This window comes from Heptranchias perlo, chromosome 5, assembly GCF_035084215.1.
Source record: "Heptranchias perlo isolate sHepPer1 chromosome 5, sHepPer1.hap1, whole genome shotgun sequence".
Taxonomy (NCBI): domain Eukaryota; kingdom Metazoa; phylum Chordata; class Chondrichthyes; order Hexanchiformes; family Hexanchidae; genus Heptranchias; species Heptranchias perlo.
Window position 1 is genome coordinate 48,163,756 of NC_090329.1, and position 144,179 is coordinate 48,307,934.

Sequence of the window (144,179 nt, forward strand, 5' to 3'; positions counted from 1 at the left end):
ATGAGAAGGTTGTCCTGTGAAGAGAGGTTGAGTAGAATGGGCCTATACTCTCTGGAGTTTAGAAGAATGAGAGGTGATCTCATTGAAACATATAAGATTCCGAGGGGGCTTGACAGGGTAGATGCTGAGAGATTGTATCCCCTGGCTGGAGAGTCTAGAACTAGGGGGCATAATCGCAGGATATGGGGTCGTCCATTCAAGACTGAGATGAGGAGGAATTTCTTCATGCAGAGGGCTGTGAATCTTTAGAATTTTCTTCCCCAGAGGGCTGTGGATGCTGAGTCATTGAATATATTCAAGGCTGGGATGGATAGATATTTGGACTCTAGGGGAATCAAGGGATATGGGGATCAGGCAGGAAAGTGGAGTTAGAACCATAGAACCATAGAAAAGATACAGCACAGAAGGGGGCCATTTGACCCATTGTGTCCACGCTGGCTTGAAGAACAACCAGGTGCCCATTCTAATAACACCTTCCAGTACCCGGTCCGTAGCCCTGCGGCTTACAGCACTTTAGGTGCAGGTCCAGGTACTTTTTAAAAGAGTTGAGGGTCCCAGCCTCTACCACCAATTCGGCAGCGAATTCCATACACCCACCACCCTCTGGGTAAAAAAGTTTTTCCTCATGTCCCCTTTAATCCTTCCACCAATCATCTTAAATCTATGTCCTCTTGTTCTTGAACTCTCCGCCAGGGAAAACAGGTACTTCCTGTCTACTCTATCTGGGCCCCTCATAATTTTGTACAACTCAATCAAGTCACCCCTCAGCCTCCTCTGCTCCAAGGAAAACAACCCCAGCCTATCCAATCTCTCCTCGTAGCTGCAATTTTCAAGCCCTGGCAACATTCTTGCAAATCTTCTCTGCACTCTCTCCAGAGCAATTACGTCCTTCCTGTAATGTGGTGACCAGAACTGCACACAATACTCCAGCTGTGGCCTTACCAGCGTTTTATACAGTTCCATCATTACATCCCTGCTTTTGTATTCTATACCTCGGCTAATAGCGGAGACCATTCCGTATGCCTTCTTTGATATCTTCTTTGAGTCTGCAGCTATCCTCTTCATTATCAACTATACGGCCAATTTTTGTGTCGTCTGCAAATTTGCCAATCATGCCCCCTACATTCAAGTCCAAATCATTAATATATGCCACAAACAGCAAGGGACCCAACACTGAGTCCTATGGCACACCACTGAAAACAGATTTCCATTCACAAAGACATCCATCAACTTTTACCCTTTGTTTCCTGTTATTGAGCCAATTTTGGATCCAATTTGCCACATTTCCCTGTATCCCATGGGCTTTTACCTTTCTGACCAGTCTGCCATGTGGGACCTTGTCAAATGCCTTACTAAATTCCATGTAGACAACATCCACTGCACTACCCTCATCAATCCTCCTTGTCACTTCCTCAAAGAATTTAATCAGATTTGCAAGGCAAGGCCTTCCCTGAACAAATCCATGCTGACTATCCCTGATTAAACCATGCCTTTCCAAGTGACAGTTTATCCTATCTCTCAGTATTGATTCTAATAGTTTGCCCACCACCGAGGTAAGACTGACCGGCCTATAATTGTTCGGCCTTTCCCTCGCACCTTTTTTAAGCAATGGTACAACATTTGCAGCCTTCCAGTCCTCTGGTACCTCCCCTGTATCTAGTGAGGATTGGAAAATGATCCTCAGAGCATCCGTTATTTCCTCCCTGGCTTCCTTCAACAGCCTAGGAAACAATCCATCCGGCCCTGGTGACTTATCAACTTTCAAGGGTTCCAGTCCCTCTAGTACTTCCTCTCTCGTTATGATTACCTTATCCAATATTTCACACCTCTCCTCTTTAACTACTACATCTGGATCATCCCTTTGTGAATACGGAGACAATATATTCATTTAAAACCCTACCCACATCCTCTGCTTCTACACACAAGTTACCCTTATCATCCCTGATAGGTCCCACCTTTTCCTTAGCTATCCTCTTGTTCTTAATGTACCGATAAAACATCTTTGGGTTTTCTTTAATCTTACTAGCTAATATTTTTTCATGCTCACTCTTTGCTTTCCTTATTTCCTTTTTTACTTCATCCCTGTATTTTCTCTACTCCTCTAGGCTTTCTGCAGTATTTAGTTTTCTGTGACAGTCATAAGCTTTTTTTTCCTGCTTTATCTTGCCCCGTATACTTCCAGACAACCAGGGGGCTCTAAATTTGGCAGTGCCACCCTTTTTCTTTGGGGGGACATGTCTGCATTGTACCCGTAGAATTTCACTTTTTAGTGCCTCCCACTTGCTTGCCACTGATTTCTCCTCAAGTAGTTGTGTCCAGTCCACTTCTGCCAAATCACCTCTTAGTTCTGTAAAATTTGCCTTCCCCCAATTTAAAACGTTTACTCCTGATTTAACTCTGTTCTTTTCCACAATAATGCTAAAACTAACAGAATTGTGGTCACTATCCCCAATATGGTCACTGTCACTTCACCCACTTGCCCATCTTCATTTTCCAGGACTAAATCTAGAATTGCATCCCCTCTTGTTGGGCTTGTCACGTACTGGCTAAAAAAGTTCTCCTGGATACCGATCAAGAATTCTGCACCCTCTGTGCCCCACACACTGTTTGAATCCCAGTTGATATTAGGGTAGTTGAAGTCCCCTACTATTATTGCCCTCTTATTTTTGCATTCAGAAATTTGCCAACATATTCGTTCTTCCCTTTCGCTATTTGGGGGTCTATAGTACACTCCTAGTAGTGTGACTGCCCCTTTTTTATTTCTTAGCTCAACCCATATGGCCTCGATTGATGATCCATTTAGCATACCATCCCTTCACACAACTGTAATTCATTCTTTAACCAATAATGCTACCCCCCTCCTTTTTTATCACTCACTCTATCCTGCCTGAAAACTCTATATCCAGGTATATTGAGCTGCCAATTATTACCCTCTTTAAGCCATGTTTCCTTTATATCAATGATATCATGCTGCCATGTGTCTATCTTTGCCAATTGTAAACAATTTTACAACACCAAGTTATAGTCCAGCAATTTTATTTTAAATTCACAAGCTTTCGGAGGCTTCCTCCTTCCTCAGGTGAACGTTTGTTGGAAACGTTGTTGGTCATTTCCAACATCGTTCACCTGAGGAAGGAGGAAGCCTCCGAAAGCTGGTGAATTTAAAATAAAATTGCTGGACTATAACTTGGTGTTGTAAAATTGTTTACAATTGTCAACCCCAGTCCATCATCGGCATCTCCACATCATGGCTTCTATCTGTGCCCTTAGCTCATCTGCTTTGTTTGTAATACTCCTTGCATGTTTGAGTTGAGGTCAAAGATCAGCCATGATCTGATTGAATGATGGAGCAGGCTCGAGTGGCTGTATGGCCTACTTCTGCTCCTATTTCTTATGTTCTTATGTACCCAGAGTCATGATGGCAGCAGTCAGGTCTTTGATGGAAGCCATTACATCAGTCATCAGATGCTGTATCATGGTGGGTTCCACAGGTGTGCTGATGGAGGTGACCACCCATTCCATGTTGGAAAGGATGAGCTCCAAACTCTGTGCAAAGCCCTGTGCCAAGTTGGACTGGACTCCTCCATGCTCCTTGACTGTGTACACAGGCTTTCTGGCATGCTTTCCAGTGCACCAAGCATTTGGTTATGTCCGCCCACCAGCCTTCTTCTATAGCCTGGCCCATCGAAATCATCATCTGATTCGTCTGCAGCAGAACTGGTGAGTGACCTCACCCACCGGCAAGCTGGCACCTGCGGTATCCTTTTCTCCCGCCATGGCTCCTGCGCACTTGTGCCTGGTGTCTCACCACGTGCAGATCCCTCCTCTAACCTAGTACGCGCAGTGTCCGTCTCTGAGCTGGTGGCTCCGAGTGTAAGATCGAGTGACTGTTCATCATCAGTGTCTTCTTCCTCTGCCTCCTCTGAAGGTTCCAGTTCTTAGGTATCTGAAATGACAAAGGGACACTGGTTGAGTTGTGGTGAGGGGAGAGGAGAAAGTAAGACATGCGTGCTGACACCATCTGCAGCACGTGAGTCAGAAAAGATTGTGGGATGAGGGAGAAGTGGGAAGAGTGAAGGAGGACTTGGTATGCAGAGACCCTCATCATCGATCCCTCCAGCACCGCTAGTGGCCACGGCCTCAGCGATGGCCCTTCCCATGATGGCCAGCACTGTCTCCTCCATGGGGGTTAAAATGTGTAGGCGCGCCTGTCCTCCTCCAGTTGTTTCTTGGTGCCTCCTGTTATACGCCACCTTCTCCTGCAAGAGAGAGGGAAGTGTGTCAGTGAGTGTCCTGAAATATGTTTAGGTGATGAATAGCTGCCAGTTTGTGTGACCTGTGAGTTGTGGGTGTGAGGCTTGCAACAGTGGTAAACATGTGAGGGTGAGATAAAGCATATGATTTGAGCAGTTGAGTACTGATTGAAAGAGATTGTTGATAGGTGGGTGATGGGGGGTGCAGTGCGTGGAGCAGTGGATGAGGCTAATGGTGCAGTTAGTGGTATATGCCACTTGAAACTTGAACTCACTCACCTTGACAACTCGTGTTAAATCATTGAACTTCTTCCTGCACTGCATCCATGTTCTTGGAGCTATGCTCCTGGCATTGACCTCATCTGCTACTTTCTCCCACTGCCTCCTGAGCATATGCCTGGAGGGCCTCCTGCCCCCCTGGGGATACAGGATGCCCCTCCTTCTCTCCGCCTCTTGCACCAAGGCTTTCAGTACATCATCAGAGAACCTCGGTGCAGGCTCTCTCGCAGGTGCAACCATTCTTCAAAGTATTACAGCACTGAATCACTTCACAAACGACTCCCACCACTACTTGCAGCCACAATGCACCTCCCCTTTAAGAGGTGCAGGCTGCCTTTAAGAAGCGCTAGCCACTCGCCCCCTGCTGATGCATGCAGCCAATCAACACAAATGTAATGCGCTGCCTGCATCTCAATGACTGGGCGTGGGGTTTATCGCGACCCTGTGCCTGTTTTCAGGGGTTAAGCAATTTAACCCCCTCTGAGTTTGGAGAAAAGCCACTCAGTGGCCAGAAGGTGCAATTACAGTGTGACAAGATTTACATGGGCAAAATCCATAATAGGAATTTATAATAAAAAAAACTAACACAATAGTGTAACAAAAGTACAGCAACAGGAAGCTAAGTAGTGCGGTTAGGAAGTGCATGCAGGTGTAAGATTTTTTAGTCGAGAATGATAAATATTTTAATTATTAATATGTTGTGTTTTTTCTATTCATTTTTTATTCTATTTATATATATTGTATGACATTACAAATAATGTTTTTATTTCTTATGCAAATACAAGTAGGGAATACTTTATGAATCATTCAAGTGACAGTTAAACGTTGCGATGGGGAGCAGGGTTTCTGTGGAAGGAAGTGCTTATCTTTGTGATCTAATCTCTATCTAGTTATATAATGAATTCCAAAACTGGATCAAACCTACAGCTTTATTTATGTAACAGTGTTGTATAAGTGAATCACATTTATTTATACAAGTAGAGCATGTTACATGCACAGATTTATTGATGTAAGTGTGGTATTCGAGGGGTACAAATTTATTTATCTACATGCTGTGAATAAGGAGCTTTTTATAGGGGTAATTCTCTGACTTTGCACTCCTGGTGGGGAATCTTTTCCACCAAAAGTGCATGTTGCAAATTTCGGCATGCACTGTACCAGGAGTGCAAAATCAGAAATTGCTCCTTATTTATTTATGCACTCAATTCATGTTTTCAATGTTTATCCGTAAATGAAAGCATGGGAGACTCGTTAGTACATATTTATAGTCAGAGGAAATGCCAAATGTTGCCACTGTGAGAGATTGGTGGTTACATTGCAAACAACATAATGAACTCCTCCACCGGGAATGTCCTCAATCGGCCAACATAACTACTGTGGCAGATTAGTGGAAACCTTGCTTATGCAGTATCTCCTGGGCTGCTGCTGACCTTCCACTGAAGTTGCGGCGGCCGATCGGATGAACTCCTGAGGAAATTCCATGCACTCCTGTGGAAAGAAAATAGATGCAATTCATCTTCTACATGAGTTAACTAAAGTCTGTTTACCTTGAAACTGGTGTGGAGTTGCATATAGATGATACACAGCCAGAAAGGATAAGACTTGAACTTTACAGTGTAATGTGGATGAAGATAGCACTCACAAACTGAGAATAATGGTATCAATAAAACCACCTTCGCTGCTACACATCATCAGGAATATGTAATGAGAGGGCATATTGTACGTTTGAACACAGGTCAACATGCCTCAAAAGTTTATCCATTCATTAAAATTGATGGACAAAAATCATGCAGGCTGCACTGACCTCTTCCCAATTTTCCAATATGCACTCCCTTTGCACAAAGCTCATTGTCTGGAGTGCTAATTAGTAAAATCCACCCCTATACCTTGGTGTTGGAGACCAAATGGAGGACACAGAGCCATTCATGTCAAAGGAAGAGGACAGATACCCTTACTCCTGGGGACAACAGACCCCAAATCAATGGCTGCATGTGTCAGAGCAGGAAAGGAGGTTCTTGTTCAGCAAGAAGGCGATGAATCAGGTAGGGTGTAACTTTTACAAATAAATGCTCCCAGCACTGAGCTTGTGCACGTGGGAACCGCATATTGGGAATTCAAGAGAAGAGGTCAGCTCAACCTGCATGATTGTTGTCTATCAGTGTTAATGGATGGAAAATCAATGGTTTGATGAAGATCCACATCCCCATTGCAAATAAAAACTGATATATATCATATCAGAAGAATTGGAAAAGACCAACTGATCCAAGTGAGACTAGTCTACAGTGCCTTATCCTTTCATTCCCCATTGACCACTTGCTGATGGACGATCTCATGCCATGTCCCCTTAATAGACAGTGTTTCATGCAATATTTCTTGCTGACGAGCTTGTTTATTTTTCTCCAGCTGTGTAATTGCACTGCCTGTACTTAAAAGTGTAGACCGATATATGTCAGAAAGCATCAGCTGTTCTTATAGAATAGCTAATGATTTATGACAAATGTAGATATGAAACAGTGAGCCTACATAACATTTTATCTATTTCAGTCAATAATTTAGTTCTAAATCTTTTCATTGATATCTCAGTTCCACCCTAATATACTTGCAAATATGCAAAACACATGCCTGACATTACAAAAGAGCATGAGAGAAGGAATGGTCCCTGAACTGAATTTTGTTTTCTATGGGCTATATTTTCATCTGTGGTGAATTTGAATTAAAAATGGGATTAATTTTAAGTTAACAGTAGCACATGTAGCATGTTAAAGAGGAATAAGTTTCTCTTTATATTAAAGTACCGAGTGTTAACTCTACTGCGCATTCCAAAACTAACTCCTTGGACCAAAGTAGCGTAACGTGCAATAATGCACAGGCCACCCAATGTTTTTCTATGTTTTTCCATGTTAACTGCTTCTTCAAAAGAAATTCAAAGGAAACATGCAAAATTTCTACAGAGTTGCTAGTTTCTCACGTTGTATTTATTACAGTAGTTGAGAGTGGTTTCACAATTAGCCAGGCAGCATGTGTATCCCTGGGATCAGAACTGTTAATCCAAAGAAACACTCTAATTGGTATAGTAATAACTAGCTGCTTTTATTTCCAGACCCTCGAGAATATTCCCCTCAAAGAATAACAAAAGCAATACAAGAGAGACCCATATGTGTAATTAGTACAATGTGCTTACTCCCAGCTCCCTAGTGTTCAGTTAACAATATGCAAATACTATGCATATCAAGAATGACTGCGATCTCCTCAAAGAATAAACATATGCGGACACTACACCTCACTAGGAAGCCTTTATTAAATTATGTCATCTATTTTGCTACAGCTCCTTCCAGACAATCTGTCAGTTTGCAGCTCATCACTACATTATCCACATCACTGATGCCCTGTTTCAACATACTGGTGAACAGTGGATGTCCAAAGGGACTTAGGGGTACAGGTACACAGGTCATTGAAGTGTCATGAACAGGTGCAGAAAATAATCAATAAGGCTAATAGAATGCTGGCCTTTATATCTAGAGGACTAGAGTACAAGGGGGCAGAAGTTATGCTGCAGCTATACAAAACCCTGGTTAGACTGCACCTGGAGTACTGTAAGCAGTTCAGTGCACCGCACCTTCGGAAGGACATATTGGCCTTGGAGGGAGTGCAGCGTAGGTTTACTAGAATGATACCCGGACTTCAAGGATTAAGTTGCGAGGAGAGATTACACAAATTGGGGTTGTATTCTCTGGAGTTTCGAAGGGTAAGGGGTGATCTCATCGAAGTTTATAAGATAATAAGGGGAACAGATAGGGTGGATAGAGAGAAACTATTTCTGCTGGTTGGGGATTTTAGGAGTAGGGGGCACAGTCTAAAAATTAGAGCCAGACCTTTCAGGAGCGAGATTAGAAAACATTTCTACACACAAAGGGTGGTAGAAGTTTAGAACTCTCTTCCACAAACGGCAATTGATGCTAGCTCAATTGCTAAATTTAAATCTGAGGTAGATAGCTTTTTGGCAACCAAAGGTATTAAGGGATATGGGCCAAAGGCAGGTATGTGGAGTTAGATCACGGATCAGCCATGATTTTATCAAATGGCGGAGCAGGCACGAGGGGCTGAATGGCCTACTCCTGTTCCTATGTTCCTAACATGCTAGAATCAGTCAGGTTGAAAATCTATGGCCTTTCACACACTCCCACTATAACTCTGGCAGGAACATGGTGGAACAGCTGCAGATTAGTCTGGGATCTGGATATGTCAGGTCCCAGCCTTCCTTCAGACTCTCCCGATGGTCTTGTAACCTCAAAAAAGTCCATCGATGTCGGAGGGGGCGGGGGCTGGTCTGGGAATTCCCATGTTCTCTACAAAATAGCAGGTGGATCATTGGTAAGTGTTACGCCAGTTGATACAGACATACTGTCCCAGTGAATGACGAAAGTGGGCATCCCCAAAGATTTTAAATCCCATTACAGTTGAGGGGGGCACTTCTCTCTTCTTTCTCGTGGTCAGGGGTGGAGTGGGGGGGGGGAGTGATCCCAGCAGCAGCCACACCCGGGCCCAGCAACTTGCGCCACTGTTTGTGGTTTCTGGGGGAAGGCAGACACTCGAGATGTGCGCATTGTGGAATCCTCCATTATCATGCAAGTGAAGGGATCTACCACAGACTCTGGGAAATGGGCATAACCAAATTCAATTTCACCCCCGCTGATTCTTTGATGAATGGGAAATTTGAGCCAATGCTTTGTGCCCCATAGATAAATCAGCATTTTTCCTCGATGCCCTACAGATGCACACCTGACACAAGCCTTTAAATTAGAAAGATTTTGAAAACATTATATGGGAGATTTTCTTGGGTCTGGATCACCTTGGCACAGGAAACAATCGAACATCGGGTGGCTTTGAGCACACATCTCCAAAGGTATCTGTCCGATTTCCCATCCATTAATTTAGAAAGGGTGCTGATCCAGGAAAATCTCCCCATATGAAGCAAAATCTGTTGCTGACACCGACGGGTAGAGCAGTCTTATCAGAAAGGCAATATATAATTTCCCATTCTTCGTCCTCAATAGCACCAATTAATGTATTATTATTTAACAAAAATATGTCAAGGAGAACTGAAGATCAAGTAACATAAAGCAACCTTTGCCTACTCTGTATCAGTACAAATCAATGTTTCAGTCCTTGCAAACGTTCCAAACATAGATCTGTGTCACTTGAATTTCCTGACTGAAACAAAGGCAGTAATGTGTCCCACTGCCTCCATACACAGAGAACACATTCTATGAACTGATTTGGAATTCTGTACACGAATGCATGTGCCCTCTGGAAGGAAACAAATAAAGAAAATATGACTGCAGTAGCATCTGAAAGTCAAATTCTAATAAAGTCAGTATCATATTACAAAGTCACATTCTAGAGAAATGACTCCAGTCAGAATCTGGTACTTATGAAAAAAAATCAAATCATTTTTTAGTAGCTATATCCCTACAGAGTAATACTACATATTTGAGAGGGCGGCCGGTCCTAGATGTGATCTCATTGTGTTGGTATCATCAAGGCCAGAGTTTTCACACTTTTATGAAAGAATATAAATAATGCTAAACAGTGTCCATCAAGTGTAGACCATTTTAACGAAGCCCTCAATGACGACCCTCTACCCTGATGTTAATCTGTCTTCTTTTCATTTCATCTTATGAGCCATTAATTATAACCTGCACCTCTTTGTAGTGCACAAAAATATTACCTCCCACAGATTTTATCAGAATTAAAGCAGCGTATAAATGTACCTTTTGCCTTGTAAGAAAAACTGTGATTGTAATATCAAATTTAAAATAAGACAGCTTTTTTTTATAATTGCACTGACAGTAATACTTACCTTTCTAAAATATTATACAGTTTTCTCCTGTTCAAATATTTTACAAGACTCTACTGCTGGATATGTTGTTTTAAGCAAATCGTTTTGCTCCTGGGGGAAGCCATTATAGCACAGTAGTTTAATATTGGGGTAAAAATCCCCTTGTCACTATATGTCAGTGACATCATCGCAGAAAGATTTCCTATGTTTGCTACTTCTAGTGAATTCATAAAAGCATTCTAAAAGATGTCACCAACACATAGCGACCAAGGACATCTTTTTCCACCATGATTACAGTAATAATCTGCTTACAATTTGCAGACATACCGATGGTGATTTTCTGCCTGTTGGTAATTTGATGCCACCCCACTGGTATGCAAAAAGTGCTCTACAAGATGTAAAGCTCTCATGTGAACAATGCTGACACTGGCTCCCTTTTTTTTATATGATTTTTAAAGTTTCTCACTGGTAGGTGATAAACAAAAAGTAAGGCCATTATTGGGTAAGCTAATCTAATTAATTTTAGCCACACAACATTTTCTGAATAGATATGTGATCTGCACATGTGGAGGTCCTGAAGGTCCAAACCACATTCACAGGAACATATGAAAAAGAACAGGAAAAGAGCAGCTGGTCCATTGATCCTGTCCCGTCCTGGCATGATGTAACTTTCATGGACCATCACCTCCATCTTCCCTTCCCACCCCTTCCCTTCCATCCCCACCAATGCATAGGTATGCCACTTCCTGGGAGAGAAAAAAAGCTTAGGTTAACTTATGAAAAAACTGAGGAATTCCTCTCTGAACTCCAAAGGTAATCAAGCAAGCTCCAGGTGACACAGTGACTGGGCAACACAGACCCCCATGACCCACATACCTTCAATATGTAGATATGTTTGTCAACCCAGAAACTTAACTGGATCAGCCATATAAATACTGTGGCCACAAGAGCAGGTCAGAGGCTGGGTATTCTGCGGCGAGTGACTCACCTCCTGACTCCCCAAAGCCTTTCCACCATCTACAAGGCACAAGTCAGGAGTGTGATGGAATACTCTCCACTTGTCTGGATGAGTGCAGCTCCAACAACACTCAAGAAGCTCGACACCATCCAGGACAAAGCAGCCCGCTTGATTCGCATCCCATCCACCACCCTAAACATTCAATCCCTTCACCACCGGCGCACAGTGGCTGCAGTGCATACCATCTACAGGATGCACTGCAGCAACTCGCCAAGGCTTCTTCGACAGCATCTCCCAAACCCACGACCTCTACCACCTAGAAGGACAAGAGCAGCAGGTACATGGGAACAACACCACCTGCACGATCCCCCCCCAAGTCACACACCATCCTGACTTGGAAATATATCGCCGTTCCTTCATCGTCGCTGGGTCAAAATCCTGGAACTCCCTTCCTAACAGCACTGTGGGAGTTCCTTCACCACACAGACTGCAGTGGTTCAAGAAGGCGGCTCACCACCACCTTCTCAAGGGCAATTAGGGATGGGCAATAAATGCCGGCCTCGCCAGCGACGCCTACATCCCATGAACGAATAAAAAAAAATTCTCAGAAACCCATCCAACCTCCTTTTCATTACTCACAGCAAACTTGCACTCACTGTATGTGCCAACAACATTCTGCAAAAAGAAAACCCTTATGGTATCTAACCTATTTCTATGCCTCTATTACATTTCGTTCGCCTGGTCCTCTCATACCTATCGAGCTAAATTGCCGATCCACTTGGACCAAGTCAAATTGTTTAATTATTTTAAAGACCTCAACCATATCTCCTCAAAGCCTCTGCTTTTCCAAAGTAAAAATCTCCAGCTGTCTAAGCCTGTCCTGGTAACTAAGGATCCTTGAACTAGGTATCAATCCAAAGCCGCCACCCCCCACCCCTTTTTTTAAACCTTTTACAGGGCCTCTACATGTGGCCAAACCAAGGCCTCTTACAAAAAAAGGAATGTGATTTTTGTTTTGTATCTAATTATTCTAGCAATACATAAAAACACCCTATTCGCTTCCACAAGGCTCTACTTATACGTACTAATCATGGACCTTTAGTGACTCATGCACTATAATGCCCAGGTCATTTTTCCAATCAGCAGCCTTGAAGATGCATCCCTGCATGGTATATACGTGCATAGAGTTGACCCTGCCAAAGTACACCATGCTGCATTTGTCTATATTGAAAGATATCTGCCAGACAAAGCCCATTCCCCAATTGCAATCTATTTTTATCGCCCGCACGTATCTTTGGGTTATATGGCTGTTACTAATCTGTCACCAACCATAAACTTCAATAATAAACTTAGAGACTTGATGATGTGATACATTAGAACACTAGTCTTTCATTGTTGGAATGGAATAGAATTTAGCTGATACTGAAGGAAATTAAATTATTTCTCTCTTTAATAGACTATAAGTGATCAATGCCTAATATGGTAGTCCAGTCACAAAGCATGTTAATTCAACCTTTTAAAACCATGCATTGAAGGCTTTTAATGGATAAACCAGACCAATAAGCTAATTGACACTGATAATGTTAAGAAACACAAAAATGCCCTTAAATTTGATACAAAACTGTTCTGAAGCAGTCAGCTTTTGATAACCTTTATGAGATGCTATCATGATAGCAGCTTGGAATTTGTTTTGGTTATTTGTTGCGACACTGTGACAATACCATTGATGATCCCTTGTGTCATACCAAAATGTTATTTTGCTGCGCTGCAAAAACCTCACTGGTAATCTAGAGGGCCCACCAATTAATAATGACAATGGAGGCTAATAGAAATGCATGTTAGTGATGCATACTGAGGAATAATTGGACAAATTCAATCAATTGATAACATTGTAGAGCCCAACCAGATTGGACAGAAGTTGTGGGGGAGTAAATGACAGACTGTAATGCTGATATAGTTATTGAGGTAATCCTCAAAAATAACAACAACAAAAAACTAGTTATATGAACAAATTGCCCCATGTTAAAATGTGACTGTGTGTGGCAAAGAATCACTGAAAAAATATTTTCATAGGCATGATAGTCAATTCTTAGAGAAGAGTTGGAACAAAGCTCACAGGAGGGCAAAATAGAAACAAACATGCCATGTCCTAGTGCAAATCACAGCCATCAAAGGGTTCCAATGATCCATAGAAGGAAATAAAAGCCTCATTCTTCTCAATGAGGTTGTGACATTGAGACTTCTAGTTCAGGTCCTACTGCCACCCAACAAGATAGGACACTTACTGACGTAATGTGAAGGTCACTTCAAAATGGCACATAGCTCAGATTGAGATAGATGAGTCAACAAGCTATAGATTATCAGGGGATCCAATTACAGAGTGCAACTACAGATGAACAAAACAGATATTCCCAGACCAACATGCATAGTATGAGGCAATAGGAAATATAACATCAAGGATATTCTTCAGAAGAATAGGGGATTGTTTATTTGTCTTCGCTGTGTTTACCACCAAGAATCAAAGCAGGATAAATGAAGTTTTGGTACAGATCAGCTATGAACTGATTGAATGGTGGAACAGGCTCAAGGGGCTGAATGGCCTACTTCTGTTCACATGTTGCTAAGAAAGAACTTATCAAGCTAATATCTATGAACAGAAGTTTATCCATCTCCTGGAAGAAGGTTTTTATGTTTCAGAAAAATGTGGGAGATGAACTCAGAGAGCCATGCAGGAAATGAGGAAAGTCAAGCCAAGAAATATGTGTAGTAGTTATTCCTCAAATATCTCCTACGTTCACCAGCACCTTTTCAATATACCAGGAACAATTTCAGCAGGCTATAGGGAAACTCCCAGATATTCCTGTACAAAAATCCAAAGAGGAAGATCGCCCAAAAATAAGTAAAAATGTAGGTACAATAGTGTGGTGGTTATGTTACTGGATTGGTAATCCGGAGGACTAGACTAATAATCCAGAGAACATGAGTTGAAATCCCAACATTGAAAATTTGAGAATTTGAATTCAGTTTAAAAAATCAGGAAATAAAAATCTGATAACAGTAAAAGTGACTATGAAGCTGTCATATTGTCATAAAAACTCAACTGGTTTACTAACATCTTTTAGGACCATCTGGTTTATGCCGGTGTTTATGCTCCATATGAGCCTCCTCCCACCCATCTTCATCTAACCCTATCAGCATAACTTTCTATTCTTTCTCCCTCATGTGTGTATCAAGCATTCCCTTAAATGCATCTATGTTATTCGCCTCAACCAGTCCTTGTGGTAGCGAGTTCTACATTCTACCCACTCTCTGGGTAAAGTTGTTTCCTCCGGAATTCCCTATTGGATTCATTGGTAATTATTTCATATTTATGCCCCCCTAGTATTGGTTTATCACTTTTTATTTCCTGACTGTATTTTCATATCACTTTCTGTAGTCTGAATGAAGTAACCCAACTATGCTATTTGTGTCCCCCACTTTACCTCTCCAGTCCCCATGATCTGTTCCTCTGGCTCTCAGTTACTGCTCATCTCCCCATCCTCCTCTTCACCATTGGAGGATGATCATTTAGTCACTCTTCCCCTGCTCTCTGGTGTTCTCTTCCAAAACCATTTTACCTTGGCACCTCTGTCCATTCCTCGAAAAGCCTCTGAAAAATGTATGTTTGTGATTGCCTTTGGTATCTCTCCCCTTAATCCTTCCTGTCTTCTGTTCTAATGTCCTGCCTCCACCATTTAAAATGCTGTAAGGCATTCTTCTAAATGAGGGTTACTAAATCAATGCAAATTTTGTGTGTGCGAGAGAGTTGAACGTTTTATTCTAAATAAATTAATTCAATCTAAATTATTTTAATTTAAATTGGAAGCATTTATTTCCTGTGAATTCATGATACAATGGCAGTCTTTCCACAAAGTTTTAAACAGAAAGAAAAAGAGGTATACTCCTTTAATACATATAGCCAACTACCTATTCGTCATGTATGTTACACTGTACCGCATGATCCTTACAAGTAATTATATACAATAACATCATAGGCCACCTAAGTCATGATCCAAGATATAAAGCTTCAAATCCTTTGCTAATTCCTTGCATAGGTCGTAAAGCTTCTTTGCATTCATTCTATACCTATTATAACTACAAGGGTTTATAAAAAACAAATTTGATGTTGGTTGATCCTTTGTGATGGGATATTCTCCTATTGGTGTCCAAGCATTCAGCAATCTTCATCTATTTATGAGGCCCAATTTTAACCCCCCTCATCTGACAAGAATAGAGTGCGTGGGGGGTTAAAATATCAGCAATGTGGTACTCACCTTAATTTAATTTTTTATTGTTTCCTTGTGGGCCAGAAGGAACTAGAGTGCTCCTCTGACTCCACAGGGAAACCTTGGGCCTCCACTGCCCCAAACTTCCATTCCTATCCCGACCGCATTCTCCTGCCAACACCCCTCCGGCGTGCTTACCTGACTGCCAGGGACCGTTCCGGCGGGTCCCCAGCAGCGGCCTCCTACCACCTCAGTTACCGCTCCCGACTGCCGGCCTCCACGTTATTCCTGCCAGGTTCAGGTGGGAGTCAGATCAGGACTATGATATTGTGGCTGTAAGGAGACATAGCTAAGAAAGGTAAAAATATCGAGTACTAATTTCAGCACACAGTGAAACATTGTGAATCACATGCAGACAGGTTCCCTCTGCCAGAGCACTAGAGAGAGAGAAAGAAAGCCTTACTTGAAATAAACATCTGCATCTTTATCATGGTATGGACCACGAGAGAGAGAGCAGAAATTATATTGCCTGACATGACCCTTATGACTTAATTAAAATAGCCCAGTGACCTTGCAAAGGAGATAAGAAACCTGAGAAAGTGAAAAAGTAGCTGCTTGAAAAATGAAGTCATCCTCACCCATGTCAATCAATCGTATAACTTTACCCATTGAAACAGTTGCATGTGAATAAGGAGTGAATAGGCCATGCACAGTTTGCTTTATCAGAGTACTTTAATTATTGATTTGCAGTCAAGAAAGATTTATAAAGCAGTGAAGTGTAACAGAAATTTGGATTCAACTCAGGAAGATTCGGCTCAAGAACTTGAGAGACACCATTTCCCCAACTAAGCTTTGTTTGTTTATCTTTGAGTCCTTTACCTTACTTGAAGCATTAAACTTTGAATAAGTGAAGCTTTGCTGGTGAGGGTACTGTCTTACCATCATTGATCTCACATAGCAACTAGCACATCACAGCAGCGACCACATTTCGAAAATACTTCATTGGTTGAAAAGCGCTTTGGGATGTCCTGAGGTCATGAAAGGCACTATATAAATGCAAGTCTTTCTTTCTTTAGTAGAAGTTAACTAGTTAACAAAGCCTGGAAGTTAAAATGGCTCGACCCTCACGTCAGCGAGATGGAGCAAGCTTGCCACTTGCCCAGCTGCCCCCAGACTGAACTCTCGCCCGAGTTAAAATCGGGGCTCATGTGGTTTTGAAATTCCTTCTCTGGAGGTTGGGCTTTATATCTATATCAGTAATTAAGACTAGAAAATTTGGCATAAATTATAGCATGGCAGTTTGTTAGCACTTCTTAATTGGTCAATGATAATTTCAACTGTGGCACTAACCACATTAGTGATAGACGTGCCATGGCAAAAGCAATCCGTAGAACTGCTTGACATATTTATAAAATATGAGTCAGCGCTGACAATGGCATTAAATAGATACAGTTTCAGTGCATGGCACAAAAAGCAGTCAGTGCCAAAGCTGTCTAAAATTTAGTCCTGTGAATTGAAATCTCCATTTTATTTGGAAGGAATGGCTGTCAGAAGTTTGAAGTTATGAAAAGAATGGGGAAGCATTGCATCAAGGTCACTCACCCCATCTTATTTGTGCTAGATCTTTGCTGGAGTAATTCAAAAGTAATCCCACAGCCCTGCTCTTTCCCCACAGCATGTATCATCCTCTGCTTCAGATGCTTAACTACCTTTCACTTCAGAGATGCAATGTTCTTTGCAAAAACACTTAAGGGGTAGATTTTAACTCGCAGCAGATTTCCAGCGGGAACCCGCGCTGGCGAGTTAATTTCCTGCCCGTCCGCCACTAAATAAGACCACAGCGATTTTAACTGCTGGGCCTCATTAACACATCGCCGGCCCACTTCCCGCCCAGGGCGGAAAGCAGTTGCCAGCCTGCAGAAAATCGGATGGCTCTTGGCTGCCCACCGCCGCTCAGGTATGTGCGGGGATGGAGGTTCCGGAGGTGTCGTGTGGTAGGGAAGGGGCGGAAAAGTCTGTGGCAGGAAGGCCTAAACTTTCCTTGTGGGGAAAGTAAAAAACTTACTTTGAATGGCATCTTCTGCTGTCAATCATCTTCTGACAGGCCTTCACCTGGCAGGAAAGCCAAAGGGCTTCCCCACTCAGACCGGAATTAAAATTTCAGCTGGGGCCCGTGACGTCATTTTACCTCGATCTGCATATTTAAAGAAGGATACCAGCAGGTGACGGCAGCTTAAGCACCTGTTCAGGAATTCCAAAAATGTTGGGATCTAGGGGCGGTCCTCGCCAGGTAAGTCACCTAGTCGATTTTAATTGGTCACTTGCCTGGTTTCTGCTGGGTGGCTAAGGTTAAAATCCGCCCTTTAGCTTTCATTTTATGGACAGGCTGGTTCAAATCCATCCCAGACAAGGAATGGAAGTTAATGCTTTCCCACTCTCGCTTTAATGGAAGTTAAGCATTTTAGGTGCAAAAGTTAGAGCAGCCTGAATCCTCCTTCTGCTCTGGGTCAGTACCTTCAGTGCACTGCTGGCTTCTCAGCTTTACTCTGCCACTATGTTGGGACAGAAATCTGCTTTCTCCTGTTGCTGAGGTCGTTTCTCTGCTGGCCTTTGGACCTGACTGTGACCTCCACTTTCACTGCCATTATTCTCTGCTGGGCTGCCTCTATTTTAGTACCTGATCTGATTCTGCAGACTCAGTTTTCTGCTCTTCCGCTGGGAATTTTTCACTCGACGGTGAGCTAGCTATAATCTGTTCCTGTTGGTTCCCATTCTGCTCTGGATTCTGCACTGTTGCTGCTGAATGATCTCTGCTTTGCTCTTTCTCATGGCCACCGTCTCCACTCATCCTTCAGAACTTCTCCGTCACTCTTTGCTGGACTGGCTTCTCAAGTTCCTACTGCTGTTCCTCAGACCAGCTCCCTCATCTGCACTGATTCCATGGACTTAACTTATGCCCTTCCCTAGTTTTCTGGGCAGCTGTTGGTCTTTAGGTTTCACTCCCACTTCTCCTCACTCCACTGCAGTTAAACCACATCTACTGGCCACTACACACTTCTGCTGGACTCCTGGATTAACCTCTACTGTCTCATTACTATCTACTCCTCCTCGGCCCTCTGTTTCCATTGGACAGACTCCAGGAGAACACCCACTGATACTTTTCCCTCAAACGACTCCGGTTTTGATTCCCTTTCCACAGCTGTCTCCGAGCCTGGATCTTGATTTGTTGTGCTCCAAGCTGACTCCACCCTGTCTACGTCAACTTCATCTCACCACAAGATCTAAGATTTAACGATGGATTCTCTCTTATCGTCTCCTCCCTGTCCTCAGTTTATGACCAGGATACGACTCTTGTAATCTTTGCCACGCCTATGTAACTTGAATTCTTTCTGTATCTATTTGCGTGTACGTTGTGGCTGCTGCTCTGCATCCAAACCCATTACTTCTAGCTCCCTTTTTTTTCCCTCTTGGCCACTCTCGGGCTCTTATCGCCTGACTCCTCCCCTTCTTGGTACACAGTCATGCCACTTTTTATGTTTCTCCTTGGGTACGTTGTTCCCACAATCCCTATCCCAACCCATCACTACATCTCTGCTTTCCTCTGCCACTGTCCCAGGCTGGAATCCCCCTGGATATGCCCACAGCTATCCTTTGTGCCTCTCTCAGGATTCTCCAAAGGGACCATGGAGACACCTGTGAAAATTTTATTACAAGCAGCAATCCAAACTGTCTCATCCTCCACATTTGCTAATCTGCCGGGGGGCTAACTTCGCCAACCCCATTCCAGTGCCACTCACCACTGCCCCCATGGCCTCTGCCATTGGGTCAATAATCACTGCATCTCGCCACATTTCCGACCAGAATGTTAATTCACTCATGATCAACACCCTTGTCATCCCTATCCTTAGTGTGGATGATTGATTGACATCCCGGCAGTGACAGAAACTTGGCTCATAGATGGCGATGCCTTGCCCCTTACTAAAGCCTCCCCACTTGACTCTCCACCACATGCCTTGCCCAATATACTGCATGCCCTTAACACCAAATCACAGCTTGGTCTCTTCCCCTATTCCTCTGGTACCTTCTCCTCCTTTTAACACATCAGCGTGTTCCATCCCTCTCATCTCTCCTTCAAAATCCTCATTCTGTACCCCAGCAAATCCGTCTTTGAGTTACTCGCCGAGATATCCTTCCTCCTTTCCGCCCTCTGCACTGAGCAATTCCTCAACCTCAGTGATACAAACTCTCCCACTAATGACTTCAAAAGAAAAGAAAATCAGGCAGTGTGTAAAACGGGCTGCCAATTCGCTATCGTCCATTTTGCCCATAACTCATTTTTACCCCACAGCATTTAGACACACAACAGCTTGTCTATAACCTAACATGTGTATACTGAAGTCTGAATGCTGCAATAACCTTGCATGTTTCAATGAAATGCTCGATGCTATGTGCAGTACGTCAAAGTAAAAAAAAAGGTTTTATTATGGAAAATAAAATGCTGAACTTCAAATGTAAGCAGTTAATGCTGTTTTGTTCAAATCCTTTCAAGTAAAGCTGGATACACATATCTTTAAGAATTGGGTTGCAAATTATAATAATAAGGATAGGCAAAATGATCAAATGGTCTGCAGAACATAATAGTTCCCATGCTGCTGGATGAACAATTTATGAAAGTCAACTGACTGGAGTTGAGATCTTAAAGTGGGATTAATATATTGTAGTGTTCCTTGATTACCTTGAGGGCTTGAGGAGAAATTTTCCAACTTCCTCCATTTGACAGCCTCCTTTGCTCCTCAGAAAAGTTCATGTAGAAGTGCTCCCTGAATATCTGTTGTGGGTATGACCTCCTACGTGGTGTCCTCCTCCTACCTCTTGTCCCAGCTGCTTCTGCTCTCTCCTGTCTTCCTTGCTGCTCCCCCGTGTCCTCCAGCCCCAAAGGCATCCCTACCAGACCACCCATGACTGCAGTCAAACTATTTGGAATGCAGCCCAGCAAAATCTTCTTCTCAGCAGCCAGAATTAAGTTTTCATCGGAAAACAGGCCATAAAGCAACCAGAAGTTAACCAGCAGCCTCAAAATATTTAATCTGTAAATATTGCATGATCCCTTTCAATAGTGCTGCTAAAGGGACCTTCCTGCCTATTAGCGCCACAAGTTGCTGGGTGAGTTCATCATGTGGCAAGTCAGGCGCTGGGGCATACAAATATCAGGAAAGGATCCTGCAAAAAGTGCAAGACCCTGATTTGAATGCATTATTCAGTGCTTTCCATAGTTCTGCCGTGTGCCCTGGACGCCTACGGGTGGGTGGCGCACTTCCAGCTCATAATGAGCATGTACTTCCTGCCCGCCATATTGGATGCTTATGTGTCCGTTTAGCACCTGAAAAACAGATGTGGCATGTCCTAATTTCTTGGCCCTAATGTCTGCAAATTCCAGTGCACTCTATCAATGCAGAAAGTTGTTGTTTGCAACATTTTAAACAAGGCATCAGTGTTTCTTAAAAGTCTATTTAAAAGTTACTCTAGTCTTACGTATTTGGTGAATAATTTTAGAAATAATTGCTATTCAAGTATTATACTGGTTCAAGAACAGCATATCTTTTTCTCAGCAGGGTGCAAGCAACATAAAAGTATAATTTTCTTTATTATTGTCCTTATTAATAATTTGGTCTTCATGCAATTGTTGAAAAACAGCATAGCTGACAGCAGCTCTTTGAGAGACGGTTAACATGTGAGTGTCTTTTTTAATATAGTATTCTCTTTTTCTTTATGTTGCATTCATTAAAGTGAAAGTTGACAGTGCTGGAGAATGTTACACTTTATAGTGTATATACAGTGATGGCACAAAGCAGCATACCATTATGACTAGAAGACATCAGGTGAACAGTTTTATTTGTTTGTTTTCAATTGACAAATATGTGATTCATATTTACATTGAGTTACATCGAAACTACAGCACAGAAAAAGGCCATTCGGCCCAACTGTTCTGTGCTGGTGTTTATGCTCCATACGAGCTTCCTCCCTCCCTTCTTCATCTAACCCTATCAGGATACCCTTCTATTCTTTTCTCCCTCATGTGCTTATCTAGCTTCCCTTTAAATGCATCTATGCTAGTTGCCTCAACTAATCCTTGTGGTAGCGCGTTCCACATTCTTACCACTCTTTGGGTTGAGAAATTTCTCCTGAGTTCGTTATTGGATTTATTAGCGACAATTTTATATTTATGACCTCTAATTTTGGACTCCCCACAAGTGGATACATTTTCTCTACGTCTACTCTATCAATCAAACCCTTTCATTATCTTAAAGACCTCTATCAGGTCATCCCTCAGCCTTTTCTTTTCTAGAGAAAAAAGACCCAGCATGTTCAGCCTTTCCTGATAAGGATATCCTCTCAGTTCTGGTATCATAGTATCATAGAAGGTACAGCACAGGAGGAGGCCATTTAACCCATTGTGCCTGTGCCAGCTCTTTGAAAGTGCTATCCAATTAGTCCCATTCCCTTGCTCTTTCCCCATAGCCTTGTCATTTTTTAGCCTTCAAGTATTTATCCAATTCCCTTTTGAAAGTTACTATTGAATCTGCTTCCACCACTCTTTCAGGCAGTGTATTCCAGATCATAACAACTCACTACTTAAAAAAATCTGTCCTCATGTCGCCTCTGGCTCTTTTGCCAATCATGTTGAATCTGTGTCCTCTGGTTACTGACTCTTCTGCCACTGGAAACAGTTTCTTCTTATTTACTCTATCAAAACTCCCTATAACCTTCTCTGTTCTAAGGAGAACAACCCCAGCTTCTCGAGTCTCTCCACATAACTGAAGTCCCTCATCCCTGGCACCATACTAGTAAATCTCTTCTGTACCGTCTCTAAGGCCTTCACATCCTTCCTAAAGTGTGGTGCCCAGAATTGAACACAATACTCCAGCTGAGGCCTAACCAGTGTTCTATAAAGGTCTAGCATAACTTCCTTGCTTTTGTACTCTATGCCTCTATTACTAAAGTCCAGGATCCCGTATGCTTTTTAACAGCCTTCTCAACTTGTCCTGCCACCTTCAAAGGTTTGTGTATGTCCATCCCCAGGTCTCTCTGTTCCTGCACCCCCTTTAAAATTGTAACATTTACTTAATATTGCCTCTCCTCATTCTTCCTTCCCGAAATGCATCACTTCACATTTCTCTGCATTAAATTTCATCTGCCATGTGTCTGGGGAACACCACTGTATACTTCCCTCCAATCTGAAAAACAACCTTTCACCACTACTCTCTGCTTTCTGTTCCCTAGCCAATTTTGTATCCATGCTGCCACTATCCCTTTAATCCCATGGACTTTAACTTTGCTAACAAGTCTATTATGTGGCACTTTATCAAATGTCTTTTGAAAGTCCATATACACATCAACCACACTACCCTCATCAAACCTTTGCGTTACTTCATCAAAGAACTCAATAAAAATAGTCCAACACGATTTTCCTTTAACAAATCCGTGCTGACTTTCATTTATTAGCCCATACTGTTCCAAGTGCCAATTAATTTTGACCCGGATTATTGTCTCTAAAAGTTTCCCACCACTGACGTTAGGCTGACTGGCCTGTATTTGCCGGATTTATCCCTTTTCCCTTTTTTGAACAGGGATGCAACATTTGCATTCCTCCAGTCCTCCGTCACCATCCCATATCTAAGGAGGATTGGAAGATTGTGGCCATTTCCCCTTACTTCCCTCAGGAACCTAGGATGCATCCCATCTGGACCAGGTGACTTTTTTACTTTGAGTATTGCCAATCCTTTAAGTACCTCCTCTTTATCTAATTTTATCCTATCCAACATCGCTACTACCTCCTCCTTTACTGTTACAATGGCAACATCCTCTTCTCTAGTAAAGACATATACAAAGTATTCATTTAGTACCTCAGCCACGCTCTCTGCCTCCACTACAAGATTTATTTTTTTATCCCTAATCGGTCCCTCGATTCCTTTGAATAACCTTTTACTATTTATATGTTAATAAAAGACTTTTGGGTTCCCTTTTATATTAGCCACTAATCTATTCTCATAATATCCCTTTGCCCCTCTTATTCTCTTTTTTAGATCTTCTTTGTACTTATTATATTCAGCCTGGTTCACTACTGTATTATGAACCTTACATTCGTCATAAGCCTCCTTTATCTGTTTCATTTAAATCTCTATATCTTTAGTCATCCCGGAGGCTCTAGCTCTGGATCCCCTTCCTTTCCCACTTGTAGGGATGTGTCTACTCTGTACTGGAATCAACTCCTCCTTGAAAGCCTCCCATTGTTCAATTACTGTTTTGCCTACCAATTTTTGATTCCAATCCACCTGGGCAAGATCCCTTTTTAACTCACTGAAATGAGCCCTCCTCCAGTTAAGCTTTTTCACATTTCATTGTTCCTTGTTTTTTTCCATAAATATTCTAAACCTAATGATATTATGACCCCTGTTCCTCAATTGCTCCCCCACTGAAACATGCTCCACTTGCCCCACTTCATTCCCCAGAACTAGATCCAGCACTGTTTCCTTCCTGGTTGGGCTGGAAGCACACTGTTCCAGAAAGTTCTCTTGAGCACATTTCGGGAATTCCTCCCCCCCTTTGCCATTTACACTGTTATTGTCCCAGTCTATATTGGGATAATTGAAGTCCCCCATTATCACTACTCTATAGTTCTTGCATCTTTCTGTAATTTGCCTGCAAATGTTCTCTTCTACCTCCTTCTCATTATTTGGTGGCCTATAGTATACACCCAGTAGCGTAATTGGTCCTCTATTGTTCCTTAATTCTAACCAAATAGATTCTGGCTTTGACCCCTCAACTATATCATCCCTTTCCAGTGCTATAATAGTTTCTTTGATCAATACTGCCATCACCCCCCTCCTTTCTTTCCTTCCCTATCTTTCCTGTATACCTTGTAGCCAGGAATATTAAGTACCCAATGCTCCCCTTCTTTGAGCCAGTTCTCTGTTTTTGCCATTATATCATAGTCCTGTGTGGCGACTTGTGCCTGTTGCTGATCAACCTTATTTACCACACTACATGCATTTACGCACATGCACTCCAATCTCATCTTAGACTGCCTTGCGTTTGCCTGTTGATCCTTCCTATTTCTGAACTATTCTTTACTCTAGTGCTATTTGTCTCTCCCAGTCCTCTGTGCACCTTGTTTCTCCTCTCTAATGTTTCATCCTGGTGCCCACCCCCTGCCAAATTAGTTTAAACTCTCCCCCACAGCACTGGTTAACCTTCCCGTGTAGATATTGGTCCCAGCTCTGTTGAGGTGCAACCCGTCCATCTTGAACAGATCCCTCCTGCCCCAGAACTGGTCCCAATGCCCCTGGAATCTGAAGCCCTCCCTCCTGCACCATTGCTCCAGCCACGCATTAACCTGTCTTATCCTACTATTCCAATATTCACTAAAGTGTGGCAATGGAAGTAATCCAGAGATTATTACCTTTGATGCCCTGCTTTTTAACTTCCTCCCTAGCTCCTGAAACTCTGACCCTTTTCCTTCCTATGTCATTGGTTACCACATGGACCATTAGAGAGGAGAAACAAGGTGCACAGAGGACTGGGAGAGACATGTGGCACTAGAGTAAAGAATAGTTCAGAAGTAGGAGGGATCTGACAGGGGGCAAATGCGAGGCAGTGTAAGATGAGATTGGAGTGCATGGGGCCGATTTTCAGATGGCCGAGCAAGTGCGTGGGGGCGGGGGGGCTCCAAAAATGGCGGAATCCCGAAGCGGGTTCGGAGTCCTCCGACAATTAAAGCCGGTGGGATGATAATTTCGATATTTAGGTAGTTGAGGTACTTGACAGACCTAATTGACTGGAGATTTTGGCAGCGGTGCAATTTTGAAGGATCCTCAGCGTATTTCCCGTGCTGTGGGAAATGCTCCCTGTTGGGGCAGACGTGTTTCAGCCAGCAGCCAGTGGGAGATGCAAAGGATTATTTGACAGGTGGGGGGAATACCTCATTTATTGCAGCAGGGCACTCTGTCACTTCAGACAAAGTTTTGGCTGCAACACCTTTGTCTTTCCACTCAAAATTATTAATTTATATCCTAAACTCTGCTGTGCAAACATATTTACCTACTTTGTGGATCCCCTCAAACTCACACCGTCAGGATGGGGGGGTGCCATAGCTCTATTCATCACTTCATCTGAGAACGAGCAACATCTCCAGCCTCGCCAGGCACGCCGTCCACCTCCGCCACGTGGAGCTCCACAACACAGTGCTGCGCCACAGGCACCTGCACAACAGCACGGAGGGCAACACAGAGAGAGCGACGTCGCAGGAGACACCACCCTCGCAACAGGGTCTACAGACCGAGGCTCAACTTCCTGGACCTCTCTGAGGAGCAGTGCATACAGAGGCTCAGAGTCAGTCGCCAGGTAGTCGCGGACATCTGCAGCCTCCTTCATGCCGAGCTGCTCCCAGCTGGCCCAAGCAGCATCTCCTTACCTGTCGCTGTCAAAGTCACCACTGCCCTCAACTTTTTCGCCTCCGGATCGTTCCAGGGTGCCACCGGGGACATCGCCGGGGTCTCTCAGTTGTCTGCACACTAGTGCATAAGGCAGGTCACCGACGGTTTGTTTCTCAGGGCCTCGCACTATATCAACTTCCCCATGTACGATCTCAGCCAGACGGAGAGGGCAGTGGGATTCCACTGTGGCTGGCTTCCCACGGGTGCAGGGTGTAATCGATTGCATCCATTTATCGATACGAACCAGGAATGTTCATCAACAGGAAGGGCTATCACTCCATCAATACTCAGCTCATCTGTGACCACTGCAAGAGATTCCTTCACGTGTGTGCCAGATACCCTGGCAGCTGCCATGATTCCTTCATCCTCCGGGAATCCAACATCCCGCCCCTCTTCCACGCACCGAACACCCGTAAGGGCTGGCTCCTCAGGGACAAGGGATACCCCCTGCACACGTGGCTCATGACACCTCTGAGGAACCCCATCACCGAGCAACAGCGTCGATATAATGACAGCCACATCGCCACCAGGTCTACAATTGAACATGCTGTAGGGCTGCTCAAGATGCGCTTCAGGTGCCTTGATCATTCTGGGGGAGCGCTCCAATACGCACCAGACAGAGTGGGATGCATTATAGTCATCTGTTGTGCCCTGCACAACATGGCACAACAGAGAGGGGTGCCGCTTGAGGAGGGCCCATCCACATCTGCCACCCATATTGAGGAGGAGGAGGAGGAGGGGGAGGAGGACAAGGACGAGGAGGAGGAGGAGCAACCCAAGGGCAGAATAGCTGGTCAACTGGCTGCTCTTGAGTCCAGGGAGTCACTGATATGTGAACGGTTCTCCTAACATCAGACAGTGTGAAGAGTCCAGTCCTCATCACCTGGACAGAGGAGCGGACACACCAGCCCCCTCCCCCGCCCCCTGCACAAAATAATGGTGCAACTACACATATACTCACTGTAGAGTGACTCAATGGGTGGCATCAAGTGTGGGTGTTCATGGTGAACCTCATGAAAGGGACTTATTACACAAGCCAGTCAAGAATGGCCAAGACGTAGCAGTAGTGGTGACAATAATAATATTTAATGTGCCATTAACAAAAATCAAATATAAATAAAAATCATGACAAACTGTCAAATACCCTTGTGCATCCCCTTTGTGTTCACAAAACATTTGCTTTCGCTTCCGACTACTCCTACGTGGTGCCTCCCCTGTGGCTGCAGCAGAGGTAGTGGCAGGTTGCTCTTGTTCATGCCCTGACCGATTAGATGCTTTGGGCCAACGCCCTCTGGGTTTCAGTGCCCGTGAGGGCCCCTCCAAAGACTGCTCCACCTGCACCTGTGCAGGGGCAGACTCGACTACCTGGAGAGGCGGCAGCATTGTGGGTAATGGTTGAGAGGGGGACAACAGGTGAGACGTGGGAGCACTTTGAGTGGTGTCCCCACTTACATGTCCTCTTTCGCCATCATCCCTCTCCTGGGCCAGGCCCACATCATTCCTACCACCCTGATGGATGACAGTTTGGAGGACATGTGTGAAGCCTTGTAAGGCCAGTGCTAGTGTATCTGCCTGCCTGTTTAAGGCAGCAGAAAGTTGCTCACCCTGAGTCCAAAAGGCCATTGTCAGGGCCTCAATGGACTCATTGGTGAGCTGTGCTTGAAGCTCGATGGAGGCTAACCTTCCCTCCATCGCAGACATTCCCACACTTAACCCCCGTGACCCTATCTCAGAGATGCCCTCAGGTCCCTGTGACAGTATCTCAGAGAGCCCCTCCTGTACCTGTGCCACCATTTCACTCATGTAGGAGTTGGACTCCTCCATCCTCTGCGCGATTGTGGAGAGTGCGCGTGGCACCTGTTACAGCATCTCGCAAATGTGCTGCTGCCCCTCGATCATTCTCCTTTTAAAAGATGGCCCCCAGGGTTCAGCATCTGTGTCCAGCTGAGCAGAGCCTGGAGAAGAATGTTCCCACCGACGCGGACTCTCCACAGCTGCCCCTGCCACCAGTGTCTGCTCATGCTCACATGTGTGTGGTGACTCACCATGTGCAACCCCAACTAAATGAGGACAGGGACCCACCGAGTTGTGTGTATCTGTGCTGGTGGATGGCTTGCTCAGATGTGACGGTGCCCTGCTGGTCTTCTGAGGAATCGCCCTCCGCTGTCGCAGCAGTCGCTGAAGGCTCTGTAAGAGAACAGAAGGCAATATTAAGCATGATGACAGATGTTGAGGTGCTGAATTTAGCAAGGCATGTTAACATCATTTGCTATTGTGAGTGCAGAATGTTAAAGTTCTGTCACCAGCCGTTTGTCGGGTGGCAGTCTCGGCGTCCCCGACGGACAGGCATTCGAGGATGTGGTTCACTTCAAGAGCATCCTGCTCCACGTCCTGATGACGACGATGTTGCTGCTCCCTCCTCCAGTATTCGCCCTCTCCTGTGCATTCTGGGCTCTCTTCTCCTATAAGGGGAGAAAGTAGAGAGGCGTGTGTGAGAGATGGTGATGTGGCCAACTGCTGAATGCATTGGTTTGGGTGAGGCTGACCGTGAAAGAGATGCATCAGAGGGTGGGCATGAGACAGAGCCATGACATTGTATGAGGATTGGGTTGAGTGGTAGTGGTGGGATGAGTACTGGGGAGGTGAGTAAGTGCAGGTAAGTTGAGGATGAGCTTTGAGTGGGTGTGAGGAGTGATGGAGTAGTGTTGGCAGTGCAGAAGGAGTTGTGGGGTGGGGGCGGTGATGTGGAAGATGGAGTGTAGGAGAATGGGTAAGAGTACTCACTTTGGCTGACTTAGTTAGGTCATTGAAGCACTTCCTGCACTGTATCCAGGTGCGGGATATGTTGCTGCTGCTGGTGACCTCCTCTGCCACCTCGAGCCAAGCCTTCTTGGTGGTAGAGGCAGGCCACTTCCTCCCGTCTGCCGGGTGGAAAATCTCCCTCCTTCTCCTCACCCCATCCAGTAGGACCTGGAGTGAGGCATCATTAAACCTGGAGCAGCCTTTCCCCTGGTCTGCTCCATGCTGCACTTCTGGTTGGTTGCTGCAGGAGCAGCATTGGAGGACTGCCCCTTTAAATAGGGCTCCTCCAGCTGACAGCCTGTGATGCGGGTGCGCAGTCCGCCCGCTGCGCAGGTTTCCGATGGGAAACCTGGAAGCCACGTTAAGGGGCTTCAATTTACCCGCGATCGGGTGGGGAATGGACCGATTTCACTGGGTGGGTTACCCAAAGGCCCAGTCGCCCCCCCCCCCTCCCGCCATCCCGCCTCCCTGGTAATATCGGGGTCCATGTGCGTAAATGTACATAACGTGGTAAATAAGGTTGATCAGCAGCAGGCACAAGTCGCCACATGGGACTATGATTCTGGCTGTTCCTTCTCCCCTCAAAATGTTCTGCACCTTCTCAGTGACGTCCTTTGCTGTGGCACCAGGGAGGCAACACATCATGCGGGACTCACGCCAGCAGTTGCAGAAACACCTGTCTGTCCCCCTAACTATCGAATCCCCTATAACAACTGCATTACTTTTGCCCCCCTAGGCAGCCGAGTCTCCCATGGTGCCATGGATTTGCTCCTGACTGCATTCTCCCAAGGTGTCAACACCCTCACTGTTATTCAACACTGAATACCGGTTTGAGAGTGGCACACTCCCAGGGGCCTCCTGCTCTGCCTGCCTGTTCCTCCTAGTCTATCTGGTGGGCAACCATTCCCGCTCCACCTCAACTCTCTCTAGCTGTGGGGTGACTATCTCCTGAAACGTGCTATCCACGAAACTCTCAGCTTCCCATATGCACTGTAGTGATGCTAGCCGGCCCAGCTCAGAATCTCTGAGGTTGAGCTCGAGCAGTTGGTGGCACTTCCTGCATATGTGGTTTTTCAGGACATGCAAAGTGTTCTTGTGTTCCCACATAGCACAGGATGTGCATGCGATGGAGCCCAGCTGTCCTGCCATCTTAGCTAACAGGTATCATCCTTGTGAAGCCTTTTTGTACCCTCTCCAATGCCTCGATAGCCTTTCTATACTATGGAGACCAGAAGTGTGCACAATACTCCAAGTGTGGCCTAAGGGAGATTCTATGCAAGTTTGACATAATGTATTTGCTTTTCAATTCTATCCCTCTAGAAATGAACCCTAGTGCTTGATTTACCTTTTTTATGGCCTTATTAACTGCGTCGCTACTTTTACTAATTCGTGTATCTGTTCCCCCAGATCCCTTTGCTCCTCTATCACATTTAGACTCTTATTATTCAAGTAGTATGTGGCCTCCTTATTCTACCTACCAAAATGCAGCACCTCACACTTATCTATATTGAAACTCTTGCATTTTGACACATTCTTCCTTTGTATTAACTCCCCCCCACCACCCCCTGCCCACCAATTTCATGTTGTCTGCAAGTTTTGAAATTGTATTTTCGATTCCGGAATCCAAATCGTTAATGTAAATTGTGAACAACGGTGGTCCCAACAACGATCCCTGTGGAACACCATTTCCCACCTTTTGCCAGTCTGAGTATCTACCCTCAACCCCTACTCTTTGTTTTCTGATTTGTAGCCAGCTTGCTCTCCATTCTGCTATCTGTCCTCTGACTCCACATGCTCTGACCTTACCCATGAATCCACAATACGGTACCTTATTGAAGGCCTATTGAAAATCCAAAATCCAAATATATTACATCTACTACATTACCCGTGTCTACCCTTTCTGTTGCTTCTTCAAAGAATTCAATAAAGTTGGTCAAGCATGATTTTCCTTTTTCAAATCCATGCTGACTATTCTTTTTTATATTTTCATTTTCTATTACATATTTGAGTAAAGATTCTATTTTCTTTCTGACCATCGACATTAAGCTAACTGGTCTATAGTTCCCTGGATTTGTTCTATCTCCCTTTTTAAATATAGGAATAACATTACCTGTTCGCCAGTCCTCTGGTAATATTCCCTTTTCGAGTGAATTTTTACATAAATGTAATTGTGCCTCTGCTATCTCCTCCCTAACTTCTTTTAATATTCAAGGATACAATCCATCTGAACCAGGGGTCTTATCCTCCCTAAGTTTGATTATTTTAGCATATATCTCCCCCCTTTCTATCTTAAATGTTTTAATATCTTTTTCGACCTCTTCTTCTAATGTCTTGCCCACCTTGTTAGTCTACCTGGTAAATGTGGAGGCAAAGTAACTAATCAATAATTCTGACATTTTGCTGTCGTTACCGGTGAGATTATTGTGTGCATCCCTTAGTGGCCCTATTCCTATTCTGATAGGAATCTATGAGGATTCCTCGGCCCAACAAGGAAGGAGGCATTGCTGGACTTGGTTCTAGGGAATGAAGTGGGCCAAGTGGAGCATGAAAGAAGATGCTGCCAGAGTCTCAGTAAAGGAAGATATAGTTGAGATACTGGATGGACTAAAAATTGATAAAAAAGAAGTACTTGAAAGGCTAGCTGTACTTAAAGTAAATAAGTCACCTGGTCTGGATGGGATGCATCCTTGGTTGCTGAGGGAAGTAAGGGTGGAAATTGTGGAAGTACTGGCCATTATCTACCAAACATCCATAGATACGGGGAGTGGTGCCAGAGGACTGGAGAATTGCAAATGTTACATCCTTGTTCAAAAAAGGGTGTAAGGATAAACCCAGCAACTACAGGCCAGCCAGTTTAACCTCAGTGGAGTGGAAAATATTAGAAACGATAAGCTGAGACAGAATTAACAGTCACTTGGACGAGTGTGGATTGATTAGGGAAAGCCAGCATGGAATTGTTAAAGGCAAATCATGTTTAACTAACCCGATAGAGTTTTTTGATGAGGTAACAGAGAGGGTAGATAAGGGCAATGCAGTTGATGTGGTGTATATGGACTTTCAAAAGGCGTTTGATAAAGTGCTGCACGGTAGGCTTATCATCAAGATTGAGGCCCATGGAATAAAGGGGGCAGTGGCAGAATGGATACAGAATTGGCTAAGTGACAGGAAACAGAGAGTAGTTGTGAACGTTTGTTTTTTGGACTGGACGGAGGTATACAGTGGTGCTCCCCAGGGGTCAGTGCTGCGACCATTGCTTTTCTTGATACATATTAATGACTTGGACTTGGGTATACAGGGCACAATTTCAAAATTTGCAGATGACACAAAACTTGGAAGGATAGTAAACAGTGAGGAGGATAGTGATAGACTTCAAGAGGATATAGACAGGCTGATGGCATGGGCGGACACGTGGCAGATGAAATTTAACATGGAAAAATGCAAAGTGATACATTTCAGTAGAAAGAACGAGGAGAGGCAATACAAACTAAAGGGCACAACTCTAAAAGGGGTACAGGAACAGAGAGATCTGGGAGTATATGTGCACAAATCATTGAAGGTGGCAGTGCAGATTAAGAAAGTGGTTAAAAAAGCATTTGGGATTTATAAATAGAGGCATAGAGTAGAAAAGTATGGAAGTCATGATGAACCTTTATAAAACACTGGTTCGACCACAACTGGAGTATTGTGTCCAGTTCTGGGCACCGCACTTCAGGAAAGATGTGAACGCCTTAGATATTTACTAGAATGATTCCAGGGATGAGGGACTTTAGTTACGTGGATAGACTGGAGAAGCTTGGGTTGTTCTCCTTGGAACAGATACAGTTGTGAGGAGATTTGATGGTCAAATCATGAAGGGTCTAGACAGAGTAGATAAAGAGAAACTGTTCCCATTGGCGGAAAGGTCAAGGACCAGACGGCATAGATTTAAGGTGATTGGCAAAAGAACCAAAGATGACATGAGGAGAAACTTTTATACACAGCGAGTGGTTAAGATCTGGAATGCACTGCCCATGGGGGTGGTGGAGGCAGATTCAATCATAGCTTTCATAAGGGAACTGGATAAGTACTTGAAAGGAAATAAATTGCAGGGTTACGGGGAAAGGGCAGGGGAGTGGAACTAGCTGGATTGCTCTTGCATAGAGCCAACACGGACTCAATGGGCTGAATGGCCTCCTTCCATGCTGTAACCTTTCTATGATTCTATTCTATGATTCTATGATTTTTCTTTTGTTATTTATGTGTCTGTAGAATACTTTACTATTTCTTTTTATATTCCTTGATAATTGAATCTCATCACTCCTTTGCTTTCCTAATTGTTTTCTTGACATCCTTCCTAACCTCTTCATATTCCCTTTTGTCATCCTCTCCTTTACTGTTTATTTACTTAGAGTATGCCTTTTTCTTTAGTTTCAATTTTACCCTTATCTCTTTATTCATCCATAGTGTTTCATTATTGGCTAGTTTGTTCTTGCTTTTTAGGGGAACATATTTCTCCTGAACACTATTTATCACCGTTTTAAATATTACTCACTGCTATTCTATTTATTTGTCTGTCAATTTTGTTTCTAGTTTTCCTACCCTGGTTCCATTTTCATCCCTGTAAAATTATCTTTTTCCAATCTATTACTTTGGTCTTTGTCATAGTTATGTCTTTCTCAATCATTATTTGAAACCTCATTATGTTATGATCGCTATTGCCTAGATGTTCCCCTATGCTTACTTCTCTTCTCTGTTCTGGTTCATTTCCCATTACAAGATCCAGCAGTGATTCCTCTCTTGTTGGGCTTCTCACATCCTGGGTAAGAAAGGAGATATGAAAACTCCAATCCCTTTTCTCCTTTCCCTACCTCTTCTTGCCAGTTTATTTTGGGGGTAATTGAAATCTCCCATGATTATTATTTGATGTTTTTTACTCATTTCATAGATTTTTCTACATATTTCTTCCTCCACTTCCCTTCCACTATTTGGTGGTCTGTAGAATATACCTATTAACATCCTTTGTCTCAATCCATATGGATTCTGTTTCTATCTTAACTTTACTTATGTCCCTTTTTTATTGCCATTATGTTGTTTCTAATTAGTGCAGCTACCCCACCCCCCCCCTCTTCTTCCTTCCCTATCCTTTCTAAATACATTATATTCTGCAATATTTAACTGCCAGTCCCGTTCCTTATGTAGCCATGTTTCATTTATCCCTACCACATCTGGCTCCTCGCTATGAATTATTGCCTTCAGTTCTCTCGTTTTGTTTCAGATGCTGTGCACATTGCTGTACAGGCAATTTAATTTGTTTTTAGTAATTGTTCCCTTCGCTTTGCTTTTAACCGTCATTTTGTACTTATGTTCTATAACTGTATTTGTTCTCTGACCGTTTATGTTATTCCTTATCTTATTCCTTACCTTGGTCTGACCTTTACTTTCATTTCCTATTTCTTTTTTCTTCAGACTTATGTTATCTTCACCAGATTGCTTCCCCTGGCTTATTAGTTTAAAGTCTTATTGTCAGCCCTATTTATCCTATCCGCTAGGACACTGGTCCCATTCCAGTTCAAGTTGAGCTTCTCCCAATGGTACGGCTCCTTCCTGTCCCAGTACTGGTGTGAGTGCTCCTTTCTTCCCACACCAGTCTTTCAGCCACGCATTCACCTTCCTGATTAATTTATCCGTCTGCCAATTAGCACGTGGCTTGGGTAGTAATCCTGAAATTACCACCCGGGAGGTCCTGCTTTTTAATTTAGTTCCTAACTTTTGATATTCTCTTAGCAGGTCCTCTTCCCTCTTCTTCCTTATCTCATTGGTCCCAACATGGACCACAACAACTGGATCTTACCCCTCCCTTTCCAAGTTCCTCTCCAGTTGCTCCAAGATGTCCTTTACCCTTGCACCAGATAGGCAACACACCCTCCTGGACTCTCGGTCGCGGCTGAGAGAACGCTATCTATTCTCCCAATTATCGAATCCCCTGTGACTACAACCATTCTATTCTGCTCCTCCCCATCTTGGACTGTCTCCTGTTCCATGGTGCCATGGTTAGGATTCTGGCTGTCCACCCAGCAGCCCACATCCTTATCCTCACAGGTAGAAAGTACATTGTACCTGTTGGATAGGACCAGGTCTGTGGGACCTCACCTTGGTTCCCCTTACCCTGCTGAACTATTTGTCTGAGTGTCTCTAAATTGCACTCCAGCTCAAGGACTCTGAGCTGGAGTGACTCAAGGCAGGGACATTTACTGCAGATGTGGCAATCTGGGACAGTCTCACTGTCCACAGACTCCCACATACTACAGTCCCGGCATACAACCTGCACGGCCGTTTCCAGTTTGTATTTATTTATTTGTTAGTATTACTTTAATTCTAGAACTAATAGGAACACTTAAGGTCTAGATTATAGTTAGTAGATGTATTTTAGGTTGATTTTAAATTAATTAGTAATGAATTATTTTGACTATTTATTTATTTAACTATTTATTTATACTTTGTTTAATTGGTCAGGTTTCCCGCGCCAGTTTCCCGGTCAGGTTAACCAACACTAACAGACTAATCACTAAAAATACTAACCACCACTAAAGACACTAACCACTAAACATAATAACCAGTAAAAATATTAACCAATAAACTAAATACTTTCTTACTCCTCTGTGACGTCATTTTTTAACTTACTTTTTGTGCATTTTTTTATTTTGTCGCTTAGGTCTGTTCTCACCCCTCCTCTTTATTCTCTGCTCTCACCCCTCCTCTTTTATTCTCTGCTCTCGCCCCTCCTCTTTTATTCTCTGCTCTCGCCCCTCCTCTTTTATTCTCTGCTCTCGCCCCTCCTCTTTTATTCTCTGCTCTCGCCCCTCCTCTTTTATTCTCTGCTCTCACCCCTCCTCTTTTATTCTCTGCTCTCGCCCCTCCTCTTTTATTCTCTGCTCTCGCCCCTCCTCTTTTATTCTCTGCTCTCGCCCCTCCTCTTTTATTCTCTGCTCTCACCCCTCCTCTTTTATTCTCTGCTCTCACCCCTCCTCTTTTATTCTCTGCTCTCGCCCCTCCTCTTCTATTCTCCGCTCTCGCCCCTCCTCTTCTATTCTCCGCTCTCGCCCCTCCTCTTCTATTCTCCGCTCTCGCCCCTCCTCTTCTATTCTCCGCTCTCGCCCCTCCTCTTCTTCTCCAGCTTCGCTGTGCCTCTTTCAATGTTCGCTCTCACCATTCCTCTTTTATTGGTCTCCTGAGTCCACGCTCCCTTCTCTTCTTTTATTCTCCACTCTCACTGCTCCTGTTTTATTCTCTCAGGTCCATTCTCGCCACTCCTCTTATTCGTTTCTCAGGTCTGCTCTTGCTGCTCCTCATTTATTCTCTCAGGTCCACTCTCACCACGCCCCCTTTTACTCTCTCAGGTCCACTCTCACCACACCTCTTTTACTCTCTCAGGTCCACTCTCACCACGCCTCTTTTACTCTCTCAGGTCCACTCTCACCACGCCCCTTTTACTCTCTCAGGTCCACTCTCACCACACCTCTTTTACTCCCTCAGGTCCACTCTCACCACGCCTCTTTTACTCCCTCAGGTCCACTCTCACCACACCTCTTTTACTCTCTCAGGTCCACTCTCACCACGCCTCTTTTACTCTCTCAGGTCCACTCTCACCACGCCCCTTTTACTCTCTCAGGTCCACTCTCACCACGCCCCTTTTATTCTCTCAGGTCCACTCTCACCACGCCCCTTTTATTCTCTCAGGGTAACTCTTGCTGCTCCTCATTTATTCTCTCAGGTCCACTCTCACCACGCCCCTTTTATTCTCTCAGGTCCACTCTCACCACGCCTCTTTTACTCTCTCAGGTCCACTCTCACCACGCCCCCTTTTACTCTCTCAGGTCCACTCTCACCACGCCCCTTTTATTCTCTCAGGTCCACTCTCACCACGCCTCTTTTACTCTCTCAGGTCCACTCTCACCACGCCCCCTTTTACTCTCTCAGGTCCACTCTCACCACGCCCCTTTTATTCTCTCAGGTCCACTCTCACCACGCCCCTTTTATTCTCTCAGGTCCACTCTCACCACGCCCCTTTTACTCTCTCAGGTCCACTCTCACCACGCCCCTTTTATTCTCTCAGGTCCACTCTCACCACGCCCCTTTTATTCTCCCAGGTCCACTCTCACCACACCTCTTTTACTCTCTCAGGTCCACTCTCACCACGCCTCTTTTACTCTCTCAGGTCCACTCTCACCACGCCTCTTTTATTCTCCCAGGTCCACTCTCACCCCACCTCTTTTACTCTCCCAGGTCTACTCTCACCATGCCTCTTTTACTCTCTCAGGTCCACTCTCACCACACCTCTTTTATTCTCTCAGGTCCACTCTTGCTGCTCCTCTTTTATTCTCTGCATCAAACTTTCTTCTTCTATTTTGTGATGCATTTTAGAGATTTTTCTCCCTGAATGGTACACATTGTGACTAGTATTTGCCAATTATGTGGAAGATCTAAAGAGCATTCAACTTCGATTGAAATGAGTTATAATTTTCTATACGGTGCTCAATCCTAGGGGTTACAAAATATAACTGAAAAAAGCGACAGTTTCAGAAGATTTTCTGGTGATGTATCCAGGAAGTACATGGCTCATCTTAGCAATGATGAATTGCAGATTTAATTGGCTACAGTTATGAGGAACTTTTTAAGACCATCGACCAATAGGCTAAGATGAGCATGTCTTCCAAAATGATGTTGTACAACATACATGAGACCTAAGGACCAGATGGAATGACCCGAAGCAGAGAGGAAAGAAAAGTTGGCTTACATTAAAAGGAGGATGAAGCAAATTGGTGAGAAGCCACAATCCCCCATCCAAATAACCGCTGAGGAGAAACAGACCACGTTGCTTCTTATGCCTAAGTGGGAAAATTGTGTTGCAGGGAGTTGATACTTCTGTATCAGTTATAATAGAAGCACCATTTTGTCCTTGTTGGCTCTCAAAATAGAAGTTAGTCATCAAAATTGGCAAACAAAGAGGCACCATCAATGTTTAAGTAACGGCAATGCTTAACATACCAGATTGCAGGACAGGTTCCATCTACATTCTTGTCACATCGTTATTTGTTACATTTTATCAGTCTTGCTCTGAGTATAAATTCAAACAAAATGCAGGAGCACTGCAAGCACTATTATAAAATATAATTTTAATTATGCCAACACAATATTTGTACTGATTTTTTGTCATTTAGCCTTTTTTTAAAATTGATTTTTGAGATGTGTGCAACTTTGGAAAGGGCACATTTTTCCTTATCCCCAGTTACCCTGAAAAGGTAATGTTGGACCTTCTCTTTGAACTGCTACAGTCTTTGTGGTGATTTTGCTCCCACAATGCTATTAGGAAGGGAGTTCCAGAATATTGACCCAGAGATGATGAAGAAACAGTGATATAAGTACAAGTCCGGATGGTGTGTGACTTGGAAGGGGAATTTGGGTACATGATGATGGAGGTGCTGTTGAATGTCAAGGGGAGATGATTGGTTTTTCTCTTATTCGAGATGATCATTACCTGGCACATGTGGAGGGAAGTTACTTGCCACTTCTCAGCCCAAGCCTGGATGTTATCCAGGTCCTGCTGTAGGCCGGCATGGACTTCTTCATTATTGGAGGAGTTGTGAATGGAGCTGGTCACTATGGAATCATCAGCTAACATCCCCAAACTTGATCTTATGATGGATGGAAGATCATTGATGAAGCATTTGAAGATAGTTGTGATGTGGTTGCTTCCATGCACTGATATCCTGGGACTGCATTGACTGGCCATTGACAACCACAACCATCTTCCTTTACACCAGGTATGACTACAGCCATTGGATGGTTTTCCCTTTGACTCCCATTGACTTTGATTTTGCTACGACTCCTTGATGCCTTACTTGGTCAAATTGCTGCCTTGACACCAGAGCAGCTACTCTCACCTCTCCTCTTGCATTTAACTCTTGCATCCATGCCTGGGTCAAGGCTGTGTTGAGGTCTGGATCTGACTGCCTCTGGCGGAACCCAAACTGAGTGTTGGTGAGCAGGTTATTGGTGAGTAGGTTTTGCATGATGGCACTATTGATGAATCCTTTCATCACTTTATTTATGATTAGGAGGAGGCAGCTGGGTCGGTATTTACCACGTTAGGATTATCCTGTTTTTTGTGGATAGGGTATACCAGGGCAATCTTCCACATTGTCGGGTAGATGTCAGTGTTATAGCTGTTTTGGAATAGCTTGGCTAAGGCGAGTAGCTAACTCTGGTGCACAGGGGGTCTTCAGCACTACAGCCAGGATGTTATTAGGGCCCATAGCCTTAGCTGAGTCCAATGTATTTATACATTTCTTAATACCATAGAGTGTATAAAACAAACCCTCATAATGGCAAAGACAATTATATTTATTTTTATTGTGTTTGTTAAATGGGTCTATGAACTCTGCAATAGACTAAAGGAGCTTTAAAACCTAAAGGGCTAAAAATTAATTTAGACCCATTTCCAGGCGCAGAAAGGCCAGTGTGCTCACCCGAAATTGGGCATTGGGCATCATTTCAATATTACCGGTGAGCCGTGGGTAACTGTCATGCCTCCACAGGCAGCTCGCCGATTGCCGCGGGACTAAGTTGGACCAGCTGCCTCACTGGCAGCAGGCCTCAGGTAAGTCCTGGGGGTAGGAGGAGTATGGGAGGGGGGGTGGTGTGGGCTGGCAGTGGCCCCCAGTAGTGCTGAAGGTAAGTATAGTGAAAAAAGACATTATTGTTGGAGCTTCCAGCGGTCCCTTTAAGGCCACATTTAGAACCTGTAACCCTGAGCGAAGCAGGCCTGTTCCAATTCCGGCAGACAAATTTCCAGCAAGGGTACTTAAACAAGTCTTAGATCGCTGATTTGCATATGCAAGTATGGGACCTACGTGTTAAAAAGGAAGGCCCTACAAAATTTTCTAACAATGCTGAGAAAATCAATTTAGCAGACTCAAAAGCTTTCTATGTCTCAAAAGTGATGAAGTCAAATTGTATTTTTTCAACACTCACTTATAATGAGTATTATTGAATTTTAAAAGTATTTTAAAGACCCATTCAACCAAATCCTTTAACTTTTCAAATCAGAAGCATTCAGTAAAATAACGAGCTCCTGAAAAATGCTTATATGACCTACTTTACATACAAAAATTGTATAACATCCTCCCATCTTATTACTTTTTTTGGAGTCTGCTCTAGGAGCTGGAAAAAAATCAGACTGATGGAAGAGATCAGCCGTGCTCTTTCTCTCCCTCAAGCAATAAATGATGAGAATGAAACTGCAAGAAAGACAGGACACTGTTACGAATTAAAATCATTGCAGAAATTTTTCTTTTTGAAACGCTTTTCTTGATGGGACTACAGTTGTGATGCAGATGTTAGTGTTGTTCAAAATGGCTGGCAACATTGATTGCCCGTATGAAATGATACTGGTGTAATATCTGTAAGCAGTTCTGTATCGTGCAATAAATTAGGCCCACTGGAATTTTGTTTCAAAATTTGCTTCCCACTCCTGCAGTCACCATCAGACCATTTGTTGGTCAGAAAAGGCCAGAATGTAGAGAGTCATAACTGATTGTTTCTGATCAGCCCTGAAGAAATCATCATTTCATGTCATTTTTTTGCAGTTATGTCCAAAAATGGAAGAAAATGCTAAAAAAGGAGCTTTTAAGAACATGTTTTGAGGCTCCAATAATCTTAATGAACATTCCTGAAAAAAAGTGAAAGTTGTGGAGGAAAGCAGCTTAAAATAGTGATTTGTGGGAGAAATGCATTTTATAGGTACAACTACTGGCATGTGCAAGTCACGCTAGTGCTGAGGATTACCAATCACCAGACCTTTGGCGGATGGAAGGGAGATAGAAAAGTGAAGTCATGAAGCGATTATTTTTCCTGCAATCAATGCACAGTTTCAAATTGAACTTGGCAAATTGTTGCTTGCTAAAGAGCTTTCTCACAATTTCTGCTGCTCCAGCTTGTGGCTAGAGAGAAATCTTGATCCATAACAATTTGACGTGCTAAACAGAAGATCCACTTCGGGTCCTGATATCGGCTCTGCTTTAAATGACTCCAGGGGGGTAATTTTAACCTCCAAGAATGGGTGGGTTGGAGGCTGGTGGGTAGTGAAAATCATTGATTTTTGTAGCGCGACTGCAACCTGGCTCCAATGCGCCCACTTACGGGTTTAACCTAGATGCGTTTGTATGAGTGCTTGCAGCTGAAACCCGGAAGTCACGTTCCCAATTATTGCTGGTGGGTGGGCACTTAGCATGTCAATTAAGATCATTGAGGTACTTCAGGTAGGTATTTTTTAATTGATTCCTAAACACAAAATGAATTTAACTTCTCCTGCACGGGTTTCCCATGGCTTCTGAATCTCGCCAGTGAAACAGGGCTAGTAGGGCCGGATCATGAGGTAAGTGCCTTTATTTCACTGCGTGTGGGCCAGGAGGAGCAGGATTGTTTCCTCCAGGCCCAACAAGCTTACCTGCTGTGATCGGACCTCAGCAATCGGCTGACCCCCTCGAGGTTCGGCCCCCTTCCCAACCTCCGACACTTCTGCTCACCTCCAATATCCAACTCCTCCCGATTTCTGACATTTCTGCTGTCCTCTCGACCTCCGACTCCTCCTGATCTCCGACTCTTCTGCTGTCCTCCTGATCTCCCACTCTTCTGCTGTCCTCCGATCTCCGACTCTTCTGCTGTCCTCCTGATCTCCCACTCTTCTGCTGTCCTCTGATCTCTGACTCCTCCTGATCTCCGACTCTTCTGCTGTCCTCCGATCTCTGACTCCTCTTGACCTCCAACTCTTCTGTTGTCCTCCAATCTCTGACTCTTCTGCTCTCCTCCGATTTCTGACTCGTCTGCTGTCCTCCGATCTCTGATTCCTCCTGATCTCCAACTCTTCTGCTGTCCTCCGATTTCTGACTCCTCTTGATCTCTAACTCTTCTGCTGTCTTCTGATCTTCGACTCTTCTGCTGTCCTCCGATCTTCGACTCCTCCTGATCTCCGACTCTTCTGTTGTCCTCCGATCTCTGACTCCTCTTGACCTCCGACTCTTCTGCTGTCCTCCGATCTTCGACTCTTCTGCTGTCCTCCGATCTTCGACTCTTCTGCTGTCCTCCGATCTCTGACTCCTCCTGATCTCCGACTCTTCTGCTGTCCTCCGATCTCTGACTCCTCTTGACCTCCGACTCTTCTGCTGTCCTCCGATCTCTGACTCTTCTGCTGTCCTCCGATCTCCGACTCTTCTGCTGTCCTCCGATCTCTGACTCTTCTGCTGTCCTCCGATCTGCGACTCTTCTGCTGTCCTCCGATCTCCAACTCTTCTGCTGTCCTCCGATCTCCGACTCCTCCTGATCTCCGACTCTTCTGCTGTCCTCCGATCTCTGACTCCTCTTGACCTCTGACTTTTCTGCTGTCCTCCGATCTTCGACTCCTCCTGATCTCCGACTCTTCTGCTGTCCTCCGATCTCTGACTCCTCTTGACCTCCGACTCTTCTGCTGTCCTCCGATCTCCGACTCCTCCTGATCTCCGACTTTTCTGCTGTCCTCCGATCTTCGACTCCTCCTGATCTCCGACTCTTCTGCTGTCCTCCGATCTCTGACTCCTCTTGACCTCCGACTCTTCTGCTGTCCTCCGATCTCCGACTCTTCTGCTGTCCTCCGATCTCCGACTCTTCTGCTGTCCTCCGATCTTCGACTTCTCCTGATCTCCGACTCTTCTGCTGTCCTCCGATCTCTGACTCTTCAGCCGACCCGTTTACCTCCTAGTTCACGATCTTCTTCACGGCCGCCCCCCCCACCCCCTTCTCCGATGTCCTCCACAGCCCCACGGGCGCTGTGTATCTGAAATATAGACAGTTGGTACGCAGACTCTGGATGCACTATATGCTAACTGGCTGCAGCACCTCAGACAGATCAAAGGCTTCAAACCTCGGTGCCCAATAATAAGGGGTGTCTGCTGTCGCATTATCAGCCCTACAGAGTCTTCCCACTGCATTAGACAAAATAATGGAGCACAGCACACACTATTTATATACTGTTAATGCACAAAGGTAAAACAAAGAGTAGAAATTGAGACATGCTGTAAGAACATGGGTACTTGTAATTTGCGCTTACAAATGAAATGACAACAGAATTTTGCCCAAAAATCTTTGCAGTCTATATTCACACATAATAATTTTCCCACAGGCTACAATAATGGTGCTTATTTGCTTCTCTGCACTAACTTTAACAGAGATGTGGGGCTCATTGTTACATTAGTGGTGGGTTGGCAGCGGGGGGGGGGGGGTGGGGGGGTTGCGCTTGGCAAACCCGCATGAACAAAACGATTAACGTCCTCTCCGGGTTTCGCGCCTGGCAACTAGCCTGATTGACAGGCTGGCTGCCGTCAGGAGTTGCAACCCGGGGTGGGGGGGTAGTCGAGAAAGAGAGAAGGCGAGACGTCATCCGGCGCTGGTACGGAAGGTCGGGGGGGGTGATGAAGGGAAGATCGGTGGGGGGAGGGGAAGATCGGGGGGAGAGAGGAAGATCGGGGGGAGAGGGGAAGATCGGGGGAGAAGGGGAAGATCAGGGGGGTGGGGGGAAGATTGGGAGGAGAGGGGAAGATCGGGGGAGAAGGGGAAGATCGGAGGGAGAGAGGGGAAGATCAGGGGAGAGGGGGAAGATCGGGGGAGAAGGGGAAGATCAGGGGAGAAGGGGAAGATCGGGGGGAGAGTGGGGAAGATCAGGGGAGAGGGGAAGATCAGGGGAGAAGGGGAAGATCGGGGGAGAAGGGGAAGATCAGGGGGGTGGGGGGAAGATTGGGAGGAGAGGGGCAGATCGGGGGAGAAGGGGAAGATCGGGGAGAAGGGGAAGATCGGGGGGAGGGGGGAAGATCGGGGGGGAGAGGGCAAGATCGGGGGAGAGGGGGAAGATCGGGGTGAGAGGGGAGGATCGGGGGAGGGGGAAGATCGGGGCGGAGAGGGGAAGATTTGGGGGAGACGGGAAGATTGGGAGGGGGAGAGGTGACGACCGGGGGAGGACCGGGGAGGGTGAAGAGGGGGACATCAGTGGTGAAGAGGGGGACATTGGGGGGTGAAGAGGGGGACATCGGGGAGGTGAAGAGGGGGACATCTGAGAGGGAGACATCGGACATCGGAGCAGGGTGCAAAGGTAGGTTCATTTATTGTTTTCACTTCCTTCCATGGTTTTTTATTTAATTTATTTTGTTTCTTGTTCCCTTTGTGAATCAGTAGCGGTGGGCAAGCTGCCCAGGTAAGTTAAAAATATTTCTATTAATTTACTCTGTCACAGGTAAAGTGCCTTAAGTACCTCAATGAGGTACATTTGCCTCTTTAACTGTCATCGGACCGGCTTTAATTGCCGGCGGGACTTTCGATTTCGGATCGCCCGCGCGCACACAGGTGGGTCCCTGAGAAACTCGGAAGTCGGCTGGTTGGAGCCGGCTTCTGAATCTGAACGTGATTTCTGCGATTTTCGGAGCCCCCCGCCCCTAACGCACCCGCAATTGGCTCCTAAAATCACCCCTGTGGACATGAGTGAATGGATGAGGAGAGCTCGGAGTTAGAAATGAACCATTCTTTTATTATTAACCAATGCCTACATTTTTTATCCCTTGCTTAGGCGTTAAAGAAAGTGTGGCAAAGAAAACCATGCCTTGTTTAGGATTGATCTGCTCAGAAGCACAGAAAGTTCCTTGGCTTGTGTGTTAAAGAAAGTTTAACTATTTACTCACAGCAGACCTGTAAGTAATGCTGAGGAGAAGCAAGATGCTAAAGCTTGAACAAATAGAACATAGTGGCAGACCTATGAAGGGATTCGCAAAATTTCACATGTTCCCCCCACCCCGAAGATTTATTGGAGTTATTAAAGAAACCCTGGTGTGACTGTTTTAAAAAATCCAAGGTCTCTCAAAATGGCTGCAGTCAGACACATGGCCAAGGACCGGCATTTGAAATTGCATTCTCAACAACTTGGCAGGTTTCGTGTCTAGACAGGTTTCTTTAAACAATGCAGCTGCATTCTAGCCCTGAGGCAAGCTATCAACATGGCCGGCCAACACATCAAAATTCGAGCAGGAAGTGATCGCAGGACAAAAGGTGAACCATCAAGGTACATTCGGAACAATGGTAAAGCAGTTAGCATACAGATCGATACAGGAAACGGCCATAATGTAAATGGGCCAGAGATGGGGTCCTTTGTCTTACGTTTCGTGCTTAAATCAAACAATGAAGCAAGCTGATAAGGTATGAAAAAAACCTGTTACCAAGAGGGTATAACTGAAGCTGCCCAGTATATTTCTGGGTAGTAGTGAGTAGCTGCTCTCTTCGCCTCTTGGCCCTATCCTGTCTGTCTGCTAGCAACTAAGAAGGAAGCCATCCAGTAAACCTCGCAACCACATGTCGACGGCAGCAGCAGGCACAGGGGCCAGGCCTTTTCATCTGTTTTCACCGGTGAGCATTAATTTTCTGGCTGCCACAAGACAACCTAGCATAAGTGTAAGGTTGGGGGTTAAGGGATATTGCTAAACTTGTGATTTTAGAATTTTCCCTCGATGTGTCTGTTTCTTTCAACCCGATAAGTGTAAGACTGTATTACATCCATAGCGATTTCTTTATCTTCTGTATTATACTGTTTACCTTGTAGTTTTAGTTTTCTTATTAATAAACATTGGTTTTCCTTGTACCAATCCACTGGTCTGTTTGTCTGTCTTTGTTACCACTCGATAAGTCCTCAGCTCAGAATCAGGAAGGGGTAAGCGATTCGCAACCGCACTGCGGGCAGGGCAGCTCAGGAAAAACATAACTGGCTGACCTATTATAAGCCCGAGAAACAGTAAAAAAAGAAACCCCTTACACCTACAGAAGATGCTAGTATGCAGCCACATCTCAATTGTTAACTTGATGTTCTCCACGGCTCCCCCCTCCCGCCCCAAAGTCCTCCACAGCCTCCCCCCACCCCACTCCCCCCTCGATATCCTTCACGGCCCACGATCTCTCCCTCCCTCCCTCCTCTCCGATTCCGGGTTCCTTTCCCTCCCGACAGGTAGCCAGCTTGTCAATTCGGCTGGCGTTGCGCAGGAAACCCGGAAGCAAAAATAATTGCCTTCAATTGAGTTGCAATTGCAGATTCCAATGCACTAACTTCACTTCCCTGCAAGAAAATCTACCCGCCTGCTCTATTCTCAGGTCCAGGTAACAATCATGCTCCAGGTTCCTGTCAGATTAATTTGCTTGTTCTGTTCACAGTGGAGCAAGTTAAACTACACAGAATAACAGTGTACAACACTGAGAAAATCATGCTTTTGTGGAAAGCATTCTTGTGTAAAATGCACATGGATTATTTTTCACCTCTCCTTCCAAAAACAATCTACTCATTAGCCTGGAAACAATTGTGAGCGATGTTATAGTACATTTAATCCATTTAAAATAAATGGATAATGCTTCTATTAAAATAGTTGAAAAATCATTTTGAGCACAGTAATTGCGAGGCTGTAGAATAGAGATTAAAAAAATACTCAAAACGGTAGAAATTTGAATTAAAATATAAAAATGCTGAGAAAATACAGCAGGTCTATCAGTACTTCATCAGAAGAAAGAAGGTAAGTGTCCCTTTATAAAACTGACCAAAAAAAAGAGTGGAAGGGAGAACAAAAGCTAAAGATCCTGGGTATGATTTTAGCATGGCGGAGGGACGTCAATGGGCGTGTGGGAAATGTTCCTGCCTTTTCTCGAGCAATCGCAAGGTAATTGAAGGCCATTAATGTGGTTTCCAGGTTGTGCGTCTCTAAGCTGCTCAGCAGGCACACTGGGAGCTGGATTATTTAAAGGGCCATTGCAAGAATGGCTTTTGTGGGAGAAAGAAGAAATTGAATGACATGGAGCAGCAGAGGAGAAAGCCAGAACCCAGGTTCAGTGACTTCTCACTTGAGGTGCTACTGGCCGGGGTGAGGAGGAGGAGAAGGAGGGACACGCTGTACCCCGTTGCCAGGAGGAAGCGCCCAGCCTCTGCCACCAAGGCCTGGCTCAAGGTGGCAGAGGAGGTAATCAGCAGCGGCAACATCTCCCGGACCGGTGCAGTGCAGGAAGCGCTTCAATGACTTAACCAAGTCAGGAAAAGTGAGTACAGTTACTGATTCACCTGCAATCTGTGGTGCACATCACCCCCCACCCCGCTCACACTGCCCTGCGAAACCTACTCCATCACATCACTCCTCACACAGACTTAAGGCTCATTGTCAACTTACCTTCACTTTCTGTGCACTTCCTCATCTCCCCATTTGTGAACCCACCGCTCCCACTCACCCCAATCCTGATGAAATGTGATGATTCTGTCTGATACTCACCCTCTGATGCATCTCTTTCATTGTCAGCCTCATCCAAAGCAATTCATCTATCGAGTGACCCCGTCACCCTCTCTCACTCACATGTCTGCATCTTCTCTCCTTGTAGAAAAGGAGACTGCAGAATGCAAGGGAGAGGACAAGGAGGGGGACCAGCACAAATAGTAGCCCTCACAGAGGCAGAGGAGGAAGCCTTGCAACTCAGTCAAACGGTGGAGTGCCTGGTCAGTGAGGATGCCTAGACTGGAACCCTGCAAATGTCTGGTGACAGAAGTTTAACATCCCTCATACACAACATGGATTGATGTTATCAATGATTGACCTGTTGCACACCTCAGTATGCTCATTGCAATGTTACTTCTGCGATGATTACTAATATTGCTGTATGCTCTTTTCCAGGGGTGTCACGGACTGAAGAAGTGGATGAGGGCAATTCCTCAGAGGAACTCCCTGCCTCTGAGGGCGCACCATCACATCTGAGTGAGCCATGCACCAACGCACCTCGGTGGGTCCTATTAGAGTCTTAGTTGGATTATCACTCGGTTAGTCACCACATACAAGTGAGCACAAGCAGACACTGGTGGCTGGGGCAGTGGTGGAGAGTCCATGTCAGTGGGCGCACTTGTTGATCTGGATTCTTTTCCCTCAGTCTGGTTCAGCAAAGACTGACTCGAACACACCTTCAGAATTAAACAGATCTTTATTTTCCACGCGGCTTTACTCTAGTGAGTCCAGCACAGAAAGGCAAAACTACAGTCAAAGGGTTACATTCTTATACATTTTTTGCAAGAGCATTAGCATAACAGCAGATTATCAGGAGCCAATCATAAGTGGTACATGTACACATTCTGGTAGTCATGCCCTGGTTCAAAACACTTAAAGGTCAAGGTAATCATTAACCAGTTCCAGCTGCACAATGTCCAGTAAACAACTCAACCGGACAATCATCTCCAAACCACAGAATGTTCCAGTTGCACAATGTCCTATCAAGTCACCTGCACTGTTAGGACATAACAGGATACTTTATAATGAATGCTATTGTTCTACCCTCAGCATGTTGCAATACAGTGGTCGTAAACTATTTAGCAAGGGGTAAGGTCAGCATTCTTTTAGGGTCCCTAAGCCTAAGGATTCTCACACTCATCTCCAAGCTCTGCTCAGCTTGGCACAGATGCTGAACCCCGGGAGCCATCCTTGAAAAGGCGAATGATAGAGGTACAGATGCACAGACTCCTTAGGAGGAGTCCACCTCTAGCATTTGTGGACTGGTAGCATAGGTAAGTGAGGGAATGTCTGCGATGGAGGAATGGGAGCCTCCATTGAGCTTCAAGCACGGCTCACAAATGAGTCCATTCAGGCCCTGACAACGGCTGTGCAGACTCTGGATGCCAACATGTCTGCCGCCTTAAACAGGCCGACAGATACTTTAGCCATGGGCTTAGAATGCATCACAGATCTGCTCCAAACTGTTGTCCAGCAGAGTGGTAGGAGTGATGTGTCCATGGCTCAGGAGAGGGATGATGGCGATAGGGGACATGGAAGTGGGGACGCCACTCAAAGCGCTCCCACGTCTCACCCGTTGCCCCTCCTCCAGTATCTGCAATGCTGCCTCCTCTCCAGATGGCTGAGTCTGCCCCTGCACAAGTGCAGGTGGAGCAGTCTTTGGAGGAGCCCTCACAGGCACCAAAACCCAGAGGCTGTAGGCCAAAAGCATTTGCGCAGTCAAGGCATGAATCTGAGCAATCTGTCACTACCTCTGTTGCAGCCACAGGGGATGCACCATGTAGAAATTGTAGGAAGAGGAAGTCGAAGGTTTTGTAATCACCAAGGATATGCACAAGGGTATCTGACAGACTGTCATGTTTTTTATTTCTACTTGGTTAATGTTAAATTCACATTAAACGTTATGATTCTCACTACCACTGTTATGTTTTGCCCATTCTTGAATCCCTTTCGTGAAAGCGTACTTTCATGTGCTTCACTATGAATGGCCAGACTTGATGCCACCATTGGGTGCATTTACAATGGGGTGTGTGTAGTTGTAGGACTGTTTTGTGCAACCTGGAATGGGCGGGGGTGGGGGGGTGTGGGGGCTGGTGGTGGTGGTGGTCATTCCGGGTCTGAGTACTTGACTATCTTCACTTTGCAGATGTCCGTATGAGAATCTATCAAATATGAGTGACTCCCTGGCATCACAAGCAGCCAGGTGTGTCGTTGCTCTGCCGCGGCTGTGCCAATGGATTGCCCATCATTCTCCTCCTCCTCCTCCTCCTCCTCCTCCTCCACCTCCTCAATGTTGATGGCAGATGCGATTACTTCATGAGCGCATGGGACCTCAGTCACTGATAACCCTCTCGTTGAGCGATGTTGTGGAGGATGAATCAGACAACTATTACTCTACACGCTCTCGCTGGTGCATACTGAAAGGCTCCCCTACATTGATCCAGGCACCTGAAACGCATCTTGAGCAGTCCTATGGCGTGTTCAATGACAGACGTGGTGGTGATGTGACTGTCATTGTACCGTTTCTGTGCCTCGCTGGTGGGGTTTCTCACAGGTGCCATGAGTCATGTCTGCAGGGATATCCCTTGTTTCCAAGAAGCCAGCCCTTAAGTCTGTTTTGTGCCTGGAAGAGGGCTGGGATGATTGATTCGTTCAGAATGAAGGAGTCATAGCAGCTGCCAAGGAATTTGGCACACATCAGCAGAAATCTCTTCCAGTGGTCACAAAACATTTGTGCATTGATGGAGTGATATCCCTTTCGGTTGATGAACAGTGCTGGCTCATGTGCAGGTCCTCGGATTGCTACGTGTGACAATCAATTGTACCCTCTACTCGTGGGAAGCCAGCCAGAGAGTGGAAACCCACTGCCCGCTCAGTCTGGCTTATATCATCGATGGGGAAGTTGACATAGTGGGATGCCCTGGCAAACAAGCCATCCGTGACCTGTCGTATACACTTATGTGCAGACGACTGAGAGATCCAGACGATGGTTAAAAAGGGAGAGAGGGATAGGCCAAGTAATCACAGGCCAGTCAGTCTAACCTTGGTGGCGGGCAAATTATTGGAATCAATTCTGAGGGACAGGATAAACCGTCACTTAGAAAGGCACAGATTAATCAAGGACAATCAGCATGGATTTGTTAAGGGAAGGACATGTCTGACTAACTTGATTTAATTTTTTGAGAAGGTAATGAGGAGGGTCGATGAGGGTTGTGCATTTGATGTAGTCTACATGGATTTTAGCAAGGCGTTTGGCAAAGGAAGCAAAGGATAATGGTCGACAGGTGTTTTTGTGACTCGAAGGCTGTTTCCAGTGGGGTTCCACAGGGCTCAGTACCAGGTCCCTTGCTTTTTGTGGTATACATTAATGATTTGGACTTAAATGTAGGGGGCATGTTTAAGAAGTTTGCAGATGGTACAAAAATTGGCCATGTGGTTGATAGTAAGGAGGAAAGCTGTAGACTGCAGGAAGATATCAATGGGCTGGTCAGGTGGGCTCAAAAGTGGCAAATGGAATTCAACCTGGCGAAGTGTGAGGTAATGCATTTGGGGAAGGCAAACAAGGCAAGGGAGTACACAATAAATGGGAGGACACTGAGAGGTATAGAGGAACAAAGGGACCTTGGAGTGCATGTCCACAGATCCCTGAAGGTAGCAGGACAGGTAGATAAGCTGATTAAGAAGGCATATTGAGTACTTTCCTTTATTAGCTGAGGCATAGAATATAAAAGCAGGGAGGTTATGCTAGAATTGTATAAAACACTAGTTCGAACACAGCTTGAGTACTGTATACAATTCTGGTCACCATGTTACATAAAGGATGTAATTGCACTAGAGAGGGTACAGAGGAGATTTTCAAGGATGCTGCTAGGAGTGGGAAATTTTAGCTATGAGGAAAGATTGGATAGGCTGGGGTTGTTTTCTTTGGAACAGAGGAGGCTGAGGGGTGATTTAATTGAGGTGTATATAATTATGAGGGGCCTAGCTAGAGTGGATAGAAGGACCTATTTCTCTTAGCAGAGAGGTCAATAACCAGGGGGCATAGATTTAAAGTGATTGGTAGAAGGATTAGAGGGGAGCTAAGGAAATTTATTTTCACCCAGAGGGTGGTGGGGGTCTGGAACTCATTGCCTGAAAGGGTGGTAGAGGCAGAAACCTTCATCACATTTAAAAAGTACCTGGATGTGCACCTGAAGTGCCGTGGCCTGCAACGCTATGGACCAAGTGCTAGAAAGTGGGATTAGGCTGGGTGGCTCATTTTTGGCCAGCGCGGACATGATGGGCTGAATGGCCTCCTTCTGTGACGTAAATTTTCTATGATTCTATGATTCTATTTCACCAGTGCTGCCCTGGAAGGATCCGGAGGCGAAGAAATTGAGAACAGTGATGACTTTAACTGCGACGGGCAGTGTGTTGCCACCAGGCTCAGCCGGGAGCAGATTTGCATGAATGAGTCTGCAGATGCCTGCAACCACCTGGCAACTCAATCTGAGCCTTCATAGGCACTGCTCCTCAGAGATGTCCAGGATGCTCAGCCTCTGCCTGTAGACCCTCTCACGAGGGTAGTGCCTCCTGCGACCTCGGCCCCTCCGTTCTTCCCCTCTCTGCTCTTCTGCAGGTCCTTGTGGCGCACCTCTGTCTTGTGGAGCTGCAACTCCCAGAACTGCAGGTCGTTCCTGCCGTGGATGGTGATGTGTCTCCTGTTCAGATGTAGTGCTGAATAGATCCATTGCGCGCACCCCCCCACCCCACATCCTGATGTTGTCAGTTTGAGGGGGTCCAAAATATAGGTGCATATGTGTGAACACAAGAATTCTGAATGTGGACAAAGAAATCTCAGTCTAAACACAAAGAACTCCCAGCCAAAGGTTTGTCTGAGAGAACTGGTTGCCCTGCTGCAAAAACTCACCTTTTGTTTTCCTGTGTCAATCACTGGTTTAAAGGTCCAAATGGCTGCCATCTGCAACTCGCCTCTGTTTCCATGGTGTCTTTCAGAGGTCACGGGTAACATGTTGAGGCAGAGTTAAAATTGTTTCCCTGCCTCAATATGCTAAAAATTAAATCCCTTAACTAGTTTAAGTTCTTAATTGTCACATTAAATATTAGCCCACCGGTTTTAATTGCCGACGGGACATTTGGCTTCCTGAAGCGCGCGCTCACCCAGATGCATGTGGGTCAAACGTGAAAGTCAGCGGCTTGGAGCCGGGATTTGTTCCCACTCTGAAAATCATTGATTTTCAATGACCCCCCCCCCCCCACCAACCCATCCAATCCTAGGGGCTAAAATCATGTCCCATGAGTCAAATATGTTAAGCTTCTAATACAAGCAAACATCTAGTGTGTTTAATTGTTTGTGAACAATTTTTTTTGAAAAGGCTACACAGAGCTGAAAAGAGCTGGTTGATGGGACTGGCCGCTTCTTGTACTCACCTTCCTACCCACTCACCCCTGAATTCTCCAGATCAACTTCCCTTATCTACAACGTGACCCCACTACTAAGCATATCTTCACTTTCCCTTGTTGTGTTCCAGAGGGATTGTTTCCTTGCGACCCCCTTGTTGACTCTTCCATCAATCCCATCACTGGCTGCTCATCCCCAGGCACCTTCCCATACAACAGCACCAAACATAACAATTGTCCATTTGCTTCTTCAACACAATAGCCTCAGGCCCTAACCATTCTTTCTGTGTGATGGACTGATTGACATGTATTTCCGCTCATATATTGTATTTCGTTCCCATTGTGTGATCTATACCAGGAAGACCAAACATAGATTAGATCACTAGTTTGTTGAACATCCATATTCTGCGCACAAGCATGATCCTGATTTACCAGTGGCTTATCATGTAAACTCCCCCTCCTGTTTTCTGTCTGACCTTTCTGTCCATGGCCTCCTATACTACTTCGATGAAGTTCAACCCAAACTTGAGGAACAGTGTCTTATCTTCCTCCTGCACACTATGGAGCCCTCTTTTCTGAACACTGACTTTAGCAATTTCAGACCTGAGCTGTCTCCTCCATTTTACTCCCTGTTTCTCCCATTGGCATTCCACCTGCCTTCTTTTTATTTTGGAGTTATTTTGTCTTTCTCAAGCCGTGCACACACTAATTGATGATGAACTTTGTATATCATACAGCACATTTTATCTCTTTTCAGCCTTCATGGTCTACTAAGCAATAACTTGTTTCATTGTATTAGCAATTGTCAAACTTCACCTGTCAAAATTAGTAATTACAACACAGAAGGAAGCCATTCGGCTATCTCATGTGAAGCTGTCTACTCTAATTCAATTCTGCTACAGCTCCTTTTATATTTTTCCTTTTCAAATACTTGTCCAATTCCCTATTAAATGGTGTCATGGTCTTTGCCTCAATAGCCTCCAATGGTAAAGACTGAACCCCTTGTTACTGATTCGACAACCTGTGAAAACAACCTTCTTTGACCTTCATCCTCTTGAAAATCTTTATTAGATCCCCCATAGTCGTCTCTGTTCCAAAGAAAAAATGTTCCAGTGAAAAAAGCTTCTTATTTTCAAGCCTTTCTTCATAGCCATAACTCTTCATTTCTGTCATTATTCTAGTTGGTTTTCATTGTCCCCTTTCTCCTTTGCAAACTTTCTTTTGGTCATTTCTATAAAGAGGCTTGACTACCTTCATTTTTTAGTTCTGACCAACTAAATATTGGGAAGACCGAAGCCATTGTCTTTGGTCCCCACCACAAACTTTGTTCCCTGGCCACCAACTCCATCCCTCTCCCTGGCCAGACCGTTCACAACTTTGGCATCCTATTTGACCCTGAGATGAGCTTCCGACTACATATCTGCTCCATTACCAAGACCGCCTACTTCCACCTCCGTAACATCGCTTTTCTCTGCCCCTGCATCAACTCATCTGCCGCTGAAACCCTCATCCATGCCTTTGTTACCTCTACACTCAACTATTCCAATGCTTTCCTGCCTGGCCTCCCATCTTCCATCCTCCATAAACTTGAGCTCATCCAAAACTCTGCTGCCTGTATCCTAACTTGCACCAAGTTCCGTTCATCCATCACCCCTGTGAACGCTGACCTACACTGGTTCCTGGTTTGGGAATGCCTCGATTTTAAAATTCTCACCTTTGTTTTCAAATCCCTCCATGGTCTCGCCCTTCCCTATATCTGTGACCTCCTCTAGCCATATAACCCTCCGAGATCTCTGCACTCCTCCAATTCTGGCCTCTGATTTTAATCGCTCCACCTTTGGAGTCTGTGCCTTCATCTGCCTTGGCCCTAATCTCTGGAATCCCCTCCCTCGACCTCTCTGCCTCTCTACCTCTCTCTCCTCCTTCAAGACACTCCTTAAAACCTATCTCTTTGACCAAGCTTTTGTCCCAATATCTCCTTATCTGGCTTGGTGTCAAATTTTGTTTGAAAATTGCTCCTTTGATGCACCTTGGGATGTTTTACTACATTAAAAGTGTTACATAAATGTGAGTTGTTGTTGTTGTGGATGATGATGATGATGATGATGATGATGATGTCGTCATCTTCGGCTGTATCTACCTTCTCCATTTTCAGATGCTGATGGATCTGCTTTGCATTCTCAGCATTTGTTGTTTTTACTCATAAAGGATGATTTTATCAATTTGCACTCCCAGCATGGAGTTTTCCCTACCAGGAGCATTTATCCTGAATTTGGGCGTATGCCCCCCCAACAACATTAATTTCCATATACTAAAATTAATGGACAGGAAATTATGGGAAGTGTGTCCAAATTCCCTATATGCACTCCTGGTTGGCATTTGGAAGCCATAAAGTAAAGATGGAAATATAGAACTATTTATTGTTTTCTCCTTTGAAACCATTATTTTAAATCTATTTTAAAAAAGAAAACTTTGGCTGTTGCTCTCATGAATCACATCTAAATCATAATTTAAAGTCTAAAAACATGTTTCCTTCCACCTCTAAAATTACTTGCCTTTAAGCAACAACAGTTCTTTCTCAACTATATGATCTTAAACAGTGAAACAAAGTCCTCTATATTCGGAGTAAAAATTAGTCCACACAGAATTACTCCCAAAAGATTACATTCCCAAAATAGGCCCACTTCTTATTCTATCACCTTACTAAATCAGGTCACAATCTCCTGTTCCCTGAATTAATTTATCTCTTGGGCACATCCAGTAACATTTTTCCAGTGAATTGATCCTCTCTGCACATGCTAATAAATAAGATCATAAATGAACCTTTAAATTAACCCTCCAGACCTCATGGATTAGATGTCAAGATAAGAATTGGCTCACTAACTCCTCTGGTCTCAAAATTCCATAAGGGAGGAGTCTGCACCACCTGCGCAAATGTGATGGAACAAACTCCTACCTACCTAGCCTCAGGCCTGAAACCCCACCCCAAATCATGGCTGGGGCGGGCGTGCTGTTCCTCCAACCAGCAGCAACTGCCACAAACTGCCGGTGGAATTTTGGAATGGTGCTGCGACACTCCAGCAAAGCGAAGGCCCTGAATTCATTGATCGATACCTTTCCCTAGTAGGGGATTGTTTGTTGGCCTCTGTGCGAAACACACCGACTCTCAGCAGGCGTGAGTTCTGCCGAAGCCTACAGAGGGCATAAAGGGAGGAATTCCTAGGGTTGCCTGGGATCACCTCCAAACACGGCCTTCATCTATGCATTGAGTGATCCTCCTTTCTTCCGCTGACTCACTTCTCACCCAATTGTTAATCCTTTGCCTCCGCAGCTCCTCCTCTCAGGTGCTCATTCTTTCCCCCATACTCTATTTCAGTTTTACCCACTCTCCCTTCTAACAGAGTTATTTGTGCGCATTTTTCTCCATCCAATCTTCATTTCAGGTTTTAATTGTGTGCCATATATATTTTTATCTGTTCATTAATGCTCGTTTATTCTTTGGTGCCGACTTTACTTATTATAGGCTCTGCAACCTTCATGATTTCAAGTTGCATTTTAGGAGTATTTCTGCTCCCATTATTATTTTCTTCTTCTCCTCAACCTTTTACTTCGAGCCCCTAGTCTTCCATGTTCTGCAATCCTCTTCCAGCTCCCGGTCTTCCATGTTCTGCAATCCTCTTCCAGCTCCCGGTCTTCCATAATGTGCAATCGTCTTCCAGCTCCCGGTCTTCCATAATGTGCAATCGTCTTCCAGCTCCCGGTCTTCCATGTTCTGCATTCCTCTTCCAGCTCCCAGTCTTCCATGTTCTGCAATCCTCTTCCAGCTCCCAGTCTTCCATAATGTGCATTCCTCTTCCAGCTCCCAGTCTTCCATAATGTGCAATCGTCTTCCAGCTCCCAGTCTTCCATAATGTGCAATCGTCTTCCAGCTCCCGGTCTTCCATAATGTACATTCCTCTTCCAGCTCCCAGTCTTCCATAATGTGCAATCGTCTTCCAGCTCCCGGTCTTCCATAATGTGCAATCGTCTTCCAGCTCCCGGTCTTCCATAATGTGCAATTGTCTTCCAGCTCCCAGTCTTCCATAATGTACATTCCTCTTCCAGCTCCCAGTCTTCCATAATGTGCAATCCTCTTCCAGCTCCCAGTCTTCCATAATGTGCAATCGTCTTCCAGCTCCCGGTCTTCCATAATGTGCAATCGTCTTCCAGCTCCCGGTCTTCCATAATGTGCAATCGTCTTCCAGCTCCCGGTCTTCCATAATGTGCAATTGTCTTCCAGCTCCCAGTCTTCCATAATGTACATTCCTCTTCCAGCTCCCAGTCTTCCATAATGTGCAATTGTCTTCCAGCTCCCAGTCTTCCATAATGTACATTCCTCTTCCAGCTCCCAGTCTTCCATAATGTGCAATTGTCTTCCAGCTCCCAGTCTTCCATAATGTACATTCCTCTTCCAGCTCCCAGTCTTCCATAATGTGCAATCGTCTTCCAGCTCCCGGTCTTCCATAATGTGCAATTGTCTTCCAGCTCCCAGTCTTCCATAATGTACATTCCTCTTCCAGCTCCCAGTCTTCCATAATGTGCAATTGTCTTCCAGCTCCCAGTCTTCCATAATGTACATTCCTCTTCCAGCTCCCAGTCTTCCATAATGTGCAATCGTCTTCCAGCTCCCGGTCTTCCATAATGTGCAATCGTCTTCCAGCTCCCGGTCTTCCATAATGTGCAATCGTCTTCCAGCTCCCGGTCTTCCATAATGTGCAATTGTCTTCCAGCTCCCAGTCTTCCATAATGTACATTCCTCTTCCAGCTCCCAGTCTTCCATAATGTGCAATCGTCTTCCAGCTCCCGGTCTTCCATAATGTGCAATTGTCTTCCAGCTCCCAGTCTTCCATAATGTACATTCCTCTTCCAGCTCCCGGTCTTCCATAATGTGCAATCCTCTTCCAGCTCCCAGTCTTCCATAATGTACATTCCTCTTCCATTGTGCCATATCTCCACAGTGACATTTTTAAAACCTTTTCCTCTTTTTTACTGTCCTCATTACTTTATGAATTAAAATGAGTCTGACAAATACCCCAATGTATTAAAAAATATGTGGTGGGTGGGGGTGTTACAGGAAATTTCACAGCATAAAATACAGAAACAAAAGAAAGAATGAACCTCAGTGGGGGCAGGTGAAGTCCGACCATTGGTGCATGCAGACAACTAACAAGTTAAAGAAAAAAATGAGAAGGGCGGAGAATCAAGAAAGTTTGGATTTCCATGGGCTACCCTCTCCTAATAATTTTTTTGTTTCTTATCTGCTGTTTGCTGCAGCTAAACTTGGTAACAATTAATCCAATGCTGATCTTTTGCTAGTGAAAAACGTTTGTTGATTAAACTAGCAGTAAACTAATGCTTACTATGGATTAAGGACAGAAAGCTCTGGAAACACTCAGCAGGTCAGGCAGCATCTGTGGAGAGAGGAAGGTAGGGTTCCGACGAAGGGTCATCGACCTGAAACGTTAACTCTGTTTCTCTCACCACAGATGATGCCTGACTTGGTGAGTATTTCCAGCATTTTCTGTTTTTAGTTTAGATCTCCAGTCATTTTGTTTTTTGTTTTATTACTCACTATGGTTTACTATTTATCTCATATTTGTACTTTAATGGAAACATTTTAAATGATAGTAGATTTTGTCTGGTATAAGGATTGCAGTGTACATGGGGACATATCCCTCTAAAAATTACACAGGCTAAGCTCATGAAGGTAACACAGAGAAAGGGAGAAGGAGGATGCCCCATCTCACTTTCCAACATCAATTCATAGTTTTGAAGGCCGTTGAATCTCAGAGTCACCAACCTATTGTCCTGAGTTTATTTTGGACACTACTGTGTTGAGGGTTACACTGGTATGGAAATATTCTTTCACAATAACTGAGTTAATAAAATTGATGCACTGCAGGCCAGGTTGGCCTGTGCAGCCTGGTAACATGAGTACGATAATCAATAACATTAACACAGTTTGATGTATCTGGAAATTACCCCTTCCTGAAAGCTGAAGCTTTACTGTGAAGTACATGATGATGCTTTAGCCTTTTCTATAGGGAGTTTATTTTAAATCTAAGAGTAAAATCAATAATGGTTATCTATGCGCACAGTTGGAGTATATAGATAATCCGACATTCTGAAAATCGGCTGAAGTTATCTGCTGTTTGTGGTAACATCCTGATATGTAGAATTTTTAGTGAAATCTTGCCATTGCCGTGATCTGTAAGGAGTGAACTGGTCTTACGCCAGATTCTTGGTTCAGTTTGATATGGCGACCCTAATCCATTGAACTTGCTGGCAGATCCTAAATGTTAAAATTGACATCAAAGTCATCATACAAGTGGAAACTTGGCTGAGCTCCAATCCGTTTCTCAAATGTGAGATCGCCTGTAAAATAAAGAAATTCCGCAATATCACTGAAGATCTGAATCTGAACCCATTCTGCCGGAACTGACTGGATTTGGATGGTTTCGATTTCTGGCTCAGATACTCAACTGTAATCATCTACAATACAAATGTAATACTGGAACAGAAAAATAATATGCTGCCAAGCATTAATGTTAAATATGAATCATGCGACACCTTTGCTGATATGGGGACCTCCCTCCTAAACCCAAATTGTCGCTTATTTTATTTGTTTTTGTCTATTACTTTTCTTCCGTCCTCCCTAAGAAATTGAGTTTTCAACTATCAGGTGGGTACCGATAAGTCTTTCCAGTTAGCTGCCCAATCCTACTGGTGGGAGGCCCGGTCCATGTTGAGGGCCAGGCCTCCTTACATCGCCGCTGGCACCAAATGGAAGCCCCACTTCAGCTTGCCATCTCCAGACCAGCACAATATCGGGTTGGCCTCTGCCTGTAGGGTCAGTTCGGAGGTGGGGGAGGGGGGTGATGGGGGTGATGGACAGAACCTATGGAGGCAGCAGGCCACATTATCCTTGTGGAGCCTGGAGGAGCACTCTTGCTCCTCTTGGCCACACAGAAATCATTTTAAACCTTTTCTGCTGTACAACCCAGTAAAACATGGACACATTGCTCAGTTCTACAGGATGGCAGGATTTCCCAGGGTCATTGGTGCATAGACTGCACTCATGTGGCTCTATATTCCCTGCATGAGAAACCTCATCATTATATTAACAAAAAGGGTTTTCACTCCATTAATGTGCAACTAACTGTGATTCTAGACACCAATGCAAAGCATGCATGCAGCTACCATGATGCATTTATACTCCAGCAATCGAGCATTCCTGCCATGTTTCAGAATGATCACTCCTTGGGGACAAAGGATATTCTCTCCTCCATTGTGAGGACACCAATGCAGCTCCGGAGAGGTACAATGGCTCTCATACGAGAACAAGAATTCATATAGAACAAGCTAAAAGGAAGGTTCAGATGCCTGGATAGGTTGGGTGTTGGCACTTCAGTATGCTCCTCGAATGGTTCCTAGATTTGTGGTGGCCTGTTGTGTCCTCCACAACTTATCAATCCAAAAAGGCAATGAGCTGGATATTCTGGGAGAGGATGGAGAGGCAAATGGTGAAACAATGGAAGCTGAAGGTCACCCACAGGATTATGTGGCTTATACTAATGACTTATTCATGACACCCTCAGTAAGTTGTAGACCATTGCTTGTCAAACACCATCTTCCCTTAATAATTTCCATTCTCCCACATTTCCTTTACATGATGTCCCTCCATCCCTCCTTGAATGCAGCCTGTGTGGCGCTCACAACGCTGACACATTACTGACAGTTCCTGGTGCCACATTTTTCTTTACTGTCTTCAAAAGGGCAGAAAATCACATCAACCACTTCAAAAATGGCAAAAAATTCACTGACAGTATGTACTAAGATTTTGGACCGTGCACACACTCCTTGAGACTTTTCTAACCAGTTAGAGTTTTCTACTTTTCCTGATGTCTATTCTAATATTATGTCCACATGCCACCTGAGGGCCAAATATCTGATGACTTCTCAAAAATATCATAAATCTCTTGGGATGGATGTGACCTTTCACTCACAGCTGCTGAGTCCTGAGATGGACATGTCATCACTGTACTCTATTCCTTCCACCTTTTAAATCGTATGGGGGGATTGACTGGAGATCTCTGAGCTGCCGCTGTCCTGAGTGAAAACAGCCCCATCGGTGTGATCTCCAGCTTTCTAACCTTCAGGAGAAAAGGCCTGAAGAAAGCATTAATTTCCCTTAAACCCTGAAAGGTAGTGTACCAGTTTCCCTCAAAGCCTCTATGATGCTGCTGTGGATTATCTGGAAAGTGGTAGCGAATGCTCTCTTCATACGATCCCCAAGGTCTGAAGGCCAGCAGTCAATACTTTCACTTGTGATGCATTGACTGTCATGGCAGCCTTATTTTTAAGGGGATGCATGCAGATGGTTCTGGAGATGCCGCACTCTCCGGCAAGCACTGCATGTAAGAAAATCCCACTTAGATTGTGCAGCAGAGCATTGGACACCTGAGCAATAGCACCCATCTGCCTTACATCTGCTGAGTGGCTGCTTAGTGCCTCGACATGTGAATGTAGCTCTGTGCACATCTTTTGTTTCATGACTGGACTCACAAGATCATCATCCATTTGCTCTGCTGCTGAGGAATGACATTTCCAATGCCTCTACTCAGCAACATCATGCTCCTATTTCATCCTTTGGCCTCCCTGTGCTTAGTGACTCACCCAGTGACTGTTTTTTGTGCACTGTCTTGGTTGTTCAAAGTGACTGTATCTGGGCTGTTGCGTGCAAGTGAGAGCGAAAGGGTCAAGATGTGTGAGGTTTTGCAAACAGTGCCTGATGTTGTCAGGCTTGGTATCTCACCTTCAGCATCTTCTTGTGCCCCTTCTTGGCTTGCTGGTTCTCAGAATACTAAAGAAAACCAATGAGTTGCATAGTTTTGCTGTCACTGAGTGATATGTTCATCGCCTTATGTTACTGTTTCATTGAAACATTTTGTTCAAGCTCTGGTCTATTTCCATTCTTGCTTCTTTTCGTATCCACGTGGATGGCTGGAAGACCCGTCATGCCGCAATTCTACCGGTGGAGTGGGAGACAGGAATTTCAGGTACGGGTGCTTTTATCCTACTCTCCAAATGGTTTAAAAAGTTTCCCTCTCTGTCCTAATTACAACTCATCTCCCCAGCCCCATTAATTTCTCTGTGTCAGTCTCTGAATTAGAGGTCTGTATCTATGTTACAATTAATTGCCCCTTTCCCCAGCCTGATTACCCTCTATCTCAAAGTACAATGACTGAATAGATCTCCTCCTAGGACAATTCGATATTCCATCTGTTTCTTCCACTTGCTTAACCGGAATTCCTCCTCTACATGACTTGCTGCTTCTTTCTCGCCATCACCTTTACAGTCTCCTTCAGGCTTTCCCTCTATCTATCTTTGACTCAAACCTATTCTGTTACTGTCCCCTTTTCTCTTTGTTTTTCTATTTTTATCCCTCCTGTAAGTTAAAAGATCACAATGCAATTGATAGCACACAATGCACTCTTCCAACAATCCAATTTCTCCAAGTAAATAGTCATATGTGCTTCCTCAGCTGCCTACTTGGGTAATCTTATCTTTCAGATCAGTTTTTACATAACTGAAGCTATCGCTGAGGAATATTATCACTGCGTATGATGCAATGCAACTTGGATATTATTGAATTACGCTGCTGCACCATTGCACCATAATCACATTTTTTTTATGAACAAATGTCAGTCATTCACATTGTTATTTTTATTGAAGTGTAAAATAATGTGTAAATTCTGCACCTGCCACATTTTGCTGTTTTTCAGTATTCATGTGCCTTTTAAAGCTCAGGATATATTTTACTCCAAATGATTCACTGGGTGAAAAGATGTTTCTCTCAGAGCATGACTCAATGTTATTAGCAAATCCTTCCAGACTGTTGGCATGTCAAACCTGAAAATATTCAATCTGACTGGTTTGCTCTAGGATAAAAAGGGAGTTGGCGTTCCTCACAGAGACTGCTGTACCCGCTGTGTTGCATTTATAACAGAGCTGCTCCAATAGCTGTCAAAACAAAACTTGAGTACTACAATGCCAACTTAGAGTTTAAGTAATTATAAATTGATTAAAATACCTCAGTTATGTATAAGGTTGACTGTCAAAGCTGACAACGGAAAATAATAACATATTTATATATCAAAATAGACGCACTGTCTTTGTCAAATTGACCCTTCTTGTTGATGGTAACCTATTAATATAATCTGTTCATACCACACTGAATATATATGATGTTTTAGTTTTTTTTTCAATAATATTTTGAAAGCACTTTTGTCTAAAGGCATATTTCAATTTAGTTCTGAGTTGTACAGGCCAGGATGGTCCAATGTTGGTCCCTGTTCTGTGCTGAGTCAGCTGATCTCAACAGGCAGTGGTTAGAGGACTACAGTTGCCCTCAGCATCCCTAGGGTATGGGAGGGAAGATCAACTTGGATTCCTGCTCACAATCACTATTTAGCGACCTCTACTGGAAAGTGTACTTGTGTGAATTTAAGGACAGGATTAGCCTGGCTGTGATGTCATCCATGCTCAAATAGCCAGCCTATATCATTTATTCTCATTTTAGAATGGTCAATTGGCCAAGGCACCAATTGAACCATAGCTCAGTATCATCTACAAGATAGGAGGAGAGAAATTTGGGGGGGAAGAAAAGATTTAATTCTAATTTTATACTTTAAAAACAATTTTGAAGTTAAATATTAAATACCATTGCCTAAACGCATGCTTTATGATTGTTTTTCTTTTTCTCCAATTAAAGATGGGACAAATTTGGAAATTAATAGGTTGCAAATCAAAATAGTGACTGCCTCTTCTTAAAATGGAAAAGTTTCTGCACAATTAAAAGGTCTAATCTTCAAGTAAAATGTACCATTTGAGGATTGTATCTGTGAAGCATTTCAAAAAGCCCCCTGTATCTTAAAAACTGTGCCAAACTTGTGTGTTTACACCATTTTTCATTTTCCACGCTATGTCAGAAATTTCTTACTTCCCAATTCTAAAATTCCTGACAACAAATCCCTTTTAAGTTTGCATTGGTAAGCACCCACATTTTAAGAGAATACATCCTGTTTTGTCATATGTACATTGAAAGAAAATGTTCCACAGTTTGAAATCAGTTACAATGGTCTTCTAGAGCCAAGGATGTGCTCTTATTTCATAGAATCATAGAATCATAAAGAACAGAAGGACTGGCTCTCTGAAAGAGCTACCATTGAGTCCCACTCCCCTGCTCTTTCCCCATAGCCCTGCAATTTTTTTCTTTTTGAGTATTCATCCAATTCCCTTTTGAAAGTTATTATTGAATCGGCTTCCACCGATCGGCTTCAGGCAGTGCATTGCAGATCATAACAACTCGGAGGAATTTTTTTTTCCTCCTGTCGCCTCTGGTTCCTTTGCCACTTACCTTAAATCTGTGACCTCTGGTTACTGATCCTTCTGCCACTGGAAACAGTATCTCCTTATTTTTTTTTTACTCGTTCATGGGATGTGGGCGTCACTGGCGAGGCCGGCATTTATTGCCCATCCCTAATTGCCCTTGAGAAAGTGGTGGTGAGCTGACTTCTTGAACCGCTGCAGTCCATGTGGTGAAGGTTCTCCCACAGTGCTGTTAGGAAGGGAGTTCCAGGATTTTGAACCAGCGACGATGAAGGAACGGCGATATATTTCCAAGTCAGGATGGTGTGTGACTTGGAGGGGAACATGCAGGTGGTGTTGTTCCCATGTGCCTGCTGCCCTTGTCCTTCTAGGTGGTAGAGGTCGCAGGTTTGGGAGGTGCTGTTGAAGAAGCCTTGGCGAGTTGCTGCAATGCATCTTGTGGATGGTACACACTGCAGCCACTGTGCGCCGTTGGTGAAGGGAGTGAATGTTTAGGGTGGTGGATGGGGTGCCAATCAAGCGGGCTGCTTTGTCCTGGATGGTGTTGAGCTTCTTGAGTGTTGTTGGAGCTGCACTCATCCAGGCAAATGGAGAGTATTCCATCACACTCCTGACTTGTGCCTTGTAGATGGTGGAAAGGCTTTGGGGAGTCAGGAGGTGAGTCACTCGCCGTAGAATACCCAGCCTCTGACCTGCTCTTGTAGCCACAGTATTTATATGGCTGGTCCAGTTAAGTTTCTGGTCAATGGTGATCCCCAGGATGTTGATGATGGGGTATTCGGCGATGGTAATGCCATTGAATGTCAAGGGGAGGTGGTTAGACTCTCTCTTGTTGGAGATGGTCATTGCCTGGCACTTGTCTGGCGCGAATGTTACTCTATCAAAACCCTCATGAGTTTAGTAATCTTATAGTCAAGGATCCTCTGGGGGAGAGTGATCATAATATGATAGAATTTCATATTAAGTTTGAGAGTGATGTTGTTAAGTCCGAAACTAGGGTCTTAAATTTAATCAAAGCCAATTCAATTGGGTTGGGGGGTGGGGGTTGGCTAAGGTAGATTGGGAAATTAGATTAAAAGATATGATGGTAGATAAGCAATGGCGAACATTTAAAGAAATAATTCATAATTCGCAACGAATATATATTCCCTTGAGAAATAAAAACTCCATGGGAAAAATGATCCAACTTTGGCTAACTCGAGAAAGATAGTATTAGGTTAAAAGAAGAGGCTTACTATGTTGCTAAAAAGAGTAATAAGCCTGAGGATTGGGAAGGTTTTAGAAATCAGCAAAGGATGACCAAGAAATTGATAAAGAGGGAGAAAATTGAATATGAGAGTAAACTAGCAAGAAATATAAAAACAGATTGTAAAAGCTTCTACAAGTATGTAAAAAGGAAGAGATTAGCGAAAGTAAATGTGTGTCCCTTAGAGGCAGAGACAGGAGAAATTATAATGGGGAATAAGGAAATGGCAGAGATGTTAAACAAATATTTTGTATCTGTCTTCATGGTAGAAGACACAAAAAACATACTGGTAATAGTGAGGAACCAAGGGTATAATGAGAGTGAGGAAATTTATGTAATTAAGATTAGTAAAGAAAAAGTACTGGAGAAATTAATGGGACTAAAAGCCAACAAATCCCCTGGACCTGTTGGCCTACATCCTAGGGTTTTAAAAGAGGTGGCTGCTGAGATAGTGAATGCATTGGTTTTGATCTTCCAAAATTCCCTAGATTCTAGAACGGTCCCCACGGATTGGAAAGTAGCAAATGTAAACGCGCTATTCAAGAAAGAAGGGAGAGAGAAAACAGTGAACGATAGGCCACTTAGCCTGACATCAGCTAAAATGCTAGAATCTATTATTAAGGACTTAGTAACAGGGCACTTAGGAAACCATAATATGATTAGACAGAGTCAACACAGTTTTATGAAATGCAAATCATGTTGACAAATCTCTTAAAGTTTTTTGAGGGTGTAACTAGCAGGGTTAATAAGGGGGAACCAGTGGATGTACTATACCTGGATTTTCAAAAAGCATTCGATAAGGTGCCACACAAGAGGGTATTACACAAAATTAGGGCTCATGAGATTGGGGGAATATATTAGCATGGCTAGAGGATTGGTTAACGGACAGAAAATAGAGAGCTGGAATAAATGGGTCATTTTCAGGTTGGCAGGTTGTAACTAGCGGGGTGCCGCAAAGATCAATGTTTGGGCCTCAGCTGGTAACAATATATATCAATGACTTAGATGAGGGGACCTAATGTAATGTATCCAAGTTTGCAGACGATACAAAGCTAGGTGGAAAAGTAAGCTGTGAGGACATAAAGAGGCTGCCAAGGGATATATTCACGTTAAGTGAATGGGCAAGAAGGTGGCAGATGGAGCATAATGTGGGGAAATGAGAAATTATGCACTTTGGTAGGAAGAATAGAAAAGCAGAATATTTTTTTAAAGATGAGAGACTAAGAAATGTTGGCATTCAGCAAATGACATGTTAGCCTTTATTGCAAAGGGGTTGGAGTATAAGTGTAAGGAGGTCTTGCTGCAATTATATAGGGCTCTGGTGAGACCACACCTGGAGAACTGTGTACAGTTTTGATCTCCTTATCTAAGGAAGCATATACTTGCCTTAGAGGGGATGCAACGAAGGTTCATTAGATTGATTCCTGGGATGAGAGGGTTTTCCTATGAGGAGAGATTGAGTAGAATGGGCCTATACTCTCTGGAGTTTAGAAGAATGAGAGGTGATCTTATTGAAACGTGTAAAATTCTTAGAGGGCTTGACAGGGTAAAGTCTGAGAGGCTGTTTCCTCTGGCTGGAGAGTCTAGAACTAGGGATCATAATCTCAAGATAAAAGGTCGGCCATTTAGGAGCGAGATGCAGAAAAATTTCACCACTCAGAGGGTTGTGAATCTTTGGAATTCTCTACCCCAGAGGGCTGTGGATACTTAGTCGTTGAGTATATTTAAGATTGAGAGCAATAGATTTTTGGACACTAAGGGAATCAAGGGATATGGGGATAGGGCGGGAAAATGGTGTTGAGGTAGAAGGTCAGCCATGATCTTATTGAATGGCAGAGCAGGCTCGAGTGGCCGTATGGCCTACTTCTGCTCCTTTTTCTTATGCTCTTATGATTTTGAACACCTCTATCAAATCTCCCCTTAACCTTTTCTGCCCTAAGGAGAACCACCCCAGTTTCTCCAGTCTCTCCATGTAACTGAAGTCTTTCATCCCTGGTACCATTCTAGTAAATCTTCTCTGCACCATCTCTAAGGCCTTGACATCCTTCCTAAAGTGTGGTGCCCAGAATTGGTCACAATACTCTAGCTGGGGCCTAACCAGTGATTTATAAAGGTTAAGCATAACTTCCTGGCTTTTTCCCCTCATCTCCCCCTGACTTTTTTGCAAATTATTTTAAAGCTGTTCCCTTTGGATATCAACCCTCCTGCCAGTGGGAACAGTTTCTCCCTATCTACTCTATCAAAACCCCTCATAATTTTGAATACCTCTATTAAATCTCATCTCAACCTTCTCTGCTCTATGGAGAACAATCCCAGCTTCTCTAGTCTCTCTTGATAACTGAAACTATTTGTCCCAAAATCTTGTGGTTTGAATGCAATAGAACATATATATCATATAATACAATGCTGTGTAGTTTAAGGAAATATTTTGTATCTCATACTTTTTCTGTTTTCTGTGTTTATATCTTTGGTCATTGGTTGCACTATGATTTCTGTATTGAGTCGTTATCTTTGGAAATGAATGAATGCTTGTTCAAGAGAAATAATTGATGAATGCATATGATATATTTAAATTGAACGCACCAAATCTAACCAGTTTGCAGCTTTAAAGAGCAGTTGTGATTGTCCAATCCAGCCTCAGGTCCCATTTCATGAATTTAGATTATTAATCTGCCTTTATCACCACTCAGTTGCTATGACCATATTGAAATTAACTGCTTGATTCTGGTTCAGGTCCTTAATTAAATTTAATTGGTTCTTGAATAAAATGCTGCAATAGAACTGGTGGTTGTTTAACTATTTATCAGAAGGATATAGGGCTATAAATTCAGCCGCAAAGCGCCTGTATTGTAGCGCTACGCAGCCTCCTAAGGTCCCAAAATGGCATCCTGAATGCGCGCACAGATATGCGCCGGAAGCCATCTTGGTAAAGGCGTTTGCGCACGCTCAGATAATGAACGCTGGTACCATGTAAAGTAAGGAGCATATGCATTAGATCAGTGTGCAACAATGATTTAAAGCGATAGATGCCATTTTGGCACAAAACGCTCCAGCCAACGCACTGTCTTAACCACGAACAGCTGAACAGGTCACAGACAGCCTGGAGGACTCCCTAACAATGCTATTTAAAGGGACCATGCAGGATTTACTGGAGTTGCTGGATTACTGCTTCTGTTTGCTGATGCATTTGTACCTGTTTATGGAGGTCTCCTATACTTGAATACGAGGACTAGGGGACATAACCTAAAATTTAAAGCCAGGACTTGCAGGAGTGAAATTAGGAAACGCTTCTACACGCAAAGGGTGGTAGAAGTTTGGAACGCTCGTCTGCAAATGGCAGTTGATGCTAGCCCAATTGTTAATTTTAAATCTGAGATTGATAGATTTTTATTAACCAATTGTATTAAGAGATATGGGGTTAAGGCAGGTATATGGAGTTAGGTCACAAATCAATCATGATCTCATTGAATAGCGGAACAGGCTCAAGGGGCTAAATGCCACTGCCACTTGCTGCCTTCTGTTATGCACCACCTTCTCCTGCAAGAAAGCGGGATGTGTGTCGGTGAGTGTCCTGTAGGATGTTTGGGTGATGTGCTTGTCATGGTTGAATAGCTGCCAGTGTGCGACCTTTGAGTTGTGGATGTGCGGCTTGCAATAGTGGTAATGTGTGAGGGTGAGATGAAGCATCTGATTGGAAAAGTTGAGTACTGATCAGGTATCATGTAAATGACCAGGCAGCACGAACCTCACATGCTGCCTGCATCGGAACGACCCGGCACAGGTTAATCACGCACCACGACCCTCGCGCCCGGATTCGGGGGTTTACGAATTTGCTGCATAATAATCGTATGTATCCGAACAAAATACAATTTCCTGTCATTATAACGGTTCACTCCTACTCTCTGAATTTTATTGGAAGAAGTGGGAAATTATTGTCATGAAAGCATTTCTAATTGGTAATTTTTTATTTGCAGCTTTCAAGTAGAGATTGACTATATCGGGAGAAAATTTGAGAGGAAGGGAAAGAAACCATGGCAATAGATGGGATTTTACTTTGTTAAACATGACCATTGGGAATTTCTTAAAAGAAAAACAGTATATTTTCAGAATAAGTAAAGGACCATGATATGCTTTTAAAAATAGATACAATTCGCAGGTTCCTTTTTGCTAGTATATTAATTCTCCCCACTGTATTAAAGTAATTGAAGCTTCAGCTGTACCCACTGACTGTCACACAGAATTTACTGATTATGAGTTTCTGAAAGCACCAGCTTCCTAGTTTAAAATTCTTGCTGAGATGCACACACACATATATAGGAAGTCCTTACTGAGCTTTTAAAAGAGTATCAAAGACCCTGCCCCAAATAGGTTCTTATGGCCTTTCACCCAATGGATCGGGAATTCACAGTCACTGGTGAAATATTTCTCTCTTATTTTTCAATGCTTGTTGTGTCTGGTACTTGCTCAAACATGTCTTTAAAATGAAACCTGGAACCCTGTGCATTTCTGCTGCAGTCAAATGTTATTCCAGACATATGAGTTGTCATTTTGATTTTCACATGACTGAAATATCCATCCTGCAGGCACTGACATTACCAATCATGCCCCTGAAATAAAACAATAAAAGTAAAGGTTATTCAGGAGATCTGTGTTTAATATCTCTATGTACATTTATTAATGGAATTCATTAGAATTAACTTGACAGAATTTCTGTGGTGGAAGAACTCACTTTGCAATTAACAGAACATTAAGTTTTCATCTTCCAAATTTAAAATCATTTTAGGGTTGCTAATTCCAGAAAACTGAAATACTAGTCACCCTGAATTATTTCTATGTTTTCCTGGAAAAAAACAAAAATGTAAACAGCCAAAATCATGTCATTTGGCAATTGGTAGACTTCTATTACAGCCTTTTCAAAATAATCACCGGATATAAAACTCAAATAAGAAACACTTCATTAAAATACCAGGTGGTTGGTGACCATAACTCATCGGTATCAGTTGTTAGTTTATTGTTGAGTATGCAACATCAACAAGGGTGAATAGGTGCCGCATGAAATATTAAGTCAGGAGTCTGTGAAATTAATTGCAACATGTAATTACAACAAGGTGTCGCATATAATGTTTCCAAAATGTTTCTCTCACTCTTGTCTAAGTGGAACTCAAACACGGGCCACATTTTCTGAAACCCCTGCACAACCATGGCTGATTGCAACACCCACAATTTTCCAAGCAAACCTCCCACTGTGTGTAAGGCCCCGCAGATGCTGTGGGTTGGGGAAATTTTGTCTGATACATCTATTGTATATTGAAAAGGCTGAGCCGGTTGCAATGTTCCGTTTCACAATGTATAAAAACCTCCTATGTCAGGCGTTGACAATGGGAAACCCATGTTACAAGTGTCAACATTTATGTGCAATACCTGTAATGCCTGTAGGTGGCGCTGTGATTAACATTTATAATTTTAAAAGGTTTCTCGTTTAGCGTTAGCAGCACACCCTGCAATGGAAGTGTATTTTCATCCTTTGGGTCAGCATGTATATAAGCATTCAGCTCCATTACATTGAGCGGCAGTGCAGAAAAATGTTTATGTGGAAAAAGTCTCTTCACAGCATAATGAATGCAGCCTCAGAAAACCTCCATGCTTCCTGAATTAGAGGAAGGAGTCAGCTGTCAAACTGTAAACCTTCCCATAGGCTTTTGGTCTGACCCAACTCATGGAGTCTCCTCTGCCCACACCCACTTCCCTGTGAGGAAATTGTGGAACACCGTTGTAGTGATGACTTTTGACCAGAAACATCTTAGTCTCAAACGTGCCCCTGAGATGCACTTGCCTGCCTGTGTAAAAGTAGAATCTGTGACTTGGACCTATTTTCCACTTGAACCTGCTTTCTGCACAATATACGGCATCAACGGTACCACCTCAGCAAAGGCCAGTTTTCCCAGAAAATCCCACGGGGTTGCATTCTGACTACATTCCCGAGCATAGAGCCTGCATGCCTCTTAGGCCGTAGAACAGCCCACCCAATGTGCCTAAAGACTTTTGGAAACATGGGCCCCCCACTAACTTTTTCAGGCCTGCTAATCCCCCCAGAAGGACTTTTGTAACTCCTGCTGATTTTCTTTCCATGTCTGCTACCTCCCCTGCTATTGAAAGACTTTTCAGAACTGTTCCGCCCTACCCCACTCCCCCATAGAATGCCAACCCTCTCGTTCCCCTGACAGTCTCCCTGGGCCTGCCCACTCAACAGACTTTTCCCTCTCCTCTCCCATCCCCTCATTCCTTCCTCACTCTTACAAAGAATGACATAGAATGTACAGCACAGAAACAGGCTATTCAGCCCAACAGATCAATGCCGGTGTTTATGCTCCACACGAGCCTCTTCCCTCTTTACTTCATCTAACCCTATCAGCATATCCTTCTATTCCTTTCTCCCTCATGTGTTTATCTAGCTTCCCCTTAAATGCATCTATGCTAGTTGCCTCAACTACTCCTTGTGGTAGTGAGTTCCACATTCTAACCACTCTCTGGGTAAAGAAGTTTCTCCTGAGTTCCCTATTGGATTTATTAGTGATTATCTTATATTTATGACCCCTAGTTCTGGTCTCCCCTGCAGTGGAAACATCTTCTTTATGTCTACCCTATCAAACCCTTCAATACTCTTTAAGACCTCGATCAGGTCATCCCTCAGTCTTCTCTTTTCTGCTGCTCAACCCTTCCTGATACGTATAACCTCTCAGTTCTGGTATCATCCAATAAATCTTTTTCACCTTCTCCAGTGCCTCCATGTCATTTTTATAATATACAGACCAGAACTGTGCACAGTACTCCAAGTGTGTTCTAACCAAGGATCCATGCAAGTTTAACATAACTTCTCTGCTATTCAATTCTATCCCTTTAGAAATGAACCCCAGTGCTTGGCTTGCTTTTTTTTATGGTCTTATTAACCCAGGTCGCTACTTTTAGTGATTTGCGTATCTACACCCCCAGATCCCTCTGCTCCTCTACCCCATTTAAACTTTTATTATCCAAGCAGAATGTGGCCCTTTTATTCTTCCTACCAAAATGTAATACCTCACACTTATCTATATTGAAATTCATCTGCCAATTACACCGCCATTCTGTAATGTCTTCCTGCATTTTGTCGCAGTCCTCCTCGGTATTAACTATAACCCCCACTTTAGTGTCGTCCGCAAATTTTGAAATTGCACTTCCAACTCCTGAGTCCAAATCATTTTTATAAATGTGAACAACAGTAGTCCCAGCAACGATTCTTGTTAAACACCATTGAACACCATTTCCCATCTTTTGCCAGCCTGAATAACTACCTTTAACCCCTACTCTCTGTTTTCTGTTTTGTAGCCAGTTTCCTATCCATTCTGCTACTTGTCCCCTGACTCCATATGCTCTGACCTTAGTCAAGAGTTTACAATGCCGCACCATATTGAAGGACTTCTTAAAATCCAAATATATTACATCTACTACATTCCCCATGTCTACCCTGTTTGTTACTTCTTCAAAGAATTCAGTAAGGTTGGTCAAGCATGACCTTCCCTTTTGAAATCTGTGCTGACTATTCTTTATTATATTTTCAGTTTCTAGATGTTTTTCAATTACGTCTTTGAGTAAGGATTCAATTACCTTTCCTACCACTGACGTTAAGCTAATCGTTCTATAGTTCCCCGGATGGTTTCTATCTTCCTTTTTAAATATAGGAATTACATTAGCTGTCCACCAGTCCTCTGGCACTATTCCCTTTTCTAATGAATTTTTATACTTCTACCACCTAGAAGGACAAGGGCAGCAGGCACATGGGAACAACACCACCTGCATGTTCCCCTCCAAGTCACACACCATCCCGACTTGGAAATATATCACCGTTCCTTCATCGTCGCTGGGTCAAAATCCTGGAACTCCCTACCTAACAGCACTGTGGGAGAACATTCACCACACGGACTGCAGCGGTTCAAGAAGGTGGCTCACCACCACCTTATCAAGGGCAATTAGGGATGGGCAATAAATGCTGGCCTTGCCAGTGATGCCCACATCCTATGAATGAATAAAGAAAATAGTGCCCCTGCTATCTCTTCTCAAATTCCTTTAATATGCACAGATGCAATCCATCGGGACCAAGGGTTTTATCCTCTCTAAGTTTGATTAATTATCTCCCCCCTTTCTATCTTAAATATCTTTATATCTTTTTTTTATCTCTTCTTCTAATGTTATGCCCACCATATTAGTCTCCCTGGTAAATACTGAGGCAAAGTAATTATTTAATATTTCTGCCATTTCGCTGTCATTGCCTGTGAGCTTATCATATCATGTGCCTTAGTGGCCCTATCTCTATCCTGATTTTTCTTTTGTAATTTATGTGTCCAAAGAATACTTCACTATTTCTTTTTGTATTCCTTGATAATTTAATTTGGTTGTTTCTCTTTGTTTTTTCTTAACTTCTTTCCTAATCTTTTCATATTCCCTTTTGTCATCCTTTCCTTTGATGTCTATGTACTTAGTGTATGCTTTTATCGTTAGTTTCAATTTTGTCCTTATTTCATTATTCATCCATGGTGTATCATTACTGGTTAGTTTGTTCTTGCTTTTTAGTGGGATATGTTTCTCCTGGACTCTATTGGTCACCATTTTAACTGTTTCCCCACTGCTGTTCTATTTCTTTATCAGTAATTTTTTCCAGTTTATTTTCCCTAGTTCCATTCTCATCTCCTGAAAATCAACTTTTCTTCCAATTTATTACATTGGTCTTTGTCTCACTTATGTCCTTCTCAACCTTTATCTTAAACCTTATTATGTTGGGATCACTATTGCCTAGATGTTCCCCTATGCTTACTTCTCTTATCTGCTCTGGTTCATTTCCCATTACTAGATCCAGAAGTGCTTTGTCTATTGTTGGGCTTTTTACATACTGGGTAAGAAAGGAGCTCGACACAGATTGTAAAAACTTCATTCCCTGTATCCCTTTACCTACCTCTTTTTGCCAGTTTATTTGGGGATAGTTAAAATCTCCCATGATTATTATTCTATGTCCTTTACTCATTTCACATATTTGCTTAGATATTTCTTCCTCCACCTCCTTTTCACTATTAGGTAGTCTGTAGTATGCCCCTATTAGCGTGATTGATCCCTTCTTATCTTTTATTTCAATTCATATGGATTATGTTTCTATCCATCATTTATGTCCCTTTTTTCTACTGCCATTATTTTATCTCTAATTAGTACAGCTACTTCACCCCCCTTCTTTCATCCCCATCCTTTCTGATTATGTTATAACCTGCAATATTTAGTTGCCAGTCCTGTTCTTTATGTAGTCATGTTTCAGTTTTTCAGTTATTCCTATTACATCTAGTTCCTCGCTATGAAGGGATGATATGCGAAATGGATCATCAATCGAGGCCATATGGGTTGAGCTAAGAAATAAAAAAGGGGCAGTCACACTACTAGGAGTGTACTATAGGCCCCCGAATAGCAAAAGGGAGATAGAAGAGCAAATATGTAGGCAAATTTCTGAGTGCAAAAATAAGAGGGCAATAATAGTAGGGGACTTCAACAACCCTAACATCAACTCGAGGGGCCGATTGGCCTACTCCTGCTCCTATTTCTTATGTTCTTATGTTCTTATTAACTGGGATTCAAACAGTGTGAGGGGCACAGAGGGCGCAAAATTCTTGATCGGTGTCCAGGAGAACTTTTTTAGCCAGTACGTGACAAGCCCAACAAGTGGGGATGCAATTCTAGATTTCGTCCTGGGAAATGAAGATGGGCAAGTGGGTGAAGTGACAGTGGGTGACCATATTGAGGATAGTGACCACAATTCAATTAGTTTTAGCATTATTATGGAAACGGACAAAGTTAAATCAGGAGTAAACATTTTAAATTGAGGGAAGGCAAATTTTACAGAACTAAGAGGTGATTTGGCAGAAGTGGATTGGACATAACTACTTGAGGAAAAATCAGTGGCAAGCAAGTGGGAGGCACTAAAAAGTGAAATTCTGCGGGCACAATGCAGACATGTCCCCTCAAAGATAAAGGGCGGCACTGCCAAATTTAGAGCCCCCTGGTTGTCTAGAAGTATAAGGGGCAAGATAAAGCAGAAAAAGAAAGCTTATGACTATCACAGAAAACTAAATACCGCAGAAAGCCTAGAGCAGTAGAGAAAGTACAGGGATGAAGTAAAAAAGGAAATAAGGAAAGCAAAGAGAGGGCATGAAACAATATTAGCTAGTAAGATTAAAGAAAACCCAAAGATGTTTTATCAGTACATTAAGAACAAGAGGATAGCTAAGGAAAAGATGGGACCTATCAGGGACGATAAGGGTAACTTGTGTGTAGAAGCAGAGGATGTGGGTAAGGTTTTAAATTAATATTTTGTCTCCGTATTCACAAAGGAAAGGGATGATCTGGACGTAGTAGTTAAAGAGGAGAGGGGTGAAATATTGGATAAGGTAAACATAACGAGAGAGGAAGCACTAGAGGGACTGGAATCCTTGAAAGTTGATAAGTCACCAGGGCCGGATGAATTTGTTCAGGGAAGGTCATGCCTTACAAATCTGATTGAATTGTTTGAGGAAGTGACAAGGAGGATTGATGAGGGTAGTGCTGTGGATGTTGTCTACATGGAATTTAGTAAGGCATTTGACAAGGTCCCACATGGCAGACTGGTCCTAAAGGTAAAAGCCCATGGGATACAGGGAAATGTGGCGAATTTGTTCCAAAATTGGCTCAGTAACAGGAAACAAAGGGTAAAAGTCGATGGATGTCTTTGCGAATGGAAATCCGTTTCCAGTGGTGTGCCACAGGGCTCAGTGTTGGGTCGCTTGTTGTTTGTGGTATATATTAATGATTTGGACTTGAATGTAGGGGGCATGTTTGGCAAATTTGCAGACAACACAAAAATTGGCCATGTAGTTGATAGTGAAGAGGATAGCTGCAGACTCCAAGAAGATATCAATGGGTTGGTGGAGTGGGCGGAAAAGTGTCAAATGGAGTTCAACCCGGAGAAGTGTGAGGTAATGCACTTAGGGAGGGCAAACAGTAAAAGGGAATATGCAGTAAACAGGAATATATTGAGAGGGGTAGAGGAATGAGAGACCCTGGAGTGCATGTGCACGGGTCCCTGAAGGTGGCAGTACAGGTAGATAAGGTTGTGAAGAAGGCATACAGAATGATCTCCGTTATTAGCCGTGGTATAGAATACAAAAGCAGGGATGTAATGATGGAACTGTATAAAACGCTGGTAAGGCCACAGCTGGAGTATTGTGCGCAGTTCTGGTCACCACATTACAGGAAGGACGTAATTGCTCTGGAGAGAGTGCAGAGAAGATTTACAAGAATGTTGCCAAGGCTTGAAAATTGCAGCTACGAGGAGAGATTGGATAGGCTGGGGTTGTTTTCCTTGGAGCAGAGGAGGCTGAGAGGAGACTTAATTGAGGTGTATAAAATTATGAGGGGCCTAGATAGAGTAGACAGGAAGTACCTGTTTCCCCTAGCGGAGAGTTCAAGAACTAGAGGGCATAGATTTAAGCTGATTGGCGGAAGGATTAGAGGGGACATGAGGAAAAACTTTTTTACCCAGAGGGTATGGAATTCTCTGCCTGAATTGATGTTGGAAGCAGGGACCCTCAACTCTTTTAAAAAGTACCTGGACTACACCTAAAGTGCTGTAAGCTGCAGGGCTACGGACCGGGTGCTGGAAGGTGGGATTAGAATGGGCACCTGGTTGTTCTTTGAGCCGGCGCGGACACAATGGGCCGAATGGCCACCTTCTGTGCTGTATCTTTTCTGTGGTTCAATGGTTCTAATTTTTGCCTCCAGTCCCCCCGTTTTATTTTGGACGCTGTACAGGCAGTTTAATTCATCTTTCATAGTTGTTCCTCTTACTTTATTTTTAACAGTCCTTTTACACTTCTGTTTTATAACTGTATTTGTTCCTTGACCATTTATGTTATCTTTATTCCTTATCCTGGTCTGACCTTTCACTCATCTCCTGTTTCTATTATATTTAAGCTTTTGTCATTGCCGCGAGATCCTGCCCTCATCTTGCGAGTTTAAAGCCTTATGGTCTGATCCCATTTCAGTTCAGGTGGAGCCCATCCCAGAGGTACAGCTCCTTCCTGTCCCATGAAATGGACCCCCTCCTTCCCACAACAGTCTTTCATCCACACATTCACTTTTCTGATCTGTCTATCCTATGCCAATTAGCACGTGGCTTGGGTAGTAATCCTGAGATTATCACCCGTGGAGTCCTGCTTTTTAATTTAGTTCCTAGCTTCTGATATTCCCTTAGCAGGATCTCTTCCTTGATCTTCCTTATGTCATTGGTGCCGACATAGACCACAACAATTGGATCTTCCCCCTCCAAGTTCCTCTCCAGTTACTCAGAGGTACCCTTTACCCTTGCTCCAAGTAGGCAACACACCCTCCTGGACTCTCAGTCACGATTGCAGAGGAAGCCATCTATCCACCTGATTATAGAATCGCCTATAACTACAACCTTTCTGTTCTGATCCTCCCCCCTCCCCCCTTTGGACTGCCTCATGCTCCATGGTACCATGCTTAGCATTCTGGGCATCATCCCTGCAGCCTTCATCCTTATCCTCGCAGGTAGCAAGCACCTCGTACCTGTTGGTTAGGACTAGTGTCTGCGGGACCTCCTTTTCTACTTCCCTTACGTGTCGGAGTGTCTCTAACTCGCATTCCAGCTCAAAGACTCTGAGCCGGAGTGCCTCAAGCTGAAGACATTTACTGTAGATGTGGCAATCTGGGACAGTCTCGCTGTCCATAAACTCCCACATATTACAGTCCTGACATACAGACTGTACTGCCATTTCTAGTTTTAATTTATTTAATCTGTAGTTTATTTATAGGACTAATAGAATCACTTGAGATCCAGATTATATTTAGTAAATAGATTTAGCTTGACATCAAAATAATTAGTAATTACTTGGTCTTTTTAAAAATTTTATGCATTTTTATTTAAGTTTTAAAAGTTCTCCATCCCCAGTTTCCTCCATCCCCTTTCCACTGTCCCCTTTGCCTACCTTTGTCCTCTCCCCTCCTGCCCCTAATCACTCGCCTCACCCCTGCTCCTTTCATCCCCTCATCCTCTCCCTTTCCCCTCCTCTCACCATTTCCTTTCCCCCTCACTCATTTTCCACTTCCAATCCCCTCCTCTCTCTCATCTCTCCTCCTCATCCATTATTCTCTCATCCTTCCCTTCTCTTCCTCTCCTCCATTCATCCTAGCCCCACTCTCCTCCTACACGATGTCCATTTTTCCATCCCCTTCTCTCCCCTCATCCTCTTTGTTCCTCCTTCTGCCCTCTCACTCCTCCCATAACCTCCTCTTCTCCCTCTCCTCTCCTTCCGTCTTCATTCCTTCCCTCCTCTCCTCCCTTTCTCCCTTTCCTTTCTTTCTCTGCTTCCTCCCTTCCTTTCCTTCCTTCTATTGCATCCCATCTCTCCCTCCCCCTTTCCTCTCCTCCTCTACACCTTTACTCCTCCCCCTTCCGCTCACCATCCTCTCTTGACTCCGTCCCCCTCTTCCGACCTCCCTCCCTGCTCTCCCCCCACCTTTTTCCTCCTACCCCTCCTCCTACCCCCTAGTCATTTCTCCTACCGTCTACTGCCCTTAAACTGAATACTTTATTTGGACTTAACCTCCCATGTACAAAACAGGGGCGTTTACTTGTAATTTAAGTGATATTAAAGCAAAACTTCACTGGCAGGTCCAAGTAAAGTGTCAGCCCTAACTCAATTGTAGCACTCTCATCTCTGATTCAGAAGGTCATGAGTTCAAGCCACACTCTAGAGATTTGAGCATATATTCTAGGCTGACACAATTTAGTTCAGTACTGAGGGAGTGCTGCTCTGTTGGAGGTGCCATTTTTCAGATGAGACATTAAACTGAGGCCCTGTCTACCCTTTCAGATGGTTGTATAAAATACTGCAACAATATTTGAAGAACAGGGGAATTCTCCTGGTGTCCTGGCCAACAGTTATCCCTCAACCAACACCACTAAAACAGATTATCTGGCCATATATCTCATTGCTGTTTGTACGATCTTGCTGTGTGCAAATTAGCTGCCAGATTTGCCTATATTACAACAGTGACTACACATCAAAAGTACTTCATTGGCTGTAAAGCACTTAGGGATGCCCTGAGGCCATGAAAGGTCACATACAGCGGCTGCCTTTCCAAGTATGTGCTGGTGGAGTATATTGGAAAAATTACAGGTATTGTGCCCACAATTATTTGATACATGCTGCCAGGGAACAAGGCTTCCTCTGTCAGCATGTACTCAAGTTTAAGTCCGTATTAGAATTAATTTGCATATATCTCATGCTACTGATGTAGAATTTATCTAGAAATAAGGCAACAGTGCTGAAAACAGCTCTTTCCAAACCACGAGGCTCACCAAGTTCAAACAGGACAACCAGAAAATAAGAACTACAAGATTAAATAGAACTGAGTTGCTTGGACTTCAGGGGGCTGCATTGTAGGGTTGCCAACTCTGGTTGGACGTATTCCTGGAGGTTTCATCACATGACATCCCGTCTCCCACTCCCCTGCCTCACCATTGGTCTACCAATACTTCCATCCTCCCGGCACACCTCCTTCCCAAACCAATTGAGAAGTGAACACACTCATCATTACCCGACTGGATGATTCTCAACTTCAGTCAAACAGACTTTTTCCCATCTCCAATTTTTTTTTTAACTAATAAGCGAAAGTGTTCAAAGAAAATTTTAAAAAGCACAATTTTTTTAATGTCCCGATGATTTTACTCCCGGATTGCCTGCAGCAGTGTGTCCTGGAGATCAACCTTCAATTCCTGGAGACTCCAGGACAATCCTGGAGGGTTGGCAACCCTACTGCATTGCCAGGGCTCGGGGCCGCAGACTGATCATGCCTGCTGTAGGAAACATTACAGATAAGCCCTAAGTCACTCAAGAAGAGTTTGCTTCACACTGACTATATTATTTACTCTGGGCACAGGTCTCAGTGCAGCACATGTTTTATTCACTACAGTACCATTTATTCCTCAGTAGTTTTTAACATTCATGAGTTGAACTGGAGAATTGCTTTTAAATTTTGCCAGTGTGTAAGGTATACGATCTAATTATATCTTCATGTATAACAGGATATTGTCAGCCCTTTTATAAAAAAATAGATCCAAGCTGTAGCAATCTATTGAAATTCAGCCCAAGGCATTTGTTAAGGAAACCTGTGTTTATTTGGAAAAATAAGTTTAGTCTGTATGAAGTAGAACAGTACCGAACATGTCACTGCAGAGTTCCTCCAACTCTCAGTTCCACGCTGTTTTGAAATGAGCAGCTGTAAAAGGGATTAGGATTATTCCTTTTTTGTTCATTATTGAACAGAATTTCATCTTTTAAAATGACTTAAATTGCATTTCATAGACAGCTAGGCGTAGACGGCTACATTAGCACATTCCACAGCTGTTATGTACAACACTTTTAACTTGGGATCCCTTTGTTAGATGGTGCGAAGTAATGAACTTGCTCCAAGCTGTAGATTTTGTGACTATGCAGGCTATTATTATAAGGTGATGCTTCTGATATGACTTCAACAAATTTGGGACGGGATGTGAAAAACCTAAGGATAGTAGAAGGCAAGATAAGTAATGTGAAGGATGCAAAAGCATCATTATTCTGAAAGTGGGAAAAGCCTAGATTAAGGATAAGCAATACTTGTGCTGCAATGTGAATTATACAAAGAACTCAAAATAGATATGTCTCTGCAGCACAGAGAACCACAGAGTGACTGTAAAATAATAAAAGTCACAATATTTTACACCTTCTAACAAAATATACTGTACCTGGTTAGCAGAGATAAACTGCAATCACTCTAGCACATCTAAAGCAGGTTTAGGATTAGATTGCCATGCATCATAGTCCACCTGATAAGCATGGTATGTTATAAGTTTGCCATAATGTATGACAGACATTGGGCTGTCATTGGAAAGAACCAAGTGAATGATTTTATTTTACTGAAGATGGCTTAATGCAAAATAAACCAAATAAGTTAGTCGTGCTCCTAAATCCTAATCACTGTTTAAGTAGCTAACAATCTCAGATAGACCTTTGCAAGTGGGCTAACTAGCTGAGTAGATACTAATAAACTTTTCCTTCTGTAGTTGATTTTATTTTGGAAAGTTCAAGGTGCATATCACTATTGCTCTTGAAGGTCATATGTAAACAGACTTTCTGAGGCTAAGAGTGACTCGTCTTTACAACCATTGGAGAAAAGGTGGTCATGTTGGTTGGAAAACCACTGATGTCAAATGATGTTATTCTGTTTGTATATATATAAATATAAATAAATATATATATATATATATACCAGTAGGAAATTTCATATCACTCATCTGCACATACCATGCTGCTCCAATACACCATGGGAATAAGGACATGCAATAAAAAAAGAAGAAAATTGAATAACTTAATTCCATTGCAAGTGACCTTCTAGCATTTTTGTACCTAAAACTTATTTTCCTGGAGGTCGGAGGCATTTTTTTTTGTGGCTTTAGGAGATCAAGTTCAGTTTTGTTACAAATCCAAAAGTATTTCAGCAAAAGGTTGCACTTTGCACCCCTTGTGCTATTTCCAGATTTTCCATCAAGACATGTCTCATTTACATGAAAACGACCCAAGGCTGTTTTGACTCCTTCTGAGACATTCATAAGGAGACATTAGTAGCCTTACAATTTAGACAACAGTTGGAGAGATCATTGTTGAGGTTTAAAATTCCAAGTTTAATGAAATACATTGATTGAATACTGAAATCCATTTTGTTTAAGATAATGATAGTGAAATACAGATGTCAATATACTGAAAACATGCACATATCATAGCTGGCTAACATACTCTTTCTAAGAGGCTAGGATATCTCTATATTGGTGTAGTGAAGCTGGACATTCTTGATGACAATAATTTTCCAATAATGATGAGTCTTGATTTCACATTTTTTTAGAATAGTTACAATGTAGTATGAAGGATAACCTCACATCAGAGTATGACGGTATGATTTAATAAACATTTTCATGGATTTAGAAATGGAGTGACATCTTATATTACCTCATAGTATTTCTAGTGTACCACATCCACTCCCCTTTTGTTATTACATTTGTATGCAGTTGCTCCCTACAATGCCTTATTGGGTAATGCGCCACATAACGTGCTAATGAGCTTCACAAAGGTCCTATCTTCGATCAATGGTCTGTGCTGAGTTAGTAGATCTCAGTTGGGGTAGCAACAGGAGGATTACAATTAGCTCAAGTGCCCTTGGGCTGGGAGGGGTGTTACAGCTGAATCCAATTGTGTCCTCACCCAAGATGTCAGTGGATAGTAACTAAAGTCTGGCCTTTCTCTCTCCATTGTAACATTTCTTGACTCTTTCTATTTTATCAGTATTACTATGGCCACTGTTCTTCCCAACACTATAGCAATCTGAAGAAGAGGATAGACAGGCCCATTGCCTGGAATCATCGGCAAGTAGAAATTCCAATCCTAAAATATGATTTATGACTGACAAATAGGAGCCAATAGCTGGTCTAAATAATGCCAGTGAACACTGTCCAATTGTGACTGAAGATTAATAATAAACACTTTTTGCAGTACAGATAGCGCATTCAAGTTCCACAAGATGTATTCATTTGATACAAAATTACTGTGGTGCCAAGCAGTAGCACAGCAAACTTATATTAAAATATTTATACAATATTTCTACCATTTACTAATACAAAATATCTTTTGTGCCAGTGCAAAATATAGTAACAAACTAAGCTTTTTTTTAACATTATCCTTTATTTATCGTTTAAACATTTCACTAAATTCAATTCAACAACAACAATTTGCATTTAGATAGCACTTTTAACATAGTTAAACATACCAAGGCACTTCACAGCAGTGTTATCAAACAAATTTGACACCGAGCCACATTAGGAGATATTGGACAGGAAGAGTTAGGTTTTAAGGAGCATCTTACAGGAGGAGAGAGAGGTAGAGAGGCAGATAGATGTAGGGAGGGAATTCCAAAGCTTAGGACCTAGGCAGTTGAAGGACCAGCCGCCAATGCTGGAGTGATTAAATCAGGGATGCGCAAGAGGCAAAAATTGGAGGAGCACAGAGATCTCGGATGGTTGTAGGGCTGGATGAGATTACAGAGTTAGGGAGGGGTAAGGCCATAGAGGGATTTGAAAACAAGATTGAGAATCTTAAAATCGAGACATTGCCAAACTGGGAGCCAATTATGGTCAGCGAGCACAGGGGTGATGGGTGAACAGGATCTGTACCCCTAGATCTCTTTGCTCCCCTACCCCATTTAGACTAATATTATCCAAGCAGTAGCTGACCTCCTTATTCTTCCTACCAAAATGCACCACCTCACACATAGCTATATTGAAATTCATTCACCAATTATACACCCATTCTGCAAGTTTATTAATATTTCCTTGCATTGTAACGCATTCTTCCTTTATATTAACTACACCCCATAATTTTGTGTCGTCCGCAAATTTTGAAATTGTACTTCTGATTCCCGAGTCCAAATCGTTAATGTAAATTGTGAACAACAGTGGTCCCAGCATTGATACCTATGGAACACCATTTCCCACCTTTTGCCAGTCTGAGTAGCTACCCTTACTCTCTGTTTTCTGTTTTGTAGCCAGCTTGCTTCCATTCTGCTATCTGTTCCTTGACTCCACATGCTCTGACCTTAGTCATGAGTCTACAATGAGGTACCTTATCGAAGGCCTTTTGAAAATCCAAATATATTACATCTACTACATTACCCTTGTCTACTCTTTCTGTTACTTCTTCAAAGAATTGAATAAGGTTGGTCAAACATGACTTTTCCTTCTGAAATCCATCTATCTTCATTCTATCTCCATTTTCTAGATGTTTTTCTATTACATCTTTGAGTAAAGAATCCATTATCGTTCCTACCACCAACACTAAGCTAACTGGTCTATAGTTCCTTGGATTTGTTCTATCTCCCTTTTTAAATATAGGAATCACATTAGCTGTCCATCAGTCTTCTGGCACTATTCCATTTTCTAGTGAATTTTTATATATATGTACTAGTGCCTCTGCTATCTCTTCCCCAACTTCCTTTAATATGCACGGATGCAATCCATCCGGATCAGGGGTTTTATCCTCACTAAGTTTGATTAGTTTATCAATTATCTCCACCCTTTCTATCTTAAATGTCTTTATACCTTTTTTGATGTCCTCTTCTAATGTCATACGCAACTTGTTGGTCCCCCTGGTAAATACTGAGGTAATGTAATTATTCAATATTTCTGCGAATTTGCTGTCATTACCTGTGAGTTTATCATGTGTATCCCTACCTGATTTTTCTTTTGTTATTTATGCATCTATGCATCTGAATACTTTACTTTTTTTTATATTCTTTGATAACTTAATTTTGTAGTTCCTCTGCTTTCCTCATTTTTTTGACATCTTTCCTAACCTCTTCATAGTCTCTTTTGTCATCCTTTCCTTTATTGTCTATGTACTTAGAGTATGTACTTTTTCTTTAGTTTCAATTTTACCTGTATCTCTTTATTTATCCATGGTGTTTCATTATTGACTAATTTGTTCTTGTTTTTTAGAGGAATATTTTTCTCCTGAACTCTATTCATCACCATTTTAAATATCTTCCACTGGTGCTGTATCTCTTTGCCTGTCAACATTTTTTATCAGTTTATCTTCCCTAGTTCCATTCTCATCCCCTCAAAATTAGCTTTTTTTCCAATCTATTACTTTGGTCTTTGTCTTATTTATGTCTTTCTCAATCATTATTTTAAGCCTTATTATGTTATGATCGCTATTGTCTGGATGCTCCCCCATGCTTACTTCTCTTATCTGTACTGGTTCATTTTCCATTACTAGATCCAGCAGTGATTCCCTTCTTGTTGGTCTTCTTACATATTGGGTAAGAAAGGAGATATGTACACACTATGAAAACTCCAATCTCTTTTCTCCTTTCCCTACCTTTTCTTGCCCATTTATTTGGGGGTAGTTGAAATCTCCCATGATTATTATTCGATGTTTTTTACTCATTTCATAGATTTGCCTACATATTTCTTTCTCCACATCCCTTCCACTATAAGGTGGTCTGTAGAATATGCTTATTAATGTGATCGATCCCTTCTTATCCTTTGTCTTAATCCATATGGATTCTGTTTCTATTTTAGTGTTACTTATATCCCGTTTTTCTATTGCCATTATGTTGTCTTTAGTTAGTACAGCTACCCCACCCACCCTTCTTCCTTCCCTATCCTTTTTAAATGCATTATATCCTGTAATATTTAACTGCCAGTCCTGTTCTTTATGTAGTCATGTTTCAATTATCCCTACTACATCTGGCTCTTCGCTACATATTATTGCCTCCAGTTCTCCTATTTTGTTTTGGATGCTGTGCACATTGCTGTACATGCAATTCAATTTGTTTTTAATAATTGCTCCTCTCACTTTATTTTTAACAGTCATTTTGTACTAATGTTCTATAACTGTATCTGTTCCCTGACCGTCTATGTTACCCTTGTTCCTTACCATGATCTGACCTTTACTCTCATCTCCTATTTCTTTTATCTTCAGACTTATATTATTTTCACCAGAGCTCTCCCTCTATCTTACTCTTTAAAGTTCTATCAGCTGCCCTATTTATCCTTTCTGCTAGGACAATTGTCCCATTCTGGTTCGGGTGGAGCTCGTCCAGAGGTACAGCTCTTTCCTGTCCCAATACTGGTGCCAGAGTCCCATAAAATGGAAATCCTCCTTCCCACACCAGTCTTTCAGCCACGCATTCTGGATACTTTTTTACAAATACTGTAAAACATCATTACAATGGAAGCAGTGTTGACCATTCCACATTTCATGTTAATGACTCATACCAGCAAATGCCCTTTAACCACTCAAAAGATCCAGGAAAATTCTGGTAAATAGAGATAAATATAACCAGTGTATTTAACTGGTGACATTCCAACTAAATTGATCTGTGCCACCTTAGGTTAGAGTGATAGACTGTGAAATAGCAATGGAAACATTTGCAACTAACGGCCCAGCTGCAAGCAGTTTCCACAATACTGAGTATATTGATGGATCTACTATAGCAATTGAGAAAGAGAGGGGGAAAAGTAAACACGCAAAACCCAGAGCACTGAGCAAAACAAATAGATTGCAACAGCTCGGGAGTCATATAAAGAATTGTTTATCACGTCTGGAAGGCTTAAGGAACTCTAATCTGATTAAAAATAGTGCACCATGTGATCTGGAGACAACTGGGGTTATCTCCTTTAGAATCATCAGTTAAGGTGAATAGGTTTCTTTGTAGGTCGATATTTCGTTGTTATCTTGATTAGTAAAAAAAAGTGATACGAGTGCTACTAAAAATGATTTTTTTTGGTATAAGTAGAAATATATATATTATACTGTATCCTTCTAGTCAATCTACCTGTGCAGAGTATGCCATGAATTATATGTAAACAATTTTACAACACCAAGTTATAGTCCAGCAATTTTATTTTAAATTCACAAGCTTTCGGAGGCTTCCTCCTTCCTCATCGTTCACCTGAGGAAGGAGGAAGCCTCCGAAAGCTGGTGAATTTAAAATAAAATTGCTGGACTATAACTTGGTGTTGTAAAATTGTTTACAATTGTCAACCCCAGTCCATCACCGGCATCTCCACATCATGAATTATATGAGAAAGCCTATCTTTTATGCCTGTTTTTGAGCTCACAAATTGGAACAGTAACAGTGTCAAATAATGAAACAGTTCCCCACTTTATATCAGTAATGCCATAAAAGTCAAGTATGACACAAGTTCATGAATTGCAAACATTGCAATATATCTCAGTCTGAAAAAGCATGTTCTAAGGAGGAAAGGCATTTCCATATCTTATACTCTCCATTCTTGTAATCAGTGTTAAAATATGGATATTGCCTTATCTATCGTAATATTGATTGAATTTTTTGAGCAGGTAACAAGGAGGGTTGATGTGGGTAACCCGTTTGATGTAGTATACATGGATTTTAGCAAGGTTTTTGACAAGGTCCCACATGGCAGACTGGTCAAAAAAGTACAAGCCCATGGGATCCAAGGGAAAGTGGCAAGTTGGATTCAAAATTGGCTCAATGGCAGGAAGCAAAGGGTAATGGTTGACGGAATTATGACGGAACTAGATAGAGAGGATAGGAAGGACCTATTTCCCTTAGCAGAGGGGTCAGTGACCAGGGGGCATAGATTTAAAGTAATTGGTAGAAAGATTAGAGGCGAGCTGAGGAGAATTTTTTTCACCCAGAGGGTGGTGGGGGTCTGGAACTCACTGCCTGAAAGGATGGTAGAGGCAGAAATCCTCAACTCATTGAAAAATTACTTGGATGTGCACTTGAAGTGCTGTGACCTACAGGGCTACGGACCAAGTGCTGGAAAATGGGATTAGGCGTGATAGCTCTTTTTTGGCCGGCGCGGCCATGATGGGCCGAATGGCCTCTTTCTGTGCCGTAACTTTCTATGATTCTATGATTCTAAAATGGCTCCTATTGACTGATCTCAAGCATACATCTGGAGTGATAGCTGTGCTAAATCTGTTGCCACGTCCATGTGCTACACTTGAAGGAGCCAACAGGAAAATGAGATATGCAGATACATTGCCTTAGTAGAATTTGAAAAAAGGAAACAAAAAAGAGAAAAATGTAACATTTATATACATCATATATGAATTTTAATAATTTATTTTCTTCAAAATAGTTTTTAGAATTAGTAATGCTGCTAATCTAAATACTGTTTTAGTTAAGAAGAATCTTTAAAAAAAAATCAACAAATAACAAATCAAAAATCAGTTGATACTTTCTGGTTATATTTTTGCCCATGAAAAAAAAGAGTTGAATGGAGATTCAGATTCAGTTACACTCACAAAGCTTAAACAATCAAGATCTTAATTCTGCCTTAAACCAGTACATGATTATCATCATGTAGTGAATTTGAAGCAAAATTAAGTGGCTAGTTTTCATATGCATGCACAAATAATTAAGGTTCAAAGATTGGCTTTAAAGGTCCATTTCTGCTTTGCCTCAAAATGGCAGTCAAAATTTTGAACCTTTGAAATACCATACTTATGAAATTTTAAAATTAAAAAGCATACACTGAAGAATCAATGAATATAATAATATTCTTATAAGTATTATACTGAACATTTAGGACATAACAAATGTGGCAGTTTTTAAAATCCATGTATTTTATCTTTCATATGGATAATCACAGAGAAACATAAGTGATATGGTTGGAATTGCCTCTTTTGGGTACGTGTGAGACCATCATGCATGTAAAATCCCCATTTAAAGGTTTCTTATAAATCCTTCATGAGCAGGAAAAGTGAGACAGTCTGGGCTATGATCTTTGGGGATGATTGTAGCATACAAAGCAAAAGAAGTTAAGTCACACAGAACATATGCTAAGGAGCATAATTATTTATTCCTAAACACTGAGTATTTGTCTAAGTTCCTGGTAGGCTAAGAATGGCTATTTCACTACTCAACAGTACAAGCTTAAAATTCAGACTTCAAATACCGTGGACCTCTCCACTGACCTGGAGTTTACTCCAGAAGCTCATCCCTTAGGTGAATTCTCCATTACTAGCATCATTGTGACTAGCTCAGTGGTCTGTAGGAGCAAGTAACATTCACGCCAGACAGGTGCCAGGCAATGACCATCTCCAACAAGAGAGTGTCTAACCACCTCCCCTTGACATTCAATGGCATTACCATCGCCAAATCCCCCACCATCAACATCCTGAGGGTCATTATTGACGAGAAACTTAACTGGACCAGCCACATAAATACTGTGGCAACAAGAGCAGGTCAGAGGCTGAGTATTCTGTGGCAAGTGACTCACCTCCTGACTCTTTAAAGCTTTTCCACCATCTACAAGGTACAAGTCAGGAGTGTAATGGAATACTCTCCACTTGCCTGGATGAATGCAGCTCCAACAACACACAAGTTCAACACCATCCAGGACAAAGCCACCCGCTTGATTGGTAACCCATCCACCACCCTAAACATTCACTCCCTTCACCACCGGCGCACTGTGGCTGCAGTGTGTACCATCCACAGGATGCACTGCAGCAACTCGCCAAGGTTTCTTCGACAGCACCTCCCAAACCCGCGACCTCTACCACCTAGAAGGACAAGGGCGGCAGGCACATGGGAACAACACCACCTGCATGTTCCCCTCCAAGGCACTGGAAATATATTGCCGTTCCTTCATCGTCGCTGGGTCAAAATCCTGGAACTCGCTACCTAACAGCACTGTGGGAGAACCTTCACCACACGGACTGCAGAGGTTCAAGAAGGCGGCTCACCACCATCTCCTCAAGGGCAATTAGGGATGGGCAATAAATACTGGCCTTGCCAGCGACGCCCACATCCCATGAACAAATAAAAAAAAATACAGTTCAATGCGGTAAGCCAGTGTCTCAGTGAGAATCTCACCTTCATACAAGTATTGCCTACAGTTTCTGCTAAGAATGAATGAATCTCATCTAATATATGCAAATGATACGAGCGATGGCTGTGGGTTTGATATATAGGCCTCAATTTTCTAATGGCCGTGCGGGTGTGTTGGGGGCGGGGGCGGCTACGAAAATCGCGAAAACGAGGAGCGGGAAATGAACCCAGCTCCAACACGCCAACTTCTAAGTTTCACACAGACGCACCTGTCTGTGCGCGCTGTTCCCGAACCCGGAAGTCCCGCCGGCAATTAAAGCCGGCGGGCTGATACTTAAACCTATCATTAAGGTACTTAAATTTGTTAAAGTAGTTAATTTTATTGTTATTTAGGCAGGGGAAGGATTTTAATTCTGCGTCAGAGTGTTCCCCTGCTGTCTGAAACACTCCATGTTGAAGTAGTCGTGTTTCAGTCAGCAGCCATTTGGACATTTAAATAGCTGTTGGACAGATGGTGATAAAAGGTGAGTTTTTGCAGCAGGGCACTCACTTCTCTCAGGCAAACATTTGATTGGGAGATCTTTGTGTTTAGACTGAGATGTCTTGGTTTCCACTCAGAATTGTTCTGTTTACACATTTTTACCAGCTTTTTGGACCCCCTCAAACTGACACCTTCAGGATGGGGGGGGGGGGCGCGATGGCTGCATTCACCAGTACATCCAAGGATGAGCAACATCACCATCCTCGCCAGGCACAATGTGCACTTCTGCCACTTGGAGCTCCACAACACAGTGCTGCACCACAGGCACCTGCACAAGATCACAGCGAGGAACAATAGAGGAAGTGACATCGCAGGAGGCACTACCCTCATCAGAGGGTCTACAGACTGAAGCTCAGTTTCCTGGACCTCTTTGAGGAGCAGTGCATACGGAGGCTGAGAGGGAGTCACCAGGTGGTCGCAGACATCTGCAGCCTCCTTCATGCCAAGCTGCTCCCGGCTGGCCCGAGCGGCATCTCATTACCCGTCGCTGTTAAAGTCACCACTGCCCCCAACTTCTTCACTTCCACATCATTCCAGGGTGCCACCAGTGCCATCGCCGGGGTCTCTCAGTCGTCAGTACACAAGTGCATAAAGCAAGTCACCGACGGCTTGTTTCGCGGGGCCTCACAGTACGTCAACATCCCCATGGACGACCTCAGCCAGACAGAGAGGGCAGTGGGATTCTACTCTATGGCTGGCTTCTCACTGGTACAGGATGCAATCGATTGCACACATATCGCAATCCGAGCACCACCACACGAGTCAGGACTATTCATCAACAGAAAGGGATATCACTCCATCAACGTGCAGCTCGTTACGACCACCAGAAAAGATTTCTTCATGTGTGCGCCAGATTCCCTGGCAGCTGTCACGATTCCTTCATTCTGAGGGCATCCAAAAACCCTCCCCTCTTCCACACACCGAACACCCTTAAGGGCTGGCTCTTCAGGGAACAAGGGATACCCCCTGCACACATGGCTCATGACACCTCTGAGGAACCTCATCAGCGAGCAACAGCGTCACTACAACGACAGCCACATTGCCATCAGGTCCACTAACGAACATGCGATAGGACAGATGAAGATGCGATTTCGGTGCCTCGATCGTTCTGGGGGAGCGCTTCAATATGCACCAGACGGAATGGGTCACATTATAGTAGTGTGTTGTGTCCTGCACAACATGGCAAAACAGAGAGGGGTACCGGTTGAGGAGGCCTAATCCCCTCATCCATCATCCACACCTGCAATCCACATTGAGGAGGAGCAGGAGGACGAACCCATGGGCAGAGCAGCGGCTCACCCTGGCTGCTCGTGAGGCCAGGGAGTCACTCATTTGTGAACGGTTTTCGTAAGATCAGAAAGTGAGAATAGTCCAGTTCTCAGACCACCTGGAAAGACCAGCGCCAGCACCAGCTCCCTCCCTGCACAAAGCAGTCCTGCAACTACACATACACCCACTGTAAAGTGACCCATTGGGTGGCATCAAGTGTCGCCATTCATGGTGAAGCTCATGAAAGGGCCCTATCAGAAAAGCCAGTCAAGAATGGGCAAGATGTGGCAGTAGTGGAGAGAATGATAACATTTAATGTGACTTTAACAGAAACCAAATATAAATGAAAAACATGACCATCTGTCAGACACCCTTGTGCAAACCCTTCGTGATCACAAAACCTTAGCCTTTCTCTTCCTACCGCTTCTACATGGTGCATCCCCTGTGACTGCAGCAGAGGTAGTGGCAGGCTGCTCAGATTCATGCCCTGATTGTTGAGATGCTTTGGGCCGACGCCCTCTGGGTTTTGGAGCCCAGGAGGGCCCCTCCAAAGACTGCTCCACCTGTACCTGTGCAGGGGCAGACTCGGCCACCTGGAGAGGAGGCAGCATTGTTGGTACTGGTTGAGAGGGGGGCAACGGGTGAGACATGGGAGCACTTTGAGTGGCGTCTCCACTTCCATGTCCCCTTTCGCCATCATCCTCTCCTGGGCCAGGCCCACAACACTCCTACTACCCTGCTGGAGAACAGTGTGGTGGACATGTGAGATACGCTGGAAGGCCATTTCTAAAGTATCTGTCAGCCTGTTTAAGGCGGCAGAATGTTGTTCACTCTGCGTCCGCACAGCCGTTGTCAGGGCCTGAATGGACTCATTTTTGAGCCGTGCTTGAATCTTAATGGATGCCAGCCTTCTCTCCATTGTAGATGTTCCCGCAATTACCTGCAACACCATCACAGACATTTCCGCAGTTATGTGCAACACTATCTCAGAGAGTTGCTCACATCCTTGTGACATTATCTCAGAGATTCCCTCATGTCCCTGCGACACTATGTCAGAGAGTTGCTCATGTTCCTGTGACACTATCTCAGAGATTCCGTCCCGTACCTGTGCCACCATTTCACTAATGCAAGAGTTGGATTCCTCCATCCTCTGTGCTATTGTGGAGAGTGTGCGTGGCACCTGTTCCAGTACCTTGCAAATGTGCTGCTGTCCCTCGATCATTCTCCTTTTAAAGGATGGCCCCTGGGGTTCAGCTTCTGCATCCACCTGAGCAGAGCCTGGAGAGGAATACACCCCCTGATATGGATTCTCCACAGCTGCCCCTGCCACCAGTGACTGCTCGTGCTCACTTGTGTGTGGTGACTCACCAGGTGCCAACCCAACTAACTGACTACGAGGACCGACCGAGGTGTGAGTATCTGCGTTGCTGGATGACTCGCTATGATGTGACGGTGCACCCTCAGAGGCCTGGAACTCCTCTGAGGAATCGCCCTCTGCTGCCACTGTGGTCTTTGAAGGGCCTGTAAGAGAGCAGAAGGCAATATTAAGCATCATCACAAATATGTCATGTTACGATGAGCATACTGAGGTGTTCAACACGCCAAGCATTGTTAACATCAATTCATGTTGTGTGTGATGAATGTTGAAGTTGTGTCACCAGACGTTTGTGGGGTGCCAGTCTTTGATGTGGAGATGCCGGTGATGGACTGGGGTTGACAAATGTAAGGAATCTTACAACACCAGGTTATAGTCCAACTGTTTTATTTGAAAATCACAAGCTTTTGGAGGCTTTCTCCTGACGACGGAGAAAGCCTCCGAAAGCCTCCGAAAGCTTGTGATTTTCAAATAAAACAGTTGGACTATAACCTGGTGTTGTAAGATTCCAAGAATTTCTTTGGTATAATTGAGGTAATTTTTCTCTTTTCACACACTATTTTATTAGTGTTTCCCAGACGTTACAATAACTACACATAGATAAACCCTGTAATTGGGATTTTTCCTAACAGTTCATTTTGAAAACAATGACTAACTGAGACGCATCTAAGTACTTACTAATGATAGAACATATCCACAGAATTAAGTGTTTCTTGCTTTACCCTTGTTCTTATGTTCTTAAATGTACAACATACACATTCCATTAAGTGGTTGAAGAATATAATTCTATTTAAATGTACAAAAGTCTAATCAAATTTCAATAGTCATAGATTGTCCTCGTAAGTTCCATAAGTATGTGCAAGAAAGAAAGGAAGAACTTGCATCTATATAGCATTTTACAACTCCTCAGGACATCCCAAAGTGCTTCACAGACAATAAATTGCTTTTTAAGTGTAGTTCCTGTTGTTTTCCAGACAAATATGGCAGCCAATGTATGCACAGCAATGTCTCACAGACAGCAATGAGATAAATGACGAGTTATTCTGTTTTTGAAATTATTGATTGAGGGATAAATGTTGATCAGGACACTGGATAGTACCATGGGATCTTTTTTGTCCACCTGAACATACAGAAGGGGTTTTGGTTTGACATCATATTTAAAATCAATACCTCCAACAACACAGCACTCCTTCAGTACTGTACTGAAATATCAGCCTAGATTATGCGCTGAAGTTCCTGGACAAAGCTTGAACCTGTGACCTTCTGGCTGAGAGAGAAGAACGTTACAACTGGGCCAAGCTGACACTTAAATTTCAATATAGTTTTATAGTAGCGCCATGTTATAACAAAATCATATTTATATTTAAGCAATGAGTCAGTTTAAGAGATTGCTGTGCATGCTTGCACTTTTATAAATGGTAATTACAAATTTCCCATATCTACATAGATTCCAATATTTTACAGGAAAATAACCAAGTTGGCCATCAGAAGGAAAATGATAACTCACTGAATCAATGGGGTTTCCAGTTATATTATTTGCTGCCTGATTTTAAAATGGCTGAACTTCAATGTTTAAAATGGCACACACATTACTTAAGTGATGGCACAGTTCATAGTTGGAATACCAATTTATAGATTATGTAGCTTTAAACTGTTATATTGTAATAGGTAAAGCACAGATCCATGAATTTCAAAGGAAAGGTCAGATTCTGCAGGATCTGCTGAAAGTTTTTCATGTGAAGGATAAGCTAGATTCAGTGAGTGGAGGCACCTGACAAGAACACTCTTTTGGGAGCTGATGATGAGAAAGAACAAAAAATATAATAGTTTGACTAGCATTCATCAAGCAAGCCAGGAACAGTTAAACAAAAGAGTAGAGTGGGTGGCATGCTGTGGACCATGTGATGTACCATGTTTCTAAAGCTGACAAAACAAGTTACCATGGCATAGGTTTCCATTTCACAAATAGGGGAGCCTTTATAAGTTCCATAATTGAACCAGATAAAAGCTATGGCAGCAGCAGCAGAGAGTCTTCTTCCGAACAAAAGAAAGGAACAATGCAATTATTGAAAACAAATGCCAATATTTTGTCATGTAGTATCGATAGACTGTTCAATTCATAAATATAACTGAAATATTCTGGATTACATCTTTTTTTTTATTCGTTCATGAGAAGTGGGCGTCGTTGGCAAGGCCAGCACTTATTGCCCATCCCTAATTGCCCTTGAGAAGGTGGTGGTGAGCCGCCTGCTTGAACCGCTGCAGTCCGTGTGGTGAAGGTTCTCCCACAGTGCTGTTAGGAAGGGAGCTCCAGGATTTTGACCCAGCAACGATGAAGGAACGGTGACATATTTCCAAGTCGGGATGGTGTGTGACTTAGAGGGGAACGTGCAGGTGGTGTTGTTCCCATGTGCCTGCTGCCCTTGTCCTTCTAGGTGGTAGAAGTCGTGGGTTTGGGAGATGCTGTCAAAGAAGCCTTGGAGAGTTGCTGCAGTGCTTCCTGTAGATAGTACACACTGCAGCCATGGTGCACCGGTGGAGGGAGTGAATGTTTAGGGTGGTGGATGGGGTGCCAATCAAGCAGGCTGCTTTGTCCTGGATGGTGTCGAGCTACTTGAGTGTTGTTGGAGCTGCACTCATCCAGGCAAGTGGAGAGTATTCCATCGCGCTCCTGCCTTGTAGATGGTGGAAAGGTTTTGGGGAGTCAGGAGGTGAGCCACTCGCCGCAGAATACCCAGCCTCTGACCTGCTCTTGTGGCCACAGTAATTGTGTGGCTGGTCAATGGTGACCCCCAGGATGTTGATGGTGGGGGATTCGGCGATGGTAATGCTGTTGAATATCAAGGGGAGGTGGTTAGATTCTATCTTGTTGGAGATAGTCATTGCCTGGCACTTGTCTGGCGCGAATGTTACTTGCCACTTATGAGCTCAAGCCTGGATGTTGTCCAGGTCTTGCTGCACGTGGGCACGGACTGCTTCATTATTTGAGGGGTTGCGAATGGAACTAAACACTGTGCAATCATCAGCAAACATCCCCATTTCTGACCTTAGGATGGAGGGAAGGTCATTGATGAAGCAGCTGAAGATGGTTCGGCCAAGGACACTGCCCTAAGGAACTCCTGCAGCAATGTCCTGGGGCTGAGATGATTGGCCTCCAACAACCACTACCATCTTCCTTTGTGCTAGGTATGACTCCAGCCACTGGAGAGTTTTCCCCCTGATTCCCATTGACTTCAATTTTACTAGGGCTCCTTGGTGCCACACTCGGTCAAATGCTGCCTTGATGTCCAACACATCCTCTTCTTTTCCTATATTAATTTTGCATCCCATGAAGCAAAGTTCTGCCATTTCCTCTGCAGTTCATTGCTGCAGCAGGTAAATTTATCTTGTGCACTCACTTAAAACCTGGGGCATGATTTTAACCCCGAGGAACGGGTGGGTTGGGGATAAGGGGGGCAGTAAAAATTGTAAAAGCTGGGAGTGGGAATGAGTCCTGGCTCAAACGCACTGAAAAATGAGTTCCACGCAGATGCACCTGGGTGCGCGCGTACTTTGGAAACCCAGAAGTCCCGCCGGCAATTAAAGGGGAAATTAACATCGTTGAGGTACTTAAATCAATTAAATTTGTGGGGATTTGAGGCAGACAAACAATTTTAACCCTGCCTGAATGTGCTTCCTGTGGTGTCTGAAACACGCCATGGAAATGAAGGTGAGTTGCAGTCGGCAGCCGTTTGGACATTTAAACCAGTGATTAACAAATGGGGATAAAAGGTGAGTTTTTGCAGCAGGGCAAGCAGTTCTCTCAGACAAACTTTTGGCTGGAAGTTCTGAGTGTTTGGACTCAGATTTCTTTGTTCACACTCAGAATTCTTCTATTCAGACATATTTACCTACATTTTGGATCCCCTCAAACTGACACTATCAGGATAGGGGGCACAATGGATCTATTCAGCATTACATCTGATGAAGAGGTACATCACCATCTGTGCCAAGCATGCGTGCAGTTCTGGGCGTTGCAGCTCCACAAAACACTGATGCATCACAGGGGCCTGCAGAAGAGCAGAGAGGGGAAGAACGGAGGGGCCGAGGTCGCAGGAGGCACTACCCTCGTGAGAGGGTCTACAGACAGAGGCTGAGCTTCCTGGACCTCTCTGAGGGGCAGTGCCCTCGAAGACTTAGATTGAGTCGCCAGATGGCCGCAGATATCTGCAGGCTCCTTCATGTAGAGCTGTTCCCAACTGGTCCTGGTGGCCATGTATTGCCCATCGCAGTTAAAATCACCACTGCCCTCAACTTCTTCACTTCCGGATACTTCCAGGGCGCCACCGGTGACATCACCAGGATCTTTCAGTCGTCTGTCCATAAATGTAAACGACAGGTCACGGATGGCTTGTTTGCCAGGACATCCGACTATGTCAACTTCCTTATCGATGCCATCAGCCATACTGAAAGGGCAGTGGCTTTCCACTCTCTGGCTGGCTTCCCGCGGGTACAGGGCGCAATTGATTGCACACATGTAGCAACCCGAGGACCTGCACATGAACCAGGACTGTTCATCAACCGAAAAAGATATCACTATCAATGCTCAGCTGGATTGTGACCACTGGAAGAGGTTTCTCCAGGTGTGTGTCAAATTCCCTGGCAGCTGCCATGATTCCTTCATTTTGCACGAATCCAACATCCTGGCCCTGTTCCATGCACAAGACACACTTAAGGGCTGGCTCCCTAGAGACAAGGGATACACCCTGCAGTCGTTGCTCATGACACCTGTGAGGAAACCCACCAGCGAGGCACAGAAGCGATACAACAACAGCACCACCAGGTCTGTCATGAACAAGCCATAGAAATGCTGAAGATGCGCTTCAGTTGCCTGGATCGATCTGGGGGAATCGCTTCAATACTCACCAGTGAGGGTGTTCAGAATAATACTTGTGTGCTGCATCCTGCACAACATCGCCCAACACAGAGGTGGATGAGGTCCCATGCACTCCACAAGCAGCCGCATCATTGAAAACGAAGACGAGGAGGAGGAGGATGAGGAGGAGGTGGAGGAGAATGATGAGGAGGATGAGGAGAACGTTGATGGTGCGAGCCATCGGCCAAGCAGCGTTTCATCTGGCTGCTCATCATGCCAGCGAGTCACTCATACTTGATAGATTCTCATAGGGAGATCTCCAAAGTGACTACAGCCAAGTACTCAGACCACCTGTAATGACCACTGCAACCACAACCCCCCCCACCCCTGCCAAAGTTGCACAAAACAGTCATACATTGACACATACACCCATTGCAAACCTACCTAATGGATGGCATCAACTCGCCTTTCTTGAGCAACCACATGTATGGCACTTTCACAAAAGTGACTCAAGAATGGGCAGTGGCAGTGATGGTGAGAGTCACAATATTTAATGTGTTGTTAACACAAACCAAATATAAATGAAAAACATGACAGTTTGTCAGGCACCCTTGTGCTCTTACCCTTGGTGATTACAAAACCGTTGACTTCCTCTTCCTAATGCTTCAATGTGGTGAATCCCCTGTGGCCACAGCAGAGGTAGTGGCAGGTTGTTCAGATTCATGCCTGGGCTGTTTAGATGCTTTGGGCCTATGACCTCTGGGTTTTGGAGCCCGTGACGGCCCCTCCAAAGACTGCTCCACTTGCACTTGTTCAGGGGCTGACTCAGCCACCTGGAGAGGAGGCAGCATTGCGGGTACTGGTTGAAGGGAGGGCAACAGGTGAGATGTGGGAGCACTTTGAGTGGCGTCCCCACTTCCATGTCCCCTTTCGCCATCATCCCTCTCCTGGGCCACGGCCCACATCACTCCTACTACTCAGCTGGACAACAGTTTGGAGGACATGTGTGATGCCTTGTAAGGCCAATGCTAGTGTATCTGTCTGTCTGTTTAAGGCAGCAGAATGTAGTTTGCCCTGATTCTGCACCGCCGTTGCCAAGGCCTGAATGGACTCATTTATGAGCCGTGCTTGAAGCTCAACGGAGGCTGCCATTCTCTCCATCGCAGACATTCCCACACTTACCTGCGCTGCCAGTCCACTAGCGATGGAGTTGGACTCTTCCATCCTCTCCACTATTGTGGTGAGTGTGAATGGTATGTTTTTCACTCCCTTGCAAAGTTGCTCCTGTACCTCTATCATTCTCCTTCTCAAGGATGGCCCCCGGGGTGCAGCATCTGTGCCAAGCTGAGCAGAGCTTGGAGAGGAGTGCGTCCACTGATGCGGACTCTCCACCGTTGCCCCTGCCACCAGTGCCTGCTCGTGCTCACTTGTGTGTGTTGATTCACCAGGTGACAACCCAACTATCTGTCTAATAGGATCCACCGTGGTGGGAGTATCTGCATTGGTAGACGGCTCGCTAAGATGTGACAGTGTGCCCTCAGAGGTAGGGAGCTCCTCTGAGGAATTACCCTCGACTACATCTTCGGTCCGTGACGCCCCGGAAGAGAACATACAGCAATATTAATAATCATCGCAGAAGTAATGTTGCAATGAGCATACTGAGGTGTGCAACAGATCAATCATTGATAACATCAATCCAGGATGTGTGTGAGGGATGTTAAAGTTATGTCATCAGACGTTTGTGGGCTGCCAGTCTCGGTATCTCTGATGCCCCGGCACACCACTGTCCAGCTTATATTCAAGGCCTCCTCCTCTGCCTCTGTGAGTGCCACGGTTTATGGATGTCCCCCTCCAGTCCTCACCTTCTCCCTCACATTTTGCACTCTCTTCTCCTACAAGGGGAGAAGACATGAGTGAGTGAGGGTGATGTGGTCACCCGATGGATCCATTGCTTTGGGTCAGGATGACAATGAAGCAGATGCATCAAAGGGTGACTATCAGACAGAATGCTCACATTGCGTCAGGATTGGGGTGAGTGGGAGTGCTGGGTTCACAAATGGGGAGGTGAGGAAGTGCACAGAAAGTGAAAGTAAATTGACGATGAGCCTTAAGTCTGTGTGAGGAGTGATGTGATGGAGTAGGTTTCGCAGAGCAGTGTGAGCGGGGTGGGGGGGAGTACTGTTCACCATTGAATGCAGGTCAATCAGTAACTGTACTCACCTTTCCTGACCTGGTTAGGTCATTAGATCTCTTTCTGCATTGAAGCCACTGTGCTTCTGCTGCTCACCTCGTCCACCTTCTTGGTGACACAACCATGTTTCTTGTTGCGGTCTGCTGGGTACAGCACCTCCCTCCTGCTTCTTACTATGCCCAGCAATGTCTCCAGGATGGCGTTGGAGAATCTAGGTACTGGCTTCACTCTACGACGTTCCCCACACATTTTTTCTTCCTTCTTCAAAATGCATTGTTGGAGTGGCCCTTTAAACAGTGGGCTTTAAATGCATCATACGGGTGCACAGTTCACCTGCTGCGCAGCTTGAGAAAGTGATACCAAGAAGCTGAGTTAAGTAGCTCCAATTGAGACACGATCGCTTGGGAAACAGCATGATTTTTTTCTCCAGTTTTCCCGCCCGATTATTGACCCTCCCCCCGCCGCTGAGCACCCGCCTCCAAATTAAAATCATGCCCCTGGTTTCAACAGCCTTTATAGTAGACATAATTTGCTCACAAAGTTGAAGGGCAACATTGTGTGAGGTATGTAAAGTTGGTGGTTATGTCCCTAATTAATACATAATACAATAGCTGTATGCAATGATTTCTGTATGCAAAACCATAAATGGGAAAAATTGTGTACCGTGAAAACATACAAAAAATATTATTGTCTGCACACATAGGAAAATAAATCTGCACGCAAGCAAGCAGTGTTTGTCCATTACACACCAGAGGAAAATAAAGCCCTTACATTTCAAATAAGTTATACCAATAATGCTATCGAGGCAATTTCACTCAACCATTGTCCACTTTGCTGCAGAATAAATCTTTTAAGGATAACATTTTATTTAAAAGCCACTAAAAGATCAATTACATTTTGGCCGCAAACTAAAGTTAGGTGCTCTGAAAATAGAGATGAATTGAGTGTATAGGTATTTTTAGATCTGTCTTGCAGCAACGCGATCACTCACTTGGAACATTCCCTCAAGAGATTAAGGTAATGTTCACTCTTTGTGCCAATATCACCAACATTATAGTGTCAGTAAATTTCTCATCCTTCTTAATCTATTGGTTGTCAGATAAAACCTATAAAACATTTTTCGTTGAATTAGTTGGAATTACATTGTACTCTCAGGTGACAGCGTCCGTTAGACTACAACTCTATCTTCATTTCATTAGGCTTGGTTTCCCTATCTGCCATTGAAATATTGTGGCTTGTTTTTTTTTAAAAGCTATACTAATCAGTACTGAGATCTACTGCCCACAGTGTATTTTATGTCATTGTTTGCATGGTTGCGCTAGAAGATTTTCAGTGCTTGGGAAGAGGGGAAAGATTTAAATTATGAAAGGATTACTAGTGTCTTCATTCACATTTGTAAACAATTTTACAACACCAAGTTATAGTCCAGCAATTTTATTTGAAATTCACAACCTTTCGGAGGCTTCCTCCTTCCTCAGGTGAATGTGGAAATGAAATCCTCGAACCCTTCGCATTTATAAATCACAGAACAATACTTGGTGATTACAGACAGTGTTTTCAACTGCCCGTTGCCAAGGCAATCAGTGTGCAGACAGACAGATGTTACCTACAAGGTCTCCGAATATACAAACCACCAAAAAAAAGAGAGAGAGGCAGAAACATCGAAAAGATAGCAAATGACCCGTTGTATTAAAAACAGATAACATTTGTTCGCTGGTGGTGTAATGTGTAGCGTGACATGAACCCAAGATCCCGGTTGAGGCCGTCCTCATGGGTGCGGAACTTGGCTATCAATTTCTGCTCGACGATTTTGCGTTGTCGTGTGTCTCGAAGGCCGCCTTGGAGTATGCTTACCCGAAGGTCGGTGGCTGAATGTCCCTGACAGCTGAAGTGTTCCCCAACTGGGAGGGAACCCTCCTGTCTGGCAATTGTTGCGCGGTGTCCGTTCATCCGTTGTCGCAGTGTCTGCATGGTCTCGCTAATGTACCATGCTCTGGGGCATCCTTTCCTGCAACGTATGAGGTAGACAACGTTGGCCGAGTCACAGGAGTATGAACCATGTACCTGGTGGGTGGTGTCCTCTTGTGTGATGGTGGTATCTGTGTCGATGATCTGGCATGTCTTGCAGAGGTTGCCGTGGCAGGGTTGTGTGGTGTCGTGGACGCTGTTCTCCTGAAAGCTAGGTAATTTGCATGGTACATTGGCGAGACCATGCAGACACTGCGACAACGGATGAACGGACACCGCGCAACAATCGCCAGACAGTAGGGTTCCCTCCCAGTCGGGGAACACTTCAGCAGTCAGGGACATTCAACCACCGACCTTCGGGTAAGCGTACTCCAAGGCGGCCTTCGAGACACACGACAACGCAAAATCGTCGAGTAGAAATTGATAGCCAAGTTCCGCACCCATGAGGACGGCCTCAACCGGGATCTTGGGTTCATGTGATGCTACACGTTACCCCACCAGCGAACAAATGTTATCTGTTTTTAATACAACGGGTCATTTGCTGTCTTTTCGATGTTTCTGCCTCTCTTTTTTTTTTGGTGGTTTGTATATTCGGAGACCTTGTAGGTAACACCTGTCTGTCTGCACACTGATTGCCTTGGCAACGGGCAGTTGAAAACACTGTCTGTAATCACCAAGTATTGTTCTGTGATTTATAAATGCGAAGGATTCGAGGATTTCATTTCCACAATCACCTGAGGAAGGAGGAAGCCTCCGAAAGCTTGTGAATTTCAAATAAAATTGCTGGACTATAACTTGGTGTTGTAAAATTGTTTACAATTGTCAACCCCAGTCCATCACCGGCATCTCCACATCATGGCTTCATTCACATTTACAGTGGTTATTGGTTCAAAAAGCAATTAAAGCTGGAAATTCAGCTGCCGTGTTTGCATATGTGTTGATGCCTCAGCCATGCAGTGGGACTCCTGGGAATTGTTTTGTATTGGGTCACATCAGGAGGCCTCTGAATGTGGGGAGTCAGTTGGCTGAATGGGCATCATGAAGCATGAAGGTTAGTGTGTATCCAGATTCCACGATGGTCAGAAGTCAGGATGTTTGTGGAAGAGGGGAAAAAGTTGTTGGAGCCAAGTTGATGAGTAAGCTTGTGCAACCTTTGTGAATTATTTTAATATCCTGTGAGCGTATAGTGGGTTGATGGAAACTGTCATGGCAGCTGTATCTCAGGATTTTTTTTTGATGGTGTATGATTAGTTATATTTTGCTCTGGTAGAATATGATTGTGTAGAAAATGTTTTTATAGAATGTGGACTGGGAAGAAATTTGAAATTGGGGAGAAAGTGGCATAATATGATTGGTGAGTAACAAAAGTAGAAAATAATCAACTAGATAGGAGAAAAACAGAAAAACACCTAACCATCGAGGAAGAAGAAAACAAATCAACAACTTGACATGGGCGATAGACTTGGTCATGACGTAGATGACAGAATTGATGTACATGACAGGCACAAGAAATGTTATTATAAAGATAGATTTACAAAAAAATGGAGGGAATTGTGTTATAGCTATTTTTCCTTTTGGTAGTCAGTCACCTACAAAGGTTATAGCTGAAAATTGTAGCGAGGAATTTAATTGGACTTCAGACCTGAATTTGCGCCATCAAATACTAAATCTTAATTTAATTTGAAGATGCATACATGGTGGTGGGGAATGGCTAACATATCACTGGCCTACCAGGAAATATTAACTTGCATTCTCTAAAACCACTAGAAAATCTATTTATGGACTGCTCATCAGATATGTAAAGTAAACAGATGCCTGTCAGATTCTGACGCTTATGGCTTTAAATTACAAGTAAAGCCTTGGAACTGAAATTGTTTTCATTGGAGAAAAGTAGATTGAGCAGAGAGTTGATCCAGGTTTTTAAAATGCTGAGAAGAATGGGTGAATCCACACAATGTAGCTGTTTAACTTGCCCTGTGAGTACAGAACCAGAGCACAAAAGTGTAAAGTTAACAAGCCTTAAGCGAAACATGAGATTTAAGGTATTCTCCCCCCACAGAGTATGACGATGTGTGAAATAACCTTCCAGCAAAAGCAATTGATTCTATTGAGATCCTTACCTTTGAAAAGAGCTGTGTAAATATCTGGGAATGAGAATTCCTCTGCTCACTACATGTGGTGGCATTGTAAGCACAATCATTTTGAATGCACTTTTGATGTAGTTACACATAACGACCAAAGCACTTCCACCTCGCTCTCAGTTAAGAACAGGACAGAGGATATGAAGATAAATAGGATAAAGATGATTGAATACTTTACAGTACCCAATGGTTCCTGTACTGCTGACACCACAGGAATGTGACACAATGGATGATTAAGGTTAGATAGATATTCTGGAGTTTTGCCTAATTTATCTTACGGGCAAGAATCTTTACAGAGCCTTTCCTCAGGGAATTAAATTATAGCGTCCATCATACACGGGACTGCATATGATATGTAAAGGGAATGGGCCTGATGGGCTTACAAAGGTAAGGTAAGTACAGATGAGGAAGGCCTTTGCCCATCTATCTCATCTTTTCTTAGAAACTATGATTCCTCCAACACAAGGGCTTTCACAGCTTTTGCCTCTGATAATTTGTATGGAAGACAATTTCAGATAATGATCACTGTTTGAATGAAAAATGTATTTTCTAACAAACATCTTGAATTTGCCTTTTGCCAGTTCATGCCACCCAGTGGTGTAGTGGCAATTTTAGAAGTGAGTGTACTGTATACCAGTTACCAACTTTATATTTGAGGGAGGCCTAGGGATGGCCCCTAACAATTTTGATTTTAGACACTTTGGTGCATTTTCCAGCATTTTGGAGTAGACTTTTTATATGTGCATAAATATTTTCTGATGTGTTTACTATTTCATATGAGAGAATAATTCATGTTATAGTTATTTATTATTGACAAAAAAATATACTTGATTCTTGTTTCCTGCTATACATCACTACACTTTTCTCAACTTATTCTCTCATTGATACTAAACTCCCAGTTTAGTATCATCAGCATATTTGACTAAATTTTAATTTGCTTCTGAATCCAGGTTAATATGTAGTTCAGAAAAAGTAAGGGTCTCTGCACCAGTCTCTGACACATTCCATTTGTTACCAATATCGCCCCTAACTCGTAGTAACTGCTGCTGCTCTTTCAGTCTATTTCTGATCCAAATCCAGGTTTTACCAAGGATAGCAACTATCTTTAGCCTTTCTTCTGGAACTTTATCAAAAGCTTTCTGGAAATCCAGGTATACTGTGTCATCGGGCTTTTCATTTAATTTTCTATTTTAATTTTTTTTAAATGTCCAACAACAATTAAAATCTGAAGGAATGAGACTCCACGCTTGTAAAAGTTAATTTTCAGTGCCAGAGAAGTTGTTTGGCAGTCATTAAGACTTACCATGCCGTTAAAAGTGTGCTTAGACTTAAGTAACTCAATGTACTTCTTTTGGCGAGATTAGTTTTTATGCACCAGGGCAGTGCAGGAACTTCACCCCGTTCCATTCATTTGAACGTTGAGTCAGCTGGCGAGATGTCGTTCTCACGGAGTTTATGGTGGAGCAGGTCATTTGGTAGGTCATCTGCTGTACCAGAGGCACAGAAATAACGGTGAGCCCTGTTAGCCTCGTCGTTATTTTCAGAGCAAAATCCGGCTATTTATTCGATTATTATGCAAGTAATCCTTGAATGGCTTTTTGTCATTCCATACTCTCTTATGTTAGAATGATATACTGTATTTTACAACTGGTACTTCCAGAACAAAGTCCAATCTTCATTATATCAATTTCATTTATGCTTCTTCTGATCCATTCTCCTTAAGTTATATCGCAAATCAAAGTGTGTGCGACCACAAATATTTTGTGTTCATTAAAATGTTTTTGCTTGTGCTCTAATATATATCTACTCTGGTATCTGCTATAAAGTATTGGTGTGTTACTGAAAATGTCAGTAATCTAAAATATTGCTGATTTATATTGTATTTTGTGAAAATTTGTTAAAATGGCAAATATTACTAGCTTTATGGATTTCTGTTAAAATGTTTTGATGTTAGTCCTGCGTAGCTGAGTTTCAAACCACCCATTATATCTGCAGAAAAGTACTCATTTTGGAAAATAGCAGATGAAGCATTCATGCCAAAGCACTGAAGTGGAATTTCAGCTCACTTGATAGTGTGAAAGAAATGAAAATTTCAATTTCTCCAAGGTTAATATGCATTGCTAACCTGAACATGACATTCTCTGATGCATTTAAAATCATACTGAACTATATGACAACCAAACTAGTATTTCAGTAACCCAATGTTTAATTCCTATATTTATGGAGATATTCAAAATGTATTTACTTTCTCTTTGTAGATAAATAGCTGTCCCCCTCCCCACCTCCACCAAATTGCTGGTTACAGTGTGTGTTCACTAAAACATCCGATTTAAAAATCATATAAATTACAATTTAATCCCTACACATTTGCGGAAAATTTCTGCAGGATTTTATGGAGAAAATTTACATTTTTACTGTGTCTTAAGTAATAAATGATTTTAATAAGTCAATTTTTAAAATGGCTTAAGATGTAAAATCAAATGGAATTTTCATCCTAGTGGAAGAACATTAACTGCAGTAATAAGACTTCTTAAAATAATATATTAGCATACGAACACTACACATTGGTATGATATTACTTTGTCTGTTATTTTGATGGAGAGGTTAATCTGTGGGTTAAAGCCTCTGTTAAATTAGTAGTTAAACTGATGCTGCACGAATGCCAAGATCATACACATCTACAGGGAACAATATTGTGGTACTGGCACATGGGTAGCAAGACTGATACTCCTTGGGCGCTGTGCTGACCTTCCATTATAAGGCCTGAAATCGAGGCACTCACACCATACTGCATAAGACAGACTGGGACTGCCCTGGGGTCAAGGGCCAGGTTACCCAGCAATAACCAATGTTAAAGGACTGCTGATTGCCCTTAAGATCGTCCTGCTTGTGGAGAGGGCAAGAAAGAGCTGCAGCAAATGCATATGGCAGATCAGCTTCATTTAATGATCCCCAAGCTTTTGTGAAGCCAGAAGAGACAGCTTTTTCCATCAGGGAATCTCAGGCTTTTATGAGAGCAGTCTGAGCATTTATGGCAGAAGCACCAGCACGAGGTGCTCCACTGCAGATATCAGTGGAGTTGCCACATGCGCCATGGATATCTGCAGTGTTGCAAAACCATCATGCAACCAGCATGAATGCAGCCACTGCACTATTGCACCCAAGCTGACATCTGAGCACACAATACCCCATGACTCCACCCGTGCATGTTGCTTTCGATGCATCTTTCAACAGTCCAGATCACAAGGGTCACCAGCCAAGGCAGGACCTCTACTCACCATCTAGACAACTGGTTCCTCCTCCTCTTCAGCCACCACCAGCTGCTCCAGCTCACTCATGCTCAGTATCTCACATAAAGTACTCCTCTCTAGCACACTGTCTAGGTTCCCCAGGTTGGATACATTTTTGTTGGTGGCCTGTAGTAGTCACCGCAAATAGTGCTCCTGTCCTCTGCTTCAATACCCTCAAGGGAATTTCTACGACCCCATCAGAGAAACAGGACTCTCGGTCATCCTGCAGGCCTTCCAGAATTTTTTTTAAAATTGAGAACTTCGCAGTCTTCCAAATGTGACAATCACAGTGCCTGCCTCTTTAAGCTGCTGCACGACCTTAATCCTGTAGCAGTACATAAATTCCCAATTGCAATCCCAAGCTCCCAATTGCAATCATTTTTCACATTATTTAACTGAGACTGACCCTGAAAATAAATGCAGGGTCAGCATACTGACAGGTCGGTTGGCTGTGATTCCTGCACTGCCCCACTTCCGGTTAGATTTCGGTTATAGTACTAATTCTCATTCTGACTAATACCAAAGGGGTATGATTATATATTTTTTTAGTAGTTTTGCTGGATCATACATTACTAGAGGTAGAACAACATGACAGACTTCTTTGCGAGTGCCTGTTTGTTTTTCTTTGGACTTTCCCAAAACATTAACCAATACGGGGAACTTCATTTCCCTTTTAAGAATGTACTTAGCAGAGCAAGAGTCCAAAATTCAATTTGTAACCAGTGTATCCCACAATTCCACACAAAACTTACATTTAAAATACCAGAGAAAATGGCCTCGATTTTCCTGGGAAATTGGGGGTGCGTCGGGGGCGGGGTCTCCGAAAATTGGGGAAATCCAGTTCGGGTTCAGAGCCCGGCTTCCAGGAACCCGGAACCAGACTTCCAGGTTCCCCAATGACGCATCCGGGTGCGCGCGTGCCTCCCGTTTACGGAAGTCCCACCGGCAATTAAAACCAGCAGGATGATCATTTACACAGTTGTTGAGATAGTTTAAGTAGTTGATCTACTTAGTTTTCTCCATATTTTGGCAGGGGTCTGATTTTGAATCATCCTCAGCGTGTTTCCTGTGCTGTGGGAAACACTCCCTGTTGCAACAGACGTGTTTCAGCCAGCAGCCAATGAGACATTCAAATGCTCATTTGACAGATGGGGAGAAAAGGTCACTTATTGCAGCAGGGCACTCAGTCACTTCAGACAAAGTTTTGGCTGCAAGACCTTTGTGTTTTCACTGAAAATTCTTACTTTCCACTCAAAATTCTTCTGTTCAAACATATTTCACTACTTTGCGGACCCCCTCAAACTCACACCGTTAGGATGGGGAGCGCCATAGCTGCATTCACCACTTCATCCGAGGACGAGCAACATCACCAGCCACGCCAGGCACGACGTCTACCTCCGCCACTTGGAGATCCACAACACGGTGCTGCGCCACAGGCCCCTGCACAAGAGCACAGATGGCAACAACAGAGAGAGCGACGTCACAGGAGACACTACCCTCGCCACAGGGTCTACAGACCAAGGCTCAGCTTCCTGGACCTCTCTGAGGAGCAGTGCATATGGAGGCTCAGGGTCAGTCGCCAGGTAGTCGCAGACATCTGCAGCTTCCTTCATGCCGAGCTGCTCCTCCTTACCTGCCGCTGTCAAAGTCACCACTGGCCTCAACTTCTTCGCCTCCGGATCATTCCAGGATGCCACCAGGAACATCGCCGGGGTCTCTCAGTTGTCTGTACACAAGTGCATAAGGCCGGTCACCAACGGCTTGTTTCACAGGGCCTCGCAGTACGTCAACTTCCCCATGGATGACCTCAGCCAGACGGAGAGGGCAGTGGGATTCCACGCTGTGGCTGGCTTTCCATGGGTGCAGGGTGCAATCGGTTGCACCCATATAGCAATACGAGCACTTCCACATGAACCAGGACTGTTCATCAACAGGAAGGGCTATCACTCCATCAACACTCAGCAGATTTGTGACAACCGCAAAAGATTCCTTCACGTTTGCGTCAGATTCCTGGGCAGTTGCCACGGTTCCTTCATCCTCCAGGAATCCCACATCACGCCCCTCTCCCATACTGAACACCCATAAGGGCAGGCTCCTCGGGGATAAGTGATACCCCCTGCACACGTGGCTCATGACACCTCTGAGGAATCCCATCACTGAGCAACAGCATCGATATAAAGACAGCCACATCGCCACCAGGTCTACAATTGAGCATGCTATAGGGCTGCTCAAGATGCGATTTAGGTGCCTTGATTATTCTGGGGGAGGGCTTCAATACGCACCAGACAGAGTGGGATGCGTTATAGTCATCTGTTATGTCCTGCACAACATGGCACAACAGAGAGGGATGCCGCTTTAGGAAGCCCCATCCACATCTGCCACCCACATTGAGGAGGAGGAGGAGCAGGAGCAACCCATGGGCAGAGCAGCGGCTCACCTGGCAGCTCGAGAGGCCAGGGAATCACTGATATGTGAACGGTTCTCCTAACGTCAGAAAGTGTGAAGAGTCCAGTCCTCAGACCACCTGGATAGAGCAGCGCTCACACCAGCACCCCCACCCCTCCCTGCAAAAACAGTCCTGCAACTACACATACACCCACTGTAAAGTGACCCAATGGGTGGCATCAAGTGTCGCTGTTCATGGTGAACCTCAGGAAAGGGCCCTATTAGAAAAGCCAGTCAAGAATGGCCAAGATGTGACAGTAGAGGTGACAATAATAATATTTAATGTGACTTTAACAAAAAGCTAATATAAATAAAAAACATGACCAACCATCAAACACCCTTGTGCATATCCTTCATGCTTACAAAACCTTTGCCTTTCTCTTCTGACTACTTCTACATGGTGCATCCCTTGTGGCTGCAGCAGAGGGAATGGCAAGTTGCTGTTATTCATGCCCTGACCGCTTAGATGCTTTGGGCCTACGCCCTCTGGGTTTTGGTGCCCATGAGGGCCCCTCCAAAGACTGTTCCACCTGCACCTGTGCAGGGGCAGACTCGGCCACCTGGAGAGGAGGCAGCATTGTGGGTACTGGTTGAGAGGGGGGCAACGGGTAAGACGTGGGAGCACTTTGAGTGCCGTCCCCACTTCCATGTCCCCTTTCGCCATCATCCCTCTCCTGGGCCAGACCCACATCACTCCTACCACTCTGCTGGACAACAGTTTGGAGGACATGTGTGAAGCCTTGTAAGGCCAGTGCTAGTGTATCTGCCTGCCTGTTTAAGGCAGCAGAATATTGTTCACTGTGAGTCCTAACGGCCATTGTCAGGGCCTGAATGGACTCATTTGTGAGTCGTGCTTGAAGCTCAATGGAGGCTAGCCTTCTCTCCATCGCAGATATTCCTGCAATTACCCGTGACACTATCTCAGAGAGTTGCTCACGTCCCTGTGACAGTATCTCAGAGATTCCCTCCCGTACCTGTGCCACCATTCCACTCATGCAGGAGTTGGACTCCTCCATCCTCTGCACGATTGTGGAGAGTGCGCGTGGCACCTGTTCCAGCACCTCACAAATGTGCTGCTGTCCCTCGATCATTCTCCTTTTAAAGGATGGCCCCCAGGGTTCAGCATCTGCTCCAGCTGAGCAGAGCCTGGAGAGGAGTGCTCCCACCGACGCGGACTCTCCACAGCTGCCCCTGCCACCAGTGTCTGCTCGTGCTCACAACTGTGTGGTAACTCACCAGGTGCCAACCCAACTAACTGAGGACTAGGACCCACCGAGGTGTGAGCATCTGCACTGGTGGCTGGCTCGCTCAGATGTGACGGTCACCCTCAGGGGCCGGCAGGTCCTCTGAGGAATCGCCCTCTGCTGTCACAGTGGTCGCTGAAGGTCCGGTAAGAGAACAGAAGGCAATAGCAAGCATGATCACAGATGTGTCATGTTGCGATGAGCATACTGAGGTGTTGAAGATGCCAAGCATTGTTAACATCAGTTCATATTGTGTGTGCTGAATGTTAAAGTTATGTCACCAGAAGTTTGTCGGGTGCCAGTCTCGGTGTCCCCGACGGACAGGCACTCAAGGGTTCGGCTGAGCTCCAGTGCCTCCTGCTCCGCGTCTGTGAGGACGACGATTTGTTGTGGCCCCCCCTCCAGTCCTCACCCTCTCCTGTGCATTCTGAGCTCTCTTCTCCTAGAAGGGGAGAAAGAACAGACGTGTGAGTGAATGATGGTGACGTGGCCAACCGATGACTGCATTAGTTTGGGTGAGGCTGACTGTGAAAGAGATGCATCAGAGGGTGAGTATGAGACATAGCCATGACATTGTATGAGGATTGGGTTGAGTGGTAGTGGTGTGGTGAGTAATGGGGAGGTGAGGAAGTGCTGAGGAAGTGCAGGTAAGTTGAGGATGAGCCTTAAGTGGGTGTGAGGAGTGATGTGATAGAGTAGTGTTGGCAGTGCAGAATGAGTTGGGGGGTGGGGGCGGTGATGTGGAAGACAGAATGTAGGAGAACGAGTAAGTGTACTCACTTTGGCTGACCTAGTTGGGTCATTGAAGCGCTTCCTGCACTGGATCCAGGTGTGGGAGATGTTGCTGCTGCTGATGACCTCCTTTGCCACCTCGAGCCAGGCTTTCTTGGTGGTAGAGGCAGGCCACTTCCTCCCGTCCACCAGGTAGAAGGCATCCCTCCTCCTCCTCACCCCATCCAGCAGCACCTGGAGTGAGGCATCATTGAATCTTGGAGCAGCCTTGCCCCTGTGCTGCTCCATTATGGTGTGTGGATGTTTGCTCCAGGAAAAGCCATTGGAGGACTGCCCCTTTAAATAAAGCCCCTCCAGCTGACATCCTGTGATGTGGGTGCGCAGTCCGCCCGCTGCGCAGCTTTTGGACGGCAAACCCGGAAGCCACGTTAAGTGGCTCCAATTGACTTGCGATCGTGTGCGAAAGGGACATTTTTTATTGGGCGGGTCACCCATGCGTCCAATCACCACCCCCCGCCCCTCCCCCCCCCCGCTGCCATCCCACCGCCACTCTAATCGGGGCCAATATCTCATTTAAACTATGGATGGCTATTCCTTCAAAACAGCCGTTGTGTGGTAGCAACCCCTGAACCTTCACTAATTACTTGTTTCAATTATGATAATGGCAATACAGATACACATGAGGGAGAAGTATTCAAATTTTTAAGGGTTGTTTTGGGGGAGTCCAAAGAAAATAGAATGAAGTTTGGGTTTCTGGCAAAGCTGAATCTCAATGCCAATTATGTGACACACATACCACTATAGATTAATCTGCCAGGAAGTACAGATACAAAACTACTACCAGAGAATTAGGCACAGATCATTGAGAATCAGATGCCCACCCATTAAATCAGCAACTATTTTTGCTAAATTAAAAAAAAACTCTCTATCACTGAGACTGCAGTTACAACAGTCTATGATATTGAAGACACTTGTGCCAACAAAGGTAAAATGACAAGTCAATTTTGAAGGCCATTTTGTCCTTTTGTGCATGAGTGCTACTATTTTATTTAAAGTAAGAAACATATCTGTCCTCACAATGTCTGAATTAGGGCAAACTAAATATACAGTAAATTGTTCTGAGCTGATCTGTTATGGGTCACTTTGTGATTAAAATTCAATTTAGTGTTGATGTAAATGCTTTTTAAAAAAAAACAAGCACAGAAATGTTTTGAAAGTGTCATCCTAGATTGTGACTATAAAATCACAAACTGGGAGATGGGGGAATTTTTCTCCATGATCCCACCCAAAATTATTGGGACCGCATTACAAATCGTGGAACAGTGCTTGGGTCTGTCATTCCACTCGTGTTACTGCTGCTTCCTAGGGCTGTCATGGGGAAAGGTGGCAGTGAGTCCCGGGAAGTGGTGGTAACTACCCTGAGATGGCCCCATGGAGGTAGAGGGCCTTGTAGTGACCTCCTCCCCCTTCATTCTGTCCCCAGTGACTTACCGATTAAAGGCTTTTAACCCACTAAGGCCTTCAATGAGTCTTTGTTTCACATCTTCAGAACACTCTGCTTCTTTAAGGCCCATTTCTGGATCTTCTGGTGCTACAGCAGGTCCATCTTTCCTCCTTCACTCTTCAGGCTCCCTCTTGATGGTAGGAATCCCGCCTGGAACCCACCGTGCATACATAATGAGGCCCGATCCAGGAAAATTGGTTGGGGCTGGGGTGTTTACAGAGGGGGCAGGCAGAAATCCCACCACACTAGAACTCCTCCCCAAAGAGGAGAATCCTTCCAAGGTTTGTATTATTTTGGGTAATGATGAAGAAAGCTCCAGGCAACCTCCCAGTAGCATAAGCCCCACATAGAGCCAGGTAGATTGATGTAACTGTGAGCTGTTGCACCTAGCCCATCAACCTGAGACATATACCCAAAGTGCTAAAAGTAGGAATCACAGCATGTACCAGACTATAAGCAGCTTTTATAAAATGGATAAATACAGTGACCCCCTAACAGAGACATTGCTGCACAGAAGCTGTTTTTTGTTGAATATACACTGGGATTCATGTGTTTATCGAGATTGTATTATGGATCCAATTATTATGAAATATATAGATTATGAAATATAGAGATATATAATGACAATCACAGAAGTAAATTAAAAAAAAATAAAAGCCACTCTGACTAGTGTGTGAGCCGAATTCAGTTTCTCTTTATCCAAGGTTGGTCATTGTTTTTTATATATATATATATATATATATATATATTATAAATCATTATGACAATTCTGAACAATCATAAGTGTCCATTCTAACCTTCAGAAAACACTCCGAAAACAGAGAAACCTATCTACAATTCACACTCTCAACAAGACAGCTTCTGATTCTCATGGAATCTCTCTTTACTTTCTCTAGACAGGTCCGTGAAAGTTATTATTCACGTATCTGGATACTTAATTCCACATTGATGGTACATTTAGGAGAGTCGTCCCTGTGTGCCGGATCTCTGGCCTCACTTAAAGGGAGAGACACATCTCCGCCTAACCCTACTAAGTTGTATTTAAAATATCTGGCTTTTGGGGAGTCAGCGCTGATGAATTGTGTACTGAGTGCAGGAAAGTTTTGGAGTGCAGGCTCTTTTCTGTTAAGAAATAGATTGAGGCTGTCAGAACTGATGTCATTTGTGACCTTTAACAGTTGTCAAAGATGAAAGACCTTCATTGCTTTCTCTCTGGGGTGATTTGGAGCCAACCAGTGAAATTAGAATGTTAATCTGGCTTTATCCTATGTGTATCGATTGTTAGTCGACCTGCATTGGCACAGCAAACAAGATACAAGGTAAGAATTCTACCTACTTTTGCAATCAATTCTTTTATTTTCCAACTTCTATTAATGTTGCACCTAGAGGACAGCGAGTTTACAGCAACTATGTACATGACACATTTGTGTCGATAAATGCCAGCTCTCATCAAATAGGTTAGTGAGCCTTGTAGAGCCTCTGCATTCATGGTCTCGCACACATTTATTTTACTGGCAGCAGTTACATTTCACTAGCTATATAATTTGCAGCGGTGCGAAATGTCAAGTCGCCATCCCCGTAACCCAACCTTGCGTTCCATGTTTTGACTTAAAAATGTTTAAATTATCAACAGCATCTCTCAGCTAAACAGGTAATCCAAGGTTGACTAATATCCGCGGGAAATCAATTAATCTCCACGAGCCATTAAACTTCAGCGTATACAAAAATTCCCATTGATTTCGTGCCTATTCGCAAAAATCCATGAACATTAAATAGCAGCTTCTGTTAAATGGTTAGAGCATTGGACTGTCAACTGGGCAATCACTGGTGTTTTCTAAATGTTTCCTCTGCCTGCAGGCCAGCAATATGTACTGTGCATATAAAGTGTACTTTTAATTAATAGGAAAGAAATGACAGTACAGTAGACTTCATATAAATTGATCCCTAACCCAAATATGGATTTCTAATGTACCAAACCATATCCTGTGCGGTCCTGTGCAGAATTATTGATCCAAACATAATATTCAAACACTAATTATGGATTGAACCATAAACGTTCCCCGCCTACTCAATTTTACTGTTAGCTCGTACAATGTGATGCTGAAAAATAAAATTCTATTATTTTTGTGTAATGCTACTTAAAAATCCAAATTACTGTAATATTAATCTCAAAGTACTAGAATAAACACCGAAAACATAATGGCCTGGCCGCTCCTAATCTCTTGCTATAACTTTGGCAGGAGTCCATTGGAAGCCCCAGAGAGATGCCGTGCATGCCCCTTTGCAGCAATTTGCACCCTTTCTCCGGGAATTCTGCCGATATCTCACCAAAGTTATGGCAGGAGATTCTGAAAACCACCATAGAATTTCAGGGCCAATATTATATAAAATAGAGTACTCTAAACACTATAGGGTTAATTTTCCAACTTAGCACTTTTGTGCAAAGCTTCGCATGACAGAAGCATATGTCAGAAAAATTTGGGTGCAAAGGTCAGTATACCCGATTATCGCAGCCAATTTTTCTTGACAGACGTTGACTTGGTCTTAGGACAATTTTAGCATATTGTCTATCCTACATTCGAAGCTTTAGTGGTAATCTTTCAAAATTGGCTAAATTGGCTAAATTGTTTCTTTCATTCAGAATTCTAACAATCCTGTGTAAGCCTCTTGTTTTGAATTGTCCGCTTTGCATTAACATATGATATGTTTTCATTTGAGTTCATTTAAAGTGCTTTCAGACATCCTGAGGTTATGAAAAGCAAGTCTTTCTTTCTTGTTGTGCTGGAATTATGGTAGAGTCATTCCTAACTCCTCAGTTTCTTCAGATCGAGAATTAAGACTACCAACTGAGTCTGTCAGCAACACAGTTCAGTTTTTTAAGGCCCTGGCGGATGCTACATCAACACATTTGGACAATTCAGGCAAACAGTCGATCACCATAGGATTGCAAATGGGTGAAGTGATTGAAGGGTAGCATGAAGAAAATCTACTGAATTACTTAGCTAAACACTATGCTCACACTTTAAGCTGAAATTGCTGGAACTGAATTAATCTATGACCGTTCACAACTGTCAGAGATGGTGCTTTCACTCAACTGGACTTAAATCTGAATCTCTAAAGGGCAAGGGTAGAAGCTGAGACAAATGTCTTGCGGCAAAGGCAATCATTACACAAGAGAAATATCCTAAAATTATCCTTAGTATGTAAGTCAAGTATATTTGTTCTCAGTTAAAGCTGATTAATAATAATTTCAATGAACATTGTGACCTTTAACAATTGTCAGAAAGAATAGTCCCTTTCACTGGTCTGTATCGCTCAGGCTGAAACTAACACAAGGTGCCCCATTCAAGCAGAAATGGCAATTATGTAAGAAAAATAATTACGTATTTCATTAACTGGGTTCAGTATTTAAATTATGGACATCCATAGCCTACAACTAGAAAGATAACAGCACATAAATAGTAATTTAAAGCTGAAATTCAGTGACACCTTTTAGATTATCTATTAAAATTAAACTTGTTTTCTGAACATATACTGTTTTGTTAAGCTGATTGTTAAGCTGATAGATCCCCAAGGATCTATCCTTATTCCCCTCCTATTTCTCGTCTACATGCTGCCCCTTGGCGGCATCATCCGAAAACAAGTCAGGTTCCACATGTACGCTGACGACACCCAGCTCTACCTCACCATCACCTCTCTCGACCGCTCCACTTTCGTTCATTTGTCACACTGCTTGTCCGACATCCAGTAATGGATGAGCAAAAATTTTCTCCAAATAAATATTGGGAAGACCGAACCCATTGTCTTTGGTCCCCGTCACAAACTTTGTTCCTTAGCCATCGACTCCTTCCCTCTCCCTGGCCGCTGTCTGAGGCAGAACCAGACCATTTGCAACCTTGGCATCCTATTTGACCCTGAGATGAGCTTCCAACCCCATATCCGCTCAATCACCAAGACCGTCTACTTTCACCTCCAAAACATCGCATGTCTCCGCCCCTGCCTCAGCCCATCTGCTGCTGAAACCCTCATCCATGCCTTTGTTACCTCTACACTCGACTATTCCAATGCTTTCCTGGCTGGCCTCCCATCCTCCACCCTCCATAAACTTGAGCTTATCCAAAACTCTGCTGCCCGTATCCTAACTCGCACCAAATCCCATTCACCCATCACCCCTGTGTTCGCTGACCTACATTTGCTCCCGGTCCGGGAACGCCTCAATTTTAAAATTCTCATCTTTGGTTTCAAATCACTCCATGGCCTTGCCCCTTCCTATCACTGTAACCTCCTCCAGCCCTACAACCCTCAAAGATCTCTACAGTCCTCCAATTCTAGCCTCTTGCACTGATTTTAAACACTCCATCAGTGGCGGCCGTGCCTTCAGCTGCCTAGGCCCTAAGCTCTGGAATTCCCTCCCTAAACCTCTCCGCCTCTCTACCTCTCTCTCCTTTTTTAAGATGCTCCTTAAAACCTACCTCTTTGACCGAGCGTTTGGTCACCTGTCCTAATATCTCCTTATGTGGCTTGGTGTCAAATTTTGTTTGATAACGCTCCTGTGAAGCACCTTGGGACGTTTTACTCCGTTAAATATAAATGCAAGTTGTTGTTGTTGTTGTTGTTGTTGTTGTTGTTGTTTGATTGGTTCAGAAGCTATTTGGATTTTGCAGCATAAATCAAGCTGTGCTTTTGTGTGTTTTAGTGCTTTATGCCACTGACCTCCATTATACACAGCTAGTTTCTGGCTCTAATTGACAGGATATGGTGGGACAGAGCAGAGGTTAGTCATATTTGTTCCAGAGCTGCCTCAGTCAATTTTAGTGACATCACTAAGATTATATTATCAACCTTTAGGATATAATAAATACTCGATACCCCATATTATGAAGGATATTTTATTTTTGTGCACCAGGACACAAGGTTATTCCTTGCCTTGTAAATGTATTTAACTATAAATAACTGGAGACGTCTGTAAATTGCTTACTCAGATCTCTAAGTCCTGTCCTCCTGCGTGTCAGGGATTGCAATTGTAAGGCATTCACAGTTTATGAGGTGGAGTTTGGGAGCTGCATTTTGTTATAAAGTTGGAGTGGCCAACCTTCCAAAGCTCAAGAGCAGAAAGAAGAAGAGGACCGAATATCTGTGGCCCTCCCAATGCTCTCCTCCTGTAACCCAGGCAGGGTGGGGCTCTGATTTGCTAGATCCTGGCCTAACATCGGAGTTTTCTGATTATCCTGACCCTCCGCCTGTCTCAAACAAAACCATCGATGCAGGGCAGGGTGCAGATAATCAACACCAGAAGTTCTTGCTTCTCCAGCTCTCAGATCAACCTGGGGTACCCTGGGCAGCAGGGTACCAGTCTGTTAAATGCAGGAAGTGGGCCCCACCTAGGGGTTCAGGAACGGATTATAACCTGGACCCTGAATAAAATGCAGGACTTTAAAAAAAAATTAAACATGATCCCTTTACTAGGGACAATTCACAGATCTTTCTGGGGAGAACCAGCAATCCCCCCACCTTTCCAGAACTGGCAAGTTGCACCACAATTTGTGGCCTCTTTGGCAGACAGGCACCACAGATGCGCCCTCAATGGTGTGTGTGCTCGCCATGTAAATAGAGGGTAAGCACAGTGGCAGAAGTCCCAAGTGGATGCGTCCCCTGCAGATAGTTGGCTCTAAATTGTCACAAGAGCCATCCATTTTAAATTGACTGTATCACTATGCTTACATATAATCTCACCGTATCTACACACAGACGATAGAAGACATTTTGAAACTTAGCCCATCAATGTGACTTTTGAGTTGTTTTGTTTCCAGCTATTGATTTGAAATCCAGGTTGTATTCTCTCATTCTCTCACATCCCTCTTGCCTCTCATTGTTTCTTTCCCTTATTCCTTTTTTTTTCCTGTCTCACACCCCTTCTCCCACTCGCCCTTTCATATTCCCTCTCTCCTTGTCTCTTTCCTCTCCATCATTTCCTATTTCCCTGTCCTTCTTATTGCCTTGCCTGTCTCTTTCACATACCCTCCGTCTCTTCATTCCACCATTTCATTTTCCACTTTCTCATTCCTTTGCTCTTTCATTTTCTGTCTTTTTTTCCCCCTCGTTTTTCTTACTCTCTTAGTCTTACACTCCCTTTCTTCTTGTTTCACTTATCCCTTGTTTCCCCTTCCTCTCATTCCCACTCTCTCTAACATTGTTACCAGTGGTGGCTTTTTGTCTCATAAACCCAAGCGATGCCCCCATTTCTGGCAACACCATTTGGCTTTTTTTTTCTGCTGTAGAGGCTGGTAGAGTTGACGCTTTGTGCTTCTGATGGCATTAGTTCCCCATTTGCTCCCTTGCTGGGTTCTGGCCTGGTTCATTGCTTAAGAACTGAGTCTATGTGGCAGGCCCTCTGCTGGATACATGGTGCATTCAGGCTGAAATTTATTAGCCTATATTACAATCAATTCAAAATATAGATTAGCTGGGTCAGAATACAAGGAAGGTGGCTGATTGGGACCTTTGTTATTCTAAAGCTCTCACATCAGGATTGAGTGTGTGGATAAGGTAACTGATCAAAGCATTCAAAGAGTCACACTTCAGGCACAAAATAGCCACTTTCAGTTCACAAAATGCCAGTTGGCCCCTCCTGCGACAAAAAGTTATCTTTATTATAAACAATGTTTACAAACTGTAAGCCCCAGAATGTCATACAAACTCCAGATTGAAGACTTATGCAGATCCAGCAGTACTTGGGCAGAAGCACTAATAGCTTTATTGAGTAATCATGCATATCATATCTATATTCCATTATTGTTAGAACTCAGCATAATGCTACTGTAATATATTAAATTACCTCATAAACACAAATGTGACAAAAAGTAGGTTAAGGGCAAAATGTGATTAGCTGTGCACACCCATTAACTAATTCTCCTGGTTTACAAAGCAAGCACATTCCAGTTTCTTTGCAAAGTGAGAGGATGGGGCAATTCTGGTGGGAGTGCGGCAGAAAGGCTGAAAACTCGGCTGGGACGTGGATATGCCAGTTCCAACCTTCAAGCCTCCACCCATCCCTTGGTGCAGAGGGAGTGGGGTCAGAACTGGGAGTTCCTACGTTGGGAACTCTCACAACCTCAGCCTTTCAGAGGCCTGGAGGAGCAATGGCGGCTGAAGTGCTTGGTCAGAAAAGGCGAACTGGCGGCTACTCCAGTGAAAGTGGAGGTTCAGGCCTGTAACGATGATTATATGGGTTCAGGTAAGGATAAATTTATAAATCTAAAGAGAAAAGTCAAGGCCATGGAGCAGTGTAGTGATTTAGGTAAAGAGAAACAGAATGGGCTCAATTTTGAAATGGTGGCGGGTTGGCAGCAGGGGTGGGGGGGGGGGGGAGTTGAAGGTGCCTGTGGCAAACCCGAATAAACAAAATTTACTGTTTCGGACGTGATCGCAATGTATTTGATGGTGATTAAAGTTCTTTCCAGGTTTAGCGTCCGGTAGCCAGCCTGATTGTCAGGCTGGCTGCCGACAGGAGCTGCAATGCTGAGGGGGGGGGAGAGAAAGAAAGAGAGCGAGACATCATTTGGTGCTGGAACAGACGATCGGGTTGGGTGGGGGGGGGGGGGAAGAGTGGAAGATCGGGGGGAGAGTGGAAGATCGGGGGGGGAGAGGGGTAGATCGAGGAGGGAGAGTGGAAGATCGAGGGGGGAGAGTGGAAGATCGAGGGGGGAGAGTGGAAGATTGGGGGAGATCGGGAGGGTGTAGAGAGGGAGATCGGGGGGGACATCAGGGGTGGGTGAAGAGGAGTAGATTGGGGGAGAGGGGAAGATGGGGGGAGAGTGGAAGATTGGGGGGGGAGACGAGAAGATCAGGGGGGAAAGAGTGGAAGATCGGGGGGGGAGAGGGGAAGATCGGAGGGGGAGAGGCGAAGATCGGGGGGACATCGGGGGCTGAAGGGGGGGAGGTCAGGGGGACATCAGGAGGGTGACGAGGGGGAGATTGGGGGGACATCGGGGGGGCGGTGAAGAGGGGGAGATCAGAGAGGGAGACATCGGAAATCGGAGCAGGGTGAAAAGGTAGGTTGATTTTGTGTTTTAACTTCGTGCAATGGTTTTTTATTTACTTTATCTTGTTTCTTTTTGCCTGATCCAGCCCTCAGGCGTGAATCAGCAGCCATGGGAAAGCCTCCCAGGTAAGTTAAAAATTGTTCTAACTCCCTAATATGTCACAAGTAAAGTGCCTAAAGTACTTCAATAAGGTACGTTTGGATCTTTAACTATCGTCCCTCCGGCTTTAATTGCCTGCGGGACTTCTGGATTCGGGACGCCCGCGCGCACACAGATGCGTCCATGGGGAAATCGGAAGTCGGCGCTTTGGAGCCGGCTTCCGAAACCGCTCTGCATTTCTGCAATTTTCGTAGCCCCCTGCCCCCAACGCATCCGCAATTTATGTGTAAAATAGAGCCCAATGCGCCAGAAAGGGACAGAGAGTTCATAGAATCATAGAAGGTTACAACACGGAAGGAGGCCATTCAGCCCATCGAGTCCACCCAGCTCTATGCAAGAGCAATCCATCTAGTCCCACCGCCCCGCCCTATCCCCATAGCCCTGCAAATTTTTTCATTTCAAGTTCCCTTTTGAAGGCCATGATTGAATCTGCCTCCACCACCTCCTCGGTCAGTGCATTCCAGATCCTAACCACTCGCTGTGTAAAAAAGTTTTTCCTCATGTCACCTTTGGTTCTTTTGCCAATCACCTTAAATCTATGCCCTCTGGTTCTTGAGCCTTCTGCCAATGGGAACAGTTTCTCTCTATCCACTCTGTCTAGACCCTTCATGATTTTGAACACCTCTATCAAATCTCCTCGCAACCTTCTCTATACCAGGGAGAACAATCCCAGCTTCTCCAGTCTATCCATGTAATTTAAGTCCCTGATCCCTGATCATTCCAGTAAATCTCCTTTGCACCCACTCTAAGGCCTTCACATCCTTCCTAAAGAGCGGTGCCCAGAACTGGAGACAATACTCCAGTTGTGGCCGAACCAGTGTTTTATAAAGGTTCATCATGACTTCCATACTTTTGTACTCTATGCCTCTATTTATAAAGCCCAGAACCCCATATGCTTTTTTAACCGCTTTCTCAACCTGCCCTGTCACCTTCAACGATTTATGCACATACACCCCCAGATCCATCTATTCCTCCACCCCTTTTAGAATTGTGCCCTGTAGTTTATATTTCTAGTTCAACAGTAATAGTGCAACAATAAATGGCACAGAAAACTAAATACCGCAGAAAGCCTAGAGTAGTGTAGAAAGTACAGGGATGACATAAAAAAGGAAATAAGGAAAGCTAAGAGAGAGCATGAAAAAATATTAGCTAGTAAGATTAAAGAAAACCCAAAGATGTTTTATCAGTACATTAAGAACAAGAGGATAGCTAAGGAAAAGGTGGGACCTATCAGGGATGATAAGGGTAACTTGTGTGTAGAAGCAGAGGATGTGGGTAGGGTTTTAAATGAATATTTTGTCTCCGTATTCACAAAGGAAAGGGATGATCCGGACATAGTAGTTAAAGAGGAGAGGTGTGAAATATTGGATAAGGTAAACATAACAAGAGAGGAAGTACTAGAGGGACTGGAATCCTTGAAAGTTGATAAGTCACCAGGGCCGGATGAATTGTTTCCTAGGCTATTGAAGGAAGCCAGGAAGGAAATAACGGATGCTCTGAGGATCATTTTCCAATCCTCACTAGATACAGGGGAGGTACCGGAGGACTGGAAGACTGCAAATGTAGTACCATTGTTTAAAAAGGGTACGAGGGAAAGACTGAACAATTATAGACCGGTCAGTCTTACCTCGGTGGTGGACAAACTATTAGAATCAATGTTGATTGATAGGATAAACTGTCACTTGGAAAGGCATGGTTTAATCAGGGATAGCCAACATGGATTTGTTCAGGGAAGGTCATGCCTTACAAATCTGATTGAATTCTTTGAGGAAGTGACAAGGAAGATTGATGAGGGTAATGCAGTGGAGGTTGTCTACATGGAATTTAGTAAGGCATTTGACAAGGCCCCACATGGCAGAGTGGTCAGAAAGGTAAAAGCCCATGGGATACATGGAAATGTGGTGAATTGAATCCAAAATTTGCTCAGTAACAGGAAACAAAGGGTAAAAGTTGATGGATGTCTTTGCGAATGGAAATCCGTTTCCAGTGTTGTGCCACAGGGCTCAGTGTTGGGTCCCTTGCTGTTTGTGGTATATATTAATGATTTGGACTTGAATGTAGGGGGCATGATTGGTAAATTTGAAGATGACACAAAAATTGGCCGTGTAGTTGATAGTGAAGAGGATAGCTGTAGACTCCAAGAAGATATCAATGGGTTGGTGGAGTGGGTGGAAAAGTGGCAAATGGAGTTCAACCCGGAGAAGTGTGAGGTAATGCACTTAGGGAGGGCAAACAGTAAAAGGAAATATGGAGTAAACTGGAATATATTGAGGGGTAGAGGAAGTGAGAGACCTTGGAGTGCATGTGCATATGTCCCTGAAGGTGGCAGTACAAGTAGATAAGGTTGTGAAGAAGGCATATGGAATGCTCTCTGTTATTAGCCGAGGTATAGAATACAAAAGCAGGGATGTAATGATAGAACTGTATAAAACGCTGGTAAGGCCACAGCTGGAGTATTGTGCGCAGTTCTGGTCACCACATTACAGGAAGAATGTAATTGCTCTGGAGAGAGTGCAGAGAAGATTTACAAGAATGTTGCCAGGGCTTGAAAATTGCAGCTACGAGGAGAGATTGGATAGGCTGGGGTTGTTTTCCTTGGAGCAGAGGAGGCTGAGAGGAGACTTCATTGAGGTGTACAAAATTATGAGGGGCCTGGATAGAGTAGATAGGAAGTACCTGTTTCCCCTAGCGGAAAGTTCAAGAACGAGAGGACATAGAGTTAAGCTGATTGGCGGAAAGATTAGAGGGGACATGAGGAAAAACCTTTTGACCCAGAGGGTGGTGGGTGTATGGAATTCTCTGCTCGAATTGGTTGTAGAGGCAGGGACCCTCAACTCTTTTAAAAAGTACCTAAAGTGCTGTAAGCCGCAGGGCTATGGACCGGGTGCTAGAAGGTGGGATTAGAATGGGCACCTGGTTGTTCTTCGAGCCGGCGCGGACACAATGGGCCAAATGGCCCCCTCCTGTGCTGTATCTTTTCTATGGTTGTATGGTTCTATGAATCAGTAAACAAGGTCAAATCAGGGGAAAATAGTAAAAAGTTAAAATTAAAGGTGCTTTATCTGAATGCATGAAGCATTCGTAACAAGATAGAAAAATTAATGGATGGCACAAATAGAGATAAATGGGTTTGATCTGGTAGTCATTAATGAGAAGTGGTTGCAAGGTGACCAATGTTGGGAACTAAACATTCCAGGGCACCTGATTTATCAAAGAGACAGACAAACGGAAAAGGAGGGGGGATAACCCTGATAATAAAGGATAAGATAAAGGCAATAGTGAGAAAGGATCTTGGCTCGGAAGATCAGGATGTAGAATCTGTATGGGTGGAGATAAGAAGTAACAAGGGGCAGAAAACACTGGCGGGAGTAATTTATAGGCCACCTGAAAGTAGTTATACTGTTGTACAGAGTATTAATCAAAAAATAAGAGGGGTTTGTAACAAGGATAATGCAATAATCATGGGGGGACTTTAATTTTCATATAGACTGGGCAAACCAAATTGGCAAAAATAGTTTGGAGGACAAGTTCAAGAATGCATTTGGGACAGTTTCATAGGACATTACATTGTGGAACGAACCAGGGAACAGGCTATTTTAGATCTTGTCTTGTGTAATGAGACAGGGTTAATTAGTAATCTCATAGAAAGGGATCCTCTGGGAAGAAATGATCATAATATGATAGAATTTAACATTGAGTTTGAGAGTGACGTACTTAAGTCTGAAAGTAGAGTCTTAAACTTAAACAAAGCCAATTACATAGGTATGAGGGGCAAGTTGGCTAAGGTTGATTGGGAAATTAGATTAAAAGATATGATGGTAGATAAGCAATGGCGAACATTTATGAAATATTCCATAATTCTCAACGAATATACATTCACTTGGGAATAAAAACTCCACGGGAAAAGTGATCCAACTGTGGCTAACTAAAGAAGTTAAGGATAGTATTAGAGTAAAAGAAAGAAGAGCAGCAAGCCTGAGGATTGGGAAAGTTTTAGAAACCAGCAAAGGATGACCAAAAAATTGATAAAGAGGGAGAAAATAGAATGTGAGAGTAAACTAGCAAGAAATATAAAAACAGATTGTAGGAGATTCTACAAGTATGTAAAAAGGAAGAGAGTAGCGAAAGTAAATGTGGGTCCCTTAGAGGCTGAGACAGGAGAAATTATAATGGGAAAACAGGAAAATGGAAAGAGATGATAAACAAATATTTTGTATCTGTCTTCATAGACACAAAAAATACCAGAAATAATGGGGAACCAAGGGTCTAACGAGAGTGAGGAACTTAAAGCAATTAATATTAGTAAAGAAAAAGTACTGGAGAAATTAATGGGATTAAAAGCCAACAAATCCCCGGGACCTGATGGCCTACATCTTTGGGCTCTAAAAGAGGTGGCTGCAGAAATAGTGGATGCAATGCTTGTGATCTTCCAAAATTCCCTAGATTCTGGAGCGATCCCAGTGGATTGGAAGGTAGCAAATGTAACACCGCTATTCAAGAAAGGAGGGAGAGAGAAAACAGGGAACTACAGGCCAGTTAGCCTGACATCAAATGCTGGAATCTATTATGAAGGACGTAATAATGGGACACTTAAAAAATCGTGATATGATTAGGCAGTCAACATGGTTTTACGAAAGGGAAATTGTGTTTGACAAATCTATTGAAGTTTTTTGAGGATGTAACTAGCAGGGTAGATAAAGGGGAACCAGTGGATGTAGTATATTTGGATTTTCAAAAGGCATTCGATAAGGTACCACACAAAAGGTTGTTATATAAGATAAGGGTTCATGGGTTTGGGGGTAATATATTAGCATAGTTAGAGGATTGGTTAATGGACAAAAAGCAGAGATTAGGAATAAACAGGTCATTTTCAAGTTGGCAGGCTGTAACTAGTGGAGTGCCGCAAGGATCAGTGCTTGGGCCTCAGCTATTTACAATCTATATTAAAGACTTAGATGAAGGGACTGGGTGAAATGCATCCAAGTTTGCTGACGATACAAAGCTAGGTGGGAAAGTAAGCTGTGAGGAGGACACAAAGCGTCTGCAAAGGGATATAGACAGGTTAATTGAGTGGGCAAGAAGGTGGAGTATAATGTGGGGAAATGTGAGATTATTCACTTTGGTAGGAAGAATAGAAAAACAGAATAATTTTTAAATGGTGAGAAACTATTAAATGTTGGCATTCAGAGAGATTTGGGTGTCCTTGTACATGAAGCACAAAAAGTTAACATGCAGGTACAGCAAGCAATTAGGAAGGAAATGGTATGTTGGCCTTTATTGTGAGGGGATTGGAATACAAGAATAAGGAAGTCTTGCTGCAATTGAACAGGGCTTTGGTGAAACTACACCTAGAGTACTGTATATAGTTTTGGTCTCCTTACCTTGCCTTAGAGGCAGTGCAATGAAGATTCACTAGATTGATTCCTGGGATAAGAGGGTTTTCCTATGAGGAGATATTGAATAGAATGGGCCTATATTCTCTGGAGTTTAGAAGAATGAGTGGTGATCTCATTAAAACATATAAGATTCTGAGAGGGCTTGACAGGGTAGATGCTGAGAGGTTGTTTCCTCTGGCTGGAGAGTCCAGAACTAGGGGGCATAGTCTCAGAGTAAGGGATCGGTCATTTAAGACTGAGATGAGGAGGAATTTCTTCACTCAGAGGGTTGTGAACCTTTGGAATTCTCTACTCCAGAGGGCTGTGGATGCTCGGTCGTTGAGTTTATTCAAGGATGAGATAGATAGATTTTTGGACTCTAATTGAATCAAGGAATATGGGGATTGGGTGAGAAAGTGGAGTTGAGGAAGAAGATCAGCCAATGATCTTATTGAATGGCGGAGCAGACTCGAGGGGCCGTATGGCCTATTGCTGCTCCTCTTTCTTATGTTCTTAAGTTCTTATCAGGGTGCACAGAACACCCATCTCCTGAACTTACCACAGTCCAAAAAACATGCAGACACACCAGTGGCTTTGATGAGGTCTGCTCACTGCATGCCAAAGTTCATTGTTTTCAACATTATAAAGGTGGGACCAGGTTATCAGTTCAAGCTCATGACTGCAGCATCAAAAAACGTTCATGGAGTTTAGCTGACGTGGGCCAATACCATTGTCTCAGGAAAGAGATGGCAGGGCTGCAGCGGATGTGAACACTGTCAGAGTGGCTAAGCATGAGACAGCATGACCCTAGAGTGAACAGCAGGGGCCCACAGAATATAGCATGGAGGTAGGGAGCAGTTTGCGGTGTTTGGGTGGGAGGCAAGAGCAGAACATAGAGCAAGTTGTGATGAGAGGAAAGGAACTGAGTTAACATATTTCAGGTAAGATATCAGGGACGGATGAAACACAGCTAACCTCGAGTACTTGGGTCAGGCTTCATTTGGAGGAGCAGGCAGAGGTGAAGTACTTGGGATGTTCCTTCATGGGAAAGGGGCAACGGAGTAGGAGCACTCTGGGTGAGCCTGGGAAGAAGCAGAGACTGAACAGAGTAGTTAAAATGTCTCAAATACAAGATCAATGGCAGGGGAAATGGAAAACTTTCATGGTGGTCAGAACTGGGTTGAATTTTTTTCAATTATCTGATTAAACTGTGGTGTCATGTGAGGAGGATGGACCAGTGCTGGGATCTGATTAGTTTGTGAAATCAAGTGGTTGGACCAATCAGTTCACTGAACCTCCAATGTTAATCATATGCCCTATTATATTATGAACACACAGACTGATTTTTTTAAATATAGATAGATTTAAAATAAATGTAATACCTTGATTATAAAAGGTAAATGACCTGTGCTACATCTATTATTACTTACCAATAAAATCTCCATGCTTTTTCCTAGTATTTGTCAACTATCCAAATCTTTTCTTTACATAGTTAATAGCCTTCATTTCACATCTCATTTGTAGAGCTCGAAACAGTTGTGACTGTGCACAACTGCTTGATCACATCAGCCGGGATTCCATGACTTAACAATGCTAATGTAAGAATGCTTCAGTGAAGCAGAAAAAAAGATTTTCACCATCATTAGTAATTCAACAAATTTTCCTGTTCATAAATGTTGGCTCATGGCATCAATCTTATAAGAATTTATTTGATAATACTGTGCAAAAGAGTTACTAAATGGGATACATATTGTAACATCTCTTCCATGTATTACATGAGTTTATTCTTCATGTTAATTGTCATTGAGAGCAGAAGATAAATCACAATTTAAAAGCAAGAAGGTTTTTTATAAATAAAAGGTTCTGACCTCTCATCTATGAAAAAGGGTTTGGCAAATACACAGCCACAACAAGAAATGAAAGGGACACACCAGTGAACATGAAGAAAAAGACAAATCAATATTACAACAAAACGGTGAAGGGAACTTTTTTCCATGGCTGACATACTTAGAAGAGAAGGGACGGTGAAATCCAAATGGCAGAGATAAAAAGATAAACCGTGAATGCTGGAAATCTGAAATAAAACAGAAAATGCATAGATCGTCAATCAGCATTTGAAAGAGAAAGACAGGATAATATTTGAGATCTAACCATTGATCAGACTTAAGTGGTTTGATTCCCGTGACAGCTGTATTCCATTTTATGCCATGGTAAATGTTGACCCAGGAGCAGTAGGCAATGCATGTTCAAATCTAACCTTAATATGCATATAAAGATATTGATCAAGGAAATATGCACCACTTGTATTGGAGATATGCAACATTATGCAAGGGATGTACATCATATAGGAAACAAGATAAACTAATATGGCTTTGATCACTATCAAAATAGTGTGTCCCTTTTCACAACCACCAGGCTGTCCATCAACAACACTGTGTCCCTTGCTCTTAGGCTCTTTTGATGTCACAGCTATAAAACTGAGTCACTGTATTTGCAGGAGCTGACACTGAAACATATATTCATAGTGGCTGAACGGTTCAAGCTGTTATCCTTTAGCGAACAGCTTTCAGTAAGAGACACTTATCCTACTCTGGACGTCATTCAAAATTAGGCTGTCGAGGTTGCTGCTTTCTAATCTACTACACCACACTATCAGCTCACACATAGGTTTGACATACTGGATATTGAGAGAGCATATGGAGGTTTAATTTGCTCCTATTGCACTGATAGTGTGTTAAATTCATGTTTTTCCTCATGTTTTCTGTTGGTAGACTTGCAGGAACATGCAGAGCATTCATAGTGCATTTTTGGAGGTAGGATACTTCATAACAATGCACAATTGAGTAGCTAATCAGAAGGAAACTTGCAATAAGTGTATTTAAGTGTGTTGAATCACCTGTTAACACCCTTATAGTCACAAAGCACTATAACTAATGGTCAGTGCATCACTACAGCTGTTAAGTGTGCAAACTTGAGCGCTAATGGAGGAAGAAAGGCTTGCTTCATAGGTGAAATGATGCAGGTTACTGTAGATGGTATGAGGTAATGGAGAAATGTCCTTTACCAGTCAGAAGGGCAACCCCATAATAAGAGGTGTAACAAATGTGGGAGGCTACTGTGGTATCAACAACAGACTGTGCTCAAAAGGATGTGCAAAAGAAGATGTCTTATTTGACAACAAGTGCCAAGGTAAGCTGTCAATGATGTCTCTCCCATACATGGGGTATGATTATCATTCACCTAACATTGCTATATATCAGTATAGATGCCTTTATCTTAGCATGGTAGAAAATATTGAAGAAGGTTGCTGGTGTCAGCAACATTTGCCTGAATAGTTTTACACCAGACTCTTTACCTGACTTTAGCATTTATAGACATTGTTGTACAACCTTTGCTACTCTCTGCAAAATTGTATTTTAAGCAATTCAGAACAGATCTTTTCTTTCTGGTAGAATATAGCCTTCAACAGGCATCACATACAGGGCTGATGGAGGCACCGAGAAAATAAAACTCTTTACACACTGTTAGAAGTTTCAGGTCTGCCTTGGATACAGCAGTGCTAGTCACTCTTGTAAATAGTCTGAGTGTCTTACATTCAGGAGTGTGCCCATCCTGCCCAATATCTAATTATAGTGTAACCTGGGAACGTAACGATAGGATTCCCTTGTGATCCGAGCTGGATATTGTATCCTTCACGTGTTCTCGTATACATTTCTCCAATCTTTCTAAAGGTGAACTGAAATATTTTAGTAAGATGAGACCAGACATGAATCATTAAGCTGCTTTATTTTACGGACAGCAAGTAACAGAGTAACTGATGTAATCAAATCTCACCTACTTGACTCAGCTAACCACAGAACAATTCTTGAGAGCATGAAAATATTAAACGTATGCCACACTATGTCTATTAACAGGCTCATTTAACTTTTCCTGGTCACCCTTCTGATTCTGACTGGATCTAAGATTGAAAAGAGTAAGTTTCCCCTCACTAGGCCAAGCTTCCTCCCCAAACCTACCTGGCTGGCTGACTGCATATGTCTCTATTCTGACTCCTTCCCTGATCATTGATTCACCTGTAAGCCTGACAATAGAACCAGCCACCTCCTCTCTTTCCCCCACCCCCGTACCTTGGAGTGTGGGTTTAAAGAAAATACCTTTCATTATCGAAATGAATAAGCAATATCTTGGCTTAATGGGCCTGGGATTTAAACAATTGACCTTCGTTGTGATAGTCTGTGCGCTGTGCCATTCCACAACCTGAGCCGTCTGGCTTTAATGCACATTTTTAAAAAAACGTGCAAATTTACTTTGGTTTAAAACAGCAGTTAAACATAGCTCATTCTCAAACCCTTTCCATGAAAAGAAAATGATCAAAATCCTGAAATGTGATACCCACTATGAGGAGACCATTAAGGACATCATAGGCCAGGAGACTGTACTGGGCCCAAGGGAACACTGAAGTTTGTGGAGGCAACTGTGCCTCTTACATAGCAGAAGAAATGTTATACATGCACTTATATGTGTAATAACAAGGCTTTTCTCTTTTGCCAAAAAACAGCCAGGGAAATTTAGTTAAAATGTATTTACAAGTTGTACATCCTGCTCCTTCTTAAATATCAAGGATTGAGATGTTAAATGCAATATCCATACTGCAGGGTTTACTAAAAGACCACTCTGACCACTTCTATCAGCTAACTCCTGCTGTGCTCATTTCTAAGACTTTGCCTATTCTCTCTGATGTTTTAACACCAGCTTCATTGGCGCAAAATTAATGTAACGTGCAAATCATGTAAATTCTGAGCAACTTTGCAAATTTTCCATTAAATGGTTATTAACAAGAAAAAAAGACAATAACACTGATGTGTTTTAGACCCATTTCCTCCCAGAATAAGTTTAGGAGAATGTGCCAAAGTTTTCACCCATTTTATTAATACTAATTAACAATATTACTGCACCTAACATGCAATTAGCACATACACTAGCTCAAACACTCAGTGCAAATTGAACCACCTTGAAAGATGTTGACATATGTTCCGAATTATACTTTCCAACATAATTTAGGAAATATTATTGTTATCCATTATTATTTTATTCGTTCTCAGGATGTGGGCATTGCTGGCAAGTCTGGCATTTATCACCCATCCCTAGTTGCCCTGAGATGTTGGTGGCAGTTTGATACAAATGAGTGGCTTGCTAAGCCACTTCAAACAGCATTTAACAGTCAACCACATTGGTGTGGGACTGCAGTCACATATAGGCCAGACAAGGTTAGGACAATAGGTTTTCCTCCCTAAAGGACATTAGTAAACCAACTGGGTTTTTACAACAATCCAGCAGCTTCATGATCATGATTTTACTGGCACCAGCTTTTCATTTCCAGATTTTTTAAACTGAATTAACATTCTCAAACTGCCATGGTGGAGATTTGAACTCCCATTTCTTATGGATTATTAGTCCAGGCTTTTGGATCACTAATCCATTAAAAAAACACAATGCTACCATACCCAGTTTAATTCCAGGAAAATCGTGGCTTAAGAACTGATGTTGGCTTTGATAATTTGCAGATATTTTAACATTGGTTTCTGTTAGTTTAAACAAATTGAAACAACAGTTGTTTTAAATGTTGCCATCTGCTTTATTTACTTAATTTGCAATTCGAATTACCAACTGAAGAACACTGGAATTGGTGAAGCATTCTTCCTAAGGCACATTTTGCAAAGTTTAATGTGCAGAATCTCTCATCAATAACGGTGCTTTTTTTTCTTTTGGGACTGTCAAATGGGTCATGACTCAGCAGATGCATTTGAAATTTGAAGGCCTTTCTCAGGACTGACAGACTAATGGAAATACATTGGGCTCGATTTTAGGGTCGGGTTACCTGCGGGTTTCCAGCGGGGGGGCCCCGAAAATCCCGATCTCCGATCACGTGACCGGATTCGGACGAAATCCCGGCCACTTCCGGGTACCGCGCTGACGTGCGGGGCTGCGCGCGCAAGCCCCGCTGGTGGGAATCCCGCAGGCAATTAAAGCCAGCGGGGTTCCACTTGAGAGCACTTAACTTGCTCGTTGTGGTCAGTTAATGAGCTGAAGCAGCTGTCAAAAGAGGAAGTGTGGGATTTTACGGTCAAAGCAGTCAGTTTCCCACACTGGGGGAAACAGGACCCTTCAAACCAGGCGTGTTGCAGCCAGCAGCCTGTGCCAGGTGCCAAGGTGCGCTCCACGGGGGAGCGCCCTCACCCACGCAGGAGGCCACCGCGTCACATAGGGCAACCCCTGCCCTCCACCAACCCCCGCCAAGCCAGAGGACAGACCGACACGAAACCGCAGCCCCAGTCCGAGGACCCACCCACCTACCCTGCACAACCCCTCACACCAACACCTGCCAGATGGGTGGTGCGTTGACATCGTCGGAGGACGAACAGGATGACCAGCCCCAGCAGCCTCGCAGTCCACGCCGTCCGCCTCGGAGACGTGGGGCCCCCCAACACGGTGCTGCGGCACACCCACCTGCACAGCAGGAGGGAGGGCAACCGCAGAGAGAGATGCGTCGCAGGAGGCACTACCCTCCGCACAGGGTGTACAGAGCGAGGCTCAGCTTCATGGACCTCTCCGAGGAGCAGTGCATACGGAGGCTCAGAGTCAATCGCCAGGTAGTCGCCGACATCTGCAGCCTCCTTAACGACGAGCTGCTCCCTGATGGACCAAGCAGCATCTTCTTACCTGTCGCCGTCAAAGTCACCACTGCCCTCAACTTCTTCGCATCCGGTTCCTTCCAGGGTGCCACCGGGGACATCACCGGGGTCTGTCAGTCCTCTGCACACAAGTGCATAAGGCAGGTCACCGATGGGTTGTTCCGCAGGGCCTCCCACTACATCAACTTCGCCATGGACGAGCGCAGCCAGATGGAGAGGGCGGTTGGATTCCATGCCATGGCCGGCTTCCCACGGGTGCAGGGTGTAATCGACTGCACCCACATCGCAATACGGGCACCTCCGCATGAGCCAGGGCTGTTCATCAACAGGAAGGGGTATCACTCCATGAACGCCCAGCTCATCTGTGACCTCCGCCAGAGATTCCTACACGTGTGCGCCAGATACCCCGGCAGCTGCCACGATGCCTTTGTCCTCAGGGAGTCCGCCGTCCCGCCCATCCTGCAGGCACCCAACGCCGGCAACGGCTGGCTCCTCGGCGACAAGGGGTATCCCCTCCACACGTGGCTCATGACACCTCTGAGGAACCCCATCACCGAGCCGGAGCGTCGGTACAATGACAGCCACACTGCTACCAGGTCTACAATTGAGCAGACCATAGGGCTTCTCAAGATGCGCTTCAGGTGCCTTGATCGTTCTGGGGGAGCGCTCCAATACACACCATTCAGAGTGGGACGAATCATAGTTGTCTGCTGTGCCCTGCACAACATGGCCCAACAGAGAGGGGTGCCGCTGGAGGAGGCCCCATCCACACCCGCCACCCACATTGAGGAAGGCGAGGGCGAGGAGGAGGAGGAGGAGGAGGAGGAGGAGGAGGCGGAGGCGGAGGAGGCGGAGGAGGAGGACGCGCCCGAGGATGTTGGACGACCCATGCGCCGAGCCGCGACTCACCGGGATGGTCGCCGGGCCAGGGACGCACTCATACGTCAACGGTTCTCCTTGAGTCAGACACTGCGAGGTGCTCGCATCTCCTCACCTGCACATGCGAGCGGCCATACCAGCCCCCTCCACTGAAGAGTGCTGCCAGTAATCCTGCACCCACAGCAGTGTGCCCAATGGGTGGCAGCAGGTGTTCGCCGTCATGATGGCCTCCACGGAACGCAACTACTGCACAAGCCGTGGAAGAATGGACGAGAGGTGGCAGGAGTGGTGAGAATAGACTATTTAATATGTGGAATGTGACATCATTTAAGAAACAAAGTACAAAATAATAAACACCCTGGTGTATTCCCTTTGTGATTATAAGGCCTTTGGAATTCTTCTCCGGGAACCCCTACGTGGTGCTACCCCTGTGGCTCCAGCAGAGGTAGTGGCAGGTTGCTCGTCTTCTTGCCTTGACCGGGTAGATGCTTTTGGCGGACGGCCCCTGGGTTTCGGTGCCCGTGAGGGCACCTCCACAGACTGCTCCTCCTGCACCGGGGCAGGGGCAGACTCGGCCACCTGGAGAGGAGGCACCATTGCGGGTGCTGGTTGAGAGGTGGGCGACGGGTGGGACGTGGGGACGCCTTGAGAGGCGTCCCCGCTTCCATGTCCCCGGTCACCATCATCCCTCTCTTGGCCTCGGCCCACATCACCCCTTCCACCCTGCTGGACGGCAGTTTGGATGGCATGTGTGAGGCCTTGCAAGGCCACCCCTAGTGTATCCCTCAGCCTGTTGGTGGCGTCGGAATGTTGCTCACCCTGAATCCGTACAGACGTTGTGAGGGCCTGCAAGGACTCGAAGTGGAGCTGTGCGTGACGCTCGAGGGAGGCCAGCCTGTCCTCCACCGCAGACAGTCCCGCACCTACCCGCGACACTGTGTCGCCGGTACCCTCCTGTGCCTGCGCCACCAATGCCCACATGCAGGAGGTGGACTCCTCCATCGTCTGCGCTATTGTGGACAATGCGCGCGGCACCTCTGCCAGCACCTCAGCAATTAGCTGGTGGCCCTCGACGACTCTCCTTTTCTCTGGTGGCCCCCTGGGTTCAGCATCTGGGTCCGGCTGAGCAGAGCCTGGAGATGAGTGCTCCCTCCGTCGCGGACCCTCCGCGGCTGCCCCTGCCACCAGGGTCTGCTCATGCTCACTCGTGCGCAGTGACTCACCAAGTGCTACCCCAACTAGTTGGCGAGGGGGACCCACCGAGGTGCGTGTCTCTGCGCTGGTGGATGGTTGGCTCTGATGTGACGATGCACCCTCAGAGACCGCCATGTCCTCTGAGGAATCGCCCTCCATGCTCGCTTGATCCAAAGACGCACCTGCAAGAGAACAGAGGGCACTTTGAGGCATGTGGACCAACTTGACAGTGCGCCTGATGGCAGGTGATGATACGGTCACTCGCGATCATGGGTGTTGAGTGTCAGCTTTCCCTTACCGGCCGTTTCGGCAGCGACACACTCGCCATCGGCCACCGACAGGCAATGTCGCGTGCGGGCGAGGTCGAGCGCCTCCACCTCTGCGTCGGTGAGCTCCACCACTTGCGGCGGCCCACCTCCGGTGCGTGCCCTTTCGCGGTTGTTCTTGCTCCTCTTCTCCTGTGAAGGCAAAACACAGATGTGTGAGTGGGTGCGTCTTGCATCGTGAGACGCATCGAGCATCGGTGTGGTTGGGTTGAGCGTGGCGCGGAACGGATGGGAGGAAGTGTGGGCCACGTGCCCATCCCATTGCATGGGGATTGGGGTGTGTGGTAGTGTTCGGGTGGGGTCAGGGACGGTGGGTACTTGCGTGCACGGCGAGGATGGTGAATGAGTGGCTGTGAGGATTGCTGATGGAGCGCAGTGGTGGCTGTGCAGGAGGGGGTTGTGATCTGCTTGGCGTGATGGTGGGGACGGGATGTGGGAGGGTGCGTTGGTGTACTCACCTTGCCAGACCTAGTCAGGTCATTGAAGCGCTTGCGGCACTGCTCCCAAGTCCTTGGGGTGTTGCCCCTGCTGCTCACCTCCGCCGCCACCTCTGCCCATGCCTTCCTGGTTGCGGCGGCAGGGAACTTGCGCCCATCCTCAGGGAAGAGTGTTTCCCTCCTCCTCCTCACGCCCTCCAGCATCAGCTGCAGTGCCAGATCTGAAAAACGGGGCGCAGCCTTTCCCCTTGGTTGAGCCATTCTCCCAGACCTCTTGCTTGCAGCAGGAGGGGCTTTGGGAGACTGCCCCTTTAACTGGAGCTCCTACATCGTGTCGACGGTACTGCGCATGCGCAGCCGGCCGGCACGCAGCTGGGGAGCGCAGAACCCGGAAGCAGGCCTTAATGGGTCCAATTATCCCGCGATCGCGTGGGGGACGCACACAATTACCCGTCCGCGTTTTCGACGCTCCCGGAGGACCACCCGCTGGGAACCCGCAGGCCTGCTAAATTCGAGCCCATTGTCACCAGATGCAGTGATCTGTTTATGGTTGTCTGTCTGCCCATTGTCAGGTTCCTTTTTAAAATTATTCTACGCTGCATTTTGCTGTTGTGTTGGTGAAGAGACACTAAAATTACTGTTATCGCACAAATATTTTATTGCATCAAATTGGTCTCCGCTATTTTAATGGAAGCAATAACCTGTTTAAAATGATTGAGTTAATGGGCTCGATTTTCGCACCCGCGATCGGGTGCATTCGTTGGGGGGGGGGGTCTGCGAAAATCGGGGATTCCCGGGGCGGGGCGGGAACCCGGCTCCAACCCGTCCCATTTCCGGGTTCCCCACTGACGTGCTCACATGCGCGCGCAGCCCCCGCATGTGGGACTCCCGCCGGCAATTAAAGCCGGCCGGGTGCCACTTAAAGTACTTGAACAGGTACTTCAGGTTGTTTACAGATCTGATTGACCTGTTATTTTAGCAGGGATGGGATTTTGCAACAGACTGGGACTGTTTCCCGTACTGGGGGAAACACTCCCAGTTCAAATGGACGTGTTGCAGCCATCAGCCTGTGGCAGCTGCAAAGGTCCATTTGACAGGTGTAGGGGGGAGACCCTCACTCTTTGCAGGAGGCCACTCTGTCACTTGGGACAAAGTTTGGCCTCCACCACCCTCCTCCTGACAATAAAATTCACCAACTTGCACACTTACCCCGGTGTCCCGAGACATGTACCTACCTTGCGGACCCCCTCAAATGTACATCTTCCGGATGGGGGCCGTCGTAGCTGCAGTCATGACCTCCTCGGAGGGTGAACAGCATCACCAGCCTCGCCGGCCACGCCGTCTACCTCTGACACGTGGAGCTCCACAATACAGTGCTGTGACACATCCACCTGCACAGCAGGAGGGAGGGCAACCACAGAGAGAGATGCGTCGCAGAGGGCACTACCCTCACCACAGGGTCCACAGACCGAGGCTCAGCTTCCTGGACCTCTCTGAGCAGCAGTGCACACGGAGGCTCAGAGTCACTCGACATGTAGTCGTGGACATCTGCAGCCTCCTTCATGCCAAGCTGCTCCCGTCTGGCCCGAGCACCATCACCTTACCTGTCGCTGTCAAAGTCACCACTGCCCTCAACAACTTCTCCTCCGCATCCTTCCAGGGTGCCACCGGGACATTGCCGACTTCTCTCAGTCGTCTGCACAAAAGAGCCCTGCAAATACACCTACACCCACTCTGCAGTGACACAATGGGTGGCATCAGTTGTGGGTCTTCATGGTGATCCTCAGGAAAGGGCATTATTGCACAAACCAGACAAGATTCGCAAAGACGTGGCAGTAGTGGTGCCAATATAATATGTAATGTGAGTTGGTCAGAAATTCAATATAAGTAAAAACCATGACAAACCCTCAGACACCCTTGTGCATCCCCTTCATGCTCACAACACGTTTGCCTTGCGCTTCCTGCTGCACATATGTGATGCATGCCCTGTGGCTGCAGCACAGGTAGTGGCAGGTTGAGTGAGGCTGGCCGTGAGGGAGATGCACGAGAGGGTGAGTATGGGATGGAGCAATGAGATTGTATGAGGATTGGGTTGAGTGGTAGTGGCGGGATGAGTACTGGCGAGGTGAGTAAGTGCAGGTAAGATGAGGATGAGGTGTGAGGGGTGATGTGACAGAGCAGTGTTGGCAGTGCAGAAGGAGATGTGGGGTGGGGTCAGCGATGTGGCAGACGGAGTGTAGGGGAATGAGTAAGTGGCTGACCTACTTGGATCATTGCAGCGCCTCCTGCACTGTATGCAGGTGGGCGATATGTTGGTGGTCCGGTTGAGCTCCTCTGCCACCTCGAGCCAGGCCTTCTTGGTGGCAGAGGCAGGCCCCTTCCTCCCGCCCACCGGGGGGAAGATCTCTGTCCTCCCCCTCCTCCTCACCCCATCCAATAAGAGCTGGAGTGAGGCATCATTAACCTGGGAGCAGCCTTCCCCCTGGGCTGCACCATGCTGTAATTTTTCCTATTTCTTGCAGCATCAGTTAGTGGAGGACTGCCCCTTTAAATAGAGCTCCTCCAGCTGACAGACTTTACTGCGCATGCGCAGTCCGCCCGCCGCGCAGCTCAGCAGTGGGGAACCCGGAAGAACAGGTAAGTGGATCCAATCAGCCTGTAATTGCGTGCGGAGCAGACTGATTTCACCGGGCGCATTACCCACGCGCCCAATCTACCCCCCGCCGCGAACCCGCTGCCCTGGTAATATCGGGCCCATTGCCTCTGTTCGAGTAACAGGGCAAGGAAATAGATAAAAGCTTGTTAAGCAATAGTGCAATAACATTGTGGACTCTTTCCGGGTATTTCACATTGGGAGAATAATGCATTTTCCTAGAATCTGCTAAAATAATGCAAGTCCTGACATATCTTCCAATGTAACTTCAGATTCTGCTGGAGCATTACTTTAAACCCTCAATAAACACTTGAAAGCATCCATATCACAAATCGGCCCCCACCTTGATAAAATTTACAATTTCAAACATCAAATTTGCTACTAGATATCTATAAGTAGAGTTGTGGCTGTGCTCATTCGCTCCTAACCCTATGGCCCTGAATTTCGTTGCCATTTTGGCATATCTGGGGCTTGCAATTGGTGCAACATTTTTTTAATCTGACTTGGAAATTGGGGCAGAAGCACTGAACATCCTTGCAATCCACAAAAGGCCTGGACATGAACACTCCTGTGGAGGTGGCCCTAGTTCCTTTGGAGAGAGAGGAACATTGAGACAAGCATTAGGATGACTATCACTCCAATGGAAGCTTCCGTAACTGCTGCAAGGAATATCAGAGGACAACTGATCAATGAAGCGTTCACATCCTATCTCATCGTCACCTTATATGATCGTGCAAATCTTAATCATCTAAGTGAATATGTCAGCATGAAATAAGTGCACTCTTTCTTATATGATTACAATCTCTGTGGATAATAAAGCATGACATGGAGGACATTGTCCTTTTAATACAACAAAGCTCAAAATGAAGAGATGTCAACTTATTCTTTACTTACACCATGCTTCCCTTGGATGACAAGACTTTTTCCTATTCTAATATTTCTACTAGGAAAAACCTGAGGACCTGTATCACAAGAAGTGGTTGGTTGCTTGTATAATACAAAAGCCTCATGGCATTGAGGTGGTTCTCCTCTCCGGGAGGATTGCTCCTGAGAGAGAGAGAGAGAGAGAGAGAGAGAGCGAGCTGCTGCTGGCTGCATCTCTGGAGCTTATGATGGGCATTTTGGTGTTGCCTCCTCTGTGGCATTGATGTGGTGTTCTAAGGGGCAAAGTGGATGCCTGCCATATGCTGCTGTGCTGAGAAACGTCAGCTTTATGCAGGTCGCTGCCTCCAGCCTCTATCATTCCACTGAGCCATGGACCTGTGTCTAATGATGTGGAGATGCCGGTGATGGACTGGGGTGGACAAATGTACGGAGTCGTACAACACCAGGTTATAGTCCAACAGCTTTATTTGAAATCACAAGCTTTCGGAGCTTTGCTCCTTCGTCAGGTGAGTGAAGGGTTCTAAAAACCCATAGCATATATAGTCAGAGAACAATGCCTGGTGATTACAGATAATCTTTCTACTGCCCGTTATCACACCTCGGCAGAGAGATAAATACAGGAATCAAAGGAGTGGATGGTGTTCAGTATTCTTGAATGTAATGTGTCCCTGTCTGAACACTATCCACTCCTTTGATTGCTGTGATTATCTCTCTGCCGAGATGTGATAACGGGCAGTTGGAAAGATTATCTGTAATCACCAGGCATTGTTCTCTGACTATATATGCGGTGCCTTTATGGAACCCTTCACTCACCTGACGAAGGAGCAAAGCTCTGAAAGCTTGTGATTTCAAATAAAGCTGTTGGACTATAACCTGGTGTTGTACGACTCCATACATCTGTGCCTAATGGCAGCTTTCTGATCCTGAAAGGCATGAGGGGTGGCAGCAGCCTGCACTCCAGCACCCTGTGTTGGGAAGCAAGTATGCAGAGTACTGTCTAACCTGTCCCCTACTGCTACCAGAGCTGCAATCTGTGCTTCCATGGCAGAGAAGGCATTGACTGGTTCTTGGCTGCTTCCAAGGTGGGGGTGGGGAGGCTGCGACAGATTCCAGTGCAATTGCCACATGCTTCATTGATACTTGCAGTGAAGAAAGAGCTTCCCTGATATTGCGCGAATGATGGCTTTAGATTCCAGAGTCACAGCTATCAGTTGCTGCACATCCTCGGAGACTGACCTTAGAGCCTGTGTACAAATGTGATGTTTCTTGAACATCCTTCTTTTCGGGTGAGTGCCAATGAGTTCTGAGTCCCACGAATCTGAAGCCATGGCAGCCTTTTCTTCGGCCTCTGCTGGGAAGGTGGTACATCCTCACCCACTTCCCACTTCTCTGACACCTTCACTGTCTCTGATTCATTCACTACCACATCATCCTTAACACCAACTCATTTTCCTGGGTCAAAGTATCTGAGGTGGTATGTGGGAGTGACAAAGCAAGTGATGCAGGAGGTGAGATCAAGGGGTTCTGGAAAGGGAGCATGGAACAGAATCTTGGTCTAGGGATCTTCTTTCTCTCCTGCTGCTCCTACTCCTACTTATCATCATCATCTCCCCAGCCCCCACCCCCGTTGCCGTGATGCATACACAGGAAAGGAGGATACAAGTTACAAATCATAGAATCATAGAATGGTCACAGCACAGAAGGAGGCCATTCGGCCCGTCAAGCCCGTGCCGGCTCTTTGCAAGAGCAATCCAATTAGTCCCACTCCCCCGCCCTTTCCCGTAGCCCTGCAAATTTTTTCCCTTCAAGTACTTATCCAATTCCATTTTGAAAGCCACGATTGAATCTACCTCCATCACCCCCTAAGGCAGTGCATTCCAGATCATAACCACTTGCTGTGTAAAACGTTTTCCCTCATGTTGCCTTTAGTTCTTTTGCCAATCATCTTAAATCTGTGTCCTCTGCTTCTCGACCCTTCCGCCAATGGGAACATTTTCTCTCTATCTACTCTGTTTAGACCCCTTATGATTTTGTACACCTCTATCAAATCTCCTCTCAACCATCTCTGCTCTAAGGAGAACAATCTCAGCTTCTCCAGTCTATCCACATAACTGAAGTCCTTCATCCCTGGAACCATTCTAGTAATTCTTGTCTGCACCATCTCTAAGGCCTTCACATCCTTCCTAAAGTGCAGTGCCCAGATTTGGACACAGTACTCCAGTTGTTGACGAACTAGTGTTTTATAAAGGTTCATCATGACTTCCTTGCTTTTGTGCTCTATGCCTCTATTTATAAAGCCCAGGATCCCGTATGCTTTTTTAACCGCTTTCTCAACTTGTCCTGCCACCTTCAATGATCTGTGCACATATACCCCCAGTTCCCTCTGTTCTTGCACCCCCTTTAGAATTGTGCCCTCTAGTTTATATTGCCTCTCCTCATTCTTCCTACCAAAATGTATCACTTCACACTTGTCTGCATTAAATTTCATCTGCCATGTGTCCACCCATTCCACCAGCCTGTCTATGTCCTCTTGAAGTCTATCACTATCCTCCTCACTGTTCACTACACTGCCAAGTTTTGTGTCATCTGCAAATTTTGAAATTGTGCGCTGTACATCCAAGTCCAAGTCATTAATATATATCAAGAAATGGGTGAACATTACCCCTTTAAGATTACGGAGACATATACGGGTGCAAAAGTATTAGGCACACTGATGAGATAATCGTAACAAACATATTCCACTTCACATGCAACAAAACACAAAATGTCCCTTTGTTTCAGAACTTATTTGGACAAAAGGAATCTTGGGAGCATCATCCACTTTCTATAAAATGGAATTTCAGATTATGTTGGGTACAACAATGAGATCCTTACCTCAGGAAATCAAATAAAGGCCATAATAGTGTAAATGGCACATTTCTGTGGAAGGAAGGAGGAAGATGGGCTGAATGGCCTCTTCTTTTTCCATGCTTTCTTACATTGCTGTTGCTCTCATCCTACTTATGAAGGGTGCTTACAAGACACATGCCTGTAGTAGATTGCCTTCACGTCCCTCAATCAACGATTGGTCCATGATATCACATTACCTAAGGGGGAAGTAATTACGAAACAGTTGAAAATAAAATAAATAAATGGGCATGGAAAACAGTGGAGAGGGCAGGTTTGTAAGATTAATAAGTACATGTAATATGTCTGTGTGCACATACATATATGTACATTCTTCACTTCTGCTAAAAAGGGTAGCAGCTATAAATTAAAAAAATAATTTCCTGTAATGCAAAAACAATATAATTCAGGAATCAATAAAACTTCTAGCACAAATTATCTTAAATTTATCTCTATCATTGCATTTTATTCCAAATGCTAGAAATGCACAGCAGGTCTCTCAGCATCAGTATAAATGCTAATAGATCGAATATATATTTCCAACTTTTTCTGATTTTAAGATTTCCAGAATTTGCAGGGTTTTTTTCTTTCATCTCTAATTTTATTCTAGGGGGGTTATTTTAACCTAACCCGCCCGGGTGGCAAACTGACACAATCAGATCAGTCGTCTGTTTTACAGCCCCCCCTCCCCGATTTTACTTTCCATTGAAGGCTAAAATTACACCTTTTGCATCTTCATATTAGTTGTGATTTCATTGTGTGCAATGATATGTGAGCACCAAATATTAATCAAAGACACTTCTGCAGTATTTGATTTTTGGGCTTTGTGACAAATCAGAGAAATCTTTAATTTCACTGATCGCTGTGCAAACAATATTTGTTGTACATTCAGCAAGTTTGTGAAAGGTTACTTACTGCACAAGACAGATTGTTTTTTTAAAAAAAGTAAAAGTGCAGAATAAGTGTTTTTGACAATAGCAGATATTTTTCATTTCATAAATCGCTACTCCAAGACAAAATGGTTTCATAAGTATCCTGAAATGTTAATAAGTGTTACGGATGATACCAGGAATGAGAAACTATAATAAGAAGAGACTTGAGGGGATCGACTTTAACTCATACTTTAATTCCTAGGCCTCATCTGCATACTATTGGACAAATGTCTGCCCAAAACAGATGGAAAGCAACCGCTGGCTGGTTGACGGGAGCAGTAGTTCGGGTGGCCAGAGGCCACTGGCTAGTATTGAAGGAAAGTAAGCAGGCAAGTTGCTGGGACGGTCTCACAGGAGGGAAGGGAGGGA